The 128,446-nt window shown below is 35.8% G+C and overlaps 5 protein-coding genes and 1 long non-coding RNA gene across 11 annotated transcripts; all 6 read left to right on the top strand.

The window, feature by feature from the left end:
* Window positions 1-25,935: 25,935 nt before the first annotated feature.
* Window positions 25,936-70,050, top strand: LOC126717022 (receptor-like protein 53). Its single transcript, XM_050418172.1, has 2 exons — window positions 25,936-26,499; window positions 67,283-70,050. The coding sequence occupies exons 1-2, from the start codon at window positions 26,325-26,327 to the stop codon at window positions 69,874-69,876; spliced, it is 2,769 nt and encodes a 922-aa protein (XP_050274129.1). The 5' UTR covers window positions 25,936-26,324; the 3' UTR covers window positions 69,877-70,050.
* Window positions 47,404-52,729, top strand: LOC126717024 (DNA polymerase zeta catalytic subunit-like). 4 transcript variants are annotated; one of them, XR_007652391.1, is made up of 6 exons: window positions 47,404-47,524; window positions 48,308-48,390; window positions 48,949-49,006; window positions 49,313-49,362; window positions 50,402-50,528; window positions 52,458-52,729. XR_007652391.1 is itself a non-coding variant. In XM_050418175.1 (5 exons), exons 1-5 carry the CDS (start codon window positions 47,413-47,415, stop codon window positions 49,480-49,482), a joined length of 330 nt encoding a protein of 109 aa, XP_050274132.1. In that variant the 5' UTR covers window positions 47,404-47,412; the 3' UTR covers window positions 49,483-49,858. The 4 variants fall into 4 exon arrangements, 2 of the variants coding, with proteins under 2 accessions (XP_050274132.1, XP_050274131.1); XM_050418175.1 differs by lacking the exons at window positions 50,402-50,528; window positions 52,458-52,729 and adding an exon at window positions 49,456-49,858; XR_007652392.1 differs by lacking the exons at window positions 48,949-49,006; window positions 49,313-49,362.
* A 24,162-nt stretch (window positions 70,051-94,212) lies between the features above and the next one.
* LOC126717025 (DNA polymerase zeta catalytic subunit-like) lies at window positions 94,213-99,635 on the top strand. 2 transcript variants are annotated; one of them, XM_050418177.1, is made up of 6 exons: window positions 94,214-94,590; window positions 95,170-95,252; window positions 95,809-95,866; window positions 96,174-96,223; window positions 97,264-97,390; window positions 99,321-99,635. In XM_050418177.1, exons 1-5 carry the CDS (start codon window positions 94,479-94,481, stop codon window positions 97,336-97,338), a joined length of 378 nt encoding a protein of 125 aa, XP_050274134.1. In that variant the 5' UTR covers window positions 94,214-94,478; the 3' UTR covers window positions 97,339-97,390; window positions 99,321-99,635. The 2 variants fall into 2 exon arrangements, with proteins under 2 accessions (XP_050274135.1, XP_050274134.1); XM_050418178.1 differs by lacking the exon at window positions 99,321-99,635 and having other exon boundaries at window positions 94,213-94,590; window positions 96,174-96,242; window positions 97,264-97,546.
* Window positions 99,636-112,429: 12,794 nt separating this feature from the next.
* On the top strand, window positions 112,430-115,565 carry LOC126717028 (uncharacterized). 2 transcript variants are annotated; one of them, XR_007652393.1, is made up of 3 exons: window positions 112,430-112,680; window positions 113,184-113,281; window positions 115,383-115,565. It is a non-coding gene; the product is annotated as an uncharacterized LOC126717028 (long non-coding RNA). The 2 variants fall into 2 exon arrangements; XR_007652394.1 differs by lacking the exon at window positions 115,383-115,565 and adding an exon at window positions 113,934-114,140.
* Window positions 115,566-116,216: 651 nt separating this feature from the next.
* LOC126719227 (receptor-like protein 33) lies at window positions 116,217-119,579 on the top strand. The gene has a single exon (XM_050421806.1). It carries the CDS (start codon window positions 116,217-116,219, stop codon window positions 119,577-119,579), a length of 3,363 nt encoding a protein of 1,120 aa, XP_050277763.1.
* Window positions 119,580-125,410: 5,831 nt separating this feature from the next.
* Window positions 125,411-126,271, top strand: LOC126719226 (uncharacterized). The gene has a single exon (XM_050421805.1). The coding sequence runs from the start codon at window positions 125,411-125,413 to the stop codon at window positions 126,269-126,271; it is 861 nt and encodes a 286-aa protein (XP_050277762.1).
* The last annotated feature ends 2,175 nt before the right edge of the window (window positions 126,272-128,446 follow it).

Below are 128,446 nucleotides of genomic sequence, written 5' to 3'. Positions count from 1 at the left end.
TAATTATGTTGCAGTGACAGATGGTCTAGAGGGTCAATTAATCCATGATTGATTTATACTTACTGTCTTGGAATTTTCAGTACAAAGTCGGAAGTGGATTGGTCAACGAGAAAAAAGGTGTCTTTTTTTCTCTTGGAGTTATTAGTCCATTGATTAAAATTGGTTAATGGGCTCGTTGGTAGTTGATTTAGATGGACTAAACACTAATAAACTGTAACCATAATCGCCGTATTCATGGGTTTTGATTCAGGGTAGACTATTTTAAAACTTTTGTTTACTATACTTTCTAGAAAAGCAAGTCAATGGGGACTTGGTCATCTAAAATTCACAAAGAAGAGTTTTATATATCAATTTTAAAATGAATAAATTACATTTTATTACGTTATAGAGGCATAGATAAATGTTGAATATTATCATTTTCATATCCATTTAAATCATAATGTTCATAATGGATAAATAAAATTTTAGAAATTACATTGTGGAATCAGTTTTAAATATTACCAATAAAAAGAAAATGTAATTTAACAAAGGATTTGTTAAAATTCATGTCCAATAAAAAATATAAAGGAAGTTTAAAAGTCTAATTTAGAGAAAAATTATGTCTAAATCTTAATAACTATGCGTGTTACACTTGATAAGTGTTATTTACGTTGCAAATTTACCATGTGGGGTAAGAATTTTTGTGATTTAAAAACTTATATGTTTTAGAATTGATAATAGAATCTGTTGGTAGGCAGGCATGGTCTATGCTTTCTCTGAATTGCTACTTATTATTACATCGAAGATTGGACCATTTATTTAGCTATTAGCACTAAATAAGGATAAAATTTGGCTACAAATTTGGTTGTAGTTTAAAGTTATAATTTACCCAAAAAAAAAAAAAATTATAACTTTACTCAATATCTTTTTATTAGGTATGAATTTTGACAAATCTATCATTAGATTACTTTATATATATATATATATATATATTTATATATATTCTTCATGCTTGCAAAACTTTCAAAAAATTAAAGATCAATAACTATGTCATCAATCAATCGTTCATATTGCAAGTTTTGGTAGTCTAAAATTATGCATAAAAAATAAGTTTATGGATCATATAGTAAATAAAATCCGATTAACACAAAATTTGGCAAGCATATTAAGAGCGTATAGAACATACAATCTAACGGTTAGATTTTCAAAATATATAAGGATGCTAATTTTTTTTTTTTTTAGAAAGTTGTAGTTTTAGGCTACAATCAAATTTGTAACCAAATTTTGTCCACTAAATAATTGAAGAGTAAATTGCAAATTACACCCCTAAAATTTGGGGGTGTTTGGATTTTTCATTTACACCCTAAAGTTTCAAATTTTGGATATTACCCCCTTAATGTTTGTGGTGTTTGAATTTTACATCCCAAAATTCCAAACGCACTCAAAATTTAAAGAGTGAAATCCAAACACCCTTAAAATTTATTGGGTAAAATTCAAATTTTAAAAACGTCAAGGTGTAAAATCCAAAATTTCAGGGTGAACTGAGATTGAACCATAGGGAGCCTAGAGCACCTCCCACCATAAATGTCCATAAACAGCAATTAATACATACATACATACATCCATATATATATATATATATATATATGTATGTATGTATGTATGTATGTATGTATGCACACATATATTTCATACCTTGTAAAGAATTGAAAGGGATGATGAACGATGGCATGCATTTTTTCAAAACTATAAATCTTGAGGTCCTTTTTAATCTTTTACCATCATTTAATCTCTCAACATTACGGTTATAGCATGGGTTTTTAATTTTTTTTTTTAAAAGAAAAAGAAAAAAGGATTTGAACCTATACTACAATATCTTCATACGTAATGTATAGCGTGTTATATGTTTTACAACTAGTGGACAACTTGTCAAAGAAACCAAAATTAGGGTTAGAAAATTAAGTCCTCTTCACTTTTGTCTTGGAGACTTTGACTATAAAAGCAGAAAGCTAGTTGACACGACATTTTAATCAATTGATTGAAAAATGAATGTAAGGGCATATATATTATTGTCCTTGGGAGGTAGAAGAAAAGCTTCTTTTTTTTTTTTTTTTTTGAGAAACAGGTAGAAGAAAAGCTAGACAACCTAGCTTTCATAATGTGATATATGGTAGCTTATATTATAGTCTGGTTAATGGGCTCTAGCATTCATTAATCAACCATTTTAGAACATTTTATATGGGAAATTGAAACAATTGTCAAAATAACTAGTTACTTTTTCATTTTTTTTTTATTAAAAAAATTTCTTTAAATGGTTTATTAATTAAAGAATATCATAAGCGCATTTGTTAGTAAAATCCCTTCTATTATTTTATTATTTGTTAATATTTTTGTTAGCAAGTTCAATTGATATGGGAAGAACTTTCCAAGAAGAGATTAAGCAGGTCACATTATTTCGTGAAAACTTTTGTAAAGAAGACTTCATTGGAAAAGTTAGCCATTATGATCTTCATGGTCAGTATATTGTCATTGTCTCATCCTTGAGACGTAAAAGAAAAGCTAGTCAACAAAACCTAGCTTTCATGACTTGATTTACAGTAACTTTCTTGGACAAAATGGGCTTCTGCCCTTTTTGGGAAAATTAATTAGTTTTTTGCCCTTCTTCCCAAACTAAATAGAGAAATGCACCTCTTTTGAAAATCGAGTTTTTCAAAATCGATTTAAACCCTATAGTGACATTTTCAAGGACCTTTAGTGACGTTTATAAGGACCTATAGTGGCGTTTTGTAACTTGATATCCATAAAATCGAGTTATAGGCAATAAACCTTGAAAACGTCACTATAGGGCTCTAGAATTTTTTTTTTTTTTTTTAACTCGATTTTGAGAAACTTGATTTCCAAAAGAGGGGCATTTCCCTATTTAGTTTGGGAAGAAGGGCAAAAGGCTAATTAATTTGCCCAAAAAGGGTAGAAGCCCATTTTGTCCTAACTTTCTTATTATTTGTTAATATATATATTTTTAGAAGAATTATTTGTTACGAGTAATATTTTTGTAACCAATATCAAATTTATATTTTCCTATTTTATACTCTCCTTTATATAATTAGCCCATGCAACACTTGGCATAATTTTACTATGATGTAAGAGTTCCTCAAAAAAAAAAAAAAATCTTATTTGGTAGAAAAACAAACCTGAGATGTGTCTTTGACAGAGAACCATGAGTTCAAATATTTTTTGACAAGTAAGATTTGGTCCTAATTAAGAAAGAGGGGAAGAGAAGATTAATTTTCATGTTACTTTTAATATTATCTTCTTACATTCGCTGTTTATTCTTTTAAAATGAAATTAATGATGGGATTAGAAAAAGATTACTAAGAAGAAACTTCCTATTTAGGGATGGCAATTTTTCCCCACCCCGCTTGACCCGCCCCTCCCCGTTTCGCCCCGTGCGGGTTTTCCCCGCCCCGCAAAGGTGGTGGGGCGGGGATGGGGCAAGATTTTAGACCCGCACCACGGGGCGGGGCAGGGATGGGTTTACTCTTTTTAGACCCACCCCGCCCCGCCCAGCCCCATCCCTGCCCCGCCCCACATTAATAAGGGTTAAATTGTAATTTTATCGTACCCTAAAACCCTACTATTTAAACAAAAATATCATCAGCTTATTTTATTCTACCTAACGTGGCTCTACCTCTTTTTTCTCTCTAGCAAAGTTGGAAATAAGGTACCAATTTTAACTTTTTTTTTGTCTTTATTAGAAACAAATTTATATACTATTGAATTGCTAATTTCATTCATGATTCATATGGTCTTTCTCAACTTACTTTTCATCATGAACATAATATAATTTTTTTTAATGAGTTACGGGTCTGTGGCTCTAAATTTGTGTCTGTGTCATTGTTTTTGTAATTTTGTGTGGGCATTTGCCTGCTTAACAACACTGCTTCTTTATGCTTGTTAAAATCCATATCTATTTTACAAGCTGGATTTTTATTTATAATTTATTTATAATTTCAAGTATATTTTTATTATTGAAACATGTCATTTTATTTGAAAAAATGGTAATAGTTGTAGGGAAAATTAACAAGAAATAAAGGTTTACGATGTAGGGTGGGGCTTTGCGGGTCTTCGCGGGGCCTTAAGGGGTGGGGATGGGGCAAGAAATTTTCCCCGTCATGCGGGGCGGGGCGGGGATGGGGCAAGAAAAATCCATGCGGGGCGGGGGCGAAGATCTCATCCTTCGGCCCCACCCCGCCCCATTGCCATCCCTATTCCTATTACGATAAAAAAAATATTGGTATTCGTTGTTTTCCTATTCTAAAATATTTCTTTATTATAAGCTTTTGTAATGCATCTTAAAATATATATCATGCAGATTTATTTGAAATCCTTTAAATACCTCAGAACCAGACGTGGATGGATTATGTTCTCTCTAATATGACCTTGACAAAGTGAGCAAATTGCAAATTAGAAATTCCATGAAATTATATAATTAAATAACTTGCTAAGACTCTTGTAATACAAAAATGTGTTTATTGAATTATAAAACTATTGGCAAAATCAAAAACCCAACCCGATTCAAATAGATAATTGTGTTTAAAAGTATGGCTTTCAAAATTTTTAAGAGTGGCCGTAGTACTCTTGAAAAGGCAAATCTCTCCACTCTGATTCTTATAACTATCAAATTTTTAAATAAAATAAAATAAAGAAGTCTACATTCATTACTTCAATTTGCCAAATGATAATGACCTTTAATGTGATAACAAATTTTGCATTGTCTCGAATGTCTAATTGCAAATACAACGACATTCAATGATTCACAACTAGGTTGACCTACACAATATGAGGAACCATCTTCGTTTGAATAGCCCTCTCTTGCACTAATTATTTGCTAACAAGAATTTGGAAAGGCCCTCTTATAGAATACGAGGGACCATATTCGTTTAATGTCCTGGTTCTCTTGCAATTATATGCTAACAAGAATTTGAAAATTGGTACGGGAGTTTATCAAATAAAAAAGGCCTAAGTCAATTTTCCGTCTCCTACACTTCAAGGTGACACCCTCTCCCTCCAAATGCCAAGATAGCAAAAGATTCCCTGACAAAGAAAAGGAAACGGAGCTTGTCATCGGAAGTATGGATAAGAACAAGAGAGAGGAAGAAGATTGATTGGGCAGGAACTTACCATGAAAATGATGCAGAGTTACATCATCCTCAAAACTTTTGTCAGGAGGGCTTTACGAAAAGCTAGTCAATATATTGTCTGCCAAGATTATGAAGGCACTAATAATTCTAGATAGAGATAGCTTTTGAATAATATATATAATGGTACTAACAAAAAAAAGAAAATTCAAATTATAATATTTAATGCTTACCTTTTAGTATTTTCTAGTGAACTTATAGGCAAAAAACAATGGGTGTATATTGGTTTACTTGTGGGAGAGGAGAAGTGGAATTCAAACCATAAATATAAAATGCCATAAAAAAATGTCATTACACTTGGAACTTTTTTTTTTTTTTTTTTTTTTTTTTTTTTGTAATTCAATACATACAACAAATTGTCCTTACTGGTCATTACTTCAAGATAGTAAAAGAATTTCCCACTGCGTGGAAAGGACGCCATTTGTTAGAGATATAACATCATTGAAGGATATGAATGAGGCTAGACGAGAGGGATGAAAATTGATGGGTGAACAACTTGTCAAAGAAAAGAAATTAGGGCTAGAAATACTTCCTCTTAACTCTTGTCAAGCATATTTTAGTATAAAATCTAGTAAACATGACATTTTCATCAATTTGTTATAAGTGTTTGTTAGTGAGACGTACAAAAAAAGTTAGTCAATTCAACACCACCAAGCTATTTATTATAAATGTTTGTTAGTGAGACGTAACAAAAAAAGTTAGTCAATTCAACACCACCTAGCTATCGTAACATGATTTATATTTTCTTATTTTAAGCTCTCTTTGATAATTAGTCCTTAATATGATGTAGAGTTCTTTTAAAAAAAAATAGTAGGAAAACCAAGATGAGATGTGGTGTTGACATGGAACCATGGGCATTAGAATGCCACGTATTAGAGTTTGAGAGAGAATTTTTTTTTCTTACTAAATTCTCATTAAGAAATGAATAATGAGTGGTTTTTTGCTCACCTAGAAGGCATTATAGAATTTAGAATCAATCAACACATTTTCAAGTTAGCTGTACAATTTAATCAAGCTCCATAGACATAGACAAACATGGAGAACAAAAGCTAGATTTGAGACCTTCAATTTAATCAAGCTCCTTAGACATAGAGAACAAACACATCTGAGAATAATTGATATGTAGGAAAAAAATATTTTAAAAAAAAACTTTCAATTCAATAAATTGACACCATATAATAAGAAACAAATGAACAACTTCATAACTACGTATGGAAAGAAATTCAAGTCAATACTACTGATAGCTCCTACGATTAAATTATATGACTATCCTGCAAATAAAACACATCAATTATTTTTAACTCACAAAATTTGAGGGTAGGGGTGTGCATGGTCAGTTTGTGTTGAATAGAAGGTTTTTTCAGTTTGTGTTGAATAGAAGGTTTTTTCAACTCGACTTTATCAAGTTAGGTCGATGAGTTGTGCTTACATTTTTTTTTTCTAATTACTGATTCTCTCTCGAAAGATTAAGCTATTAGGAGATAGTGAATTTATTCATTTAATCTAACAATATCAAGCTAACAAACAGTACAACAAAATACAAACAGACATCAGTTAAAAGCCTATATCAAACAGACATCACACAGCCCTTTTCAACAGTAGGCACATAGCCAATAGCTAGAGCTGCTAAAACAATCAAAGCGCACAGCAATGAACTAAAACTCATCCTAATTAAACATGAGACAGGATTTAAGCCCCAATCCAATTCAAATGAGATACATATATCCTCTGCCAAAACAGAGAAAAAAAAACATCCCTGCTAAACCAAATAATCTCAGTAGCTCCTAAAAGATAAGACTCAAGCCGAGATTCAACCATAGGGAGCCTAGAGCACCTCCCAGCATAGATGTCCATACAACAATACATATAAGAATCTCCCAACATCATGTAATTGAAGGTATGATGAACGGTGGCATCGATTTTTTGAAACTATAAATCTTGAAGTCCTTTTTAATCTTTTATTATCGTTTAATCTCTCAATATTACAGTTATGCATGGTATTTTTTTTTATAGATATATACTGAAGGATTTGAACCTATACCCTAGTATCTTCATACGTAATGCGTAGTGTGTTATATGTTTTACAATTAGTGGACAACTTTTCAAAAAAACCAAATATAAGGGTTAGAAATTACATCATCTTCACTTTTGTCTAGGAGACTTTGACTATAAAAGCTAATCGACACAACATTTTAATCAATTGATTGACAGTGACCATAAGGACATATTATTGTCCTTGAGTGGTAGAAGAAAAGATAGTCAACCTAGCTTTCATAACATGATATACGGTAACTTATATTATGACCCGCTAACAGGTTCTCTTAGAGCATTTATTAATTAACTATTTCAGAAAAAAAAATTTATGCGAAATTGAAACAATGGTAAAAATATTAATTTTTTTTTTTCATAAAACATTTCTAAAATGGTTTAGTAATAGATGTTCTAAGGACATCTGTTAATAAAATCCCTTCTATTATTTTATATTTGTTAATATTTTTGCTAGCAAGTTCAATTGAAATGGGAAGAAGTTTCCCTGAAGATTAATGGGGGTCACATTACATCCCTAAAACTTTTGACAAGAAGACTTTGTTAGAAAAGTTAGTCATTATGATCAATATATTGTCTGCCAAAATTAAGGCACTGAAAATTTTAGATAGAGATAGCATTTGACTGATTTTACCTATAGATGATGACCAAAAAAACTGCATTATTTTTGTGTAGTGTTGTTCATGTTTCTTCCAATACTATCTACTTATTACACTCACTTAAATATGTATTATTTTTTTTCTTCTAAAAAAATATTATATACTATTTTTAAATGAAATGATGAGATTAATTAAGATAAGTAAAAAGAAATTCCCAACACTATGTCATTGAAGGTCTGTTGAATGAGGCCAGATGGGAAATGAGGATTGATTGGTAGACAATTTGTCAAAGAAAACAAAATTAGGGTCAGAAAATAGAAACAAATCCTCTTAACTTTAATTGTCAAAGAGACTTTGATTAGAAAAGCTAGTCTGTCGAACACAACCTTTCAACCCATTGATTGAAATTGACTATCAGGACACATTATTGTCCTTGTCTCCTTGAGACGTAAAAGAAAAGCTAGTCAACACAACCTGGCTTTCATAACTTGATTTATATTAACTTCTATTATTATTTGTTAATATATTTTTTTAAAATTTCAATTTATATTTTCCTATTTTAATTGAACTCCAGTCGTTGGATCTTTCTCAAAATAAGTTCCTAGGGGAAATCCCTCTTCAACTAACAAGTTTTGCATTTCTTACATATTTAAATCTCTTCCAAAACCAACTTATATAGCTCCAATTTCCCAGTGAATTCTAATTAGCTCAATTGGTAAAGTTTCTAATAATTGAATAAGAAATCTGGGCGATTGATATCTTAGTATGATGATAAATAACTATCATCAAAAGCGGATATCATAAGTTGGAACTGCTTAAAAAAAAAAAAAAAGTTATGATTCCCCAAGGTGGACAATTTGGGACATTTCAAAATTCTTCATTTAAGGGAAACTTGAGATTATGTGGGTTTCCATTGTCCAAAAAATGTGAAAATATTGAGGCACCAACTTATTATGCTAGTGGACTACTAGTTGGATTGGTTATCGGACATGTCATCATCTCTAGGAGGACAAAATGGGCTTCTGCCCTTTTCCACAAAACTAATTAGCCTTTTGCCCTTCTTCCCAAACTAAATAGGGAAATGCCTCTCTTTTGAAACTCGATTTTTTCAAAATCGAGTTAAACCCTATAGTGACGTTTTTAAGGACCTATAGTGACGTTTTTAAGGACCTATAGTGGCGTTTCGTAACTTGATATCCATAAAATCGAGTTATAGGCAATTTTATTGCCCATAACTCGATTTTGTGAATATCAAGTTATAAAACGTCACTATAGGTTCTTTAAACGTCACTATAGGTCCTTAAAAACGTCACTATAGGGCTTTAGAAATTTTTTTTTTTTTAACTCGATTTTGAGAAAGTCGAGTTTCAAAAGAAGGACATTTCCCTATTTAGTTTGGGAAGAAGGGCAAAAGGCTAATTAGTTTTGTGGAAAAGGGCAAAAACCCATTTTGTCCTCTCTAGGAGGCTAAATTTGGTTTGCAAGAACTTTTGGAGTGAATCTACATATTCGATGATGAATGCAAGTAGACTAGTGTAGGCAGTTGTTTTGGATTTATAGTTTTTTTAATAAATGTAATGAAGTGTTCAATAAGATAAACTTGGCTTAGTCAAGAACTTTGTAGTTTATTGTCATTGCTTAGTTCTCCATGGTGGAAAATTTGAGTTGCATCTCCCTCCCGTACTTAAGTAAGCCCCCCCACAACACCCCCCCCCAAAATATATTGGATCAATGTAACAAAATAATAAACGCTATAACAAGAGATATTTATTTCGTAAGGGCCAAACTCTTTGCCAATGAACTCTTTTTTTTTTTTTTTCTTTTTCTTTTTTGAGAAGACCAATGAGCTCTAATTGAAAAGAATTTGTTTCTCCTATAACAAGTTGACGGTAAAATTGTGCCTTCAAAATCGATTAGATACGTGAACTTACATGTTACATAGGTTACACGTTACAAATTTGTAAGTATTTTTAAAAATACTTACATGTTACATCTTATGCACAACTAAAGATGGTAAAATATAGAGCCTGATGGGCCTACCTTAATGGGCCTGACGGATCGGAACTGGTGGGCCTGTATAAAGATGATCCCCTGCACTTTGAAAGCCCATTACTGACAGACGTAGAAAGGGCCCATGATCCGAGGTCCATATCGCCTAGAAAAGACTTAAGAGCCAAAAATGGAAATCCTTGCTCACCACGCTCAGAGGAATTTGTATTAGAGTCCCACATGGAAAAGATTTGGAAACCAAGAAGAAAAGTCAACCCTTTGCCACTATAAAAGGCCTGCCACCCTCAGAAATCGAGGTACGCTTTTAATTGACCCTCTCTAACGCTCTAAGTAAAAAGAAGAATTCTAACTTGACCGTCGGAGAGCTTTTGGCCGGCACCACACCGGTGCTCTCTGAAGGACTTCTTTCGATTGCTTCTGTCGTGCAGGTTCGCATCGAGTCGCGAGTACGGTGTGACCCACTGGTGACAATTTTCGACGTCATCAGTTGGCGCCGTCTGTGGGAAGAACGATCGTCATAACACATTATCGCTTCTTAGACAAAAGAGTTACATGGTACTCACACGCTCGATGGCAACCACTAACGACGCTCAAGAAGAGGAAGCCCCTACGACTGCCCTTGAGAGACAGGTCAGGACGCTCGCCGCAGCCGTGGAGCGCCTCACCAAACAAAACCACGACCTAGAAGAGCAGCTAAACCAAAAGAGTGCGGCGGTCAATAACCAAGGAGCGGATCAAGAAGGAACCAGCGCTGAAAGGAGGAATCATGACGGACCACAGGAGAGTAACGCCCCGAGCAAACAAGTGCGGCGGGACGCTAGCATCCCTTCAGTGACGGATACAGCTCCACAACCCATCATCGCGGAGATGCAGGCGATGAAGGAACAGATGGAAGTACTGATGAACGCTCTCAAGGGGCAAGTGTCCAATGATCTTGACGACCTTGTCAACCGGACTGACTCGCCATTTACGGCAACCGTCAATTCCTTCCCCCTGCCAAGTAAATTCCGCATGCCAAGTATGGATAGTTATGACGGAATCAAGGACCCTCTCGATCACCTAGAAACCTTCAAGACCCTGATGCACCTTTAGGGAGTGGCAGACGCAATTATGTGCAGGGCGTTCCCTACAACCCTAAAGGGCGCAGCAAGGATTTGGTTAGCCGGCTAACACCAAACTCCATCGGCACCTTCAAGGAGCTGAGCGCTCAATTCACTACGCACTTCATCGGAGGACATCGGTATAAGAAATCCACGGCTTGTTTAATGAATATCAAGCAGAGAGAGGAGGAGACGTTACGGGCCTACATATCACGCTTCAATAAAGAAGCGCTCTCGATCGACGAAGCCGACGACAAGATACTAGTGGCAGCGTTCACAAACGGATTGAAGGGGGGTAAGTTTTTGTTCTCCCTATACAAAAACGACCCAAAGACCATGTTGGAGGTGCTTTACAGGGCCACCAAGTATATGAACGCTGAAGACGCACTATTAGCCCGAGAAGATAGACCCAAGAAAAGAGACAGACAAGAGGATCCCCGACAGGACCAGGGGCGGAAGAAAGGAAGAATGGGAGATCGGAGGGAGGAGAGACGTCCAAAACCCATGGGCGCAAGGTTCACAAGTTTCACCCCGTTGACCGCTCCGATAGACCAAGTCCTAATGCAGATTAAGGACGAAGGATCCCTGACGTTTCCGGGAAAGCTGAAGAGTGATCCCAACAAAAGGTCCAGAGACAAATATTGCCGCTTCCATCGTGACCATGGTCACGACACGGCCGATTGCTACGACTTGAAGCAACAAATCGAAGCCCTTATCCGACAAGGGAAGCTGAAGAAGTTCGTCAGCAAGGAGAGAACGGATCAACCCCCACAAGAACAACACCCCCGTCGAGAAAACGAGCTACCAAGACCCCCATTAGGGGACATAGGATGATTATTGGAGGAACAGCCGCGGCCGGATCGTCGAAAAAGGCTCGCAAAACATACCTTCGGATGGTACAGAATGTCCAGTTGGCGGGTACAGTGCCAAAGATGGCAAGAAGGGAAGGCCCCATTATCGGGTTCTCGGAAGAGGATGCAAGACGCCTACACCATCCACACGACGATGCCCTCGTCGTCACCTTGCGGGCAGGCGACTACAATATCCACCGAGTGTTGGTCGACAACGGTAGTTCGGCCGACATCTTGTATTATCCGGCGTTCCAACAAATGAGGATTGACAGGGAGCAGCTAATACCGACAAACGCCCCGCTCGTTGGTTTCGGAGGGAGTAGAATATTCCCTTTGGGCGCAGTCACATTATCGGTGACAGTAGGAGATTACCCCCAACAAATCACTAAGGACGTAACATTCTTGGTGGTCGATTGCTCGTCAGCCTACAATGCTATTATTGGACGACCCACGCTCAACTCGTGGAAGGCGGCAACATCAACTTACCACCTGATGATCAAGTTCCCAACGGAGTATGGGGTAGGAGAGCTACGCGGAAGTCAAATTGCCGCACGAGAATGCTACGTAGCTATGATGGAGGTGGAAGACCAGATCCAGGCCTTGAACATAGAAGAACACCGAACGACGGCAGAACCTACAGAGAAGCTAGAGGAGATAACTCTCGACAGTTCCAATCTAGATCGAACCACCAAGATCGGAACGCTTGCCAAACCCGCAATCCGTCGAGAGCTCGTAGCTTTCTTGAGGAGCAATAAGGATGTGTTCGCCTGGAGCCATGACGATATGCCAGGAATCGATCCCTCGGTCATAGTACATAAGTTGAATGTGTTGCCCTCGTTTCCACCCGTCCGACAAAAGAAGAGAGTATTCGCCCCGGAACAAGACCAAGCAATAGCGGAAGAGGTCCGCAAACTCCAAGAGGCAAGCTTCATCAAGGAAGTCTACTACCCCGATTGGCTGGCGAATGTGGTAATGGTGAAGAAAACGAGCGGCAAATGGCGGATGTGCGTGGACTTCACCGATCTTAACAAAGCATGCCCCAAAGATAGCTATCCCCTTCCAAGGGTCGACATCCTAGTAGACTCGACGGCTCAACACCAATTGCTAAGCTTCATGGATGCTTTCTCGGGTTATAACCAGATCCGCATGCACGAGGACGATCAGGAGAAGACTTCGTTTGTAACCAGTCAAGGACTCTTCTGTTACAAAGTAATGCCATTCGGACTGAAGAATGCAGGGGCAACATACCAGAGACTAATGAACAAGATGTTCGCACAGCAAATCAGAAGGAATGTCCAAGTCTATGTCGACGACATGCTGGTGAAGAGCCGGAAGGAGGAAGACCACTTGGAAGATCTCAAGGAAACATTCGGCACACTTCGATCCTACAACATGAAACTCAATCCGGGAAAGTGCGAATTCGGTGTAACGGCAGGCAAATTCCTAGGATTCATGGTATCTCAAAGGGGGATTGAAGCTAACCCGGACAAAATCCGAGCCATAATGGAGATGGCCCCCCCGAGAAACGTGAAGGAAGTACAGAGCCTTAACGGCAAGGTAGCGGCATTGAATAGATTCGTGTCGAGAGCGACGGACAAGTGTTTACCCTTCTTTCGAACATTGAAAAAGTCATTCGAGTGGACGGACGAGTGTCAGCGAGCCTTCGAGGAGTTAAAAACCTATCTATCTTCACCACCTCTACTGAGCCCCTCGCAACCAGGTGAAGAACTCTTCCTCTATTTGGCTGTCTCCCCGGTGGCCGTCAGCGCGGCCTTAATCAGAGAGGAGGACAGGGCACAGAAGCCCGTGTACTACGCCAGCCGGGCGCTCCGCGGTGCCGAGGAAAGATACCAACCTATGGAGAAACTCGCTTTTGCGTTGGTCACGGCTGCTCGCAAGCTCAAACCCTACTTTCAAGCCCATACCGTGAACGTAATGACCGACAAGCCCTTGCGAAGGGCACTGAGTAATCCTGAAGCCGCGGGTCGACTGACGCTGTGGGCAATAGAATTGAGTGAGTTTGACATCAAGTACCGTCCACGTGTGGCCATTAAAGGACAAGATGTAGCCGACTTCATAGCAGAGTTTACGCGTGACGCGGACAAGGGGGCAGAAGAACCCCCCCAGTGGAACATCTACACCGACGGATCATCCAATAAGCGAGTTGGAGGAGCCGGCATAGTATTGCTGTCACCTGAAGGAGACAAGATTGAATGTATGGTCCGTCTCGACTTCCCCATTACCAACAATGAAGCAGAATACGAAGCGGTGGCAGCAGGACTCGACCTAGCCAAAGCCGCCGGAGCTGAAAGTGTGGTCGTGCATTGCGACTCTCAAGTCGTCACCAATCAAGTAAACGGAGATTATGAATGCAAAGGGGAAAGGTTGAAGAGATATCTTGATCAAGTAAGGGCGAGAGTCGACGGGCTAAAAGCAATGTTCGTCCAGATCCCCAGGGGAGAAAATGAGCTCGCCGATCGGCTAGCCAAAGCCGCTTCAGCAGAACATATGATGACATCGGGTAATGTACTTTCCTTTGTTCAAATCTTTCCGCTAATAGACCCCGACAACATGCAGGAGATACGCTCCGAAAGAAACTGGACTACGCAGATAACTTCATACTTAAAGGACGGGATATTGCCAGAAGAGAAGGAGGCAGCGAGAAAGCTAAAAGTCCAAGCGGCAAGGTTCGTCTTGATAAAAGACATTCTTTACAAGAGAGGTTTCTCCCGTCCTTATCTAAGATGTCTCGGGATTGAAGAGGCAGACTACGTAATGAGGGAAGTACACGAAGGAATATGCGGGATCCATTCCGGATCGCGCTCGTTAGTGCACAAACTGGTACGAGCTGGGTATTACTGGCCAACCATGCAGAAGGATGCCGAGTCTTACGTTAAAAGCTGCGACAAATGCCAAAGGTTCAGCAATTTCATCGGACAACCAGCTGAGGAGCTAACCCCTATAACGGCTCCATGGCCGTTCGCTCAGTGGGGACTAGATATCATGGGACCTTTCCCAACGGCGGTAAGGCAGCTGAAGTTCTTGGTAGTGGGTATCGACTACTTCACAAAATGGGTAGAGGCGGAAGCCCTGGCCACCATTACAGAAAAAAAACATTAGAAGTTTTGTCTGGCGGTGCATCGTATGCAGGTTCGGTATTCCAAGAGTTCTTGTCTCAGATAACGGGAGGCAGTTCGACAACGGCCACTTCCGGGATTTCTGCACTCAGCTAGGAATAAAAAACCACTACTCATCACCCGCCCATCCTCAGGCTAATGGCCAGGTTGAAGTCACGAACCGATCCCTGTTAAAGATTATCAAGACTCGGCTCGAGGGGGCAAAGGGCATATGGCCCGAAGAATTGCCGAGCATATTATGGGCATACAGGACAACGGCGAGGACTCCGACAGGAGAGACGCCATTTCGACTGACATACAGGAGCGAGGCGGTCATCCCAGCAGAAGTTGGACTCACAAGTTACATGGTTCACAACCATGACGAATGCAGGAATGACGAATCCCTGAGGCTACAGCTGGACCTGATAGATGAGGTTAGGTCGGTGGCGGAGCAAAGGATCGCTAGGTACAAGGATCGCATGTCCAGACATTACAACACCCGGGTCCGACATAGAAACTTCCAAGTTGGAGACCTCGTACTCAGGAAGGTCATGGGTGCAACTAAAGACCCTACACAGGGAAAACTCGGCCCCAACTGGGAAGGACCTTATAGAGTTACGTTATGGAAAAGGAAAGGAACGTACCACCTGGAGACAACAGATGGAGAGAAGCTGCCACATCCATGGAATGCCGAGCATTTGAGGAAATACTACCAGTAGTAGTGACACGGCAACCAGTTTTTGTTTGAGCTTTTTATAAGTTTCTCTTTTAACTGTCTTTTTGCTACAATTTTGTTGTGCCCTTTTTAAGCCCAAAGGGGGCAGACACTTTTTCCTTTACGCATTTCTATAATCAGATATTACTTTGATCTTCTACTTGGATGTCATTATAATTGTCTACAAAATTAACGGAAACTGAATAAAGTCCACAAGATGGACGGATACAAATGCAGTCCACAAGATGGACGAATCATTCTACGGGGATGATAAGATACTACAGGAATAATCATTCAAGTCCACAAGATGGACGGATATAAATGCAGTCCACAAGATGGACGGATCGCCCTACAAGGACGATCGCCCTCAATCCACAAAATTGACGGACACAAAATGTCCACAAGATGGACGGATCACCCTACAAGGACGATCACTGTCAGTCCATAAAATGGACAGACCCAAAATAAAGTCCACAAGATGGATGGATCATACTACAAGGATAGTAGCCAAAGTCCACAAGATGGACGGACCATCCCACAGGGATGATGACTCAAGTCCACAAGGTGGACGGATACAATCGAAAGTCCACAAGACGGACGGATCGTCCTACAAGGACGATCACTGTGAGTCCTTAAATGGACGGACATAAAATAAAGTCCACAAGATGGACGGACCATCCCACAGGGATGATGACTCAATTCCACAAGGTGGACGGATACAATCGAAAGTCCACAAGACGGACGGATCGTCCTACAAGGACGATCACTGTGAGTCCTTAAATGGACGGACATAAAATAAAGTCCACAAGGCCGACGGGCCATCCCACAGGGATGATGACATCCTACAGGGATGATAACTCAAGTCCACAAGGTGGACGGAAATAATGGAAGAACATGCAAGCGAAGTGGACGGACCACTAACTACGTTAAAATTTTTTACAAGTCCATTAAATAGGCATTACATTTAAAAAGTGATGTACAACGTCACAAAGTGGACGGTTCCTCATAATGAACCTCTAAAAATAGACGGAAAAGGAAAATCCTCACGGATGTAAGTGCTCAATCAACACAAGATAACAAGTCTGCAATGTGGACGGAGTATCACAGATAAACAAATATTCTCACAAAAATCCTTCCTCAAGAAGGAGGACGGACCTTTTAACAAAGTACCAAACAATGATAGAAAGCATATATGAACATTAAGCCAAAAGCCCCAAAGGCAAGTGTTTAATACAATTAAAGAGGACGGATTGTTCTGAAATGTCAAAAAAAAAAAAAAAAAAAGAAAGGACGGATTGTTCTCAAATTAAAATTACATAGACATTAATCTTTCTTTTGTTCAGCAACTTGGACGTCCTTCGACGGGACAGACTCTCCGTCTCCTTGAGCAGCGCCTTCGCCAAAGAGGTCCTCCGTATTTTCGGAGGCGACGGGGAGGGCAGAAGTCTGGGCTTGGTCCTCAAGTTTGACCATTGACAAATCCAGCTCTGGATAGGCCTTCTTGACTTGACGGAGAGAATCATCGAAGCCTTGAAGGAAAGAATCTGACAGCTCGCCCAAGCAGGACTCTGAGCATCGGTACTCCTCGACGGCTACCTCTTTCACGTGACGGATCTCTTCCTTGAGTTCTTTGATCTCCGCCTCCTTTTTCTCTATGACCGTCAGCGCAGAGGCCGTCTTCTCCTCCAGCTCCTTCCTTGCCTTCTCAGAAAGCTCCAGCTTCTTCTCCATCTTGGACCTCCATTTATGGAGTTGTCCGAGCTCTTCCTCCGTCTGCTTTTCCTTCGCGCGCACCCGGTCCAAGGTACTCTCACGGTTGAGACACCAGTCCAGTAGTCCCTTCATCATGACCAAGGACTGCGAATAGAAAAGAGACCGTCACATAATGTAAATAACAACGAAAAAGAAAAATAAACTTATTTGACGGACATAACCAACCTGAGCGACGGCAAAGAGGCCCGTCTCCCCCATGGCCTCCGTCGAATGGTTTCCAAGATCTTCATAGTCTTCCGCCGTGATGATGGACGACAGCTTCTCCAATGCATACTTGGAGTCGTCGCAGAGAAGAGAAGGAGGTCTCTCTTGCATACCGTCTGGGGCCGTCATCAATCCTTTACCCGTCCCCTGCTTAGTTGGGGTGACGGTCTTGTTACCCTCAGCCATTAAACCGACCACAGGTTCAAGAGAGACCTTTGGTTACTTAAATGGACGGTCGGATTTTGATGTCGGTTTCCTCTTAGGGGCTGAAGCCGACACCTTAGGTACCACCTCGCCGGATTCCCTCTTCTTGACGGCTTGGGATTTGATCAAAGCTCTCCTTTTTGCGTCTTCCATCTCTGCAAATAATGACGGATGAAATTAAAACTAAGTAAGGTCAGTTAAATGGCAAAGTAAAGTTGACGGGCTTACGTCTATGAACTCGTTCGTCGTATCTAATTGCCTCTTGGGTGGGCTCAGGACCGTCGCAGTACCAATGTATGGTCCTCGGGTTCACCAACTTAGCCCAAGTCCTTTCCTCCGGCGTAGTTTTCCTGCAAATCTTTTCAAGGAAACTAAACTCCTCAAGGCTGACTTGTGGGCGCCGTCTACCTGCAGAGAGAGACGATCAAGATATACACATAAAAATGGACGGATATGAAAAGCTTTACAAAATTAAGACGGATGCATACACGATTGATTTATCACTGCCCAAGTTGTGTCGACGGGCATGTACTCCGTCTCCCCTGGATGGCTCATCCATCTGTCACCCTCCAGGAAGAAGTAGTGACTCTTCCAGTCTCTATTTGAGTCTGGGGTCTCAAAGATCACCTTCAACAAGGGGCTCCGACTAGCAAAACTATACATCCCCCTTGATCCAGAAATCTCGTCTGGACGGTAACAGTGAAGAAATTCACGGACCGTCAGTTTCCTTTCCCCATTTGACATTGCACCGTAAAGAATCTCCATGGCTATGAAGACCCTCCAGGCGTTAGGGGATATCTGGGTGACGGACAACCCTAGATACTGTAAAAGTTCCCTATGAAGTGTAGAAAGCGGGAATCGAAGTCCAGCCTTCAACGCCTGCTCGTACACTCCGACACCGTCTACCCCTTCATAGTAACACTTCTCCGACGCGTATGGTAGACGGATGGAAACATAGTCAGGGATTTGGAAGTTGGTTCTGAAGGTGCTGAAATGTTTCTCCCTGATGACGGATGTAAACCTATGCACCGTCCACTCTGGCAACATGATGAACTGCCTTAGTCCATCAACACCTACAACGGACTCCAGTGCTTGATCCCCGTCGTCATCAGAACCCTCTATTTCAACTATCTCCACATCCTCATTTGTTGAGGATGAAGAGGAGGTAGACGGACTCCTATCTTCGCCGGGGCTCTCTTGGTCTTTATGACCGAATGGGTATACATCCTCGTATTCCGTCCCATCACGAACCACCGACTGGTTACTTGACGCACTAGACATTTCCTACAATTGACAATGAAACCTAAGACCGACGGGTTTGAAAGTATTGACGGGTATGGAAAGCCTAACAACAATGCATGGACGGAAATGTAACTTGACTATAGTATGTTAGAAGCACTTACCAAACTTAGCAGAGGAGAGGTGACGGTTGGTGTAATCAGTAGATGCTCGTCCTCGACGGATTACTCTGACAAGGTTGACGGCTTCGCTCTGACAAATGATTTCTGAGTGAAAATTGAAAAATGAGAGAGTGAGGCGCCTTATATATATAGGAGGTGCACGGAAGACGAAGCGACGCTTCGATCCTATACAACGACCATTCAGAGAGTGACACGTGGCATGCTTAATAAATGCTGACAACCTGTCAGTACGTACCAACAGATTTGTACCCGTCATGTAACCGTCAACTGGATGAATCTTCCTCTGACGGGTTGATCCATCTGGAACCGTCGTCCTATCTTGCATGAATCCGTCATAAAATGACCGTCATACCCATACGTAAGGATCGTCACCCCATTGATCCTTTGACCTAAAAGGTGACGGACCATTGGGGTGAAGGGGGCAACTGAAGATGGTAAAATATAGAGCCTGATGGGCCTACCTTAATGGGCCTGACGGATCGGAACTGGTGGGCCTGTATAAAGATGATCCCCTGCACTTTGAAAGCCCATTACTGACAGACGTAGAAAGGGCCCATGATCCGAGGTCCATATCGCCTAGAAAAGCCTTAAGAGCCAAAAATGGAAATCCTTGCTCACCACGCTCAGAGGAATTTGTATTAGAGTCCCACATGGAAAAGATTTGGAAACCAAGAAGAAAAGTCAACCCTTTGCCACTATAAAAGGCCTGCCACCCTCAGAAATCGAGGTACGCTTTTAATTGACCCTCTCTAACGCTCTAAGTAAAAAGAAGAATTCTAACTTGACCGTCGGAGAGCTTTTGGCCGGCACCACACCGGTGCTCTCTGAAGGACTTCTTTCGATTGCTTCTGTCGTGCAGGTTCGCATCGAGTCGCGAGTACGGTGTGACCCACTGGTGACAATTTTCTACGTCATCAACAACAATTAAAAAAATCCCCACACACCAATAAACCCATCTTGAGATATAAATTATTAATAGAATCAAAGAAATAAATAAATAAACCCATCACTTTGCCGATGGGATAAGAGAGAGTCCTAGAACTCTCTAGGAACAAAGAATGAGACTGAAGATTGCCATTGAATTGTGATTCCTTAATCAATCCATGTCCGTCTCTCAGAAACAAAACTTATACACCCCTCAATCAATCCCCGTCTATCTCTCAAAAACAAAATTGTACACCCATTCCTATTGCCCATTCATCATCACTGTGAGGAATAACATTGGCCTCCGCCCATCCTTTGGCGCCAATGGTAGAAGCAATGTATGAAAGTCTGGAAACGTTCAATATGTACATGTGAAGCTTCTTAAACAATGCCACATTACATAATCTTTTTCAAACCTATATATACCACAAACCCTTCTCTCATATTTCTCGTACAAATTCCTCAAACCGTAATATATATATATACTTATTTTCACATTAGATATTGAAGTATATATCTAAAATAAATAAATAAAATGTTTCAGTCCAAGTTGGGAATGTTAAAGTAGATGAAGCCAGGGACATCATATTAACAAGTCCAAACAAAGATAAGCCTTCAGATCAGCACCAACGTACCAACACTAGAGTTCAAAGTGGCACACGTGCTGACACTAAACTAAACGCTGACGTTTTGTTTAGTGATTGTCAAGCAAAGAACACCAAACGGTGTCGTCCCAAACTATATAGCCTTTGGTTCCCAAAAAATCTGTTACAGATACAGCGGAGCATGTGGAAAATTCTGTTATAGGAGTCTAAAAAGTTTGCTACAGGGTTTCTTGTCTTTTAATTATGGTGTTATTAATGTATTAGTGAATCGGTGTGAGTGCGTGGAATTATAAACAGTTTTTACAAATCTTGTGAAACAGTGTTGCTTTGCTTCAATCTCTATCTTTTCCAAAGATCAAAGGTTTACAATTTTTCGAATTAGAGAAAAAAAAAAAAAAAAAAAAAAAGCTTTTTGACCATAATTGACTATCAAACTTTGTTTAGTATTACTTTTTGGCAGTGTTATACACGTTGGTTCATTGTTTTACTATTATCTTCTCATATTGCTAATCAAAATGACTACTTTTGTGCAGCGTTATTCATGTTCTCTTTATCTTTATGAATTAAATTCTAGTTCACTGCATTGGAAAAAAGAATTCAGTGTGCATGGCACGATTTTAATCATGAATTCATAGAATATATATATATATATATATATATATATATATATTAATTAAAACATAATATTTCTAAATGTTTCATAAATTGAACAAAAATTGTGTATCAAGAACTGTTAATCAAAATTCAATTGTAAAACTATTATAAAAAGAAGTATACCTTAGAATTAGTTAAGAGTGTGGGATCTAATTAACTCAACGGATAAAATTTCTTATCAGGCAAATAATAGATTTGTGGTTCAAATTGCACTTACATCAAAACTAATTAGTGTCTTGACTTGATAATAGAAAACAATTATCATAAAACGAACACTATAAATTTAAATTCTATTATATTTATAAAAATAAAAAGTAATAATGAAAAACAATTAGGTGAGATATCTACTTATGATAACCATGATTTTTAAACTTTTATTATATTGATAATAGATAGATAACCTTAAGTGACCTTCCATCATGAAAAATTGATAGAAAATGAAAGCAAGCTAAATAATAAGATATAAATGATTAAATCTTGTATAAGAACCATTGATGACAATTGAATCGCACTAGCCAGAATAAAAACTTATTTATAGAATAGTTTTTTTTTTTTTTTTTGAGAAAGTATTTATAGAATAGTTAATATATTCTTCTAAAAAAATAGTTAATATGAATTAGATAAGAGTAAGAGAATTATAGATATATAATTCATAACCGGTTATTATTTTTTAGAATTTAATTCTATCAAAACTTATTATAAAACACCATACGAGATTTTCTAGTTTAAAAAAGAATGTTGAGTTAGTATGTGATTGTAAGATAGTGTAGTGGGTAAAAATTAATTGAACTCAACTACAACTTATTTTGTTTTCTAGACTGAATAGACTCACTATAGTTCCAAAAAGATAAATGTCCATAGGGAGCCTAGGGCACCTCCAAGCATAAACGTCCATAAACAGCAATCCATATAAGAATCTCCCAACATCATGTCATTGAAGTTAATTATGATGAACGGTGGCATGCATTTTTCGAAACTATAAATCTTGAAGTCCTTTTTTATCTTTTATTATCGTTTAATCTCTCAATATTATGGTTATAGCATGGTTTTTTTTTTTTAAAAAAAAAGATACTAAAGGATTTGAACCTATACCACAATATCTTTATACCTAATGCATAGAGTGTGTTATATGTTTTACAATTAGTGGACAACCAGTCAAAGAAACCAAAATTAGGGTTAGAAAATTACATCCTCTTCACTTTTGTCTAGGAGACTTTGACTATAAAAGCTACACTACACATTTTAATCAATTGATTGAAAGTGACCATAAGGACATGTTATTGTCCTTGAGAGGTAGAAGAAAAGCTAGTCAACCTAGCTTTCATAATGTGATATACGTAGTAACTTATATTATAATCTCTTTAATGGGGTCTTTTAGAGCATTTATTAATTAATTATTTCAGAAAAAATTTTATGAGAAATTGAAACAACGATAAAAAGTACCCATTATTTTTTATTTTTTTCATAAAAAAAAATTCTAAAATGGTTTATTAATAAATGTCCTAAGGGTATCTATTAGCAAAATCTCTTCTATTATTTTATTATTTGTTAATATTTTTGTTAGCAAATTCAATCGACATAGGAAGAAGTTTCCAAGAAAATTAAGTGAGGTCACATTACATCCTCAAAACTTTTGTCACTTTGTTGGAAAAGTTAATCATGCACTATGGTCTTTATGGTCAATATATTGTGCCAAAATTAAATCTCTTCTATTATTTTATTATTTGTTAATATTTTTGTTAGCAAATTCAATCGACATGGGAAGAAGTTTCCAAGAAAATTAAGCGAGGTCACATTACATCCTCAAATCTTTTGTCACTTTGTTGGAAAAGTTAGTCATGCACTATGGTCTTTATGGTCAATATATTGTGCCAAAATTAAATCTCTTCTATTATTTTATTATTTGTTAATATTTTTGTTAGCAAATTCAATCGACATGGGAAGAAGTTTCCAAGAAAATTAAGCGAGGTCACATTACATCCTCAAAACTGTTGTCACTTTGTTGGAAAAGTTAGTCATGCACTATGGTCTTTATGGTCAATATATTGTGCCAAAATTAAATCTCTTCTATTATTTTATTATTTGTTAATATTTTTGTTAGCAAATTCAATTGACATGGGAAGAAGTTTCCAAGAAAATTAAGCGAGGTCGCATTACATCCTCAAAACTTTTGTCATTTTGTTGGAAAAGTTAGTCATGCACTATGGTCTTTATGGTCAATATATTGTACCAAAATTACGGCATTGAAAATTTTAGATAATTAAAGATAGCATTTGACTGATTTTACCTATAGATGATGACCAAAAACTGCATTATTTTTGTGTAGTGTTGTTCATATTACTTCCAATATTATCTACTTATTACACATACTATACTATGGATTCCAATATTTTTAGATAAGTAAGTTTTGGTCCTAAGGGAGAGGGGAAGAGGAGATTAATTCTCATGTTAATATTATCTTCTTACACTCACTATTTATTCCTTTTAAATGAAATTACTGATGGGATTAGAAAAAGACTAATAAGAAGAAACTTCCTAATCTGTTAAGGACAAAGTTTAGCTACAAAATTTGTTGTAACCTAAGGTTACAACCTTACTCAATATCTTTTTATTAGAGGTGAATTTTGACAAATCCATCATTGGGTTACATTTTCTTCTTATATCCTTCATGCTTGCAAAATTTATAGAAAATTAAAAATTAATAACTATATCATCAATAAATTGTTTAAATTTCAAGTTTTTGTAGTTTAAAATTATGCATAAAATATAATCTTTTAGATCTTATAGTAAATAATATCTGATTGACACAAAATTTGACATATGTATTAAGAGTGTAAAAAACATACAATCTAACGGTTAGATTTTCAAAACGTGTAGTAATGTTAATGATATTGAGTAAGGTTGTAGCTTTAAGCTATAACCAATTTTGTAGCTAAACTTTGTCCTTCTGTTAATTTCTTTTGTTAATTGTTTGTCTTTTCTAAAATATTTCTTTATTACATGCTTTTGTAATTAACGCATCTTATAATAACATGCAGATTAATTTGAAATCCTTAAAATACCTTAGAACCAGATATGAAAGGATTATGCTCTAATATGATCTTGAAAAAGTGAGCAACTTGCAAATTAGAAATTCCGTGAAATTATATAATTAAAAAAACTTATTGACAGCTTTTTAAATTTTTAATAAAAATTTTCTCAAAACTTTTTTCATATAGTTTATTAACAATTGGCTTAAGCACAGTCTATTAGCAATTTCCCTAAAAAGCCCTTGTTAACGTTATCCTTTATAAATTTATAATATTTGTTTGTCAGAAGACATTTTTGTCTTGCTTGTCATGAGACATTATTGTATTTTAAACGTAGAAGAAAAGCTAGTCGAGTCAATAGAATCTAGCTATCATGATTCATGACGTATTCTATATTTTCTTATTTTACAGACTCTTTGATATTTATCTCCCGTGTCTCACACGTCATAATCTTAGTATGATGTACAGTTCTTTTAATTTTTCTTATTTGATAGAATAACCACTCTGAGATGTGGACCATGTGGTTGCACATGAAATCATGTGTATTGATTTGGAATGCCATTGAAAGATTTTTTTTTTTTTTTTTTTTTTTTTTGAGATAAAAGATATAATTTTATTTGAGTAAGAGAACTATAACCAAATTACAAAGTCTGGGCATTGAGAGAAATTTTTGTTTGTTTGTTTGTTTGTTGTAGCGTTATAATTTAAAATCATAGTCGGATTGTAAGAAGCTAACAAGCAAAAATTGAGATAAAAAAGCTATATAGATAGTAGAATTTTTTAAAATCAAAATTTATTAGTTTAAAATTATAATTTAGTGACTGGAATGTAACACAAAGAACTATAACCAACTAAATATTAAATGTTAGGGGGAATTCATTTTTCTATTTATAAAAAGGATTGTCCTCTTCATATTTTTATGGTTACATAAAGGAAATTTTTAATCTAAAGCCTTCTAAATATAAAGAACTTTTTAATATGTTATCACAATCGTGTGTGGAAAGCAATTCTAGTCAATATTGATGGCTCATAGATTCAATTATTTCAGACCTTTCAAATTAATATATTTAAAGCCCTTGAAATCCAATTCGATTTAGACCACAAAAAATAATATAAATATCCAATTACCTTTAGTCCTTTCAAATTGTTGTGTGTGTATAAATATCCTCACATGTCATTAGTTCTTTATCTGCTCATAACACTTAAGCAACCCAATTTTCCATTTACTTCCTCTGTTGTAAACATGTCGAAAATGAATCAATACCTGCCCTTATTCCTTATTGCCTCTTGTTTGTTCTTCATTTCACATTCTCAAACCACTTCTAATACTTCCTCTCAACAACGTTGCCTCCCAGACCAGAGCTATGCTTTGCTGCAACTAAGGCAAGAATTTGTTGAGAAGAGATTGCATTCTGATGATATATTTGATCTGTTAGATTACAATGATTACTATAATGTTTCATATCCAAAGATGAAGTCTTGGAAGGCAGATAGTGATTGACTGATTGTTGCTCCAGCTGGGATGGGGTCACATGCGATGCACACAACGGCCACGTCATTGGCTTAGACCTCAGCAAAAGCTGGCTTTGTGGGCCTCTCAAGTCTAACAGCAGCCTCTTCAGGTTGCGTCATCTTCGAAAACTCAACCTTGCCCTCAACAACTTCTCTTCATTCACCACAATCCCATCTGAGTTTGGGCAGCTTGTGAGGTTGACCCATCTTAATCTCTCTCGTTCCTTCTTACATGGCCGAATCCTGTCCGAAATTTCAAGGCTCTCCAATTTGGTTTCACTTGATCTCTCTTTCAATTATTTTTATTACTCTGTTGGTGCTGGCTATTATTATCATAAAATTTTGAATCTCAGAAGAAATGATCTGGAAGCACTTGTCCAGAACATGACATATTTGAGAGAACTTCATCTAGACTATGTGAACATCTCATCGTCACTGCCTCAATCCCTGGCAAATTTGTCTTCCTTGACATCTCTTTCTCTGTCTGAGTGCATTTTGCTTGGCGAATTTCCCTCAGATATTTTCCTACTGCCCAAGATACAAGCCATTGATGTGTCAGGTAACAACAATCTCACTAGTTTTCTTCCCAATTTTCGATCTGGTAGTTCCCTAAAGCAATTGCGTCTTTCCTACACGAATTTTTCTGGGGAATTTCTCGAAGCAATCGGGAACTTTAAATCCTTGAACTTTTTGGATCTTTCTCAAACCTATTTTTCCAGGGAATTACCCAATTCAATTGGCAACCTTGAACACTTGAGCCATTTGGATCTTTCTGGGTCATTTTTTCTTGGGGTATTGCCCAATTCAATCGGCAACCTTAAATCCTTGAGTCATTTGGATCTTTTTGGAACAAATTTTCTTGGGGAATTGCCCGATTCAATCGGCAACCTTAAATCCTTGAGTTATTTGGATCTTTCTGGGGCATTTTTTCTTGGGGTATTGCCCAATTCAATCGGCAACCTTAAGTCCTTGAGTTATTTGGATCTTTCTGGGGCAAATTTTTCTGGGGAATTGCTCGATTCAATCGGCAATCTCAACTCCTTGAATTATTTGAAAATTAGTTCAACTGAATTTTCAGGGGGAATTCCCCCTTCTATTGGGAACCTATCGCAGCTTACTTCTCTTTCTCTCTCGAGGAGCAATTTTCATGGCCAGCTTCCATCCACATTAGGAAATCTTGCAAAACTCACTTATTTAGATCTTCGCTATAGCCTTTTCTCCGAGAAAGTACCATCTTCACTAGGAAATCTTACACAACTAGAACAATTAGTCCTTTCATATAACAATTTTGAAGGCAGGTTCCCAATTTCACTGACAAATATTACCAAACTCACTTGGATAGATATATCAGGAAATCAATTGAAAGGGTCAATCCCATCGGAAATAAGTAGACTTACTCATTTGTCTTCCCTTTACTTGTATCAAAACTCACTCACAGGGGCTATCCCCTCTGTTTTGTATACAATGCCTTCATTGTCTATACTATATCTATTTCAAAATCAGCTTACTGGCCCCCTCCAATTCCAAAATATCTCTTCATCACAATTAAATGTCCTGAGATTGAGTAGAAACAAATTGGATGGACCAATTCCAAGGTCAATTTCCAATTTCACTAAGCTACAATGGCTATATCTTTCTTCGATCAACCTAAAGGACAAGATGGAGTTAAACATATTCTTCCAGGTTAAAGAGCTTCAAATTCTGGATCTTTCAGGTAACAATTTGTTGGTTTCAAAAGAAAATATCAATTCAACCCACCACAAATTTTCAGATTTGTATTTGTCTTCTTGCAATTTGCGTGAATTCCCTGATTTCCTAAAAGCCCAAAATGAATTGAGTACATTAGACCTTTCCAACAACAAAATTGAAGGTAAAATACCTAAATGGTTTTGTAATGTTGGAAAAGGGACGCTACAATCCCTGAATCTTTCTTTTAACCTTCTCAGCGGTTTTGAACAACCGCTAAAAGTTCTTCCTTGGAAATCTATTCGCATTTTAGATTTATGTTCCAACATGTTGCAAGGGTCACTCCCAATTCCCCCATTGTATACAACATATTTTTTTGCCTCAAACAATAATCTAACCGGAAAAATCCCTCAAATGATTTGCAACGTGAATTTCCTCGAAGTCCTTGATATATCTAACAACCGGTTGAATGGTCACATTCCACAATGTTTTGGTCACTTCAGCAGCTCTCTTTCAGTATTGAATATGAGGAACAATTGCTTTCAAGGAAGCATGCCTAAAACATTCATAAAAGGATGTACGTTGATGACATTGGACTTCAGTCGCAACAAAATACAGGGGAAGATTCCACGATCCTTAGTGCAATGTCAAATGCTGGAGGTCCTAAATCTTGGAAATAACAACATGAATGATGCATTCCCCTTTTGGTTACAGTCTTTGCCAGAATTACGGATTCTTGTCTTGCATGCAAATCGATTCCATGGCCCTATTTGGAATCCTCATACCAAGTTTGGCTTTTCCAAGTTACATGTCATCGACCTCTCTGACAACAATTTCTCTGATAGGCTACCTTCAGAATACTTTAGAACTTGGAATGCAATGCAAATGGTTCCTGCCAAAGATAAAGCACCACCAGAATACATGGGAAGTCAATCAAATTATTATGAAGACTCAATGACAGTGGTGAATAAGGGGTTAGAAATATTTTTGGTAAAGATCTTGACCATCTTCACAGCTATTGATCTCTCCAATAATAGGTTTGATGGAGAAATTCCAAATAGTCTGGGAAACCTAAAGGGACTAATTGTACTCAATTTATCAAGAAATAGCTTCATGGACCGTGTCCCGTCATCATTAGGGAACCTAACCGCACTTGAATCTATGGATCTTTCTCAAAACGAGCTCTCAGGTGAAATTCCTCAACAACTAATAAGTCTCACATTTCTTGAATATTTAAACTTGTCTCAAAATCAACTTGTTGGTCCAATTCCCCAAGGTGGACAATTTTGGACGTTTGAAAATTCCTCTTTTGAGGGAAATTTGGGATTGTGTGGCTCTCCGTTGTCAAAAAAATGTGGACATAGTGAAATTCCAACTTTTGAACCAAGCAAGGAGTCATCTTTTGGAGAGTGGTTCAATTGGAAAGTGGTAGTGATAGGATATGCTTGTGGGTTTGTAATTAGACTGGTTACTAGACATGTCATCATATCAAAGAGGCCAAATTGGTTTGTGAGAACTTTTAGAGTGAACCTGCGAAGGCAAAGATAATTTGAGTAGACTTTTAGAGGCCCTAGAGGCACTTAATGTGGATTTATATTTTCTGTATTAGCTGTATTTCTGCAATAAGATAAGCTTGGCTGAATGTAATAAAATAACTCTTATGGTAGTTTTGTTATATTTCTGAATTTTGTTATATTCTCATAATAACAAACATATGTTTCTTTTTGTGAGAACTTTTATGTTGAGTTTGCACAATTTTAGATGATTTTTATTTATTTGTTTATTTATTTTTGAATATGTTTAGATGAATTGAAGTAGACTATTTGAGGGAATTATCAATTTTTTTGCGATTTTAATGATTGTAGTTGCATAGTGGCCAAATTATGATCGTTTTGATCTAACAAATAACTATATATATGTTTTTTTTTTTTTAATGGGTTCGGTTTGAATTCAGTGTTCTCTACATTGGACTTGATAGGATGCTGCTATATGTCCAACAATTACCACATGCCAGCATCTTATTAGGTCAATGCATAAGACGCATTGGACTTAAGCCTCTTCCTTCTTTTACCCCACACATATTGTCCATGGTTTTCTTCTTCAAGAGTCTAAGTCTTTAAAATGAGTTTTTACCAGTTGAGCTAATTGGAATACATAGAATTTCTAATCTTATCTAATGACTAATTAGATGGCAGTGTTTACACCAATGCATAGAAGCATTGCCAATGCTTTATGGTTTGGTCCATACATAACTTGTATCTTTGTGTGGGTCTTTTTTTTATTTTTTTTTATTTTATATATATATATATATATATATAAGAAATGCATAACTTTTATTAAGAAGAAGATAAAAATATTACATCTTGAATCAAAGCTAACTCAATGAAAGTAGGATTTTCCTCTATCCAAATTACAAAACTAACAGCACTCATAGTATGCTGAGCTAAGAGGTGTGCAGGGCGATTGCCCTGTCTTCTCACATGAGATACCAAGACCTGTTGAAAATCCTTGAGCTTGTGCCTGATCCCATCAATAATATTCCCGATAGTAGCTGGTGACTCACAATACCTATTTATAGAATCGGAGACAACCTTCGAGTCACACTCAAACACAATGTCAAGAAAGCCCATATCCTAAGCAAAAGTTACTCCTTCCATTGCTTTCGCTTCACACTCCAACGGCCCCAGTGGACAAAGTATATCTTTGTGTGGGTCATTTAAGGAAGGGTTTGGATACAGCATTTTAAAGTCTGCATTTTCAAGCCGCGAGTTTCAGCTTTTTCTTTTTTTTTTTTCCTGGACGCGCTTCTGTCACTGTTCATTGTCCGTGAACAGTGATTTTATGCTTATGAACAGTAAAAAACAGAGTGAACAGTAATTTTTCACACATTAAAAAATTATTTTGCTACAGTGTTTTCAGTTTTCAGTTTTCAGTTTCAGCAAAAATAAGTTTTATCCAAACGGACCCTAAATGACTTTTAAGGAGCATATATAAATCATTGATTTTAATGTAGTTAGCAAAGACCCCGATGAAATTAACTAAAATATAGTTTCATTTTTAAATCAGGCACAATTAGGCCACATTCTTTATATAATTGTAAACCAACATTAGTACATGATGTTTAAGTATATTTAATTACTAATATTTTATTTTTAAAATAGATTTTACGACGACGAGTTAAGTATCACAAATATATATATTTTTTTCCCCAAGAGTAATTGAGGTCCACTTCTTAGATGCATTGGAGAACCTATTGAATTCTGTACTTAACTAGATCGAACAAGCTGGAGAATGTTCATGTAGAAGAATTTCAGAGTTATGTGCCTACTATGATGGGAAGGTAAGCAGAGCATTTGTTGAATTTGCATAAAGAGTTACCAAAATTTTGTATGCCCCGACTAATTTTAACTCTTTTTTCTAAGTTCGGATTCTTAAGAGTGGTTTTTTTCCCATTTGAAAAGGTTCTTCGTTGATTTTCAACTTCATCACCAAATTTTTGTGTCTTTTTATGTTTTCATTATCTTGTTTTTGGGTGAGTTACGATGGTGGTTGAATTACATATTTGCCTTATCTATATGGGATTCATATTTGGGAGGAGAATTTATCAAAGAAAAGTGGGTTACATTTTTGAAAAATTCTAAAACCACATAAAATGGCACAATTTATATCACAACTGATCAAATGATAGACTGTAAATAGTGAAGAAAATATTGTGGGGCTGACAAGCAACCCATCATAGTCTAACGCAGGAACGAAGCCTTTCATTGGCTTAGGGGCAATGGCCTCCCTAAATTAAAAAAAAAAAAAAATCAATAGTATATATATAGCTACCTAATTTTTAGCAATATGACTCAATAAAATTAAACTTGCCCCGTCCCTCAAAAAAAAAAAAAAAATTTCCCTTTAAACCAAAGAAAAGGCTCATAAAAAAAGAAAAGAAAAGGCCCATAAAAAAATTACTGATCTAAAATTCAAAAACAAATTAGAAAGTCCAAAAATGTTAACTCAACAACAAAATCAATAATAAAAAATTAAAGAAAACTTAGCCCAATCAACAAATTTTACCAAATAATTAGCCCAGCCCTTAAAAATATTTGAAACAAAATCAATATGAATCTTACATACTAAATCATTCCATCAAATTCCAAAAAAAAAAAAAAAAAAAAAAAAAAAAAACCTAAACATGAGAGATAGATAGTGAAAGATGCAGCAGCTGTAAGCTTGAGTGTTGAGACTTGAGCTCTTGACAATGAGTGTCGAACTTGTTGGGCTACCGAGATCGAGCAATGTATGAATGCAACAACGGTGAGCTTCTTAGATCCAACAGCTAAGGGAGTAAGGGACGCAACAACAGATGGTTTAATTGTGATTTGATTTGATTTCTAGACTTCAAGTAGTTTCAAATAAAAAATAAGTAAATTTTTTAATTGTGATTTGATTTATAACTGAGATAGCACGTGAGGAGTTTTGCAAAGGTTGTATAAAAAAAATAATTTTTTTTCTAAAACCAAGATAATGGGTAATGGTTGTAATCCACTAACTGTGAATATGATGTTTTTTCACTATTTTTTGTTTGTTAACCTTTTCTTTAAGAAATATTTGTTTACTTAAACTTTATTTATATTTTTTGTTTTGGTTCGTGGGGCATATTTATTTGGTTTTTTTTGGTTATGGATTAATTTCTAGTAAAGTATATTTGTAACATATGAAAATAACAAAGCATCTTAAAAATAAATAAATAATTAATTAATGGTTTTACTTCAATGAAATCGGTACTAATTACTTCATAGTAGCATAATGAATATAATGAAAATAGATGAGCTTACATTAAACTTTTCCCCCAAGATTCGATTTCCGGTTCCGTTCTTGCTCTAACACGTAAGATATGACAAAAATTGTAGTAATTTATGTGGTACTAGAACTACTCTTATATTTTTACAACTTTAGTTATGGGATTGAAAGAGTATTAATTAAGTATTATGATACTCTTCCTCGTGAGGCTCGTGTAAAAGAGATAGAAGATGAGGTGATGTGTTTTTTGACCACAAGCTATGGACGTGTAATTTCAAATAAAATCAATGGTTTTTAGCAGTGTTCATTCCATTGTCTGCCACAATGAATGTATTGAAACTTTTTTTTTGAGAAGGAATGTATTGAAACTTGTAGATAGAAAATAGAAAAAAATGCATATTAAGTAGCGCTCAATTAGGCAATATTATCCATGTTGATTTTTCTACTGTTAGGATATGATTGGTAATAATTTTTGTTTTCTATTTTCAAAAAATTGTTTTTTATTTTCAAAAAAATTGTTTTTAGGAATAGAAATAAAAAAAACAATTTTCTTGTATTTTTAAAATCAAAAAACATGTTTGGTTAGTTGAAATTAAAAAAAAAAAAAAAATACTGAAATATATTGTTACTAGGACTCGAACTCTAACACTAGCTCATCTGCTTACTGTTATGACCAGTTTAGATGGAGGTGAAGGGAGGGGGTAGAGTAGAGTTGGCCGGAAATTGACGTCGTCTGGTACTAGACAATTTCACACCAAGGAAATCTGATCATATTTGTCCACACATAAACACTATATGGATAAGTTGATTTGCATGCCTACTGACTTCTAGGTTTTCTTTTCTTTCTTTTCTTTCTTTTCTATGCCAAATGCTTTTGGGATGGTCGTAAATACTTTTTTGATGCTCATAATTATGTGATAATCATCAGTGACGTGTTAATTTACCATTTGGTAGACCCAAGTTGTAATGCGTCTTTAAGTTCACCAATTTGGATATTGTAGACAATTCTAGCTGATTTGATATAGCAATTTCCTAGTGAATTTGAGGTTTCCTCACATCAGGATGTTTATTGCAATAAACGTCAAAGTGTCTATGAACTTGAGGGAATGTTCCTTAGATGGTTTGTTTGACTTTGCAGTTATATGACATAAATTTTTAAGATTTTTATAGCTTAATGTGACAATTGTTCCATTATGGTTTGCAGAGATTCTTAAGAAGCAGTTTAAAAATTATTCATCCCTCTCACAAACTTGGCTGTCAAAATCGCAATCTGGATCGTAGGATCGCACGATTTTATGATTCCATCTCACCAAAACATTTAAAATCGCACTAGGATCGTAAAAATGGTAGGATCGTACGTAGGATCGTGTAGGATCTTATGGGATCCTACCGATCCTACCAAAAACATAATTTTTTTTTATGGGGTAAATTTTTTGTTTTAATGAAGCTTTAAGGGTTTTTATTTTTTCATGTTGTGATGGTATGACTTTTTATCTTTTATTTTATAAAATTATGTCAACCTAAGCAAATGTTTTCTAATTTCTAATTCACTTGTAATCAAAATGAAAGAATGCTTCATCATTTCTAAATGAAGAATTTGACTTGGCTTTGCTGCATTTTAAGCTATAGTATTGTTAAATTTGTTTGATCAATATACTTGTAGGGATAAGAGCCCAAGATTGTATATTGGGCCTTTGACCTTGGCCGAGGACTTTAGATGGTCCGAGGACGGATAAACAGTAGTGAGGGTGTTAAGCTCAGAATCCCATGAGTAAGATGCAAGCAGAAAGGCTGGGAAGGTGGTCCGAGGAGGAGTACCTCCTTGGATGAACAAAGCACAGATCAAAGGCATACCCTATCGATTAGAGCGGCCTTCCAGGAGGCCCTACTAATAGGGACATGTACTGTAGACGTACAAAAGGGATGGAGGCTCAGGGGTGTCTAAGGAAAAGCTACTGCCACTGCATTAAATGCTCTACAGCTAACTTTCTAGCCGCATTTATGTGGAGAGGACCCCTAAATAGTGCTGCCTAGGTTATTCCGACTCACAGAAGGTCAGAGAGGGTGATCGATGGGACAAGCACTTAAATAATAGCCTAGATGATCAACAAATGGAGGGCCAAGATCAATCAAAGGGGGGTATATAACGTGAGGAACCCCTGAGAAAAAGTGGATTGAGAAATAGAAGGGAAAAGACGATAGCATCAAGAACTAATCCTGTAATCCAATCTGAGAGAAATATATAAGAACTGATCTTCTCGGACTTTGCCGAGGACGGTTTTCTTTGAGTATAAACTCGTTTATTTTCATTCTCTTGCCATCCGAATCTATTTTGGTGTTTGTCTAATTCATTAAAGCCTAGTTTTTCCAACACACTCTCTATAAATTCATTGTTTTGGGCTTGTTGGGCTTGAGTCCATCAACCTTTGGGCTAAGGACTCTAGCCAGGTCCTTACAATACTAATTTTGTGTTCTAATATTACTAAAATATTTTTTTTATATAATTTTATCAGTTATGCTTGTATTTGTATATTGATTGATTGATTTTTTTGAGCACGCTCTTTAATTATTGCTGAGTGGTATAACTTGAATAGTTGAGTGAGAAATTGTATCTTGATGTTTTTTACAACTCTAGCATACAAATATGTAATGTCTACATAGATGATGAAATGGATGATGATGATTAGGAATTTAGGACAGTGGTTATAAGAACCTTAAAATAGGAATAATTAAATGTTCACTTCACCTTAATATTCATCTTGCTTTTGGATTTCATATTGTAGTTAGCTAGTTTCCATTTGCTAACTTATTTTGGATTTCAAATTTGGAACTTAGAACTTAGAAATATTTTCCATATGTTTTGATAAATATTTTGGTTTTTGGTTGCTAATTAAATATTTATTGAACTTTTTAGATACATTGGGTCAAAACTTAAATATATTTGTTTCGTTAGTATAGACTTAGCGATGTATGACATGCAAATTACATCATATGATGCAAATCTAAGTTTTTTTATGGATGAATTTATAATTTACGTGATTATTCAATATACAAAGCCATTATCAATGTATTTTTTGCTTTAAATTTGAAAATATGTAGGATATTACGATTCACAATCCGATCCTACGATCTACGATCCCACCTACCTTCAACGATCCTACGTAGGATCCCGATTTTGACAACCTTGCTCACAAACCCATTCAAAAGTGAAAATAGTTCAGTCCATTGTGCCAATATGGGAGGTTTATTTTGGTCACATCCATTCACTGCTTTTTATGAGTGTGTTGACATTTTATCTTGCTGGTTATTCATTTGATGAATTTCTCCTTGGTGTTCTAGAAATATGAAAGGACTCAAATGCATGAGGTGACAATGCCTTCTAATCCTGGCAAACCACCTCCACAGGATGTTCTTAAAACTCTCTCACTAAGTCTTGAATTTGAGAACAAACTTTTTGAATTTTGTGGTGAAGCAGAAAACTCTTTGACTAGGACTCCATTTGAGAAAAAAAAAATGTAAAGTTAAAGCAGTCAATGACATCATCAACTGAGGAGGGAAATTTTTTTGGACTTGGACATGTTACCCCTAATAATATAGATGAAGAACCTTTGAAGAATGCTAAAGAAAAAGAAATAATTAAATCTTTGTCACCACAAGTTTCAATATGTGAAGAAGATGGTCCAATACTCACTGAAGGGAGAAATACAAGTATTGAACCATTGTCTTGAGGTTGAGTAAATGTGGTCATCAGGAATTACTGAAACATTAGATCCAAAGGTAATTTATCATGAGGTTGCGTGTTTATCCTCTTGGATGTTGGGCCTTTTCACTTTTAAGCATAAGTTTTCTTTTGATCATGCGATATGATGGATCCTTCGCTAATTTGCTAGACATTTGTCATGTGTTCTTATAATCCATGTGTTGTATTCAGAGTGCAGATAAGGAAACCCTCAATCTTCTATGGTTGCTAGCCACATCTCAAGCTGTTGAAGATATAAATTATGACTCCTTTGTTACCTGCCATTGAGAAGGTGCTAGGGAAGGCTAATATGGATTATGAGAACAAGGCTCAGAAGGAGCATCAAGACTTTCTTGATTCAATTGCTGACTTGATTGACTTTGATGGCCTGAGAATCTTGTGGGCACAAATTCCAAAACTGAATCAATGGATCTGCAAAATCAGAATTGTGTTCGTGGAAAACAAGTAGGGGATTTTGTTTTATCTGGGCTTGGCAGCTCAGAATCTGTAGTTGTCAACACTCAAGAAAAATGTACAAAACTAATTGGCATGACCTTTTGCAAGAACCCCCCATTGCAGACTAGACAGATGGGGCGTTTGAAATTGTTTTAGTTACACTTACCATTTAAATTTCGACAGCTCATCAGGTTGCACCTTTTAATTTTGGATTGCATGCAATTTCTCCAAATTCTTTTCTTACTGATGCTTTGGTAGAAAGGAAAAAAAGAAGAAGAAGAGAAGATTTTCTACTTTTTATGTTTTTTTTTTTGGGGGGGGGGGGGGGGGGAGGGTTGGTGCTGATTGATCTCATCTTGAAGTGCATGTTTTATAATATGTTTGACCAACTTTTTTCTTTTTCTTATTAGGGACAGTTATGGATGATATTCTCCCTTTCTTTGATGGGGATTGTCAAGAAGCAAAAGTCATGGACAGTCACACTAGAATTAGTGGCTCTGATTCCGATCATTTTGTCTTGGGCATTCTTACCCACTATCAAAACAACGGCTCTTACTTGTACCTCTTAACACCAATATTATCACCTCCTTCTATAGATAGTGTAACAGATGACTATCCTGTGATGACAAAGGTTTCCTAGAACTAGTATTTTTTTAATCTATCTGCTAAAGACTTTAACTAAATGCATTCACTTCCTATTATTTATTCTTCAAAATTTCCAATGTATTACTGAAAGTTCAAAAACGTGTACAAAAACACTTTTGAACGTTTAGACCCCCAAAAACCAACTTAACCAACACAAGCAATATGTCAAACAATTAATGTGCGGAAACTTAACATATGCTATAATCTGAAATTGGTTAAACAACCATCTAAGCCATAATAAAATAAACCACAGCAGATAATGTAAAGGCAGAGATAGAGAGGAAGGAAGATGCAAACACAGCGATAACACCAGATATGTTATCGAAGAGGAAACCGAAGACCTCGGCGAAAAACCTCTCCGCCGCCCTCCAAGCGGTAATCAATCCACTAGAAAATATAGTTGGGATACAAGGACAGCAATAGACCCTCCAAGCCTAGTCTACCCAATGCACCTAAGCCCTCCAAGCTTCTTGCTCCAACGAGGTTGCGCCGAACCTTTTTCTTCTCTAGCTTTCCGGATTCCGCTACTACACCGTAGCATCAACCAATAAAGATTGGCTCCTTCCTAACTGCTTCCCAGAACTCCAAACGACTGTCTCACAGAGATGATAATGGTGAGAACCAGGTTTGGTATAAGGCCTCTCAAGGATTTGACAATGGAGAGGAAGAGAGTGAGGGAATTTGATGAGACTCTAAGGTAGAGATTGTGGGTGAGGCAATCTGGTTTTTCTTTAGGGTTTCTCTCTCAAAATTCTCTCTGGAAGCTCTCTTTCAATCGTGGGTTAAAAGGGTATTTATACTGGAGTGGAGAGGAATGCGAAACGTCAGGTTTTTCCAAAACAGGGGTGGCTCGCGGCTTGACCTCGCGGCTTGACTAAGTCGCGAGTTCCAGTCGCGAGATAACCGTATGGCCAGTTGTCTTGTTTTGTCCTGTTTTGTCCTGTAGTGCTCCAGCTAGCATGACTGTTCATCTTCCAGCATGCTTGGCACGTGTGCAGATTCTGGCGGGTTGAAGCCGCGAGTCCAGCCGCGAGTCCCAGCCGCGACACTCTGTTTTCTTGCACACTCTTGAGCAATCTTCACTCTATCTCACTCACTACCCTTACAACAATCCCACCTAAATACAGGGTTACTAAATGCTGAATTACAAGCAAATTTGGCACGGAATAAAGCCAATTAGATGGTTGAATAAATTCAACCTTACAATTACCTTTTGGTTTTGGATTTTCAGGTGCTTCTCGTGGGAACAATGTAGCGTCAGTGAAGCCATAACTTTTGAAAGGATGTATTATTTATGTGATTTATGTGATTCATATGATTTCTAAACTATCTATTGAGTTTCATATGTCCCCTGTAAACTAAGCAACCAACCCCCTAACATCACTCAAAATTTCAAATATCCAGTTGTTGTTCTAATTTTCATCAAAGTAGGAGCAAATTATGTACCACTCGCCACCCCCCGAGGCCAAAAAAAAAGATACAACCAAAGCTCTCTTCACTCTTCAGCTTTTTCTCCTTCTCAGGTTCATTAATTTGTTGTTAATTCAATGATAATTATAAATGGTAAGGCGCTTTCCGAAGTTTCAGTGAGATTAGGGGTTTGCTTGCTCAGTTCTAAACTTTAGGAAGATATTGTAACTTTAGGGTGAATGTTTGCAAGCTACCCTATTATTTTTTGGGAAGAATAACATTTGCATTTGCAAATGAGAAACTTCTTATCAATTCTATGACACTTTGTTGGTTCAGCTAGAAGTTTGATTAGTTCACAAAGTTCTTTGCTTGATCATTGTGAGAAGACACAGAGCTTTTTTCCTGATGATTCCAACAATGATATGCCCGAATCTGGTTCTAGATCTCATGTAAAGCCTATTTTGGAGCATTTTTATCATGAAAACCCCAGAAACCTTAATGCAAAAAGGAGTGCATTTGGTGATGGTGGAGGAGGTATTGCAAAAATAAATATCATGCACTAATTCCTCACAAGACATGTCTCAGATTTCAGGACCTCACAGGAAATCAAAGCCTACTCCACTTAGGCTGTGTTTGGTTCGCGTAAAAGCATTTCCGGAAAGGAAAACGTTTTCATGTGTTTAGCTATCACAAAATTCGTTTTACGGAAAATTAATTTCGGTGTTTGGTTCATTCAAACATTTTTACAAAAAATGCATCAAATCCGGCAAAAGAAACAAAACCCAGCAAAAGAAAATGAATCAATTCCACACTCATTCACAAAAGAAACAAAACCCAGCAAAAAAATTCATCAAATCCGGTCAAATTGAGATCGCGCGACAGAGGAGAAGATGAGATCGCGCGATGAAGGCGACATCGAGTGGAGGCGAGATCGGTGCGATCGCGCGATCATCGATCGACGAGTGCGCTCGTCGGACACGCACCGCTCGATCTCATCGATTACGATCGTCGATCGCACCGCTCGTCAGCGCGGTGCAATCGTCCGACGAGCGGCGCGATCGATGACCGGTGCTCTCCGATCTGGGCTCTCTCTTCTCTCTCTCTCTCTTTTTCCGAAAATGAATTGAAGTGAAAATAAGGGTGTAAAATAATTTCCGGGTCAAAGGTGTAATTGTTGGTCAACAGGAAATGATTTTCCGGAAAATTTTATTTTCCGTTACTGCCAAACACGCGGGTTTGGGGGAAAATGATTTCCTGAAATCATTTTCCCCCAAAACAAACGCACCCTTAGTCAAAGTGGGTTACAGGACCCTGCAAGGGTTTGTGGTGGACAACAATTGACATGGTTAAGTATAAAGGTATCAGACTACTTTTTTTTTATGTTCGATATTTTTGCAAAATTAGATGTACTTTTTAAAATTATTTTCAAAAGATATGTTATCTCAAACCTAAATTCCCATGGCTATTTTTTTTTTTTGCTTTATGTTTTCTGGAGAACATTCCTATGGGTTTGTATGCATAATGTTTTCCATGAATATTCAAAATACTCTTCCATATTTCTATACCCATAAATATTTACGATATGATTTTGATATACTTTGCATTTGAAGGTTGTTCTTTTTAAGTAAGGAGTTTGTACTTTCTCATACTTAGCACTTGGAAATTTAGTTGTTATGACGATAAATATTTGAGTTTATCCAGAATCAATTTAGTTTGTATAGGTATAGCACCATCTTACCTTTGCCAATGTCAATACTGTCAAGTCAACTTGACAGTATTTCAAGATCAGGGAGAATTAGAGAGAAAATCTTTGGCTTCTTGGTCTTTTCTAGGAATATGACAGTAAATTTTCTTTTCCTCCTGAAGTTGTTTGGTGATGAATTCACTACCTCTAATTTAAACTAGTAGTTTCTTATCAAATTATGTACTGTCAAATATTTAAGAATTAGTTGTTTTTATTTTTTATTTTTTATAATTGGTTAACTTATGTATATCACTGGGATAAGAAAATTTTCAATACCTGCTTATAAAATTAATCAAGGTCTCTCTCTTTCCTTGGGGAATGCATTGGATTATGAATCCATTGTGGTATGTCTTGGTATACTGAGACTAATATTGTAGGAGGAGATTAGTGATTATTCATATGATTAAAAATCATTTCTTCCCACTTTTGTTGCTTTCTAGAATTAGATAATTAGAATTCAAACTTTATTTATGCTTGTCATTACTTTTGGATCAAATGATCTGTCAATAAATTCTCTCTTACAATTTTATAATTCAAGTAGAATCTAGAGGAGATCTCAAACCTGATCCTCAATTTGATGCTACCAATGTCATAGCTCTCGCTATTCAGAATGATATGGATTCCATTCCTGAAGTTTATGTGCTTCTGCGTAGTAAAATTGAAGCTTTTAAGAGGTATGGTTGCTGATAATCAGATTTAGATTTCATGTAATTTTTCTTTCCACTACTAGTTTTGTGTTGAGTATGACTTGAAGTTCTAAAATATTTTGTAATGTGAGCGCAATTGCTGATGGGTCTAGCCTAGAAGTGGAAAAATCTACTCATATGCGAATGTCACTTTTATTTTGTTACTATCAGGTGAAATTGAGAATGGGAGGTGACCATGTGAATGTCACATGGCCACTAAATAGGGGCGGCGCTATTCTATATTCAGGGGGTTCAAATGAACCCCCTGACTTCCAAAAAAAAAAAAAAAATTATATACATAAAATATTTACTTTTTTTTAGTTTAATACTTTAATTTATTTTTAAAAATATTTTTCACACCCTGACTTAAATTTTGCACACCCTTATTACAAGTATTTCTAACTCTAAGAGTAAAGGGTCAGTATTTGTGAATTGTAAGTATTACTCTTTTTTATAAATTTATATCATGTGTGTGTGTGAGTGTGTCTAATATTGATAGTGTGTATTACTTTTTGTTATAATGCTATTTGTGTGAATTATGATGTGTGTGGACATTTGTGTGTACAATATAAATATAATTTAATAATTAGGAAATAGGGATGATTTGTTACATGTGTGTGTATTGTTATCATGTTATAATAACTTTTTTTTATAAAGTTAGTAAAATTTAAGAAAAAAATTGTAAAGTTAGTGATTTTCCAAGCATTTGGCTGGTTAAGTAGACACAAAGTGTATAAGTTTATATATGAATGAGTGTGGTTGTGTGCCTCAATAATTAATACAAAACTAACAAGTTTAGTTTAGTCATTTAGTTTAAAATATTTTATAAAAACAATAACAAATAGATAATAACAACTGCATAAAAATAAAAATGTTAGATAGACTTAACAAAATAAAATAGTCATAGCCTCATGGTCATAGCTACCCACATTGGGCATAGATACTCATAATGAACTATCATATAACAATTTAAAATTTGAAAACTTGTAGAAGAAAATTATAAAACTTCATGTATTAATTTTATTTTGTTGATAATTCGATATATTCAAGTTCTTTTTTATTAAAATTTTTTAATGACCCCCCTAAACAAAATTCCTGGAACCGCCACTGCCACTAAAGGCACTTAAGGGTAATGCCCATACCCATGCCCTTGCTCATGAGGAAAATAAAAGTTTTCCCTAAATATTGGTGAAAGAAGAAATTTTTTTATTTTATTTTTATTTTATAGATGTTGGAAAGAGATAAGAAGATAACTTCGAACACCACAACAAAGTGTGTTTTGTTTGTTGCTTCTCTTTAATTTGAAGGCTAGGGGGTTGCTTCAGTTTGGTATCTTCCCTCTTATTCTTTTGATGAAGATCTATTTTCTTCCTCTCCTTTCAATTCCTTTTCTTTGGCTCACTAAAATTATTATCTATTTGTAAAAGTGGGCAATGCTATTTTCTTATGTATCACCTTGCTTGAATGTTGCTTATATAACATGCATGGTACTGTGTGTGTGTGTATGCTTGTGATTTTTACTAGTTGGTCGCTTTTGGCTTTTGAGTTACATTTAGGGGGACGGGCTATTCTTACACATTTTTTAATCCCTTATATTCATAACATTTTGCAATATAAAATTGGAATAACCTGTTCAAATGTTGTGTTGTGAACCTGACTATGTATGTTGCTGGCTCTTGGAATGTTACAGTTGGTTTGGACAACTTTGAGGCCTATGCCATAAACATTGTTTGATGCCTTCATTATTTTCTCTGTTATGGAAGATCACTATTTCTAATTGCTTTTCATAATCTTCATTTATTGCAGGACTCTAGATGGAATATCTGGCTGCAAGATGTTGGTTTTCTCTAAAGAGAAGTACTTGTTCAGTTTCCACTTTTCAGGGAAACTTGGGATTATGTGACTCCCGTTGTCAGAGAAATGTGGAAATATTGAGCCACCAACTTATGAAACAAGGCAAGAATCATTAATGGCATGTTTGGATAGAGGGGGGAAAGAAGGGGAGTAGAGGGTAGTAAAGTAGAATTGGTTAAAAATAAACTAATTTTGTGCTAAATCTACTCTACTTTACTTTACTTCCCCTCCCTCCCCCTCAATCCAAACAAACCATAATAGTAGAAGGATTTGATTGGAAAGTGGTTGTGATAGGATATGGATATGCTTGTGGATTGATAATTGGACTAGTTATTGGGTATTTCGCCACCTCAAGAAGGACAAATTGGTTTGTGAGACATTTGGAGTGCACTTATGCAGTTGATGATGAGCACAATTGGAGACACTAATTCTAGATTTATTTACAGTGATTGTAATAATTATATCTACAAGCTTGTAATCTCATGTATATGCATGGATACACTTAAAGATATACAATAAGATACATAATATAATTTCTATATATATAATTTAAATACTATTGATAGTCATTTTTATATTTTGTTAACTCTTTAAAAAATTTTGTAAGGATATTATTTGGTATAAAATTTAAATTGTCCTTTTAAAAAAAAAAATTTATTATGAAACACTTTTTTTTTTTTTAAGATTGATTTATTCTAGACTCTTTGATTTTTGTAATTAATAACTTACTTGGATGAATATTTATGATATGGTCTCACATTTGATTCTAAAATTAAGAAATAAAATTCTTCAAGAATAAATAATTTAGGACACATGATACAAAATTAGAACTCTAATTTGGAATTCTAGTTTGAGTTTCTCTCAGCTTCACCTATTATTATTATTATTATATATATATATATATATATATAGAGATTTGTGTAATAATACAAGCCTTATTGAGTGTAATGAAATATTTATAGTGATTAATACAAATATACAATTATATTTAAGTGTACAATAAATAACATAAGCATGCACACTATTATTAATATAGCATTCAAGTCTGTCACCATAGTATAATACAAATCACTATATCACTTCTACAAATAAGGAAATAAGCTACAAGCAACAATCTTGAGTGGTGAACGCTGTTAGAATCTTAGCATACTGTATATGCTAAGCCATCAATTTGAATCTCCATGGACAACAAGTGACACATTTTAGACCATTTGGTGAAGCACCCATTCCCTTCTTTTTTTTTATCCCATCAGGTCTTGTCTTCCTAACCTTATCCTTGTTATTCAATTCCAAGAAGATAGGTAAATTACAATAACTTCTAGAATAAATCTAAAAATAGTATTCTTAAGTACACCAAAATGGACCAAAGTCAGTTGAAATAGACTAAAGTTGATCGAAATGAACCAAAATGGACCAAAGTGAACTGAAATGGACTAAATTGGACCAAAGTAGACCGAAATGGACTAAATTAGACCGAATTGGATTGAATAGACCAAAGTGGACCAAATGGATCGAAATGGACCAAATTATACCAAAATAGACTGAAGTGGAAAAAAATGAACTGAATGTCAAACCGTGATTAGTAAACATAACTCACAAAATTAATAATAATTAGGGTAAATTACGAATTTGGATCGTAACCTTTAGCTTTGTGTCAAAATGGTCCATACCATTAAGTTATGGATAAAAAATGCTAATGTGGACAATAGCCAAAATGAGGAAGGTGTTAGCATGGAGGCAAGAAATGAGGGTATCATAAGAAACGTTAAGGAGAGGAGATTCAGGAGTTAGGTGAATAGGTCAAAGATGCAAAAGAAGACTACTCTATAGTTTAGGGTATAGAGAAGTGAATGAGAGATAGGTTGTTTTTTAGGCACTGTTTACTCAAGGGGAACAAGACTATATGTCTCGAAATTACAAGTGAGATCAATATTAAAATTTTGTTCGCCCCCCAATTATTAGCTTTATACAGGGGCGAAGCTATATAATAGGGTGGGGGGGGGGGGCTATGGCCCCCCAAAATTTTGAAATTTATATATATATAGTTATTTTAATGTTTTCAAAATTTAGTCTACAAAATATAAGAGTTAGCCCCCTCAAATATTTGAATTAATCCAATGATGCTCTTAAAAAAAAAAAATTGGTCTAATAGTTATCGAAATATAACTTTATTTTTCTCAAATACTATTTTATATTATAAAATGTGTCCTTATATCTGTTAAAAATGAGATAAATTTTGGTACCAAACATGTTTGAATCTATCTTTTTCAATCTGTTATGTGGGATTAACAAGTTATTGATTCATTAAAAAAAATATTGCCACTAAAACTACACATGAAATGTCTTTTTAGTTGCCACATAATGGGTTAAAGTAAGATAACTTCAAATATGTTCGAAGTTTAACTTATTCCTCCAAGTTTTGGATCATTTATGTTTTTGAAAATTTTTGAAAATTTCATTAGTTCAATTGAAAGATTTTTTTACTTACTTTAGTATAAAATTTGATAATTTGTATTAAAAATGAAACTTTTTAAGAGTTTTACTATGAAAATAGTAAAAATGAATTTTATTTTATAAAAGATGGCCACCAAACATAATTTTGATTGAAAGTACTAAGCTTTTTTTTTTTTTTGGTTGAGTGTGTGTATATATATAACTTATCAAATAAAAAAGTGTGTGTATATATAATAAAAAATTGTGTGTGTATATATTTGTGTGTGTGTTGGGGGGGGGGATGTCTTGATATATATATATATACTAGTCGCTAACCCGTGCGATGCACGGGAAAACTATTAGAAAATAATAAAGCATGCATATATTAAAAGACAATTTAAGTTCATGTGTGCTTGCAAGGGATACATACCTAAATAGTTCTTGCGGAAGAAATAAAAGCCTTATCTTTGAGATAAAGAACTGATGTAAACAAACTAACTTTACATCAAACAAATTAAAAAAAAAAAAAAAAAAACATAAAACTGATGTCACGGGAAATTCAGCCACATAGTAGTAATATATAAATCTCTTAAAACCTAAACCTAAACCTAAACCTAAACGTAAGGACTAAATATTTATGCGCATTCTCTTGCTTTCTTAATGTATTTGGTTAAAAACATAAAACTGATGTCACGGGAAATTTAGCCACATAGTAGTAATATATAAATCTCTTAAAACCTAAACCTAAACCTAAACCTAAACGTAAGGACTAAATATATAAACAAACTAACCTTACAAAAGCTGAACTTTATAAGCTAAAATCTATACCGTGAGTTGTAGATCTTGAATGCTATATCGTGCGTTTAGGGCTTCCTACATCTGGAGAGAGAGAGAGTTTGCAGAAACCAAAGAAAATCTCTCTATAGCTTAAGAAACACAATATAATAAAATCAAAGAGATAAAATTTTCAGAGGACAAAATATTATAGATAATTTAAAAGAATTTTGGTTTAATTCTTGAACACCGCAACTCCATAAAATTCATACTAATAATAATATTTTATGATAGCGCAGTTAGAATTTTGGTTTAATTCTTGAACACTGAATTGGAAATTGATTATATGAGTATTCAATGGTAAACAAAGTACTATATATTAATTAATATATAAACAAAACTAACCTTACAAAAGCTGTGCATTGTAGATCTTAAATGCTTTAGAGCTTCCTACGTCTGGAGAGAGAGAGTTTGCAGAAACCGTGGCTTTATATTTCTTAACTTGAGAGAGGGGTAAGGTTGCTAGGGTTTTGTAGATCTTGAATGCTTTAGGGCTTCCTACGTCTGGAGAGAGAGAGAGAGTTTGCAGAAACCGTGGCTTTATATTTCTTAACTTGAGAGAGGGGTAAGGTTGCTAGGGGGCTTTATATTTCTTAACTTGAGAGAGGGGTAAGGTTGCTAGGGTTTTGAGGAGTTATAATTTTTATTTATTTTTTATTTTTTAAATATTGTGCTGACGTGGAAAATTGTGGTGCCAGCAAAGGCTTCGGTTATATATATATATATATATATATATATATATTAGTGCCACAACTTGATTCCTAAACAAAAATTCCTGGCTTTGCCCCTGGCTTTATAACAACTTCTAGAAAATCTAAAAATAGTAATTTTCAAATTAAATTCTCTTCCAAAATAATCTTAAAAAAAAAAAAAAAAAAAACATACTAACCAAATTGATTATATAATAGGAAATTAAATTTTTTTTTGGAAGAAATCAAATAAGAATAATAATCACACAAGGTTAAAGACTTAAAAGTGTCATTTTCAAATATAGAAGGGGATTCTTTTCACATTTCCTAAAATATCATAAGATGTTAGCGTAATTTACTACTAAACAAAATATTCTAACAAAGTAACAGTGGACTATCCAGAATTTTTTTTTTGATAACTGGACTATCCAGAATTTTACAAAAGAAGTGGGGAGCAAATTGCTAGCAAAATTTCATGGCATTCCCGTAAATTCGAAGACAATCAATGGCAGATTCGCAGTCAGATTCAAACGCCTTCAGTGTTCGGATCGTCTCCATCGATCACTACATGGCTCCGCCGACCCATGGCCTTGATATCTCTTACAGTACCTTCCAAGGTACTCTCTACTTTCACTCTCAAACGACGCCGTTTAATTCTTCTATTTTACTGTAATTTGTTTGAATGTTTTACTTTAGGAATAGATTTTTTTTTTTTTTTTTTTTTTTACAAGATAGAATTCTACTCTAGCCTAATCTAAGTGTATATGTGTGTGAATCTCTCTCCTGGAGACTTGAACCCTGGCCCTTGCCTCCACACTTCACAAGCACTTATACTTGTGGAGTGACCATCGCACCAAGGGAGTGCGGTGGTACTTTAGGAATAGAATTCTAAATTGAAAAGAAAGTGAAACTCATTTCACAATTTTCGAAATATATATTATGAATTTTTACATTTTTTTTTTGGGGCAAAAATACAATTACCAAGTTGAAATTTTTTCAACTTTTACAAAACTATCATTTTAGTTCCTCTGTTCATTGCTAACTGTTACAAATGCAAAACGTGTTTTTAAAACTCAAGACGGGTTCAGCAACTCCTTGTAGCGTTTTTACAAATGCTCATTTTAAACCCAAAACACTGTTAGGCACCCTAAAATGACAACTTAAACGGAATTATATATATCACAAAATTTAATTTTAGGGGTGTAATTGTATTTTTACCTTTTATTTTTTTGTTTTTATGATTTCTTTTGTTTACTGTTTATGCTTTTTTGTGTTCATCATCATGAACACCCTGTATGTTTCTTTCTTATTTCATTAATAAGAAAGAAACGTATGGTATTCATTGAAGTGTACAATATGTGTTAATTTGCTTCTCTAAGTGGATTCTTGAATTCTTGAAGGTGGGAAAGTGAGTGAGGTTCCTGTTATAAGAATATATGGTTCTACACCAGCTGGTCAGAAGACTTGCTTGCACGTCCATGGGGTAAGATCATTCCTGTTTTTCTGGCGTCTTATTGAATGTTATTAAATGCTTGGATTCGTCAATGTTTCTTGAGTGCAGTGGTTGAAATGGGCATATCAAAGTTTATGAAGTTATATTTTTCGCCTTTTGGTTATGTTGAGAAAATGGAGGGAAAATTGGAACGCGTGTTTTCTTCTTTAGTCTCAAAATTTAAGTCCTGCCCACTTTGAAGAGAAATTTGGTGGGACTTAAAGGATATTCCAAATCCATCTTTCATTTTTCTCTCTCTTTTCAATTGCACACTGGAAAAATATATTTCTAAAAAATTATCTTCTTTTCCATTTTCTGGTGGTGAATCAACATTGTGCTTAAGGTGAGTCCAAAGGGTTCTTCTTTAGAAAGGTTCCCTACGTTATCAAGAAAAAAAATGTTTGAAATAACAGATATTGCATGCTATGTAAAGCAATACTTCATGTATAGAGTACTTTAAGCATATGATAAGTGTTTGAAATTTACTCTTCCTTTCTTTCTTTATTAGTACATTGTTATTCTTGACTAAATTATCCATATTTTTTGCAGGTTTTACCCTATTTATATGTGCCTTGTGCGGATATATCGCTTCAACCACACGAGGAAGGTAGATAATATTTTTTGAATTAAGCCAATGGAATAAAAATTGGATTTATGTAGCCGCTCCTAGTTAGTCAGGGTCAATTTTTTTTTTAGTTGATATTGTGAATTTGTGCTATATTTTTTTATTTATCTCTTAATTTCATTTTGGATGTGATATCTTCTTCCATCCTAATGTGAAATTAAGTTTGTCTGTCCTGATGTTAAAATGTGCTGTGATTTTTGCTGTTTGGTTTTCTGCTATATATATGCTTTAGATATGATTCCTATTTTAAATTTCTGAGTTTATCCTTTTTCTTGTTAATATGCATAGGTGATGCATACACACATGCTGTATCTCTTGCTCTTGAGAAAGCTTTGAAGGTATGCTTGGTTGCAACAGGTTTTGTTCTAACCTCTGTGTTGTTTGTTAATTGGTGTTTCTGCAATTTGTCCTTTGCATTGCTGATCCTGCAGGCATCATATGTTTTTGCTTTGGTTTGAACTCTTACGGCTTAAAGGTAATGCTGGTTCAAAGTGACAGCATGTACATGGTTACAGCCTTGTACGAGCAAGGAAATTTTATGGTTACCATTCATCTGAAGAGCTTTTTGTGAAAATACATCTGTATCCAAACATTATACCATTCTATCATGGCATTTTCATCTTCTGTATGATACAGAGATTCTTTACTTAAAATGCATAGTTGTACACTTAAGGTTTTTGTTGTAGACTTTTAAGAGTGATGTATATTAATACTTATCTAAAAAAAAAGAGTGATGTATATTAATCACTGCCCTCCTTTCAAAAATTGCAACCAATTGGTTGGTATTTGCTGTGACTTTTGCAAGTTAGATTAAGAAAAGTATTGTTTGTAGAAGTTTTTGTGCTGTTCTTCATAGAAGTTTACAGCCCCAGGAATTGCATATTCCCTTTATTCTCCAGTTTCGGGTAAATGCATCCCTATGATTGAATCATTGAGGATTTTTTTTTTTTGGGAGATGTCCAATAAAGAATAAAACTGTGGTTCCCAAATGAATCTTGGTTTTGTGTTCCTTACTAGACATGTATGAGGTGAGTTCCATTGTGATGCTTGTGGCTGACTCCTAATTGAGATTCATTATTGTTGCAATATTTGAACACTTCAAGTCCGTTTGGGAACAACTTATTTAGCTGAAAGTGAAAACTTTTTTGTTGAAAGTACTGTAGATAAAGTTAAAAGGTAGCTGAAATAGTACCGTGAGGCCCATAAATTGTACCAAAAAGTGCAATGGGACCCATGAATAGTAAAAATAAACTAAATAGTAAAAAAACTAGCTTTTTAAGCTAATGGAAAATGCAACCTTCAATTCATTTATTTATTGATTTACATTTTATAAGATCTAAGCTTTTCTTTTTGTCAAATTGATTGTAACTTGTACAGGATGGGCCATGTGCATTTATCAAAGATGAAGTTTTGTCATCCAATACCGGACACTTTCTCACCAAGGAAATCTGATCATATTAGTCAGCATATGGATGAGTTGACTTGCATGCCAACTGATTTCCAGGTTATCTTTTCCTCTCCTTCCTATGCCAAATGCTTTTGGGATGGGCTTAAATGTTTCGCTGGTGGTCTTAATCATGTGAAATCAATAATGATGCGTGAATTATACCACTAGGCAGACCCAAGTTGTGTTGCATCTTAAAGTTCACCAATTTTGATATCTTCGATATTTCCAATAGGCTCATTGGATATGGCAATCTGCTTTTGAATTCGAGGCTTCCTCGCATTATGATGTTTATTGCAATAAACATCATAGTGTCTAGGAGGAGTATGAAACGACTAGAATGCGTGAGGTGGCAGTGCCTCCTAATTTTGGCAAGGCACTTCTAGAAGATGTTCTAAAATCTCTCACTAGGTCTTGAATTTGAGAATAAAGATACGGAATTGTGTGGGGAAGCAAAAAACTCTTTAACTCTTGACTCCATTTGAGAAAAACGTAAAGTTAAAGCAGTCCATGACATGATCAGCTGATAGGGGAAATTTATTTGGACTTGGACACATTCACCCTAACTGTTGGGAAAAACTACCCACTTCATGGTGAGACCAAAGTCTCTCCCAATATTGTCAACAAAGTGTGAATTTACCAACATAAAGGTAATGGAGGTTAGACACAACAAATATGGAGCCTAAGCTAGGAAGATATGCAAAATGGAATCCAAAAGACAAATTATCAAACACTTAGAAGGCCTACACAATGCACACTCAAGAATTATGCGGTTCGGCGCTAAGCATACATCCGCAGGTCAAGCTCCTAATAATCCACTATAAACAACAAGATTCAATGGTCTTCTACTCAACTTTTATGGAACGACTTGAGTCTACACAATGAACTTGGAGAAATTTAAGGTTACCTCTTTAGGAGTTTTACAAACCCAAATCCACCACAATGAAATCTTCCAAACAACTAGTTGAAAGAAACCCCAAACACCTTTGAGACACTTGCTTCAATAGGTTTCGATGGCCATGGTAGGAGAAAGGTAAAACTCACATCCAAACCCTTGTGTCTTTCTCTTTTGTGTATTTTACCCTCTCCATGTCTTGCTGTTGTGCTCTCCCTAAAAAGGCTTAAGAACATGGGCCAAATAAACACTAACAGAGCCCATATGGGCCTGGACCTAAAAGGCTCAACAGAATAGATGGAGAACCTTCTAAAAAAAAAAGAAACAATTGGATCTTTGCTACCACAATTTTCAACATGTGAAAAGGAAGATGGTCCTATACCCCACTGAAGGGATGGATACAAGTATACCATTATCTGGAGCATTAGATCCAAAGATTATCACAAGTTCACATGTTTTTCCTCTAGGAGCATTTACACTCCCAAGCATTTTGATGCAGTTGTGTAGGTTTTAGCCGATAAATCATGTGAAACAAATCAACAATCCATTTTCTAAGTATGCTTATTTAATTAGTAATTAGTCATTCATCTAAGTCAGGGTCTTGTGAAGAATTGGCTTCTTTCAAATTGTGGCCAAATAAATTTTGTGTCTCTCCAAACTTTGAAATTGGTTAAATCTTGTAATAGACTGCTTGACTTTTTCAATATCTACATATGAATGTATAATAACAGAATGAGTTATCTTATGACCGAAATTGCTAAAGGTACCCACTTTTTACTACAATTGGCTATAGATAGTGGTAAAAAAAATGGGCATTCTATCTCTCACAAGCATTAAAGCACCTTAATATCATAACAAGTTCTACATTCTCTGAGTTTCTATTATTTTGTACCATTGGAACTAAAACTATTCTGCAAATTAGTATCAAATTGTTTTGATTAGGTCCTCTCTTTAAATGAGAGGGCCAATTTCCCTAGAAAACTCTGCTTCTCATGAAATTATATGCTATCAGTAATTTGGATATTGGTTACCAATATAAGTACCCATGACTCAATTTTCCATCTCCTATACTTAACAAATTTCAACACATTCAGGGTCACTGATGAGGACAGGGAAGAATCTCTTAAAGAGAAAGAGCTTGTCATTGGATAGTATGGATATAAGGCCAAGAGGGAGGATGAAAATTGAGTGGGGGTTTCATTACACACACAAAAAAATTTGTCAAGTGGACTAGTAGAAAAGTTTTTTTTTTTGGTAAACGCAGAAAAGTTAGTTAATATGGTCTTTAATGTCAATACATTATCTGTCAAGATTAAGGCACTGAAAATTGTAGATAGAGATAGAATTTGACTCATTCTTTTTATTATTGCTGGATTGAGATTTTCATAATTAATAGCTTATGATGTTTCTCAACATTTTGTGTTGTGTGTGTAGTAACCTGCCCTAGAAAGGATTTTTGTAGATAATGTGATTTAAGTAATAATTATGGTATATGGAGTACTTTACTAGGATATAAAATATAACATTTCCTAAATCAACATGTTGCCTTGGAAAACCATTAGAGGTGGAATTGTTCGAAACTAAATATCATAACAATGGTTGTATTATAAAACATACCATTTCCTAAAAATTTAGCTACTCTAATATGATCTTAACAAAGTGAGCAATTTGCCAAAGTAGAACTTCCTTGAAATCATAATTGAATATAAAAGTATGGCTTTAAAATTTTTAGGCTTCATTAGTGCAAAAAATCTTGACTCTAATTACATCAATCCCCTTTACTTACTAAATTTGCAAATTCATTACTAGAAGGGTTTGTTGATATGGTATTTGTCACCTACAAGAATATTCACCACTAATCTCACTTTGGAAAAAAAAAAAAAAAAAAAAAAAAAAAAAAAAAGAGTGATTCTTCTAAGTCTTTTGTAAAAACATTTTATTTGATATTCCTATGCCTATCTTCATTGTCAAGGTCCTGTAACCATAGTTCAAACCTCTCCTCTTTGATTGTTATAACTATCAAATTATTAAATAAAATAAAATGAAATAAAGAAGTCTACATTCATTGCTTCGTTTTACCAAATGATAATGACCTTTAATGTGGTAAATTTTTTGCATTGTCTCGAATGTCTAGTTGCAAATACGACTTTTAGTGATTCACGACTAGGTCGACCTATACAATGTGAGGAACGATCTTCGTTTGAATAGTCTTGCACTAATTTTCTGCTAACAAGAATTCGGAAATGTCCTCTTATAGAATACGAGGAACCATCTCTGTTTAATGCCCTGATTTTCTTGCAATTATCTGCTAACAAAAATTTGGAAATTGGTATGGGAGTTTATCAAATAAAAGGCATAGTCAATTTTTCCGTCTCCTACATTTCAAGTAAACAATTCCAGTCCATTCATTGGTCCCTCCAAATGCCAAGATAGCAAAAGATTCTCCTTATAAAGAAAAGGAAAAGGAGCTTGCATGGGAAGTATGGTCAATGGAATTATATATAAGAACAAGAGAGAGGAAGAAGATTGATTGGGGAGGATGTTACCATAAAAATGGTGCAGAGTTGCATCATCCTCAAAACTTTGGTCAAGAGGGCTTTACAAAAAGCTAGTCAATATATTGTCTGCCAAGATTATTCAGGCACTGAAAATTCTAGATAGAGATAACTTTTGGATAATAAAATAGTAGTAACAAAAAAAAATTTCAAATTATAATACTTAATGCTTACTTTTAGTATTTTTTAGTAAACTTGTTGGCAAAAAAACAATGGGTGTATATTGGTGTATATTGGTTTACTTGTTTTTTCATATTACTTCCATTTTTTATTATTATTATTTTTAAAGGTAAACAGTGTGGGAGAGGGAAGGTGGAATTCAAACCATAATATAAAATGCCATAAAAGATGCCATTACACTTCTTTTTTTTTTTTTTTGTAATTCAATAAATGCAACAAATTGTCCTTGCTGGCCATTACTTCAAGATAGTAAAAGAATCTCCCATTGCTTGGGAAGGACGCCATTTGTTAGAGAGATAACATCATTGAAGGATATGAATGAGGCTAGATGAGGGGATGAGAATTGATGGGTGAACAACTTGTCAAAGAAAAGAAATCAGGGCTAGAAATAGTTCCTCTTAACTTTTGTCAAGAAGATTTTAGTATAAAATCTAGTAAGCATGACATTTTCATCAATTAATTATAAGTGTTTGTTAGTGAGACGTACAAAAAAAGCCACTTAATCCAACACAACCTAGCTATCATGATTTATATTTTCTTATTTTACGCTCTCTTTGATAATTAGTCCTTGTATCACACGGCATAATCTTAATATAATGTAGATTTTTTTTTTTTTTTTTTTTTTTTTTTTTTTTTTTATAAAAAAAATTTAGTAGGAAAACCAAGATGAGATGTGGTTTTGACATGGAACCATGGGCATTGGAAGATGGTCCAATACCCCATTGTAGGGAGGGATACAAGTATACCATTATTTGGAGCAGTAAATCCAAAGATTATCACTAGTAGGGGTATTCGCGGTGCAATGCAGTGTGGTTTTGAGCTATTTTTAGCACCGCACTTTGCGATGCGGTTTAACTAAAACCATAACTGCATTGCACCTTATTTTTGCGATTACATGTGCGGTGCAGCGTGGTGCGGTACGGTTTAGAGTTTAGCCAAAACCATAACCGCACTACACTTCATTTTTGCAATCACATGTGCGGTACAGTATATAAGATGCGGTTCGAACGGCTTGAAGTCGGTATATTTTTCAAATTTTTGGCTTTATCTACCGAGCCCAAAACTGATTTTTCCCTCTGTTTTGGGCCAAGTTTTAAATTATTGAACTAGTTTTTCTTTATTTTGGGTTGGCTTTCCTAGTCAACACTTGCTAGGGTTATCAAACTTTTCTTTTTATGAAAACTAAGCTATTAATAATATATTTAATATTAAAAATAAATAAATATGTTAATATATAGAGATGGTGTGGTGCAATGCGGTTTTCTTATTACAAAACCACAAACCACACTGCACCATGCGGTGCGGTGCACTATTACTTGCGGTGCGGTTATACCATTTTGCAGGCAGTTTTTACGGTTTGTGCGGTTTAGTGAACACCCCTAATCACGAGTTCGCATGCTTTTCCTCTAGGAGCATTTACACTCCCAATCATTTTGGTGCAGTTGTGGAGGGTTTAGCTGATAAATCATGTGAAACAAATCAACAATCCATTTAGCTAAGTATGCTTATTTAATTAGTAATTTGTCATTCATCTAAGTTAGTGTCTTGTGAAGAATTGGCTTTTTTCATATTGTGGCCAAATAAATTTTGCATCTCTCCAAACTCTGAAATTGGTTAAATCTTGCAATAGATAGCATGACTTTTTTAATAGCTACATATGAATGTATAATAACATAATGAGTTATCTTATGACAGAAATTGCTATAAATACAACTTTTTACTACAATTTAGCTATAGATAGTGGTAAAAAAAATGGACGTTATATCTCAAACAAGCATTAAAGCACCTTAATATCTAACAAGTTCTACATTCTTTGAGTTTCTATGATTTTGTACCATTGGAACTAAAACTATTTTGCAAGTTAGTACCAAATTGTTTTGATTATGTCCTCTCACTAAATGAGAGGGCCATTTGGCCCCTTTTTCCATTGAAAGCTCTGCTTCTTATGTAATTATATTCTATCAATAAGTTGGAAATTGGTACCCATGACTCCATTTTCCTTCTCCTATACTTAACAAATTTCAACTCGTTTAGGGTCACAGATTATGACAGGGAATAATCCCCTAAAGAGAAAAGAGCTTGTCATTAGATGTATGCATATAAGGCCAAGAGGGAGGATGAAAATTGAGTGGGGGTTTTATTACATTCACAAAAACTTTTGTCAAGAGGACTTGCAAAAAATCTAGTTAATATGGTCTTTAACGTCAACACATTATTTGTCAAGATTAAGGCACTAAAAATTGTAGATAGAGATAGAATTTGACTCATTCTTTCTATTATTTCTAGATTGAGATTTTTGTAAATAATAGCTTATATATTATGCTCCTCAACATTTTGTGTTGTGTTGTGTGTGAGAAACCTGTCTAGATGGGATTTTAGTAGATAAGGTGATTTAAGTCATAATTACGGTGTATGGAGTACTTTACTAGGATATAAAGAAAACCATTTCCTAAATCAACATGCTGCCTTGGAAAACCAGCAGAAGCGAAATTGTTCGAAACTAAAAATCATAAAGATGGTTGTATTATAAAACATACCATTTCCTAAAGTTTAGCTGCTCTCTAATGTGATCTTAACAAAGGGAGCAAGTTGCCAAAGTAGAACTTACTTGAAATGATAATTGAGTGTAAAAGTATGGCTTTAAAAATTTTAGGCTTCATTAGTACAAAAAAAACTCGACTCTAACTACAGCAGTCTCCCTTTAATTACTAATTTTGCAAATTCATTACTAGAGGGGTTTGTTGATATGGTTTTTGTCACCTACAATAATCTTCACCACTAGTCTCACTTTGAATAAAAACGAGATTGTTTAAGTCTTTTGTAAAAATATTTTATTTGATATTCCTAATGCCTACCTTCATTGTCAAGGTCCTATAACCATAGTTCAAATGCCTCCTCTTTGATTGTTATAACTATTAAATTATTAAATAAAATAAAATAAAGAAGTTTACATTCATTACTTCGATTTGCCAAAAATGATAATGACCTTTAATGTGGTAACAAATTTCGCATTGTCTCAAATGTCTAATTGCAAATACAATGACATTTAGTGATTCATGACTAGGTCGACTTATACAATATAAGGAACCATTTTCGTTTGAATAGTCCTCTCTTGCACTAATTATTTGCTAACAAGAATTTGGTAATGTCCTCTTATAAAATACAAGGGACCACATCCATTTAATGTCCTGATTCTCTTGCAATTATATGCTAACAAGAATTAGGAAATTGGTACAGGAGTTTATCAAATAAAAAGGCCTAAGTCAATTTTCCGTATCCTACACTTCAAGGTGACAAATTCATTAGTCCCTCCAAATGCCAAGATAGCAAAAGATTCCCTAATAAAGAAAAGGAAATGGAGCTTGTCATAGGAAGTATGGTCTATGGAAGTATGGATAAGAACAAGAGAAAGGAAGAAGATTGATTGGGGAGGATCTTACCATGAAAATGATGCAAAGTTACATCATCCTCAAAACTTTTGTCAGGAGGGCTTTACAAAAAGCTAGTCAATATATATTGCCTGCCAAGATTATTAAGGCACTGAAAATTCTAGATAGAGATATCTTTTGAATAATAAAATAGTAGTAATTTTTTTTTTTCCAAATTGTAATACTTAATGCTTGCTTTTAGTATTTTCTAGTAAACTTGTTGGCAGAAAACAATGGGTGTATATTTGTTTTTTTCGTATTACATCCGTTTTATTTTTTTATTTTTTTAAGGCAAATAGTGTGAGAGAGGAGAGGTGAAATTCAAAACATAGATATAAAATGCCATAGAAAAATGCCATTATACTTGGGAATTTTTTTTTTTTTTTTTTTTAATGTAATTCAATAAATGCAACAAATTGTCCTTGCTGGCCATTACTTCAAGATAGTAAAAGAATCACCCATTGCTTGGGAAGGACGCCATTTGTTAGAGATATGACAACATTGAAGGATATGAATGAGGCTAGACGAGGGGGATGAGAATTGATGGGCGTATAACTTGTCAAAGAAAAGAAATTAGGGCTAGAAATACTTCCTCTTAGTATAAAATCTAGTAAACATGACATTTTCGTCAATTTATTATAAGTGTTTCTTAGTGCGACGTACAAAAAAAGCTAGTCAATTCAACACCACCGAGCTATCATAACATGATTTGTATTTTCTTATTTTACGTTCTCTTTGATAATTAGTCATTCTTAATGCGTATGATGCAGAGTTCTTTTTATTTTATTTTATTAATTTAGTAGGAAAACCAAGATGAGATGTGGTGTTGACATGGAACCATGGGCATTAGAATGCCATGTATTAGGGTTTGAGAGAGAATTTTTTTTTTCTTACTAATTCTCATTATTAAGAAATGAATAATGAGTGGTTTTTTGCTCACATAGAAGGTATTTTCAAATGTGGAGAACAAAAGCTAGATTTGAGACCTTCAATTTAATCAAACTCCTTAGACAGAGAACAAACACATCTGGAAATAATCGATATGTAGGAAAACAAATATTTAAAAAAAAAAAAAAAACTTTCAATTCAATAAATTGACACCATAGAATAAGAAACAGATGAACACCTTCACAACTGTGTATGGAAAGAAATTCAAGTCAATATGACTAATAGCTCCTACGATTAAATTATATCGCTCCTTCCAAATAATATATTGACAGCCTCCGAATTGAAATCCAATTATTTGCAAACCACAATAAATAAAAATAAAAAATAAGATAAACATCCAATTACCTTTGTCCTTCCAAATTGGCACCCATGACCTCAATATTCCATCTCCTGTACTTAACAAATTTCAGCTTATTTAGGGTCACTGATTATGACAAGGAAGAATCTCCTAAAGAGAAAAGAGCTTGTCATTGGATGTATGCATATAAGGCTGAGAGGGAGGATGAAAATTGAGTGGGGGTTTCATTACATTCACAAAAACTTTTGTCAAGAGGACTTGCAGAAAAGCTAGTTAATATGGTCTTTAACGTCAATATATTATTTGTCAAGATTAAGGCACTGAAAATTATAGATAGAGATAGAATTTGACTCATTCTTTCTATTATTTCTGAATTGAGATTGTCGTTTTATATATGATGTTCCTCAACATTTTTTGTTGTGTTGTGTGGAGAAACCTGCTCTAGATGGGATTTTAGTAGATAAAGGTGATTTAAGTAATAATTATGGTGTATGGAGTTCTTTACTAGGATATAAAGGAAACCATTTCCTAAATCAACATGCTGCCTTGGAAAACCATCAGAGGCAGAATTGTTCGAAATTAAAAATCATAAAGAAGGTTGTATTATAAAACATACCATTTCCTAAAAATTTAGCTGCTCTCTAATATGATCTTAACAAAGTGATGAGCAGGTTGCCGAAGTAGAACTTACTCGAACGCTCCACTTGTTTCAATGGAAAACCTTATGTAAAGATAGTTTTCCGTGTTTTCCATTGTTTGGTAGCATAAAAAAAAAAAAAAAAAAAAAAAAAAAAAAAAAAAAAAGTCAAAGGAAAACTATCATTTGTCAACATAAAGAATATGACTTATTTTTAGAGATTGTTTTCTATTAATTTTTTTTTTTTGGAAAACACATTTATCTCATAGCAAGCTAAATAAGGAAAATTAAGAGATTGTTTTTCAACTCATTTAAAGTTACTACCAAACATTGGAAAATGAGATAGTTTTATACAAAATGCTTCTTGGGAAATTACTCATTTCTAGAAAACATCATTACTGAAACAAACAGAGCGGAAATGATAATTGAGTGTAAAAGCATGGCTTTACAATTTTTAGGCTTCATTAGTGCAAAAAAATCTTGACTCTAACTACAACAGTATCCTTTAATTACTAAATTTGCATGTACATTTCTAGGAGGGTTTGTTGATATGGTATTTGTCACCTACAAAAATATTCACCACTAATCTCACTTTGAATCAAAACGAGATTGTTTTAAGTCTTTTGTAAAAACATTTTATTTGATATTTCTAATGCCTACCTTCATTGTCAAGGTCTTATAACCAGAATTCAAATCTCTCATCTCTAATTCTTATAACTATCAAATTATTAAATAAAATAAAATAAAGAAGTCTACATTCATTAATTCAATTTGCCAAATGATAATGACATTTAATGTGATAACAAATTTTGCATTGTCTTGAATGTCTAATTGCAAATACAACGACATTCAGAGATTCACAACTAGGTCGACCTATACAATATGAGGAACCATCTTCGTTTGAATAGTCCTCTCTTGCACTAATTATTTGCTAACAAGAATTTGGAAAGGCCCTCTTATAGAATACGAGGGACCATATCCGTTTAATGTCCTGATTCTCTTGCAATTATCTGCTAACAAGAATTTGAAAATTGGTACAGGAGTTTATCAAATAAAAAAAGGCCTAAGTCAGTTTTCCGTCTCCTACACTTCAAGGTGACAAATTCATTAGTCCCTCTCCCTCCAAATGCCAAGATAGCAAAAGATTCCCTGATAAAGAAAAGGAAACGGAGCTTGTCATGGGAAGTATGGTCTATGGAAGTATGGATAAGAACAAGAGAGAGGAAGAAGATTAATTGGGCAGGATCTTACCATGAAAATGATGCAGAGTTACATCATCCTCAAAACTTTTGTCAGGAGGGCTTTACAAAAAGCTAGTCAATATATTGTTTGCCAAGATTATTAAGGCACTAAAAATTCTAGATAGAGATAGCTTTTGAATAATATAATAGTAGTAACAAATTTTTTTTTTCAAATTATAATATTTAATGCTTACTTTTAGTATTTTCTAGTAAACTTATAGGCAAAAAACAATGGGTGTATATTGGTTTACTTGTGGAAGAGGAGAGGTGGAATTCAAACCATAGATATAAAATGCCATAAAAAATGTCCTTACACTTGGAACTTTTTTTTTTTTTTTTTTTTTTTTTTTTTTTGTAATTCAATACATACAACAAATTGTCCTTGCTGGTCATTACTTCAAGATAGTAAAAGAATCTCCCACTGCGTGGGAAGGACGCCATTTGTTAGAGATATAACATCATTGAAGGATATGAACGAGGCTGGACAAGGGGGATGAGAATTGATGGGTGAAGAACTTGTCAAAGAATAGAAATTAGGGCTAGAAATACTTCCTCTTAACTCTTGTCAAGCATATTTTAGTATAAAATCTAGTAAACATGACATTTTCATCAATTTATTATAAGTGTTTGTTAGTGAGACGTACAAAAAAAGTTAGTCAATTCAACACTACCTAGCTATTTATTATAAGTGTTTGTTAGTGAGACGTACAAAAAAAGTTAGTCAATTCAACACCACCTAGCTATCATAACATGATTTATGTTTTCTTATTTTACGCTCTCTTTGATAATTAGTCCTTAATATGATGTAGAGTTCTTTTTTTCTTTTCTTTTTTTAAAAAAAAATGTAGGAAAACCAAGATGAGGTGTGGTGTTGACATGGAATCATGGGATTAGAATGCCACGTATTAGAGTTTGAGAGAGAATTTTTTTTCTTACTAATTCTCATTAAGAAATGAATAATGAGTGGTTTTTTGCTCATCTAGAAGGCATTATAGAATTTAGAATCAATCAACACATTTTCAAGTTAGCTGTACAATTTAATCAAAGCTCCATAGACATAGACAGACATGGATAACAAAAGCTAGATTTGAGACCTTCAATTTAATCAAGCTCCTTAGACATAGAGAACAAACACATCTGAGAATAATTGATATGTAGGAAAAAAATATTTAAAAAAAAAAACCTTTTAATTCAATAAATTGACACCATATAATGAGAAACAGATGAACACCTTCATAACTGCATATGGAAAGAAATTCAACTCAATACTACTGCTAGCCCCTACAATTAAATTATATGACTATCTTGCAAATAAAACACATCAATTATTTTTAACTCACAAAATTTGAGGGTACGGGTGTGCATGGTAAGTTTGGGTTGAATAGAAGGTTTTTTCAACTCAACTTGACTTTATCAAGTTAGGTCGATGAGATTTTTTTTTTTCTAATTACCGATTCCCCCGAAAGGTTAAGTTATTAGGAGATAGTGAATTTATTCGTTTGATCTAACAATATCAAGCTAACAAACAGTACAACGAAATACAAACAGACATCAGTTAGAAGCCTATATCAAATAGACATCACACAGCCCTCTGCAGCAGTAGGCACATAGCCAATAGCTAGAGCTGCTAAAACCAACAAAGCGCACAGCAATGAACTAAAGCTCATCCTAATTAAACATGAGAGAGGATTTAAGCCCCAATCCAATTCAAATGAGATACCTATATCCACTACTAAAACAGAGGAAAATTTGAGTTGCATCTCCCTCCCCTACTTAAGTAAGCCCCCCCAAAAATATTGGATCAATGTAACAAAATAATAAACTTTATAACAAGAGATATTTATTTCGTAAGGGCCAAACTCTTTGCCAATGAGCTCTTTTCTTTTCTTTTTTTGAGAAGACCAATGAGCTCTAATTGAAAAGAATTTGTTTCTCCTATAACAAGTTGACAGTAAAATTGTGCCTTCAAAATTCATTAGATACGTGAACTTACATGTTACATAGGTTACACACTTACACATTACAAAATACTTACATGTTACATCTTATGCACAACAATTAAAAAAATCCATAAGATGTTACATCATACATGAACAACTTTGGTATATTATGTTACATCTTATGCACAACAATTAAAAAAATCCATAAGATGTTACATCATACATGAACAACTTTGGTATATTATGTTTCATCTTGTGCACAACAATTAAAAAAATCGCCACACACAAACTCATCTTGAGATATAAATTATTAATAGAATCAAAGAAATAAATAAATAAACCCATCACTTTGCCGATGGGATAAGAGAGAGTCCTAGAGCTCTCTAGGAACAAAGAATGAGATTGGTGATTGCCATTGAATTACGATTCCTCAATCAATCCATGTCCATCTCTCAGAAACAAAATTTATACACCCCTCAATCAATCCACGTCCATCTCTCAGAAACAAAACTTGTACACCCATTCATTTTGCCCATTCATCATCACCGTGAGGAATAACATTGGCCTTTGCCCATCCTTTGGCGCCAATGGTAGAAGCAATGTATGAAAGTTCGATGAACTGAAACTCAAGCGGTGGTAATGCTCCTTCAACAAAGAATCTGTAAAAAAATTTGAGGTCCTATGAGCCTTTTTATTTTATTTTATTTTTAAAAAAAGAAGTTGTATTTGTACTTGACTATTACTGTGAGAGAGAAATGTGGAGGTGCGACAAACAAAAAAAACTTTTTTTTTTAATTTTTAAATTCAGCTAAAATTTAGGAGTTTTTAAATTAGTAATGTTACATGTCGAACCCTATTATTTAAGTTTTACAAAGAAATGGATTTGAGGGTATTTTAGGTATCTAAAATGAGGATCCCAAATAAGAGAAACCCCTTAACTAGTAGTATAAATAACTTGATTCATCTCTAACCAATGTGAGACACAAAACTAAAGGTTAAGTGTTTAAAACATAACCCACTCCAACTATAAGTAAGAATTGTGGGCTCAACTCGCGATTTTAGTTATAAAACACATGTGCCAATAAAAAATAATCACCTAGGGCTTACCTGCAGGCACTAAATTCGTTTTATAAGGCAAAAATCTGGAAACGTTCCATATGTACATGTGAAGCTTCTTAAACAATGCCACATTACATAATCTTTTTCAATCCTATAAATACCACAAACCCTTCTCTCATATTTCTCGTACAAATTCCTCAAACCGTAATATATATACTTATTTTCACATTAGATATTGAAGTGCATATCTAAAATAAATAAATAAATAATATGTTTCAATCCAAGTTGGAAATGTTAAAGTAGATGAAGCCAACGACATCGTATTAACGAGTCCAAACAGAGATAAACCTTCATATCAGCACCAACGTGCCAACACTAAAGTTCAGAGTGGCACACGCACTGACACTAAACTAAACGTTGACGTTTTGTTTAATTATAGTGTTATTCATGTATTAGTGAATCGGTGTGAGTGTGTGGACCTATAGAATAATATTCAGTTTTTACAAATCTCTCTCTAAATATCAAAGATTATTTTTGCCAATTTATTTTACTATTCAGCTTATTTTTGTTATTATTCATGGGTCATACTGCACTCTATTCATAGGTTCCACTGTACCATTTCAACTAACTTTTACATTCATCTAACTTTTAGCAAAAAAATTTCAGTTTTAACAAAATAAGCGGATCTCAAATAGACCCTAAAGCTTTCTGTTTCTTTTCTCGGAATTTTCCTTTACAGTTTCTCTCTTTTTCTTTCACTTTCTTTCATTGATCAATTGTGAAATAGTGTTGCTTTACTTCAATTTCTATCTTTTCCAAAGATTAAAGGTTTACAATTTTTAGAGAGAGAGAGAGAGAGAGAGAGAGAGAGAGAGAGAAAAGCTTTTGACCGCAAGATGCACGTGTAAATTAAAACAGAATAAATGGTTTTCACATTTCAGTGATGTTCAGTCATGGTCTGCCACAATGAATGTATGCATTAAAATAGTTGCAGATAGAAAATGGAAAAGGAAAATGCAAGGTAGTAATCAATTTATCCACGTTAGTTCATTTTTGTACTATTATCTTCTCGTACTGGTAATCAAAATGACTACTTTTGTGCAGCGTTATTCACGTTCTCTCTATATTTACGAATTGAATTCTAGTTGACCACATTGGATTTTTTCAGCGTACATGGCACGATTTTTTTATGAATTTATATATATATATATATATATATAATATTTTTAAAATTAAAAGATTTTTTTTGTGAGAAACAAAAATTAAAAGATGATATCTCTAAATGTTTCATAAATTGAACAAAAATTGTGTATGAAGAACTGTAGGGACTAGGTTCGAGTACTTATTCTATTAGATGAGTCGACTCTGGCCCAACTAACCCAATACAATAAATTTATAGAGAATGGGTTTAAGAACTAGGCCTTAGTTTGAGGATTACAACAACTAGACATGGTTTTGAATGGATTGAATAACAAGGACGTGGACTAAAGTATGAAATTCTATCATTGGGCATTTCTTTCGAGGAACTTAGGGTTCTTATTCTTTCTTCAATGCTTGGTTACAAAGGTTTCCAAGATCATGTAAATTGCTTCTGTATTCTCTCCTTCTCATCCCCCCCCCCCCTTACTAGAGGATTTCTCACATTATATACCCCCTTCCGGTTGATCTTGGCCCTCCATCTGTTGATCATGCAGGTCACTACTCGAGTACTTGTCCCATCAGCCACCTTCCCTGACCTTCTGTGTGTTGCAGCAACCAAGACAACACTGTTCAGGGGTCATTTTCTCATTAATGCGGCCAGAACGTTAGTTGTGGGCATTTAATGCGGAGATGACAGTTTCTCCTTGAATTGCTCCTCCACCAGGCTCCCATGGATGTCCTACTGTACTTGTCGAATTGCTCCTCCACCATGCTCTCATGGATGTCCTACTATACTTGTTCTTTTTCTTGGGATGCTCTGGGAGGTTGCCTTCGATGGCGTGCCGTTCTTCCCTTCTAGGATCTCAGTTGGCCAAGGACAGGGTTGTCCTCAGCGACGTTTCTTAGCAATTTGGGCTTTCTTCGTTCATCCTCGAGCATTTCTTCCTCTTCGGCGTGGGCCAGCGTTGCTATGTTCTTTGACCCCACAAGAACTATTAGTCAAAATTCAATCTTAAAACTATTATAAAAAGAAGTATACCTTAGAATTAGTTAAGAGTGTGGGATCTAATTAACTCAACAGGTAAAATTTCTTGTCAAGCGAATAATAGATTTGTGGTTCAAATTCCACTTACATCAAAATTAATTAGTGTCTTAACTCTTTTTTTTTTAGAAGAATTAGTGTCTTGACTTGATGATAGAAAACAATTATCATAAAGAGGACACTATAAATTTAAATTCTATTATATCTATAAAAATAAAAAGTATTAATCAAAAAAAAAAATTAGTTGAGATATCTACTTATATGACAACCATGATTTTCAAACTACAGGTTGACAATTTAAATTTCAATCAAACTTCAAATAGGTAAAATGTCATATTTCAAATCATAGGTAGGCAACTTAAATTTCAATCAAATCATAGGTAGGTAAGTTGTAATTTGCCCAATTAATTTTGTTGACAACTTTTTATATTTTCAATAAAAATTTTGTCAAAACTTTTTCATATAATTTATTAACTCAATTAAGCACAGTCTATTAACAATTTCCCTAAAAAGCACTTGTTAACTATATCCTTTATTAATTTATAATATTTGTTTGTCAAGAGACATTTTTGTCTTCTATGTCATTAGTTCTTTATCTGCTCATAACACTTGGCCGCTCAATTTTCCATTTACTTCCTCTGCTGAAAACATGTGGAAAATGAATCAATACCTGCCCTTATTCCTTATTGCCTCTTGTTTGTTCTTCATTTCACATTCTCAAACTATTTCTAATACTTCCACTCAACATCTTTGCCTCCCTGACCAGAGCTCTGCTTTGCTGCAACTGAGGAAAGAATTTGTTGAGAAGAGAATTTATTCTGATGAAGAATTTGATCCGTTTGATTACTATAATGGTTCATATCCAAAGATGAAGTCTTGGAAGGCAGATAGTGATTGTTGTTCCAGCTGGGATGGGATCACATGCGATGCACACAACGGCCACGTCATTGGCTTAGACCTCAGCAAAAGCTGGCTTTGTGGGCCTCTCAAGTCTAACAGCAGCCTCTTCAGGTTGCGTCATCTTCGAGAACTCAACCTTGCCCTCAACAACTTCTCTTCCTTCACCACAATCCCATCTGAGTTTGGGCAGCTTGTGAGGTTGACCCATCTTAATCTCTCTAGTTCCTTCTTACATGGCCGAATCCCGTCGGAAATTTCATGGCTCTCCAATTTGGTTTCACTTGATCTCTCTTTCAATTATAATTATTACTCTGTTGGTGCTGATTCTTATTATTTGAAGCTTAGAAGAATTGATCTTGAAGCACTTGTCCAGAACATGACATATTTGAGAGAACTTCATCTAGACGATGTGAACATCTCATCGTCACTGCCTCAATCCCTGGCAAATTTGTCTTCCTTGACATCTCTTTCTCTGTCTAACTGCATTTTGCTTGGCGAATTTCCCTCAGATATTTTCCTACTGCCCAAGATACAAGCCATTGATGTGTCAGGTAACTACATTCTCACTGGTTTTCTTCCCAATTTTCGATCTGGTAGTTCCCTAAAGCAATTGCGTCTTTCCTCCACGAATTTTTCTGGGGAATTGCTCGATGCAATCGGGAACCTTAAGTCCTTGAACTTTTTGGATCTTTCTGGAACCAATTTTCTTGGGGAATTGCCCAAATCAATCGGCAACCTTAAATCCTTGAATCATTTGGATCTTTCTGGGGCAAATTTTTCTGGGGAATTGCCCAATTCAATCGGCAACCTTAAATCCTTGAGTCATTTGGATCTTTCTGGGGCAAATTTTCTTGGGGAATTACCCAGTTCAATCGGAAAGCTTGAGTCCTTGAATACTTTATATCTTCGCTCAACAAATTTTTCTGGGAAACTGCCCGATTCAATCGGCAATCTCAACTCCTTGAATTATTTGGAACTTGATTCAAGTAAATTTTCAGGGGAAATTCCCCCTTCTATTGGGAACCTATCACAGCTTACTTCTCTTTCTCTCTATGGGAGCAATTTTCATGGCCAGCTTCCATCCACATTAGGAAATATTGCAAAACTCACTTCTCTAGATCTTGGCAATAGCCTTTTCTCTGGGAAAGTACCATCTTCACTGGGAAATCTTACACAACTAGAACAATTACTCCTTTCAAATAACAATTTTGAAGGCAGGTTCCCAGTTTCACTAACAAACATTACCAAACTCACTCAGATAGATATATCAGGAAACCAATTGAAAGGGTCAATCCCATCGGAAATAAGTAGACATACTAATTTGTCTTTCCTTGCCTTGTCTCAAAACTCACTCACAGGGGCTATCCCCTCTGTTTTGTATACAATGCCTTCACTGTCTGTACTATATCTAGATCAAAATCAGCTTACTGGCCCTCTCCAATTCCAAAATATCTCTTCATCACAGTTAAATTTCCTGGCATTGAGTGGAAACAAATTGGATGGACCGGTTCCAAGGTCAATTTCCAATTTCACTAAGCTACATAAGCTATATCTTTCTTCGATCAACCTAAAGGACAAGATGGAGTTAAACATATTCTTCCAGGTTAAAGAACTTCAACTTCTCGATCTTTCAGGTAACAATTTGTTGGTTTCAAAAGAAAATATCAATTCAACCCACCCCAAATTTTCATATTTGTATTTGTCTTCTTGCAATTTGCGTGAATTCCCTGATTTCCTAAAAGCCCAAAATGAATTAGATACATTAAACCTTTCCAACAACAAAATTGAAGGTAAAATACCCAAATGGTTTTGTAATGTTGGAAAAGGGACACTCCAATCCCTGAATCTTTCTTTTAACCTTCTCAGCGGTTTTGAACAACCGCTAAAAGTTCTTCCTTGGAAATCTATTTACATTTTAGATTTACGTTCCAACATGTTGCAAGGGTCACTCCCAATTCCCCCATTGTCTACATCATATTTTTTTGCCTCAAACAATAATCTAACCGGAAAAATCCCTCAAATGATTTGCAACATGAATTCCCTCCAAGTCCTTGATATATCTAACAACCGGTTGAATGGTCACATTCCACAATGTTTTGGTCACTTCAGCAGCTTTCTTTCAGTATTGAATATGAGGAACAATTGCTTTCAAGGAAGCATACCTAAAACATTCATAAAAGGATGTACGTTGATGACATTGGACTTCAGTCACAACCAAATACAGGGGAAGATTCCACGATCCTTAGTGCAATGTCGAATGCTGGACGTCCTAAATCTTGGAAATAACAACATGAGTGATGCATTCCCCTTTTGGTTACAGTCTTTGCCAGAATTACGGATTCTTGTCTTGCATGCAAATCGATTCCACGGCCCTATTTGGAATCCTCATACCAGGTTTGGCTTTTCCAAGATGCATGTCATCGACCTCTCTCACAACAATTTCTCTGGTAAGCTACCTTCAGAATACTTTAGAACTTGGAATGCAATGCAAATGGTTCCTGCCAAAGATAAAGCACAACCAGAATACATGAGAATTCAATCAAGTTATTATTATGAAGACTCAATGACAGTGGTGAATAAGGGGATAGAAATATTTTTGGTAAAGATCTTGACCATCTTCACAGCTATTGATCTCTCCAATAATAGGTTTGATGGAGAAATCCCGGATACAATGGGAATGCTCAAGGATTTAATTGTACTCAACTTATCAAGCAATAGTTTCACTGGTCATATCCCATCATCCTGGGGAAATCTAACCGAGCTTGAGTCATTAGATCTCTCTCGAAACAAGCTCTTAGGGGAAATCCCTCATCAACTTTTAAGTCTCACATTTCTTGCATATTTGAACCTCTCTAATAACCAACTTATGGGTCTGATTCCCCAAGGTGGACAATTTTGGACATTTGATAATTCCTCTTTTGAGGGGAACTTGGGATTGTGTGGCCCTCCGTTGTCAAAGAAATGTGGATATAGTGAAATTCCAACTTTTGAACCAAGCAAGGAGTCATCTTTTGGAGAGTGGTTCAATTGGAAAGTGGTAGTGATAGGATATGCTTGTGGGTTTGTAATTGGACTGGTTACCGGGCATGTCATCATATCGAAGAGGCCAAATTGGTTTGTGAGAACTTTTAGAGTGAACCTGTGAAGGCAAAGATAATTTGAGTAGACTCTTAGAGGGCCTAGAGGCACTTAATGTGGATTTATATTTTCTGTATTAGCTGTATTTCTACAATAAGATAAGCTTTATTTCCCCCCAGAAAGATAAGCTTGGCTGAACGTAATAAAATAACTCTTATGGTAGTTTTGTTATATTTCTGCACTTTGTTATATTCTCATAATAACAAACATATGTTTCCAAAAGGCTAGATTCTTATTTTTGTGAGAACTTTTGTGTTGAGTTTGCACAATTTTAGATGATTTTTATTTATTTATTTATTTATTTATTTTTGAAGATGTTTAGATGAATTGAAGTAGACTATTTGAGGGAATTATCAATTTTTTTGCGATTATAATGATTGTAGTTGCATGGTGGCCAAATTATGATCGTTTTGATCTAACAAATAACTATATACTCTATGTTTTTTTTTTTTTTAATGGGTTCGGCTTGAATTCAGTGTTCTCTGCACTGGACTTGATAGGATGCTGCTATATGTCCAACAACTATCACATGCCAGCATCTTATTGGGTCAATGCACAAGACGCATTGGACTTAAGCCTCTTCCTTCTTTTACCCCGCACATATTATCCATGGTTTTCTTCTTCAAGAGTCTAAGTCCTTAAAATGAGTTTTTACCAATTGAGCTAATTGGAACCCACAAAATTTCTAATCTTATCTAATGACTAATTAGATGGCAGTGTTTACACCAATGCATATAAGCATTGCCAATGCTTTATGGTTTGGTCCATACATAACTTGTATCTTTGTGTGGGTCATTTTTTTTTTTTTTTAATATAAGAAATGCATAACTTTTATTAAGAAGAAGATAAAAATATTACATCTTGAATCAAAGCTAACTCAATGAAAGTAGGATTTTCCTCTATCCAAATTACAAAACTAACAACACTCATAGAATGCTGAGCTAAGAGGCGTGCGGGGCGATTGCCCTATCTTCTCACATGAGATACCAAGACCTGCTGAAAATCCTTGAGCTTGTACCTGATCCCATCAATAATATTGTTGATAGTAGCGGGTGACTCACAATACCTATTTATAGAATCGGAGACAACCTTCAAGTCACACTCAAACACGACTTCACGAAAGCCCATATCCCAAGCAAAAGTTACTCCTTCCATTGCTTTCGCTTCACACCCCAACGGTCCCAGTGGACAAAGTATATCTTTGTGTGGGTCATTTTAAATGACTTTTAAGGAGCATATATAAATCATTGATTTTAATGTAGTTAGCAAAGACCCCGATGAAACTAAAATATAGTTTCATTTTTAAATCAGGCACAATTGGGCCACATTCTTTATATAAATGTAAACCAACATTAGTACATGATGTTTAAGTATATTTAATTACTAATATTTTCCTATCAAAAAAAAAATTACTAATATTTTATTTTTAAAATAGATTTTACGATGACGAGTTAAGTATCACGAAATTTTTTTTTTCCCCAAGAGTAATTGAGGTCCACTTCTTAGATGCATCGGAGCACCTGTTGTATTCTGTACTTAACTAGATTGAACAAGCTGGAGAATGTTCATGTAGAAGAATTTCAGAGTTATGTGCCTACTATGATGGGAAGGTAAGCAGAGCATTTGTTGAATTTGCATAAAGAGTTACCAAAATTTTGTATGCCCCGACTAATTTTAACTCTTTTTTCTAAGTTTGGATTCTTAAGAGTGGTTTTTTTCCCATTTGAAAAGGTTCTTCTTGATTTTCAACTTCATCACCAAATTTTTGTGTCTTTTTATGTTTTCATTATCTTGTTTTTGGGTGAGTTACGATGGTGGTTGAATTACATATTTGCCTTATCTATATGGGATTGATATTTGGGAGGAGAATTTATCAAAGAAAAGTGAGTTTACATTTTTTTGAAAAATTCTAAGATCACATAAAATGGCACAATTTGTGCCACAACTAATCAAATGATAGACTGTGAATAGTGAAGAAAATATTGTGGGGGCTAACAAGCAGACAATCACAGTCTAACGCAGGAGCGTAGCCATTCATTGGCTCATTGGCTTGGGGGCAATGGCCTCCCTAAATTTTGAAAAAAAAAAAAAAAATCAATAGTATATATATAGCTACCTAATTTTTAGCAATTGGACTCAATAAAATTAAACTTGCCCCGTCCCTCGAAAAAAAAAAACTTGTCCCTTTAAACCAAAGAAAAGGCTCATAAAAAAAAGAAAAGAAAAGGCCCATAAAAAAATTACTGATCTAAAATTCAAAAAACAAATTAGAAAGCCCAAAACTGTTAACTCAACAACAAAATCAATAATAAAAAGTTATAGAAAACTTAGCCCAATCAACAAATTTTAGCAAAAAATTAGTCCAGCCCTTAAAAATATTTGAAACAAAATCAATATGAATCTTACATACCAAATCATTCCATCAAATTCCAAAAAAAAAAAAAAAAAAAAACCTAAACGTGAGAGATAGGTAGCGAAAGATGCAACAGTTGTAAGCTTGAGTGTTGAGACTTGAGCTCTTGACAATGAGTGTCGAACTTGTTGGGCTACCGAGATCGAGCAATGTATGGATGCAACAACGGTGAGCTTCTTAGATCCAACAGCTAAGGGAGTAAGGGACGCAACAACAGATGGTTTAATTGAGATTTGATTTGATTTCTAGACTTCAAGTAGGTTCAAATAAGAAATAAGAAAAAATTTTAATTGTGATTTGATTTATAACTGAGATAGCACGTGATAAGTTTTGCAAAGGTTGTATAAAAAAAAAAAAAAAAAAAAATTTCTAAAACCAAGATAATGGGTAAGGTTGTAATCCACTAACTGTAAATATCATGTTTTTTCACTATTTTTTGTTTGTTAACCTTTTCTTTAAGAAATATTTGTTTACTTTAAACTTTATTTATATTTTTTGTTTTGGTTCGTGGGGCATATTTATTCGGTTTTTTTTGGTTATGGATTAATTTCTAGTAAAGTATATTTGTAACATATGAAAATAATAAAGCATCTTAAAAATAAATAATTAATGGTTTTACTTCAGTGAAATCGGCATTAATTACTTCATTGTAGCATAATGAATATAATGAAAGTAGATGAGCTTACATTAAACTTTTCCCCCAAGATTCGATTTCCGATTCCGTTCTTGCTGTAACACGTAAGATATGATGAAAATTGTAGTAATTTATGTGGTACTAAAACTACTCTTATATTTTTACAACTTTAGTTATGGGATTGAAAGAGTATTAATTAAGTATTATGATACTCTTCCTCGTGAGGCTCGTGTAAAAGAGATAGAAGATGAGGTGATGTGTTTTTTGACCACTAGCTATGGACGTGTAATTTCAAATAAAATAAATGGTTTTCAGCAGTGTTCATTCCATTGTCTGCCACAATGAATGTATTGAAATTTTTTTTTTGAGAAGGAATGTATTGAAACTTGTGGATAGAAAATAGAAAAAAACGCGTAGTAAGTAGTGCTCAATTAGGCAATGTTATCCACGTTGATTTTTCTACTATTAGGATATTTTTGGTAATAGTTTTTGTTTTCTATTTTCAAAAAATTGTTTTTAGGAATAGAAATAAAAAAACAATTTTTTTGTATTTTTAAAATAAAAAAACATGTTTGGTTAGTTGAAATTAAAAAAAAAAAAAAGTTTTCTGAAGAAAAAAAAAGAAAATACTGAAATATATTGTTACTAGGACTCGAACTCTAACACTATCTCATCTGCTTACTGTTATGACCAATTTAGATAGAGGTGAAGGGAGGGGGGTAGAGTAGAGTTGGCCGGAAATTGACGTTGATAATTCCTTGGATATCAGTAGGTTGACAAGACTCGAACGATGATCTTTGGGATATATCCTCTAATACAAAGAACACTAAATCAGAGGGGACCGGCCAAAAGTCCTCCGACGATGAAGTTAGTTACTTTTGAACTCTCTGTAAGGAAGGAGTATTTTCTCAAAATAAAATTTTCTGAATCCCTTACCCTTCATCAAAGAATCCTTATATAGTATGTGTGGAACGGTTATCTATTTAGTAACCGTTCCCAATGTCGAGAAGTCCGGAGAATTAGGGGTAACTTCCATAACCGCTATGGAAGTTACCTAGGCTGGACGGGCCGTTCCATGGTGAACTCGTTCATCTTTAGTAAAAGATGGACGAGACCATCTTGGACGGCTTGCCTTTGCTTGAATGATGATGAGTAAGATTCCCATGAGGTATCGTCCGTCCATAGACGGACGAGGTTAGCCAGAACGCTTGGAACATTCACTTCGCCTATTTGATTTGTCGTAGCTTGTCTTTCGTTGGACGAGACATATGGACGAGTTATGGAGTTGGATGATTTCTGTGACACCATCAGTTGCCCCCTCGTCCATGTGGGTCGTCCAATGAGTTGGGTGAACTGCCGACACGTCCTTGGACGTATATATAATTGGTTAATAAATCAATGCACCACGTGTCATTTTTTTATTAGCAACTGATCCCATCGATTTAGTTTTCCGAGGTAGATGCCACGTGTCGTTTTCGTATTGGTAGAGTCGTTTCAAATGCCCAGGTCAGCATCCTATAAATAGTGGAATGCCTCTCTTAACCCTTCTCATTTCAGAGATTTTCTTCCTTGACATCCATCGTCTAGAGCCTCGTCTAGGAGTTCCTCTGCGTCTAAAGTCTTCTTCCGTCTAGAGCTAGGTATTCTTCTTCTCTCCGTCTTTAGGTTCTAAGTTTCTTGTCAAAAATTTCTGTTGCTTCCTCATCCACTGATAGCCTTAATAAGGCTATAGACGAGTATTATGAGGATAGTAGTGATAGGTCTAGTTCTAGCAGTGCTAGTGATGATAGTGGAGGAAGCACGAACGAGAATTACTCTTCTGGGGCCCCTAGGTTCCCTATTGAGGTCGTCCAAGAACAACTTAGGAGAGCTTCTAGCTCTCAAGCTGGCTCTCCGTCCAATCCTACGGACGAGGTAGAGACCGTCTTTAGTTGCGCTGTAGGTGTCCATTCTAAGACAGATGAACAAAGGTTAAATAGTCTTAAATCTTGGTATCAAATCCCGAACGAGTTTAACCCTAGGCTGCCCGTCCGTGGAGAGTGGTGTTGTGACCCACGTTTTGGAATAGGCGTCTATGAATCTTACTTCCTAGGTGGCGTCTATGAATCTTACTTCCTAGGTGGCCTTAGGTTTCCTTTAAATGCCTTCGCTAGAGAGTTATTGGTCAAGTTAGGTTTAGGTGTCTGTCAATTCAATCCTAATGCGTGGAGATTAGTTATCTCCATGCAAATTTTGTGGAGGGAAGTTTTTGGTGGGGAGCATCCTCTTACAGTGGACGAGTTTCTTTATAGTTATAAACCTTCTACAATAAGTCAATCTGAGGGTTTTTATCAGTTCACTGCTAGGGGGAATGATTGTAGGTTAATCAAGTCCCTAGCTTCGTCTGATAGGAAGTGGAAGACGGAATTCATCTTTGTTTCAGGCTTCTGGGCAGGGAACCCTGTGGACATTGGTAGGGATCCCTTTCCTCCTTACACTGGGGACCTAGGGAACCTTCGTCCAGAAGGTACGTCCCTTCCCCTTGTTTATTTTTATTCTTTCTTCTATTTGGTATATTTACAATTTCTAACCTTTGTTTGTTCATTGTGTTGTAGCTGCCAAATGTCCGTCTTTGAGCAAATTTCACCGTGACCGCATCCACAGGGCTTGTCTTCATACAGACAGGAGCTTTCGTTCTCTTGTCACTCTTAGACGTCTAGCCAAGTGGGGTTTAGGTCCTGAGCCTTCAGACGAAGCTATTGCCCACGAGGTTACTGTGCGCAAAAGTAAGTTTTTAGCTAAGCCCCCCTTTTTTTTTTTATGTATACATTCCTGATCTGTTTATCTCATTTTAGGAATGTCAACAATGAAAGAGAACAAAGGGAAAGAAGTTGTAGGTGAGGGGAAACGTCCTGAGGCTCAGACCCAGGATCGTCCTGAGGTTCAGGTACGTCCAACGGCTGGGGACAAAAGGAAGTTCTTGCCAAAGAACATTGACTTAGAAGGGCTCCCCAATCGTCGAGACAAAAGAGTGAAGCAGGGCTCGTCTAAGGTGGTTAAGTCCAAACCTCCACAGTCTCAGCCTTCCATCCAGGTAGTTGATGTGGACTTGTCCACACCGGTTGAGTCCACTCCGTCCAAGACTCCTCCGCCCAGAACTCCTTTGTCCAAGTTAATTGCGCCTGGCTCGTCCCAACCTTCTACGAACATCATTGAAAATGAAGATCTGGCTTGGGAACGTTTTCAGTTGGCTGTCCTGGACGAGGACATAAACATGTGTTATAACATGGGCTTGAAGGAGTTTGAGCATTCTGGCGTCCATGACCTCTTTAAGGTATGTTAATATCTCTCATCTTTGTTCAGTTAGCAACCTTTCTTCATTTAACCATCCTATGTTGTTTTATCTATTCATAGGCCATGTCAAAGTTTATAGCAGCGTCTAGACAAGCAACAGAACTGGACAAGACGAGAGTCTTGTTGGAGACGAGGATTCAACAGGTGAATGCTGACTGCAAAAAATAGGCTGGGGCTGCTGCAAAAACTAAGGAGGAGGTCAATGAGCATAACAAACTGATCAAGGAGCTAAGGACTGATGCATAGGAGAAGGACACCCACATTGATCATTTGCAAAAGATGAACGACGAGCTGAATGCTCGTCTCTCCAAGGCAAGAGAGGACGCTGTGGCTGAATTCAAGTCGTCCAAAGCGTATACGGACACTCTGGATCGCAATTATGCAGCTGGTTTTGAGGATTTCAGAATGGACGCTATTGAGAACTTCCCTGAAGTTGACTTTAGCTCAATCAAACTTAACCTTGCTGCTGCCACAAGCTCTCTTCTTCAGATCGGCTCTGATGACGTCAATGTGGAAGACGACGCCGGCACTCAGCCACCCCAGGACAAGCCCAATGCCAATGCTCCCCCAGCTTAAGGACGAGACCTTTACACTTAGAGCAGTCTTTATTTGTTTTCTTTTTTGTTTGGTTTTGTTTGGTCCTCTGTTTTAGGACCTTCTTTATGTAACAAGAATACACTAGCCTCGTCCATGGTTTTAGGACGGAGCTTATAGACAACCATTTCAGTTTTTTGAACTAATTAAGGGTTTTTGGACGTAGGACGTCCACCCTTTGAATGAATGAAGTTTTACTTTCTTTGCATGGACGAGTGGTCTCATTTTCTTTGCATGGACGAATGCTGTTACGCTGTTTTAATTCAAACCCCAGCTTTAATCCGTCCATGGCGAAAATACATATTCTTCATATTGTTAGTCTAACTCGTCTTTGCAGGTAGTATTTTTATCCAGCTTGATTCGTCTTAAGATTTACAAGCTGATTTTACGTACCATCTTACCTTTTTTTTTGCCCAACTTTTTTCCTCGTCCAGAGTTTGGATTGTTTCAGTTGGCTTTTGATTCTCGCCCTTAAGTTGGACGAAAATGTTGACTTTTCTTCGTCCATGAGTTGGACGAGTATATTTATGGTCTTTTCCTTGCTTTATTCAAGAAAATTTAGACGTTACATCTCTGCATCCAGAGATTTTATTCGTCTTGGATCTTTCAATCCTCTTGAGAATTGGCTTGGAAGAAAATATCATAGAGATGTAAAATTCACACAACATTTTGTACATAACATAGATATTGTTTACAGATAAGGCACATGCACACTGATGCCTTTTTATTTAATAAGTACATACTTCATAACTTCGTCCATAACCATGACACAACCATAATAAGTAATAAGGTAGTAGTTTCAAACTTCAAACACAAATAGCATCAAACATAGTAGTATCAAACACAAACAGCATCAAACATAAGTAGAACGTAAGTAGACAGACAAGATCCAGGCTCGTCCATAGGTTCACTTTTACTGATAGTACCTCCTCAAGTGCTCCACATTCCAAGGATGTTCCAACTTTCTCCCGTCCAGGGCCTCCAGGTAGTAGGATCCTTGCCTTTTACAGTTGATAACTCTATAGGGTCCTTCCCAGTTTGGGCCCAACTTCCCATGTGTTGGGTTTTTGGTTGACAAAGAGACCTTTCTCAGGACGAGATCTCCTATGTTGAAACGCCTAGGTTTCACCATCGCATCATATTGCCTAGCCATGAGGTTCTTGTACTTCGCTGCCCTGTGTTCTGCGTTTGCCCTTACCTCGTCTATTAGATTAAGGTTCAGACGGAGTTGGTCCTCATTATCCTTGTCTTGATACATCATCACCCTGTGATTAGCCATATGTACTTCTGCTGGTATGACTGCGTCGCTTCCATAGGCTAGCTTGAAAGGAGTCTCCCCTGTAGGGGTTCTCACTGTGGTCCTATACGCCCATAAAACTCTTGGTAATTCATCTGGCCATACTCCATTTGCCCCCTCAAGCCGAGTCTTGATGATTTTCAACAAGGATCGGTTTGCAACTTCAGCTTGGCCGTTGGCTTGGGGATGTGCAGGCGAGGAATAATGGTTTTGAATTCCAAAGTGTAAGCAAAAGTCCCTGAAGAGTGCATTGTCAAATTGTCGTCCGTTGTCAGACACCAATACCTTCGGCACTCCAAATCTGCATACAATGTTCTTCCACACGAAATTTTTCACATTCTGTTGTGTGATATTTGCCAACGGTTCAGCTTCCACCCATTTGGTGAAGTAATCGATGCCCACCACTAAAAACTTCATCTGCCTTGTGCCTAGAGGGAAGGGACCCAAAATGTCCAGTCCCCATTGTGTGAAGGGCCACAGTGCCACCATTGGGGTGAGGTATTCCGATGGTTGCCTGGGGACGTTACTAAACCGCTGGCACTGGTCGCAGACCTTAACGTATGCTTTAGCATCAGCTTACATGTTCGGCCAGTAATACCCTGCACAGACAACCTTGTGGACAAGTGATCTGGCTCCTGAGTGATTGCCACATGCCTCTTCATGAACTTCTCTTAGTACGTAGTTTGTTTCGTCCGGAGCTAAGCATCTAAGGTAAGGTTGAGAGAAACCTCTCTTGTATAGCATTTCATTCATAAGGACGTATCTAGCTGATCTCACCCTCAACTTCCTGGCTTCGTCCTTCTCTTCTGGTAGTCGTCCGTCTTTCAAGTATGATATAATGGGGGTCATCCAATTTTCTCTGTTATCCACCTGTTGTACTTTTGGGACATCTATACTTGGCATATATTGAACTTCATCTGACTTGTCTATTGATTCATTTGTTGAGGCTTCTTTTGCTATAGTATCCACTTCCACGTTCTTCTCCTTTGGGATTTGAACAAAGTCAGCTTTTTCAAATCTTTTCACAAGGCGCATCACCCTACTAAGGTATTTCTTCATTCGTTCTTCCTTCGCTTCATACATCCCATTTGCTTGCCCCATGATCAGTTAAGAATCCCCCAGGACACATATGGACTTGGCTTCCACAGACTTAGCCAATTCTCACCCTTTGAGGAGAGCTTCATATTCGACTTCATTGTTAGTTTCTTGGTACTGTAGACGGACTTTATGTTTCAGTTTATCTCCTTCTGGGGATTGTAGGACCACACCAATTCCTCCTGCATGCCGTGTAGATGAACCATCCACGTGGACGACCCATCTCTTACTGTCTTCTGTCTCATTATGACTTGGGGTAAACTCCGCAATGAAATCTGCTAGGGCTTGAGCTTTTATGGCATTCCTTGGCTGATACCTAATGTCAAACTCACTGAGCTCTACAGCCCACTAGATTAATCATCCTGTAACTTCCAATCTATTCATTGCCTTCTTGAGCGGATGATCTGTCATGACATTAATGACATGTGCTTGGAAATAATGCCTTAGCTTCCTAGAAGCGGTGATCAGTGCGAAGGCTAATTTCTCCATTTGTGGATACCGTCCTTTCGCTCCTTTCAATGCCTTGCTTGTATAGTACACAGGTCTTTGCACTTTATCTTCCTCTCTTATCAATGCTGAGCTCACGGCATGCGGGGTTACCGCTAGGTATAAATATAATTCTTCTCCCTCAACTGATGGACTCAGCAGTGGTGCCATGGTAAGGTATGCCTTCAAATCTTCGAAAGCTCTCTGACACTCGTCGGTCCATTCAAATGCTTTTTTGAGAACCTTAAAAAATGGCAAACATTTATCAGTAGCTTTAGAGACAAGCCTGTTAAGCGCGGCAACTCGTCCAGTAAGGGATTGGATTTCCTTGGTATTTTGCGGTGGCTTCATGTCCAATATTGCTTGAATTTTATCTGGATTTGCTTCAATTCCCCTATGGGAGACCATAAAGCCAAGGAATTTCCCTGACGATACTCCAAAAGCACATTTGCTAGGATTCAGCTTCATGTGATACTGTCTCAGTGTGTCAATTGTCTCCTGCAGGTCGTCTAGATGCCTTCCCTCGTCCTGACTTTTCACCTGCATTTCATCTACATAGACTTCCACATTCCGCCCAATCTGCGGATGAAACATGTGGTTGACCAACCTCTGATATGTCGCCCCTGCGTTCTTTAAACCAAATGGCATTACCTTATAGCAGAATAAGCCTTGACTGCTGACAAAGGATGTCTTCTCTTGGTCAGCCTCGTCCATCCTTATCTGATTGTATCCCGAAAAGGCATCCATAAAGCTAAGCAATTTATGGCCTGCAGTTGAGTCTACTAACTGGTCAATGCGTGGCAGCGGATAACTATCCTTGGGGCAAGCCTTGTTCAAATCAGTGAAATCTACACACATTCTCCACTTGCCATTTGCCTTTTTGACCATTACTACATTGGCCAACCAATCCGGGTAGTACACTTCCCGAATGAACTTCGCTACCATCAGCTTTTGGACCTCGTCCTTGATTGGACCATCTCTCTCAGGGGCAAACACCCTCTTCTTTTGCCACACAGGCTTGGAGGAAGGACATACATTCAAACGGTAGGTAATGACACTAGGGTCTATACCCGGCATATCCTCGTGACTCCACGCAAACACATCAATGTTTTTCTTCAAAAAATGGATGAGGTCCTTTTTAATCTTCTCTTCTAAATCTGCTCCAACCCTGGTACACCTCTCAGGGTTATCTTCATCCAAGGAAATGTCTTCCAATGCTTCAGTAGGCTCTGCTACAACCTTTTTTTCTTCAATATTCATGGCTTGAACTTGTTCATCCATGGCCAACATAGCCAGGTAACATTCTCTTGCTGCCAGTTGGTCCCCTTGTACCTGCCCTACCCCATGTTCTGTTGGAAACTTGACTGATAAGTGGTAAGTAGAGGTAACATCTTTCCAACTATTCAAAGTTGGTCTTCCAATTATAGCATTGTAGGAGGATGGACAATCTACCACAAGAAAGTTCACATCCTTGGTGATTTGTCGTGGGTATACCCCCACTACCACGGATAAGGAAATAGTACCCACTGGTTGCACCTTCATCCCACCAAAGCCTACTAGGGGGAGTTCACTGGACGAAGCTGGTCTCGTCCTAATCTCATCTGCTGAAAGGCTGGATAATATAAAATGTCTGCTGAGCTTCCATTGTCCACAAGCACTCTTCTAGTTGTGTAGTCTGCAATTAATAAGGAGATGACGAGAGCATCATCATGGGGGTGATGAATTCTGTCAGCGTCTTCGTCCGTGAAAGTGATTGCCTGCTCGTCCGTGGACCTTGCTCTCGATGATCGTCCAGAAAGTTGGACGCTCTGTACTATCTTCAAGTATGCTTTCTTGGACTTGGACGACTGGCCAGTTGAACTTCCCCCAATAATGACTCTTATTTCTCCGAGTGGTGGTCGTGATGATTCTTCCATCTTCCCTTTCTGTTTCTCGTCCCTGTGGTCTCGTCCAAGGAAACTCCTCAACTTCCCTTGCCTTATAAGATTTTCAATTTATTGCTTTAAATCAAAACACTCGTCTGTATCATGACCATGATCCCTATGGAAGCGACAATACTTGTTCCTATTGCGCTTGTTGGGATCCTCCTTCATTTTCTCCGGCCATTTCAGGGAAGGATCATATTTGATTTGCATAAGGACTTGCTCAAGTGGGACGTTTAAAGGGGTATATTGCTGGTTCCGTACTGAAGGGCCTGGCTTCTTACTATCTCGGTCTCTCCTTTCCTCCGTCCGTCCCTTCTTTGGACGAGTACCTTGCTCGTGATGGCGACTGGGATTTGCGTCCATTCTTTCAGACCTCTTCCTCTTCTTAGCAATGATCGCGTCTTCTGCATTCATAAAATTTTGAGCCGAATGGACGAGTTCGGCCATGGACTGGGGCTCTTTTTCATAGAGTTTATGTATAAACAGATCCGAATTCACCCCATTATGGAAGGCCGCCAATAGGAGCTTATCATTTGCTTCATCCACACTCAGGGTTTCTCTGTTGAAACGGGTGATGAATGACCGAAGGCTCTCGTTCTTCCCCTGCTCTATTGTCAACAGACTGGACGAGGAACGCTTGTGCCTTTGTCCCCCAATGAAATTGTTAACAAACAACTTGCTCAATTCTTCAAAAGAACTCAGCGAATTTGGGGGTATTTTGCTGAACCAAACTCGCGCCGGACCCTTAAGGGTGGTAGGGAAGGCTCTACACATTATCTCGTCAGGCACCCCTTGAAGATGCATGGTGGTCTTGAAAGTGGCTATGTGATCAAACGGGTCACGTGTTCCATCATATGAATCCAGAGAAGGCAACTTGAACTTTGATGGTAGGGGGTGACCGTTGATGGAAGCCGTAAAGGGGGAATCAGTTCTGTGAACCAAATCTTCTATCGGATTTGCCCTTCTCATATTCTCTTTCATTTCCTCCATAACTCTCTTCATTTGGTCCATTTCTTCCTTCAAGTGTGGTACCGTTCGTGAAGTGATGCCTCTAAACTAACTTCCAATTTCGGTATTCTCTCTACCGCCATGACTCTGTGTTTGTCCTCCTTCACGTTCTTCATGTGTCTGCCTCCTCATATTAATCTCCATTCTTAACTCTTGGTTTTGGCGAGTCAACTTCGCCATAGCGTCCGCCATAGATTGCGCATGTTGGACAGATGATGCCTGCATGACCGGTGCAGGCTGGCGATCGCGATGTGGGTTGCTGCTTCCCTAATGGCCTGGGCTAGTAGCCCTCGATCTAGTCCGAACCATCAACCCTTTGTCACGGAGAAGTAAACTGTGAAACCATCTGTCCCCACAGACGGCGCCAACTTATAATTCCTTGGATATCAGTAGGTTGACGAGACTCGAACGATGATCTTTGGGCTATATCCTGTAATACAAAGAACACTGAATCAGAGGGGACCAGCCAAAAGTCCTCGGATGATGAAGTTAGTTACTTTTGAACTCTCTGTAAGGAAGGAGTATTTTCTCAAAATAAAATTGTCTGAATCCCTTACCCTTCATCGAAGAATCCTTATATAGTACGTGTGGAACGGTTATCTGTTTAGTAACCATTCCCAATGTCGAGGAGTCCGGAGAATTGGGGGTAACTTCCATAACTGCTATGGAAGTTACCTAGGTTGGACGGGCCGTTCCATGGTGAACTCGTCCATCTTTAGTAAAAGATGGACGAGACCATCTTGGACGGCTTGCCTTTGCTTGAATGATGATGAGTAAGATTCCCATGAGGTATCGTCCGTCCATAGACGGACGAGGTTAGCCAGAACGCTTGGAACATTCACTTCGCCTATTTGATTTGTCGTAGCTTGTCTTTCGTTGGACGAGACATATGGACGAGTTATGGAGTTGGATGATTTCTGTGACACCATCAGACGTCGTCTAGTACTAGACAATTTCACACCAAGGAAATCTGATCATATTTGTCCACACATAAGCACTATATGGATAAGTTGATTTGCATGCCTACTGACTTCCAGGTTATCTTTTCTCTCTTTTCTATGCCAAATGCTTTTGGGATGGTTGTAAATATTTTTTTGATGCTCATAATTATGTGATAATCATCAATGATGTGTTAATTTACCATTTGGTAGACCCAAGTTGTAATGCGTCTTTAAGTTCACCAATTTGGATATTGTAGACAATTCTAGCTAATTTGATATAGCAATTTCCTAGTGAATTTGAGGTTTCCTCACATTAGGATGTTTATTGCAATAAACCTCAAAGTGTCTATGAACTTGAGGGGATGTTCCTTAGATGGTTTGTTTGACTTTGCAGTTATATGACATAAATTTTTAAGATTTTTATAGCTCAATGTGACAATTGTTCCATTACGGTTTGCAAAGATTCTTAACAAGCAGTTTAAAAATTATTCATCCCTCTCACAAACTTGGTTGTCAAAATCGCGATCTGGATCGTAGGATCGCACGATTTTACGATTCCACCTCACCAAAAAGTTAAAAATCACACTAGGATCGTAAAAATGGTAGGATCATACATAGGATTGTGTAAGATCGTATGGGATCCTACCAATCCTACCAAAAACATAATTTTTTTTATGGGGTAAATTTTTTGTTTTGATGAAGCTTTAAGGGTTTTTATTTTTTCATGTTGTGATGGTATGACTTTTTATCTTTCATTTTATAAAATTATGTCAACCTAAGCAAATGTTTTCTAATTTCTAATTCACTTGTAATCAAAATGAAAGAATGCATCATCATTTCTAAATGAAGAATTTGACTTGGCTTTGTTGCATTTTAAGCTATAATATTGTTAAATTTGTTTGATCAATATACTTGTAGGGATAAGAGCCCAAGATTGTATATTGGGCCTTGGGCCTTGGCCAAGGACTTTGGATGGTCCGAGGACGGATAAACAGTAGTGAGGGTGTTAAGCTCAGAATCCCATGAGTAAGATGCAAGCAGAAAGGCTAGGAAGGTAGTCCGAGGAGGAGTACCTCCTTGGATAAACAAAGCACAGATCAAAGGCATACCCTATCAGTCAGAACGGCCTTCCAAGAGGCCCCACTAATAGGGACGTGTATTGTAGATGTACAAAAGGGATGGAGGCTCAGGGGTGTCTAAGGAAAAGCTACTGCCATCGCATTGAATGCTCTACAGCTAACTTTTTGGCCGCATTTAAGTGGAGAGGACCCCTAAATAGTGCTGCCTAGGCTATTCCGACTCACAGAAGGCCAGAGAGGGTGACCAATGGGACAAACACTCAAGTAATAGCCTAGATGATCAACAAATGGAGGGCCAAGATCAATCAAAGGGTATATAATGTGAGGAACCCCTGAGAAAAAATGGATCGAGAAACAAAAGGGAACAGACAGTAGCATCAAGAACTAATCCTGTAATCCAGTCTGAGAGAAATATATAAGAACTGATCTTCTCGGACTTTACCGAGGACGATTTTCTTTGAGTATAAACTCGTTTATTTTCATTCTCTTGCCATTCGAATCTATTTTGGTGTTTGTCTAATTCATTAAAGCCCAGTTTTTTCCAACCCACTCTCTATAAATTCATTGTTTTGAGCTTATTGGGCTTGAGTCAATCAACCTTTGGGCTAAGGACTCTAACCAGGTCCTTACAATTCTAATTTTGTGTTCTAATATTACTAAAATATTTTTTTATATAATTTTATCAATTATGCTTGTATTTGTGTATTGATTGATTGATTGATTTTTTTGATCATGCTCTTTAATTATTGTTGAGTGGTATAACTTGAATAGTTGAGTGAAAAATTGTATCTTGATATTTTTTACAACTCTAGCATACAAATATATAATGTCTACATAGATGACGAAATGGATGATGATGATTAGGAATTTAGGACGGTGGTTATAAGAACCTTAAAATGGGAATAATTAAATGTTCACTTCACTTTAATATTCATCTTGCTTTTGGATTTCATATTGTAGTTAGCTAGTTTGCATTTGCTAACTTATTTTGGATTTCAAATTTGGAACTTAGAACTTAGAAATATTTTCCATATATATGTTTTGATAAATATTTTGGTTTTTGGTTGCTAATTAAATATTTATTGAACTTTTTAGATACATTGGGTCAAAACTTAAATATATTTGTTTTGTTAGTATAGACTTAGCGATGTATGACATGCAAATTAAATCATATGATGCAAATCTAAGTTTTTTTATGGATGAATTTATAATTTACGTGATTATTCAATATACAAAGCCATTATCAATGTGTTTTTTGCTTTAAATTTGAAAATATGTAGGATCTTACGATTCACAATCCGATCCTATAATCTACGATCCCACTTACCTTCTACGATCTCACGTAGGATCCCAATTTTGACAATCTTGCTCACAAACCCATTCAAAAGTGAAAATAGTTCAGTCCATTGTGCCAATATGGGAGGTTTGTTTTGGTCACATCCATTCACTGCTTTTTATGAGTGTGTTGACATTTTATCTTGTTGGTTATTCATTTGATGAATTTCTCCTTGGTGTTCTAGGAATATGAAAGGACTCAAATGCATGAGGTGACAATGCCCCCTAATCCTGGCAAACCACCTCCACAGGATGTTCTTAAAACTCTCTCACTAAGTCTTGAATTTGAGAACAAACTTATTGAATTTTGTGGTGAAGCAGAAAACTCTTTGACTTGGACTCCATTTGAGAAAAAAAAAAAAAGTAAAGTTAAAGCAGTCAATGACATCATCAACTGAGGAGGGAAATTTGTTTGGACTTGGACATGTTACCCCTAATAATATAGATGAAGAACCTTTGAAGAATGCTAAAGAAAAAGAAATAATTAAATCTTTGTCACCACAAGTTTCAATATGTGAAGAAGATGGTCCAATACTCACTGAAGGGAGAAATACAAGTATTGAACCATTGTCTTGAGGTTGAGTAAATGCGGTCATCAACAATTACTAAAACATTAGATCCAAAGGTAATTTATCATGAGGTTGCATGTTTATCCTCTTGGATGTTGGGCCTTTTCACTTTTAAGCATAAGTTTTCTTTTGATCATGCGATATGATGGATCCTTCGCTAATTTGCTAGACATCTATCATGTGTTCTTATAATCCATGTGTTGTATTCAGGCTGCAGATAAGGAAGCCCTCAGTCTTCTATGGTTGCTAGCCACATCTCAAGCTGTTGAAGATATAAATTATGAGTCTTTTGTTGCTTGCCATTGAGAAGGTGCTAGGGAAGGCTAATATGGATTATGAGAGCAAGGCTTAGAAGGAGCATCAAGACTTTCTTGATTCAATTGCTGACTTGATTGACTTTGATGGCCTGAGAATCTTGCGGGAACAAATTCCAAAACTGACTTAATGGATCTGCAAAATAAGAATTGTGTTCCTGGAAAACAAGTAGGGGATTTTGTTTTATCTGGGCTTGGCAGCTCAGAATCCGTAGTTGTCAACACTCAAGAAAAATGTACAAAACTAATTGGCATGACCTTTTGCAAGGAACCCCCCATTGCAAACTAAACAGATGGGGCGTTTGAAATTGCTTCAGTTACACTTACCATTTTAATTTTGATAGATCATCAGGTTGCACCTTTTAATTTTGGATTGCATGCAATTTCTCCAAATTCTTTTCTTATTGATGCCTTGGTAGAAAGGAAAAGATGAAGAAGAAGAAGATTTTCTACTTTTTATGTTTTTTTTGGGGGGGGGGGGGGGGGGGAAGGGTTGGTGCTGATTGATCTCATCTTGCAGTGCATGTTTTATAATATGTCTGACCAACTTTTTTTCTTTTTCTTATTAGGGACAGTTATGGATGATATTCTCCCTTTCTTTGATGGGGATTGTCAAGAAGCGAAAGTCATGGACAGTCACGCTAGAATTAGTGGCTCTGATTCCGATCATTTTGTCTTGGGCATTCTTACTCACTGTCAAAATGATGGCTCTTACTTGTACCTCTTAACACCAATATTATCACCTCCTTCTATAGATAGTGTAACAGATGACTATCCTGTGATGACAAAGGTTTCCTAGAACTAGTATTTTTTTTTTTTTAAATCTATCTGCTAAAGACTTTAATTAAATGCATTCACTTCATATTATTTATTCTTCAAAATTTCCAATGTGTTACCTTTTGGTTTTGGATTTTCAGGTGCTTCTCGTGGGAACAATGTAGCATCAATGAAGCCATAACTTTTGAAAGGGTGTATTATTTATGTGATTTATATGATTTCTAAACTATCTATTGAGTTTCATATGTCCCCTATAAACTAAGCAACCAACCTCCTAACATCACTCAAAATTCCAAATATCCCGTTGTTGTTCTAATTTTCATCAAAGTAGGAGCAAATTATGTACCACTCGCCACCCCCTGGGGCCAAAAAAAAAAGATACAACCAAAGCTCTCTTCACTCTTCACCTTTTTCTCCTTCTCAGGTTCATTAATTTGTTGTTAATTCAATGATAATTATAAATGGTAAGGCGCTTTCCGAAGTTTCAGTGAGATTAGGGATTTCCTTGCTCAATTCTAAACTTTAGGAAGATATTGTAACTTTAGGGTGAATGTTTGCAAGCTACCAATATTATTTTTTGGGAAGAATAACATTTGCATTTGCAAATGAGAAACTTCTTATCTATTCTATGACACTTTGTTGGTTCAGCTAGAAGTTTGATTAGTTCACAAAGTTCTTTGCTTGATCATTGTGAGAAGACACAAAGCTTTTTTCCTGATGATTCCAACAATGATATGCCAGAATCTAGTTCTGGATCTCATGTAAAGCCTATTTTGGAGCATTTGTATCATGAAAACCCCAGAAACCTTAATGCAAAAAGGAGTGCATTTGGTGATGGTGGAGGAGGTATTGCAAAAATAAATATCATGCATTGATTCCTCACAAGACATGTCTCAGATTTCAGGACCACACAGGAAATCAAAGCCTACTCCACTTAGTCAAAGTGGGTTACAGGACTCTGCAAGCATTTGTGGTGGACAACAAGTGACATGGTTAAGTATAAAGGTATCAGACTACTTTTTTTTATGTTCGATATTTTTGCAAAATTAGATGTACTTTTTAAAATTATTTTCAAAAGATATGTTATCTCAAACCTAAATTCCCATGGCTATTTTTTTTTTTTTTTTTTTTGCTTTATGTTTTTTGGAGAACATTCCTATGGGTTTGTATGCATAATGTTTTCCATGATTATTCAAAATACTCTTCCATATTTCTGTACCCATAAATATTTACAATATGATTTTGATATACTTTGCATTTGAAGGTTGTTCTTTTTAAGTAAGGAGTTTGTACTTTCTCATACTTAGCACTTGGAAATTCAGTTGTTATGATGATAAATATTTGAGTTTATCCAGAATCAGTTTAGTTTGTATAGGTATAGCACCATCTTACCTTTGCCAATGTCAATACTATCAAGTCAACTTGATAGTATTTCAAGATCAGGGAGAATTAGAGAGAAAATCTTTGGCTTTTTGGTCTTTTCTAGGAATATGACAATAAATTTTCTTTTCCTTCTGAAGTTGTTTGGTGATGAATTCACTACCTCTAATTTAAACTAGTAGTTTCTTATCTTATGTACTGTCAAATATTTAAGAATTAGTTGTTTTTATTTTTTATTTTTTATAATTGGTTAACTTATGTATATCACTAGGATAAGAAAATTTTCAATACTAGCTTATAAAATTAATCAAGGTCTCTCTCTTTCCTTGGGGAATGCATTGGATTATGAATCCATTGTGGTATGTCATGGTATACTGAGACTTATATTGTAGGAGGAGATTAGTGATTATTCATATGATTAAAAATCATTTCTTCCCACTTTTGTTGCTTTCTAGAATTAGATAATTAGAATTCAAACTTTATTTATGCTTGTCATTACTTTTGGATCAAATGATCTGTCAATAAATTCTCTCTTACAGTTTTATAATTCAAGCAGAATCTGGAGGAGATCTCAGACCTGATCCTCAATTTGATGCTACCAATGTCACAACTCTCGCTATTCAGAATGATATGGATTCCAATCCTGAAGTTTATGTGCTTTTGCGTAGTAAAATTGAAGCTTTTAAGAGGTATGGTTGCTGATAATCAAATTTAGATTTCATGTAATTTTTCTTTCCACTACTAGTTTTGTGTTGAGTATGACTTGAAGTTCTAAAATATTTTGTAATGTGGGCGCAATTGCTGATGGGTCTAGCCTAGAAGTGGAAAAATCTACTCATATGCGAATGTCACTTTTATTTTGTTACTATCAGGTGAAATTGAGAATGGGGGGTGACCATGTGAATGTCACATGGCCACTAAAGGCACTTAAGGGTAATGCCCATACCCATGCCCTTGCCCATGAGGAAAATAAAAGTTTTCCCTAAATATTGGTGAAAGAAGAATTTATTATTATTATTTTTTATTTATTTATAAATGTTGGAAAGAGATAAGAAGATAACTTCTAACACCACAACAAAGTGTGTTTTGTTTGTTGCTTCTCTTTAATTTGAAGGCTAGGGGGTTGCTTCAGTTTGGTATCTTCCCTCTTGTTCTTTTGATGAAGATCTATTTTCTTCCTCTCCTTTCAATTCCTTTTCTTTGGCTCACTAAAATTATTATCTATTTGTAAAGTGGGCAATGCTATTTTCTTATGTATCACCTTGCTTGAATGTTGCTTATATAACATGCATGGTACTCTGTGTATGTGTGTATGCTTGTGATTTTTACTAGTTGGTCGCTTTTGGTTTTTGAGTTACATTTAGGGGGGCGGGCTATTCTTACACATTTTTTAATCCCTTATATTCATAACATTTTGTAATATAAAATTGGAATAACCTGTTCAAACGTTGTGTTGTGAACCTGACTATGTATGTTGCTGGCTCTTGGAATGTTACAGTTGGTTTGGACAACTTTGAGGCCTATGCCATAAACATTGTTTAATGCCTTCATTATTTTCTTTGTTATGGAAGATCACTATTTTTAATTTCTTTTCATAATCTTCATTTATTTACAGGACTCTAGATGGAATATCTGGCTGCAAGATGTTGGTTTTCTCTGAGGAGAAGTACTTGTTGAGTCACTTTATGAAGATTGTTTGTTCATCTAACCCAGATATAATAATGGGTTGGGATATTGGCTCTCTTGGTTTTTTGGCAGAAAAGGCTTCAATTTCCATTTTTCAGGGAAACTTGGGATTATGTGACTCCCGTTGTCAGAGAAATGTGGAAATATTGAGCCACCAACTTATGAAACAAGGCAAGAATCATTAATGGTCTGTTTGGATAGAGGGGGGAAAGAGGGGGAGTAAAGGGGAGTAGAGTAGAATTGGTTAAAATTAAACTAATTTTGTGCTAAATCTACTCTACTCTACTTAACTTCCCCTCCCTCCCCCTCAATTCAAACGGACCATAATAGTAGAAGGATTTGATTGGAAAGTGGTTGTGATAGGATATACTTGTGGATTGATAATTGGACTAGTTATTGGGTATTTCGCCACCTCAAGAAGGACAAATTGGTTTGTGAGAAATTTGGAGTGCACTTATGCAGGTGATGATGAGCACAATTGGAGGCACTTATTCTAGATTTATTTACAGTGATTGTAATAATTATATCTACTAGCTTGTAATCCCATATATATGCATTGATACACTTAAAGATATACAATAAAATGCATAATATAATTCCTATATATATAATTTAAATACTATTGATAGTTATTTTTATATTTTGTTAACTCTTTAAAAAAATTTGTAAGGATATTATTTGGTATAAAATGTAAATTGTCCATTTAAAAAAAAAATTTATTATGAAACACATTTTTTTTTTAAGATTCATTTATTCTAGACTCTTTGATTTTTGTAATTAATAACTTACTTTGATGAATATTTATGATGTAGTCCCACATTTGATTCTAAAATTAAGAAATAAAACTCTTTAAGAATAAATAATTTAGGACACATGGCACAAAATTGGAACTCTAATTTGGAATTCTAGTTTGAATTTCTCTCAGTTTCACATATTATTATATATATAGATTTGTGTAATAATACAAGCCTTATCCTTGTTTTATCCCATCAGGTCTTGTCTTCCTAACCTTATCCTTGTTATTCAATTCCAAGAAGATAGGTAAATTACAATAACTTCTAGAATAAATCTAAAAATAGTATTCTTAAGTACACCAAAATGGACCAAAGTTAGTTGAAATAAACTAAAGTGGATCGAAATGAACCAAAATGGACCAAAGTGAACTGAAATTGACTAAATTGGACCAAAGTAGACCGAAATGGACTAAATTAGACCGAATTGGATTGAATAGACCAAAGTGGACCAAATGGATCGAAATTGACCAAATTATACCAAAATAGACCGAAGTGGAAAAGAATGAATTGAATGTCAAACCGTGATTAGTAAACATAACTCACAAAATTAATAATAATTAGGGTAAATTACAAATTTGGATCCTAACCTTTAGCTTTGTGTCAAAATGGTCCATACCATTAAGTTATGGATAAAAAATGATAATGTGGACAATAGCCAAAATGAGGAAGGTGTTAGCATGGAGGCAAGAAATGAGGGTATCATAAGAAACGTTAAGGAAAGGAGATGGGTCGTTTGGATTCACAATTTCCATAACTCAATTCTCAGTTTCCATAACTCATAACTCAAAAATGGTGGGACTCATAGCAAAAAGGTTGTTTGGCAAACGATAACTCTATTTTCATCACTCAATTCTCTGATTTTTGAGTTATGAGTTATGGAAACTGAAAACACATTTTGGCTGTTTTCAGTTTCCATAACTCATAACTCAATGGCAATATTGTAATTAAACACACATAGGGGACCCACAAACAGTACTCAGCCGCAACTTTTGACCTTTGACTTTTTTTTTTTTTTTTACTGGTTCGGTCTGTTCTGTTCTATTCTGTTTTTTTTTTTCTTTAGTACCTAGACTCACCAAACTTAGTTGAAAAAAAAAAAAAAAAAAAAAAAAAAAAAAAAAAAAAAAAAACCCAGACCGAACAGCCAATCCAGGAGGAAAAAAAAAAAAAAAAAAAAAGAAGTAGCTGCTAGTGGAAAAAAAAAAAAAAAAAGCTGCACCGTGACAGGTGTGGGCCCTCCAAATAGTGTGCAAAATAGTGAGTGATGGAAACTGAGTGATGAAGGCAAACGGATGTGAAAAATTGAGTGATGAGTGATGAGTGATGGAAATTGAGTGACGGAAATTGAGTGACCAAATTTTGTTGGCCAAACAAGCTCTTAGGAGTTAGGTGAATAGGTCAAAGATGCAAAAGAAGACTACTCTATAGTTTAGGGTATAGAGAAGTGCATGAGAGATAGGTTGTTTTTTAGGCACTGTTTACTCAAGGAGAACGAGACTATATATGGAATTACAAGCGAGATCAATATTAAAATTTTGTTCACCCCTCAATTATTAGCTTTATACCGGGGCGAAGCTATATAATAGACAAAATTTTGAAATTTATATATACATATATATATATATAGTTATTTTAATGTTTTCAAAATTTAGTCTACAAAAATAAGAGTTAGCCCCCTCAAATATTTGAATTAATCCAATGATGCTCTTAAAAAAAAAAATTGGTCTAATAGTTATTGAAATATAACTTTATTTTTCTCAAATATTATTTTTTATTGTAAAATGTGTCCTTATATCTGTTAAAAATGTGATAAATTTTGGTACCAACCATGTTTGAATCTATCTTTTTCAACCTATTATGTGGCGATTAACAAGTTATTGATTCATTAAAAAAAATATTGCCACTAAAACTACACATGAAATGTCTCTTTAGTTACCACATAATAGGTTAGAGCAAGATAACTTCAAATATGTTCGAAGTTTAACTTATTCCTCCAAGTTTTGGATCATTCATGTTTTTGAAAATTTTTGAAAATTTCATTAGTTCAATTGAAAGATTTTTTTACTTACGTTAATGTAAAATTTGATAATTTGTATCAAAAATGAAACTTTTTAAAAGTTTTACTATGAAAATGGTAAAAATGAATTTTATTTTATGAAAGATGGCCACCAAACATAATTTTGATTGAAAGTACTAAGTTTTTATTTATTTATTTATTTATTGAGTGTGTGTATATATATAACTTATTAAATAAAAAAGTGTGTGTATATATATGTGTATATATAATAAAAAAGCGTGTGTGTATATATATGTGTGTGTGGGGGGGGGGGGGGGGGGGGGGGGGGGGTGTCTTGATATATATATTAGTGCCACAACTTGATCTTTAAACAAAAATTTCTGGCTCCGCCCCTGGCTTTATAACAACTACTAGAATAATCTAAAAATAGTATTTTTCAAATTAAATTCTCCTTCAGAATAAACTTTAAAAAAAAAAAAAAAAACTTACTAACCAAATTGATTATATAATAAGAAATTAATTTTTTTTGAAGAAATCAAATAAGAATAACAATCACACAAGATTAAAGACTTTAAAGTGTCATTTTCAAATATAGAAGGGGATTCTTTTGACAGTTTCTAAAATATCATAAGATGTTAGTGTAATTTATTACTAAACAAAATATTCTAACAAAGTAACAGTGGACTATACAGAATTTTATTTTTTGGATAACTGGACTATCCAGAATTTAAGAAAAGAAGTGGGGAGCAAATTGCTATATTGACATTGTCTGGGATTACAAATCTGCAATAGTGTGCCACAGAAGCTTTCAAAGTTGCTTATAAATTTTCAACTTCCCTCGAAACCCCCAAATTCAAAACCTTCCCTCATTCTTCCTATTCCGTTCCCAGAAGCAAAATTTCATGGCATTCCCGTAAATTCGAAGACAATCAATGGCAGATTCGCAGTCGGATTCAAACGCCTTCAGTGTTCGGATCGTCTCCATCGATCACTACATGGCTCCGCCGACCCATGGCCTTGATATCTCTTACAGTACCTTCCAAGGTACTGTCTACTTTCACTCTCAAACAACGCCGTTTAATTCTTCTATTTTACTGTAATTTGTTTGAATGTTTTACTTTAGGAATAGAATTCTAAATTGAAAAGAAAGTGAAACTCATTTCACAATTTTCGAAATATATATTATGAATTTTTACTTTTTTTTTTTGGGGCAAAAATACAATTACCAAGTTGAAATTTTTTCAACTTTTACATAACTATCATTTTAGTTCCTCTGTTCATTGTTAACTGTTACAAATGCAAAACGTGTTCAGCAACTCCTCGTAGCGTTTTTACAAATGCTCATTTTAAACCCAAAACACTGCTAGGCACCCTAAAATGACAACTTAAACGGAATTATATATCACAAAATTTAATTTTAGGGGTGTAATTGTATTTTTACCTTTTATTTTTTTGTTTTTATGATTTCTTTTGTTTACTGTTTATGCTTTTCTGTGTTCATCCTCATGAACACCCTGTATGTTTCTTTCTTATTTCATTAATAAGAAAGAAACGTATGGTATTCATTGAAGTGTACAATATGTGTTAATTTGCTTCTCTAAGTGGATTCTTGAATTCTTGAAGGTGGGAAAGTGAGTGAGGTTCCTGTTATAAGAATATATGGTTCTACACCAGCTGGTCAGAAGACTTGCTTGCACGTCCATGGGGTAAGATCATTCCTGTTTTTCTTGCGTCTTATTGAATGTTATTAAATGCTTGGATTCGTCAATGTTCCTTGAGTGCAGTGGTTGAAATGGGCATATCAAAGTTTATGAAGTTTTATTTTTCACCTTTTGGTTATGTTGAGAAAATGGAGGGAAAATTGGAACGCATGTTTTCTTCTTTAGTCTCAAAATTTAAGTCCCGCCTACTTTGAAGAGAAATTTGGTGGGACTTAAAAGGATATTCCAAATCCATCTTTCATTTTTCTCTCTTTTCAATTGCACACTGGAAAAATATATTTCTAAAAAATTATCTTCTTTTCCATTTTCTGGTGGTGAATCAACATTGTGCTTAAGGTGAGTCCAAAGGGTTCTTCTTTAGAAAGGTTCCCTACGTTATCAAGAAAAAAATGTTTGAAATAACAGATATTGCATGCTATGTAAAGCAATACTTCATGTATAGAGTACTTTAAGCATATGAAAAGTGTTTGAAATTTACTCTTCCTTTCTTTCTTTATTAGTACATTGTTATTCTTGACTAAATTATCCATATTTTTTGCAGGTTTTACCCTATTTATATGTGCCTTGTGCGGATATATCGCTTCAACCACACGAGGAAGGTAGATAATATTTTTTGAATTAAGCCAATGGAATAAAAATTGGATTTATGTAGCCGCTCCTAGTTAGTCAGGGTCAATTTTTTTTTTAGTTGATATTGTGAATTTGTGCTATATTTTTTTTTTTTATCTCTTAATTTCATTTTGGATGTGATATCTTCTTCCATCCTAATGTGAAATTAAGTTTGTCTGTCCTGATGTTAAAATGTGCTGTGATTTTTGCTGTTTGGTTTTCTGCTCTATATATGCTTTAGATATGATTCCTATTTTAAATTTCTGAGTTTATCCTTTTTCTTGTTAATATGCATAGGTGATGCATACACACATGCTGTATCTCTTGCTCTTGAGAAAGCTTTGAAGGTATGCTTGGTTGCAACAGGTTTTGTTCTAACCTCTGTGTTGTTTGTTAATTGGTGTTTCTGCAATTTGTCCTTTGCATTGCTGATCCTGCAGGCATCATATGTTTTTGCTTTGGTTTGAACTCTTACGGCTTAAAGGTAATGCTGGTTCAAAGTGACAGCATGTACATGGTTACAGCCTTGTACGAGCAAGGAAATTTTATGGTTACCATTCATCTGAAGAGCTTTTTGTGAAAATACATCTGTATCCAAACATTATACCATTCTATCATGGCATTTTCATCTTCTGTATGATACAGAGATTCTTTACTTAAAATGCATAGTTGTACACTTAAGGTTTTTGTTGTAGACTTTTAAGAGTGATGTATATTAATACTTATCTAAAAAAAAAGAGTGATGTATATTAATCACTGCCCTCCTTTCAAAAATTGCAACCAATTGGTTGGTATTTGCTGTGACTTTTGCAAGTTAGATTAAGAAAAGTATTGTTTGTAGAAGTTTTTGTGCTGTTCTTCATAGAAGTTTACAGCCCCATGAATTGCATATTCCCTTTATTCTCCAGTTTCGGGTAAATGCATCCCTATGATTGAATCATTGAGGATTTTTTTTTTTTTGGGAGATGTCCAATAAAGAATAAAACTGTGGTTCCCAAATGAATCTTGGTTTTGTGTTCCTTACTAGACATGTATGAGGTGAGTTCCATTGTGATGCTTGTGGCTGACTCCTAATTGAGATTCATTATTGTTGCAATATTTGAACACTTCCAAGTCCGTTTGGGAACAACTTATTTAACTGAAAGTGAAAACTTTTTGTTGAAAGTACTGTAGATAAAGTTAAAAAGTAGCTGAAATAGTACCGTGAGGCCCATAAATTGTACCAAAAAGTGCAATGGGACCCATGAATAGCAAAAATAAGCTAAATGGTAAAAAAAACTAGCTTTTTAAGCTAATGGAAAATGCAACCTTCATTCATTTATTTATTGATTTACATTTTATAAGATCTAAGCTTTTCTTTTTGTCAAATTGATTGTAACTTGTACAGGATGGGCCATGTGCATTTATCAAAGATGAAGTTTTGTCATCCAGTACCAGACACTTTCTCACCAAGGAAATCTGATCATATTAGTCAGCATATGGATGAGTTGACTTGCATGCCAATTGATTTCCAGGTTATCTTTTCCTCTCCTTCCTATGCCAAATGCTTTTGGGATGGGCTTAAATGTTTCGCTGGTGGTCTTAATCATGTGAAATCAATAATGATGCGTGAATTATACCACTAGGCAGACCCAAGTTGTGTTGCATCTTAAAGTTCACCAATTTTGATATCTTCGATATTTCCAATAGGCTCATTGGATATGGCAATCTGCTTTTGAATTCGAGGCTTCCTCGCATTATGATGTTTATTGCAATAAACATCATAGTGTCTAGGAGGAGTATGAAACGACTAGAATGCGTGAGGTGGCAGTGCCTCCTAATTTTGGCAAGGCACTTCTAGAAGATGTTCTAAAATCTCTCACTAGGTCTTGAATTTGAGAAGAAAGATACGGAATTGTGTGGGGAAGCAAAAAACTCTTTAACTCTTGACTCCATTTGAGAAAAACGTAAAGTTAAAGCAGTCCATGACATGATCAGCTGATAGGGGAAATTTATTTGGACTTGGACACATTCACCCTAACTGTTGGGAAAAACTACCCGCTTCATGGTGAGACCAAAGTCTCTCCCAATATTGTCAACAAAGTGTGAATTTACCAACATAAAGGTAATGGAGGTTAGACACAACAAATATGGAGCCTAAGCTAGCAAGATATGCAAAATGGAATCCAAAAGACAAATTATCAAACACTTAGAAGGCCTACACAATGCACACTCAAGAATTATGCGGTTCGGCGCTAAGCATACATCCGCAGGTCAAGCTCCTAATAATCCACTATAAACAACAAGTTTCAATGGTCTTCTACTCAACTTTTATGGAACGACTTGAGTCTACACAATGAACTTGGAGAAATTTAAGGTTACCTCTTTAGGAGTTTTACAAACCCAAATCCACCACAATGAAATCTTCCAAACAACTAGTTGAAAGAAACCCCAAACACCTTTGAGACACTTGCTTCAATAGGTTTCGATGGCCATGGTAGGAGAAAGGTAAAACTCACATCCAAACCCTTGTGTCTTTCTCTTTTGTGTATTTTACCCTCTCCATGTCTTGCTGTTGTGCTCTCCCTAAAAAGGCTTAAGAACATGGGCCAAATAAACACTAACAGAGCCCATATGGGCCTGGACCTAAAAGGCTCAACAGAATTGATGGAGAACCTTCTAAAGAAAAAAGAAACAATTGGATCTTTGCTACCATAATTTTCAACATGTGAAAAGGAAGATGGTCCTATACCCCACTGAAGGGAGGGATACAAGTATACCATTATCTGGAGCATTAGATCCCAAGATTATCACAAGTTCACGTGTTTTTCCTCTGGGAGCATTTACACTCCCAAGCATTTTGATGCAATTGTGGAGGTTTTAGCCGATAAATCATGTGAAACAAATCAACAATCCATTTTCTAAGTATGCTTATTTAATTAGTAATTAGTCATTCATCTAAGTCAGGGTCTTGTGAAGAATTGGCTTCTTTCATATTGTGGCCAAATAAATTTTGCCTCTCTCCAAACTTTGAAATTGGTTAAATCTTGTAATAGACTGCTTGACTTTTTCAATATCTACATATGAATGTATAATAACAGAATGAGTTATCTTATGACCGAAATTGCTAAAGGTACAACACTTTTTACTACAATTGGCTATAGATAGTGGTAAAAAAAATGGGCATTCTATCTCTCACAAGCATTAAAGCACCTTAATATCGTAACAAGTTCTACATTCTCTGAGTTTCTATTATTTTGTACCATTGGAACTAAAACTATTCTGCAAATTAGTATCAAATTGTTTTGATTAGGTCCTCTCTTTAAATGAGAGGGCCAATTTCCCTAGAAAACTCTGCTTCTCATGAAATTATATGCTATCAATAATTTAGATATTGGTTACCGATATAAGTACCCATGACTCAATTTTCCATCTCCTATACTTAACAAATTTCAACACATTCAGGGTCACTGATGAGGACAGGGAAGAATCTCTTAAAGAGAAAGAGCTTGTCATTGGATAGTATGCATATAAGGCCAAGAGGGAGGATGAAAATTGAGTGGGGGTTTCATTACACACACAAAAAAATTTGTCAAGTGGACTAGTAGAAAAGTTTTTTTTTTGGTAAACGCAGAAAAGTTAGTTAATATGGTCTTTAATGTCAATACATTATCTGTCAAGATTAAGGCACTAAAAATTGTAGATAGAGATAGAATTTGACTCATTCTTATTATTGCTGGATTGAGATTTTCATAATTAATAGCTTATGATGTTTCTCAACATTTTGTGTTGTGTGTGTAGTAACCTGCCCTAGAAAGGATTTTTGTAGATAATGTGATTTAAGTAATAATTATGGTGTATGGAGTACTTTACTAGGATATAAAATATACCATTTCCTAAATCAACATGTTGCCTTGGAAAACCATCAGAGGTGGAATTGTTCGAAACTAAATATCATAACAATGGTTGTGTTATAAAACATACCATTTCCTAAAAATTTAGCTACTCTAATATGATCTTCACAAAGTGAGCAATTTGCCAACGTAGAACTTCCTTGAAATCATAATTGAATATAAAAGTATGGCTTTAAAATTTTTAGGCTTCATTAGTGCAAAAAATCTCGACTCTAATTACATCAATCCCCTTTACTTACTAAATTTGCAAATTCATTACTAGAAGGGTTTGTTGATATGGTATTTGTCACCTACAAGAATATTCACCACTAATCTCACTTTGGAAAAAAAAAAAAAAGAGTGATTCTTCTAAGTCTTTTGTAAAAACATTTTATTTGATATTCCTATGCCTATCTTCATTGTCAAGGTCCTGTAACCATAGTTCAAACCTCTCCTCTTTGATTGTTATAACTATCAAATTATTAAATAAAATAAAATTAAATAAAGAAGTCTACATTCATTGCTTCGATTTACCAAATGATAATGACCTTTAATGTGGTAAATTTTTTGCATTGTTTCGAATGTCTAGTTGCAAATACGACTTTTAGTGATTCATGACTAGGTTGACCTATACAATGTGAGGAACGATCTTCGTTTGAATAGTCTTCTCTTGCACTAATTTTCTGCTAACAAGAATTCGGAAATGTCCTCTTATAGAATACGAGGAACCATCTCTGTTTAATGCCCTGATTTTCTTGCAATTATCTGCTAACAAAAATTTGGAAATTGGTATGGGAGTTTATCAAATAAAAGGCATAGTCAATTTTTCCGTCTCCTACATTTCAAGTAAACAATTCCAGTCCATTCATTGGTCCCTCCAAATGCCAAGATAGCAAAAGATTCTCCTTATAAAGAAAAGGAAAAGGAGCTTGCATGGGAAGTATGGTCAATGGAATTATATATAAGAACAAGAGAGAGGAAGAAGATTGATTGGGGAGGATGTTACCATAAAAATGGTGCAGAGTTGCATCATCCTCAAAACTTTGGTCAAGAGGGCTTTACAAAAAGCTAGTCAATATATTGTCTGCCAAGATTATTCAGGCACTGAAAATTCTAGATAGAGATAACTTTTGGATAATAAAATAGTAGTAACAAAAAAAATTTCAAATTATAATACTTAATGCTTACTTTTAGTATTTTTTAGTAAACTTGTTGGCAAAAAAACAATGGGTGTATATTGGTGTATATTGGTTTACTTGTTTTTTCATATTACATCCATTTTTTTTTATTATTATTTTTAAAGGTAAACAGTGTGAGAGAGGAAAGGTGGAATTCAAACCATGGATATAAAATGCCATAAAAGATGTCATTACACTTTTTTTTTTTTTTTTGGTAATTCAATAAATGCAACAAATTGTCCTTGCTGGCCATTACTTCAAGATAGTAAAAGAATCTCCCATTGCTTGGGAAGGACGCCATTTGTTAGAGAGATAACATCATTGAAGGATATGAATGAGGCTAGATGAGGGGATGAGAATTGATGGGTGAACAACTTGTCAAAGAAAAGAAATCAGGGCTAGAAATAGTTCCTCTTAACTTTTGTCAAGAAGATTTTAGTATAAAATCTAGTAAGCATGACATTTTCATCAATTAATTATAAGTGTTTGTTAGTGAGACGTACAAAAAAAGCCACTTAATTCAACACAACCTAGCTATCATGATTTATATTTTCTTATTTTACGCTCTCTTTGATAATTAGTCCTTGTATCACACGGCATAATCTTAATATAATGTAGAGTTTTTTTTTTTTTTTTAAATAAAAAAAATTTAGTAGGAAAACCAAGATGAGATGTGGTTTTGACATGGAACCATGGGCATTGGAAGATGGTCCAATACCCCATTGTAGGGAGGGATACAAGTATACCATTATTTGGAGCAGTAAATCCAATTATCACTAGTAGGGGTGTTCGCGGTGCAATGCAGTGTGGTTTTGAGCTATTTTTAGCACCACACTTTGCGATGCGGTTTAACTAAAACCATAACTGCATTGCACCTTAGGCGTGGTGCGGTACGGTTTAGAGTTTAGCCAAAACTATAACCGCACTACACTTCATTTTTGCAATCACATGTGCAGTACAGTGTATAAGATGCGGTTTGAACGGCTTGAAGTCGGTATTTTTTCAAATTTTTGGCTTTTTCTACCGAGCCCAAAACTGATTTTTCCCTCTGTTTTGGGCCAAGTTTTAAATTATTGAACTAGTTTTTCTTTATTTTGGGTTGGCTTTCCTAGTCAACACTTGCTAGGGTTATCAAACTTTTCTTTTTATGAAAACTAAGCTATTAATAATATATTTAATATTAAAAATAAATAAATATGTTAATATATAGAGATGGTGTGGTGCAATGCGGTTTTCTTATTACAAAACCACAAACCGCACTGCACCATGCGGTGCGGTGCACTATTACTTGCGGTGCGGTTATACCATTTTGCAGGCAATTTTTACGATTTGTGCTGTTTAGTGAACACCCCTAATCACGAGTTCGCATGCTTTTCCTCTAGGAGCATTTACACTCCCAATCATTTTGGTGCAGTTGTGGAGGGTTTAGTTGATAAATCATGTGAAACAAATCAACAATCCATTTAGCTAAGTATGCTTATTTAATTAGTAATTTGTCATTCATCTAAGTTAGTGTCTTGTGAAGAATTGGTTTTTTTCATATTGTGGCCAAATAAATTTTGCATCTCTCCAAACTCTGAAATTGGTTAAATCTTGCAATAGATAGCATGACTTTTTTAATAGCTACATATGAATGTATAATAACAGAATGAGTTATCTTATCACAGAAATTGCTATAAATACAACTTTTTACTACAATTTAGCTATAGATAGTGGTAAAAAAAAATGGATGTTATATCTCAAACAAGCATTAAAGCACCTTAATATCTAACAAGTTCTACATTCTATGAGTTTCTATGATTTTGTACCATTGGAACTAAAACTATTTTGCAAGTTAGTACCAAATTGTTTTGATTATGTCCTCTCACTAAATGAGAGGGCCATTTGGGCCATTTTTCCATTGAAAGCTCTGCTTCTTATGTAATTATATTCTATCAATAAGTTGGAAATTGGTACCCATGACTCCATTTTCCTTCTCCTATACTTAACAAATTTCAACTCGTTTAGGGTCACAGATTATGACAGGGAATAATCCCCTAAAGAGAAAAGAGCTTGTCATTAGATGTATGCATATAAGGCCAAGAGGGAGGATGAAAATTGAGTGGGGGTTTTATTACATTCACAAAAACTTTTGTCAAGAGGACTTGCAAAAAATCTAGTTAATATGGTCTTTAACGTCAACACATTATTTGACAAGATTAAGGCACTAAAAATTGTAGATAGAGATAGAATTTGACTCATTCTTTCTATTATTTCTAGATTCAGATTTTTGTAAATAATAGCTTATATATTATGCTCCTCAACATTTTGTGTTGTGTTGTGTGTGAGAAACCTGTCTAGATGGGATTTTAGTAGATAAGGTGATTTAAGTCATAATTACGGTGTATGGAGTACTTTACTAGGATATAAAGAAAACCATTTCCTAAATCAACATGCTGCCTTGGAAAACCAGCAGAAGCGAAATTGTTCGAAACTAAAAATCATAAAGATGGTTGTATTATAAAACATACCATTTCCTAAAGTTTAGCTGCTCTCTAATGTGATCTTAACAAAGGGAGCAAGTTGCCAAAGTAGAACTTACTTGAAATGATAATTGAGTGTAAAAGTATGGCTTTAAAAATTTTAGGCTTCATTAGTGCAAAAAAAACTCGACTCTAACTACAGCAGTCTCCTTTAATTACTAATTTTGCAAATTCATTACTAGAGGGGTTTGTTGATATGGTTTTTGTCACCTACAATAATCTTCACCACTAGTCTCACTTTGAATAAAAATGAGATTGTTCAAGTCTTTTGTAAAAATATTTTATTTGATATTCCTAATGCCTACCTTCATTGTCAAGGTCCTATAACCATAGTTCAAATGCCTCCTCTTTGATTGTTATAACTATTAAATTATTAAATAAAATAAAATAAAGAAGTTTACATTCATTACTTCGATTTGCCAAAAATGATAATGACCTTTAATGTGGTAACAAATTTCGCATTGTCTCGAATGTCTAATTGCAAATACAATGACATTTAGTGATTCATGACTAGGTCGACTTATACAATATAAGGAACCATCTTCGTTTGAATAGTCCTCTCTTGCACTAATTATTTGCTAACAAGAATTTGGTAATGTCCTCTTATAAAATACAAGAGACCATATCCATTTAATGTCCTGATTCTCTTGCAATTATATGCTAACAAGAATTAGGAAATTGGTACAGGAGTTTATCAAATAAAAAGGCCTAAGTCAATTTTCCGTATCCTACACTTCAAGGTGACAAATTCATTAGTCCCTCCAAATGCCAAGATAGCAAAAGATTCCCTAATAAAGAAAAGGAAATGGAGCTTGTCATAGGAAGTATGGTCTATGGAAGTATGGATAAGAACAAGAGAAAGGAAGAAGATTGATTGGGGAGGATCTTACCATGAAAATGATGCAGAGTTACATCATCCTCAAAACTTTTGTCAGGAGGGCTTTACAAAAAGCTAGTCAATATATATTGCCTGCCAAGATTATTAAGGCACTGAAAATTCTAGATAGAGATATCTTTTGAATAATAAAATAGTAGTAAATTTTTTTTTTTCCAAATTATAATACTTAATGCTTGCTTTTAGTATTTTCTAGTAAACTTGTTGGCAGAAAACAATGGGTGTATATTTGTTTTTTTCGTATTACATCCGTTTTATTTTTTTATTTTTTTAAGGCAAATAGTGTGAGAGAGGAGAGGTGAAATTCAAAACATAGATATAAAATGCCATAGAAAAATGCCATTACACTTGGGATTTTTTTTTTTTTTTTAATGTAATTCAATAAATGCAACAAATTGTCCTTGCTGGCCATTACTTCAAGATAGTAAAAGAATCACCCATTGCTTGGGAAGGACGCCATTTGTTAGAGATATGACAACATTGAAGGATATGAATGAGGCTAGACGAGGGGGATGAGAATTGATGGGCGTGTAACTTGTCAAAGAAAAGAAATTAGGGCTAGAAATACTTCCTCTTAGTATAAAATCTAGTAAACATGACATTTTCGTCAATTTATTATAAGTGTTTGTTAGTGAGACGTACAAAAAAAGCTAGTCAATTCAACACCACCGAGCTATCATAACATGATTTGTATTTTCTTATTTTACGTTCTTTTTGATAATTAGTCGTCCTTAATGCGTATGATGCAGAGTTCTTTTTATTTTATTTTATTAATTTAGTAGGAAAACCAAGATGAGATGTGGTGTTGACATGGAACCATGGGCATTAGAATGCCACGTATTAGGGTTTGAGAGAGAATTTTTTTTTTCCTACTAATTCTCATTATTAAGAAATGAATAATGAGTGGTTTTTTGCTCACATAGAAGGTATTTTCAAATGTGGAGAACAAAAGCTAGATTTGAGACCTTCAATTTAATCAAACTCCTTAGACAAAGAACAAACACATCTGGAAATAATCGATATGTAGGAAAAAAAATATTAAAAAAAAAAAAAAAAAACCTTTCAATTCAATAAATTGACACCATAGAATAAGAAACAGATGAACACCTTCACAACTGTGTATGGAAAGAAATTCAAGTCAATATGACTAATAGCTCCTACGATTAAATTATATCGCTCCTTCCAAATAATATATTGACAGCCTCCGAATTGAAATCCAATTATTTGCAAACCACAATAAATAAAAATAAAAAATAAGATAAAAAGGCCTAAGTCAATTTTCCGTATCCTACACTTCAAGGTGACAAATTCATTAGTCCCTCCAAATGCCAAGATAGCAAAAGATTCCCTGATAAAGAAAAGGAAACGGAGCTTGTCATGGGAAGTATGGTCTATGGAAGTATGGATAAGAACAAGAGAGAAGAAGAAGATTGATTGGGCAGGATCTTACCATGAAAATGATGCAGAGTTACATCATCCTCAAAACTTTTGTCAGGAGGGCTTTACAAAAAGCTAGTCAATATATTGTTTGCCAAGATTATTAAGGCACTAAAAATTCTAGATAGAGATAGCTTTTGAATAATATAATAGTAGTAACAAATTTTTTTTTTCAAATTATAATATTTAATGCTTACTTTTAGTATTTTCTAGTAAACTTATAGGCAAAAAACAATGGGTGTATATTGGTTTACTTGTGGAAGAGGAGAGGTGGAATTCAAACCATAGATATAAAATGCCATAAAAAATGTCCTTACACTTGGAACTTTTTTTTTTTTTTTTTTTTTTGTAATTCAATACATACAACAAATTGTCCTTGCTGGTCATTACTTCAAGATAGTAAAAGAATCTCCCACTGCGTGGGAAGGACGCCATTTGTTAGAGATATAACATCATTGAAGGATATGAACGAGGCTGGACAAGGGGGATGAGAATTGATGGGTGAAGAACTTGTCAAAGAAAAGAAATTAGGGCTAGAAATACTTCCTCTTAACTCTTGTCAAGCATATTTTAGTATAAAATCTAGTAAACATGACATTTTCATCAATTTATTATAAGTGTTTGTTAGTGAGACGTACAAAAAAAGTTAGTCAATTCAACACTACCTAACTATTTATTATAAGTGTTTGTTAGTGAGACGTACAAAAAAAGTTAGTCAATTCAACACCACCTAGCTATCGTAACATGATTTATGTTTTCTTATTTTACGCTCTCTTTGATAATTAGTCCTTAATATGATGTAGAGTTCTTTTTTTCTTTTCTTTTTTTAAAAAGAATGTAGGAAAACCAAGATGAGATGTGGTGTTGACATGGAACCATGGGATTAGAATGCCACGTATTGAAGTTTGAGAGAGAATTTTTTTTCTTTCTAATTCTCATTAAGAAATGAATAATGAGTGGATTTTTGCTCATCTAGAAGGCATTATAGAATTTAGAATCAATCAACACATTTTCAAGTTAGCTATACAATTTAATCAAGCTCCATAGACATAGACAGACATGGAGAACAAAAGCTAGATTTGAGACCTTCAATTTAATCAAGCTCCTTAGACATAGAGAACAAACACATCTGAGAATAATTGATATGTAGGAAAAAAATATTTTAAAAAAAAAACCTTTCAATTCAATAAATTGACACCATATAATAAGAAACAGATGAACACCTTCATAATTGCATATGGAAAGAAATTCAAATCAATACTACTGATAGCTCCTACGATTAAATTATATGACTATCCTGCAAATAAAACACATCAATTATTTTTAACTCACAAAATTTGAGGGTACGGGTGTGCATGGTAAGTTTGTGTTGAATAGAAGGTTTTTTCAACTCAACTTGACTTTATCAAGTTAGGTCGATGAGATTTTTTTTTTTTTTTTTTTTTTTTTTTTTTTTTTTCTAATTACCGATTCTCCCGAAAGGTTAAGTTATTAAGAGATAGTGAATTTATTCGTTTGATCTAACAATATCAAGCTAACAAACAGTACAACGAAATACAAACAGACATCAGTTAGAAGCCTATATCGAATAGACATCACACAACCCTCTGCAGCAGTAGGCACATAGCCAATAGCTAGAGCTGCTAAAACCAACAAAGCGCACAGCAATGAACTAAAGCTCATCCTAATTAAACATGAGACAGGATTTAAGCCCCAATCCAATTCAAATGAGATACCTATATCCACTGCTAAAACAGAGGAAAATTTGAGTTGCATCTCCCTCCCCTACTTAAGTAAGCCCCCCCAAAAATATTGGATCAATGTAACAAAATAATAAACTTTATAACAAGAAATATTTATTTCGTAAGGGCCAAACTCTTTGCCAATGAGCTCTTTTCTTTTCTTTTTTTGAGAAGACCAATGAGCTCTAATTGAAAAGAATTTGTTTCTCCTATAACAAGTTGATAGTAAAATTGTGCCTTCAAAATTCATTAGATACGTGAACTTACATATTACATAGGTTACACACTTACACATTACAAAATACTTACATGTTACATCTTATGCACAACAATTAAAAAAATCCATAAGATGTTACATCATACATGAACAGTTTTGGTATATTATGTTTCATCTTATGCACAACAATTAAAAAAAATCGGCACACACCAATAAACTCATCTTGAGACATAAATTATTAATAGAATCAAAGAAATAAATAAATAAACCCATCACTTTGCCGATGGGATAAGAGAGAGTCCTAGAGCTCTCTAGGAACAAAGAATGAGATTGGTGATTGCCATTGAATTACGATTCCTCAATCAATCCATGTCCATCTCTCAGAAACAAAATTTATACACCCCTCAATCAATCCACGTCCATCTCTCAGAAACAAAACTTGTACACCCATTCATTTTGCCCATTCATCATCACCGTGAGGAATAACATTGGCCTCTTCCCATCCTTTGGCGCCAATGGTAGAAGCAATGTATGAAAGTTCGATGAACTGAAACTCAAGCGGTGGTAATGCTCCTTCAACAAAGAATCTGTAAAAAAATTTGAGGTCCTATGAGCCTTTTTATTTTATTTCATTTTTAAAAAAAGAAGTTGTATTTGTACTTGACTATTACTGTGAGAGAGAAATGTGGAGGTGCGACAAACAAAAAAAACTTTTTTTTTTTTAATTTTTAAATTCAGCTAAAATTTAGGAGTTTTTAAATTAGTAATGTTACATGTCGAACCCTATTATTTAAGTTTTACAAAGAAATGGATTTGAGGGTATTTTAGGTATCTAAAATGAGGATCCCAAATAAGAGAAACCCCTTAAATAGTAGTATAAATAACTTGATTCATCTCTAACCAATGTGAGACACAAAACTAAAGGTTAAGTGTTTGAAACATAACCCACTCCAACTATAAGTAAGAATTGTGGGCTCAACTCGCGATTTTAGTTATAAAACACATGTGCCAATAAAAAATAATCACCTAGGGCTTACCTGCAGGCACTAAATTCGTTTTATAAGGCAAAAATCTGGAAACGTTCCATATGTACATGTGAAGCTTCTTAAACAATGCCACATTACATAATCTTTTTCAATCCTATAAATACCACAAACCCTTCTCTCATATTTCTCGTACAAATTCCTCAAACCGTAATATATATACTTATTTTCACATTAGATATTGTCATATTGAAGTGCATATCTAAAATAAATAAATAAATAAAATGTTTCAATCCCAGTTGGAAATGTTAAAGTAGATGAAGCCAACGACATCGTATTAACGAGTCCAAACAGAGATAAACCTTCATATCAGCACCAACGTGCCAACACTAAAGTTCAGAGTGGCACACGCACTGACACTAAACTAAACGTTGACGTTTTGTTTAATTATAGTGTTATTGATGTATTAGTGAATCGGTAGTGTGTGGAACTATAGAATAATATTCAGTTTTTACAAATCTCTCTCTAAATATCAAAGATTATTTTTGCCAATTTATTTTACTATTCAGCTTATTTTTGTTATTATTCATGGGTCCTACTGCACTTTCGATACTATTCATGGGTTCCACTGTACCATTTCAACTAACTTTTACATTCATCTAACTTTTAGCAAAAAATTTTCAGTTTTAACAAAACAAGCGGATCTCAAATAGACCCTATGGCTTTCTGTTTCTTTTCTCGGAATTTTCCTTTACAGTTTCTCTCTTTTCTTTCACTTTCTTTCATTGATCAATTGTGAAATAGTGTTGCTTTACTTCAATTTCTATCTTTTCCAAAGATTAAAGGTTTACAATTTTTAGAGAGAGAGAGAGAGAGAAAAGCTTTTGACCGCAAGATTCACGTGTAAATTAAAACAGAATAAATGGTTTTCACATTTCAGTGATGTTCAGTCGTGGTCTGCCACAATGAATGTATGCATTAAAATAGTTGCAGATAGAAAATGGAAAAGGAAAATGCAAGGTAGTAATCAATTTATCCACGTTAGTTCATTTTTGTACTATTATCTTCTCGTACTGGTAATCAAAATGACTACTTTTGTGCAGCGTTATTCACGTTCTCTCTATATTTACGAATTGAATTCTAGTTGACCGCATTGGAAGATTTTTTCAGCGTACACGGCACGATTTTTTTATGAATTTATATATATATATATATATAATATTTTTAAAATTAAAAGATTTTTTTTGTGAGAAACAAAAATTAAAAGATAATATCTCTAAATGTTTCATAAATTGAACAAAAATTGTGTATGAAGAACTGTAGGGACTAGGTTCGAGCACTTATTCTATTAGATAAGTCAACTCTGGCCCAACTAACCCAATACAATAAATTTATAGAGAATGGGTTTAAGAACTAGGCGTTAGTTTGAGGATTACAACAACTAGACATGGTTTTGAATGGATTGAATAACAAGGACGTGGACTAAAGTATGAAATTCTGTCATTGGGCATTTCTTCCGAGGAACTTAGGGTTCTTATTCTTTCTTCAATGCTTGGTTACAAAGGTTTCCAAGATCATGTAAATTGCTTCTGTATTCTCTCTTTCTCATCCCCCCCCCCTTACTAGAGGATTTCTCACATTATATACCCCCTTCCGGTTGATCTTGGCCCTCCATCTGTTGATCATGCAGGTCACTACTCGAGTACTTGTCCCATCAGCCACCTTCCTAGACCTTCTGTGTGTTGCAGCAACCAAGACAGCACTGTTCAGGGGTCATTTTCTCATTAATGCGGCCAGAACGTTAGTTGTGGGCATTTAATGCGGAGATGACAGTTTTTCCTTGAATTGCTCCTCCACCAGGCTCCCATGGATGTCCTACTGTACTTGTCGAATTGCTCCTCCACCATGCTCTCATGGATGTCCTACTGTACTTGTCCTTTTTCTTGGGATGCTCTGGGAGGTTGCCTTCGATGGCATGCTGTTCTTCCCTTCTAGGATCTCGGTTGGCCAAGGACAGGGTTGTCCTCAGCGACGTTTCTTGGCAATTTGGGCTTTCTTCGTTCATCCTCGGGCATTTCTTCCTCTTCGGCGTGGGCCGGGGTTGCTATGTTCTTTGACCCCACAAGAACTATTAATCAAAATTCAATCTTAAAACTATTATAAAAAGAAGTATACCTTAGAATTAGTTAAGAGTGTGGGATCTAATTAACTCAACAAGTAAAATTTCTTGTCAAGCGAATAATAGATTTGTGGTTCAAATTCCACTTACATCAAAATTAATTAGTGTCTTAACTCTTTTTTTTTTTTTTAGAAGAATTAGTGTCTTGACTTGATGATAGAAAACAATTATCATAAAGAGAACACTATAAATTTAAATTCTATTATATCTATAAAAATAAAAAGTATTAATAAAAAAACAATTAGTTGAGATATCTACTTATATGATAACCATGATTTTCAAACTACAGGTTGACAATTTAAATTTCAATCAAACTTCAAATAGGTAAAATGTCATATTTCAAATCATAGGTAGGCAACTTAAATTTCAATCAAATCATAGGTAGGTAAGTTGTAATTTGCCCAATTAATTTTGTTGACAACTTTTTATATTTTCAATAAAAATTTTGTCGAAACTTTTTCATATAATTTATTAACTCAATTAAGCACAGTCTATTAACAATTTCCCTAAAAAGCACTTGTTAACTATATCCTTTATTAATTTATAATATTTGTTTGTCAAGAGACATTTTTGTCTTCTATGTCAGGAGACATTATTGTATTTTAAACGTAGAAGAAAAGCTAGTCAAGTCAATAGAATCTAGCTATCATGATTCATGACGTGTTCTATATTTTTGTTTTTTTTTTTTTGATAGGGTGTTCTATATTTTTGTTTTTACAGACTCTTTGATATTTATCCCGTGTCTCACACGTCATAATCTTAGTATAACATACAGTTCCTTTAATTTTTCTATTTGGTTGAATAACCATTCTGAGATGTGGTTGCACATGAAATTGTGGGTATTGATTTGGAATGCCATTGAAAGTTTTTTTTTTTTTTTTTTTTTTGAGATAAAAGATATAATTTTATTTGAGTAAGAGAACTATAACCAAATTATAAAGTCTAGCCATTGAAAGAAATTTTTGTTGGTTTGTTTGTTTATGTAGCATTATAATTTAAAATCATAGTCGGATTGCAAGAAGCTAACAAGCAAAAATTGAGATCAAAAGGCTATATAGATAGCAGAATTTTTAAAAATCAAAATTTATTAGTTTAAAATTATAATTTAGTGACTGGAATGTAACACAAAGGAAGGAATTTAGTTACAAAAAATCAACTAAATATTAAATGTCTGAGGGAATTCGTTTTTCTGTTTATAAAAAAGGATTGTCCTCTTCATATTTTTATGGTTACATAAAGGAACTTTTTAATCTAAAGCTTTCTAAATATAAAAAACTTTTTAATATGTTATCACAATCGTGTATGGAAAGCAATTCCAGTCAATACTGATGACTCATCTATATATATATATAAAACCAAAACTTTTGAAGCTCCCACAATTTTCCACATCAGCATTAATTAAATTTTAAAAAAACATTAATTAAATTATAAAAAAAACATTAATTAAATTATAAAAAATAACAATAAGAAGCCCAAAATATTTTTCCAAAATCATAAAAAGCAAACCCGATACCCAGTACCCACAAACCCTACGCTGATTCCTCTCTCTCTCTCTCTCTCTCTCTCTCTCTCTCTACCTTTCTCCCCAAAACCCAACTCTGAATTTCAATCCCAAACGCCATCGGTCTTTATCTCTCACCTTTCTCTGAATCTAACCAGGGTTGTTGACATCGCCACCGTTGAAGGCGAAAGGGGCCTCCACAATCGCCTCCTAGCCCGTCCATTAGTCCGACCCAGCCAACTGAGCCGTCCTTCAGAAAACCCGATCGTTGCTTTGTGGTGTGCTTCATTTCCTTTTTCTCTTTCCTCTTAATTGATTTTTTGTTTTTTGCGGAGTTTCTACATCTTCTTCTTCCTTTGTTGTCAGAGTTATACCAAAGAAGAATCATTAAAATCCTGGTATTGAATTTTTTTTTAATGCAATTTTTATTGGATTTTTATTTTCCTAGGATTCTTTAATTTGGTTTTGATTCTGGGTTTGTTTTGGTTTGATGTATGGTATTTTTTGTTGTATTTATCTTACATTGGTTTTCCTTTTCTATAATTTATTATACGGGCATTGTAAACATAAGTTAGTTTTGTACATTATGAAACAGTAAACAAGTTTAATGGGTAATATAATCTTTCAGTTTTTTATATGCTAGACTGTGGAATGTTATGTTGGGGCTACTGCTATTTTGCATTTTGTGGCGATTTTATTTCTGTTTTGAAGGTTTGGGTAGGTTAGTCTCAAGAAATTCTTTCTCTATGATTTTCTCTAAATCTTATTTTTTGAGTTTCAGTTTCAGGTAATGATGATGATGCCAATTACTCAGTCCCAATGCCAACTGAATCCTAGCAGAGGTGTGGTTGCCTTTTTGGTTGTCACCGTTGGCATCAGGTCTATCTCTATCTCTCTTTTGCTAATTTTGGATTGTTTAATAAATAATGGAAACCCGTAGTTCTAATAGTTCTTCACTGCATGAGAAGAGAAAAGAGGCCAACCCCATCATCCTCAAAGTGTTTGACAAAATGCCTGGCTTGGAGGCATGGGTTATAAAGATAGCTTTTGACCTTAACATAGTCCAAGTTTGTTTTGGATTGTGTTTATCAGTGAATAACTAATGGACTATGAAAGCTTAGTTATAATCTATAATCAATTCAATTTAGTAGATTCTTTTATAATTCTCAAATATAAAATTGTTTGCTTATTGTCTTCCTTGATTTTGTACCAACCGTATATCATGGTTTAGATTGATTTTATTAGGTATGCATTTATTTGTTTAATTGATTGAAAAAAAAAATTAAAAGTCTTTGTTTCTCAATAATTTATAAGATCCTTCTATAGTGGTGGCTATTTTAAGAGATGCTTTAAGTTCAAATCAATATGTGTCAAATTACCTAGCCAAAGCATCCGACAACTATAATTATGAAAAACAATAACTCAGCCCTCAAAAAATGTTTGAATTTTGGCAGTGTTTAAATTTTCAATGTAGATTTAACAATGTTTCTTTCTCATTGTAATTTGTGATATATGTTAATGATGATTTTAGGGTCCTCCAACTCATGAAAGTATGCAAGATTTATGTTTCTTTCTCATTGTGTTTCTTCCAACCCAATTGGATACAAGAAGAGAGAAGTTTTGATGCTAAGGTTGACAGTCATAAGTGGAGAGATTCCTAATCCAATTAAGTTTCCAATATATATTCTCTTTGGATCTGCTGATTTTTCATACTTTACATTGTTTTTGGGCAGTACTGGTAACTAGTAAGTTCAAAATGCTCATTTTCTTTTGTAGTAGCTTTAATCTTGTGCTTTCTCTGTCATATGTCTCTTCTGTTGTTGACCATTTAGCGAGGCCTTTTATAAGTGAAATGAACCTTCTGTGTATTCTTGCATTGTCATCACTATGTTAGTTCTATTTTTTTTAGTGTATTACATCAATGTTGGTGTGTATCATATTTCTATGTTTCTTATTTTACTCATTGATTGTTTAGTGAAATATGATACCGAAACATTGAGCATGTGTGTGAATTTAATTAGTAATGTATATATGAAAAGTTAATTGTGTAATTTTCTTTTAGTGTTATTAGTGTGTGGTTGATGCATTGCTGCCTATATAAAAGGTTTTAATTCTGCATTGTTTTGGTTTGTGACTTTTAATGTCTCCCCCAAATTATTTCTCCCCCAAATTCCGAAACTTCCTACCCATGGACCTCTACATTTTTCAAGTATGTTGGCAAATACAGAACCCTATATTATAAATAGTGTATTTTTAGAGATTATTTGTTACAATCGCAATTCATGGCTTAAAATTTGTATAGTTTGATAGGTGATTTTACTAATAGGCTTTGGCTTTAGGATTTATTTTATTTATGTTAAGTTCTATAAAAGGAGCACTGTTATTTGTTCCTATGATTTAATTTGTTGTATTGGTTGGTATGTGATTTTACTAATAGGTTTTGGCTTTGGGATTTTTGTTTCTAACATGTATTCGAATCTAAATAAATTAGGTTTCGTATGTCAAGTGCTATAAAAGGAGTAATGTGGGTTTGAAGGTTTTGTCTTGGTTATCTTTGTGTTTGTTCTCTATGTGTAAAATTTGGTCTATGGATCCAATTTTTTAAAAAGTTTTCTTCTTCAAAACGTTATTTTTCTGCACTATTTTTCTACATAAAATCTGCACTATTTTACATCTAAAATCTGCATTTTTTTTACAACCAAAATTTACACTGCACTGTTTCATAAAAATCTGCACTGTACTGCACTGCACTGCACTATTTCATAAAATCTGCATTGTTTTGAATAATTTTCTGCATTGTTTTTAAATAACTGTCTATATTAAGTACTTTTTAGCACCTATGATATAACCAATTTTCTGTTTTGTATGTCAAGTTCTATAAAAGGAGCAATGTGGGTTTGAGGGTTTTGTCTTGGTCATCTTTGTGTTTGTTCTTTATGTGTTTGTTTCTAATAGATTTCTCAACCTATTCTATTGACAGGCTTACATCAGTGGTATTTCAAATGAATGTGACAATAAGATGGTGATTCTACAAAGTTTCAAAAAGTTGATGTTGAAAGCAATGTACAACTCACACCAACATCTGTAATCAAGGAAAATAAAAGGAGTAATTTAGTGGTTACTGTGAAGCAACAAAGGAAGAAAATACAAATAATACTTTAAAGTTGGCTTTCAATTTATTTCAAATATTAATTAAGTAGTTCTTTAAATTTGTGTTTCATATATTTATTGGATAATTAAGGATGTTAAGGATTGGAATTTTAATTTTAATTTAAATTTAAGTTTGATTTATATTTTTCATTATGTAATTTAATGTTTTATATCAAGGATAGAAAATTCTGAGGCTGGAATCTTAATAAACAATCAAAGAGGAAGAGACAAATAATTGTTAACTTCTACATACATAATAGTTTTCCCGTGCATCGTACGGGTTAGCGACTAGTAGATTCAATTTTCAAACCTTTCAAATCAATATATTTAAAGCCCTTAAAATCCAATTCGATTTAGACCACAAAAAATAATATAAATATCCAATTACCTTTAGTCCTTTCAAATTGTTGTGTGTCTATAAATATCCTCATGTGTCATTAGTTCTTTATCTGCTCATAACACTTGGCCGCTCAAATTTCCATTTACTTCCTCTGCTGAAAACATGTGGAAAATGAATCAATACCTGCCCTTATTCCTTATTGCCTCTTGTTTGTTCTTCATTTCACATTCTCAAACTATTTCTAATACTTCCACTCAACATCTTTGCCTCCCTGACCAGAGCTCTGCTTTGCTACAACTGAGGAAAGAATTTGTTGAAAAGAGAATGTCTTCTGATTACAATGATTTCTATAATGGTTCATATCCAAAGATGAAGTCTTGGAAGGCAGACAGTGATTGTTGTTCCAGCTGGGATGGGGTCACATGCGATGCACACAACGGCCACGTCATTGGCTTAGACCTCAGCAACAGCTGGCTTTGTGGGCCTCTCAAGTCTAACAGCAGCCTCTTCAGGTTGCGTCATCTTCGAAAACTCAACCTTGCCCTCAACGACTTCTCTTCCTTCACCACAATCCCATCTGAGTTTGGGCAGCTTGTGAGGTTGACCTATCTTAATCTCTCGTTTTCCTTCTTACATGGCCGAATCCCGTCCGAAATTTCATGGCTCTCCAATTTGGTTTCACTTGATCTCTCTTTCAATTATAATTATTACTCTGCTGGTGCTGATTCTTATTATTTGAAGCTCAGAAGAATTGATCTAGAAGCACTTGTCCAGAACATGACATATTTGAGAGAACTTCATCTAGACGAAGTGAACATCTCATCGTCACTGCCTCAATCCCTGGCAAATTTGTCTTCCTTGACATCTCTTTCTCTGTCTGACTGCATTTTGCTTGGCGAATTTCCCTCAGATATTTTCCTACTGCCCAAGATACAAGCCATTGATGTGTCAGGTAACAACAATCTCACTGGTTTTCTTCCCAATTTTCGATCTGGTAGTTCCCTAAAGCAGTTGCATCTTTCCTACACGAATTTTTCTGGGGAATTGCTCGATGCAATCGGGAACCTTAAGTCCTTGAACTTTTTGGATCTTTCTCAAACCTATTTTTCCAGGGAATTACCCAATTCAATCGGCAACCTTGAATCCTTGAGCCATTTGGATCTTTCTGGGGCAATTTTTCTTGGGGTATTGCCCAAATCAATCGGCAACCTTAAATCCTTGAGTCATTTGGATCTTTCTAGAACAAATTTTCTTGGGGAATTGCCCAAATCAATCGGCAATCTTAAATCCTTGAGTCATTTGGATCTTTCTGGAACAAATTTTCTTGGGGAATTGCCCGATTCAATCGGCAACCTTAAATCCTTGAGTCATTTGGATCTTTCTTCGGCAAATTTTTCTGGGGAATTGCCCGATTCAATCGGCAACCTTAAATCCTTGAGTCATTTGGATCTTTCTTGGGCAATTTTTTCTGGGGAATTGCCCGATTCAATCGGCAACCTTAAATCCTTGAGTCATTTGGATCTTTCTTGGGCAAATTTTTCAGGGGAAATTCCCCCTTCTATTGGGAACCTATCACAGCTTACTTCTCTTTCTCTCTCGGGGAGCAATTTTCATGGCCAGCTTCCATCCACATTAGGAAATCTTGCAAAACTCACTTCTCTAGATCTTGGCTATAACCTTTTCTCTGGGAAAGTACCATCTTCACTGGGAAATCTTACACAACTAGAAAAATTACTCCTTTCAAATAACAATTTTGAAGGCAGGTTCCCAGATTCACTAACAAATATTACCAAACTCATTGAGATAGATATATCAGGAAACCAATTGAAAGGGTCAATCCCATCGGAAATAAGTAGACTTACTAATTTGTTTGCCCTTGCCTTGTCTCAAAACTCACTCATAGGGGCTATCCCCTCTGTTTTGTATACAATGCCTTCATTGTCTGTACTATATCTAGATCAAAATCAGCTTACTGGCCCTCTCCAATTCCAAAATATCTCTTCATCACAATTAAATTCCCTGGCATTGAGTGGAAACAAATTGGATGGACCGGTTCCAAGGTCAATTGCCAATTTCACTAAGCTACAACGGCTATATCTTTCTTCGATCAACCTAAAGGACAAGATGGAGTTAAACATATTCTTCCAGGTTAAAGAACTTCAACTTCTCGATCTTTCAGGTAACAATTTGTTGGTTTCAAAAGAAAATATCAATTCAACCCACCCCAAATTTTCATATTTGTATTTGTCTTCTTGCAATTTGCGTGAATTCCCTGATTTCCTAAAAGCCCAAAATGAATTGGATACATTAGACCTTGCCAACAACAAAATTGAAGGTAAAATACCCAAATGGTTTTGTAATGTTGGAAAAGGGACACTCCAATCCCTGAATCTTTCTTTTAACCTTCTCAGCGGTTTTGAACAACCGCTAAAAGTTCTTCCTTGGAAATCTATTTACTATTTAGATTTACGTTCCAACATGTTGCAAGGGTCACTCCCAATTCCCCCATTGTATACAACATATTTTTTTGCCTCAAAGAATAATCTAACCGGAAATATCCCTCAAATGATTTGCAACGTGAATTCCCTCCAAGTCCTTGATATATCTAACAATCAGTTGAATGGTCACATTCCACAATGTTTAGGTCACTTAAGCAGCTCTCTTTCAATATTGAATATGAGGAAAAATTGCTTTCAAGGAAGCATGCCTAAATCATTCATAAAAGGATGCAGCTTGACGACATTGGACTTCAGTCAAAACCAAATACAGGGGAAGATTCCACGATCCTTAGTGCAATGTCAAATGCTGGAGGTCCTAAATCTTGGAAATAACAACATGAATGATGCATTCCCCTTTTGGTTACAGTCTTTGCCAGAATTACGGATTCTTGTCTTGCATGCAAATCGATTCCATGGCCCTATATGGAATCCTCATACCAGGTTTGGCTTTTCCAAGTTGCATGTCATCGACCTCTCTCATAACAATTTCTCTGGTAGGCTACCTTCAGAATACTTTAGAACTTGGAATGCAATGCAAATGGTTCCTACCAAAGATAAAGCACAACCAGAATACATGGGAAGTCATCCAAATTATTATGAAAACTCAATGACAGTGGTGAATAAGGGGTTAGAAATATTTTTGGTAAAGATCTTGACCATCTTCACAGCTATTGATCTCTCCAATAATAGCTTTGATGGAGAAATCCCAGATACAATGGGAATGCTCAAGGATTTAATTGTACTCAACTTATCAAGCAACAGTTTCACTGGTCATATCCCATTGTCCTTGGGAAATCTAACTGAGCTTGAGTCATTAGATCTCTCTCGAAACAAGCTCTCAGGGGAAATCCCTCATCAACTTTTAAGTCTCACATTTCTTGCATATTTGAACCTCTCTAATAACCAACTTATGGGTCTGATTCCCCAAGGTGGACAATTTTGGACATTTGATAATTCCTCTTTTGAGGGGAACTTGGGATTGTGTGGCCCTCCGTTGTCAAAGAAATGTGGACATAGTGAAATTCCAACTTTTGAACCAAGCAAGGAGTCATCTTTTGGAGAGTGGTTTAGTTGGAAAGTGGTAGTGATAGGATATGCTTGTGGGTTTGTAATTGGACTGGTTACCGGGCATGTCATCATAACGAAGAGGCCAAATTGGTTTGTGAGAACTTTTAGAGTGAAACTGTGAAGGCAAAGATAACTTGAGTAGACTCTTAGAGGGCCCAGAGGCACTTAATGTGGATTTATATTTTCTGTATTAGCTGTATTTCTGCAATAAGATAAGCTTTATTTCCCCCCATAAAGATAAGCTTGGCTGAATGTAATAAAATAACTCTTATGGTAGTTTTGTTATATTTCTGCACTTTGTTATATTCTCATAATAACAAACATATGTTTCCAGAAGGCCAGATTCTTATTTTTGTGAGAACTTTTGTGTTGAGTTTGCACAATTTTAGATGATTTTTATTTATTTATTTTTGAAGATGTTTAGATGAATTGAAGTAGACTATTTGAGGGAATTATCAATTTTTTTGCGATTATAATGATTGTAGTTGCATAGTGGCCAAATTATGATCGTTTTGATCTAACAAATAACTATATACTCTATGTTTTTTTTTTTAATGGGTTCGGCTTGAATTTAGTGTTCTCTGCACTGGACTTGATAGGATGATGCTATATGTCCAACAATTACCACATGCCAGCATCTTATTGGGTCAATGCACAAGACGCATTGGACTTAAGCCTCTTCCTTCTTTTACCCTGCAAATATTGTCCATGGTTTTCTTCTTCAAGAGTCTAAGTCCTTAAAATGAGTTTTTACCAGTTGAGCTAATTGGAACACACAGAATTTCTAATCTTATCTAATGACTAATTAAATGGCAGTGTTTACACCAATGCATATAAGCATTGCCAATGCTTTATGGTTTGGTCCATACATAACTTGTATCTTTGTGTGGGTCATTTTTTTTTTTTTTTTTTTTTTTTATATTAGAAATGCATAACTTTTATTAAGAAGAAGATAAAAATATTACATCTTGAATCAAAGCTAACTCAATGAAAGTAGGATTTTCCTCTATCCAAATTACAAAACTAACAACACTCATAGTATGCTGAGCTAAGAGGTGTGCGGGGCAATTGCCCTGTCTTCTCACATGAGATACCAAGACCTGCTGAAAATCCTTGAGCATGTGCCTGATCCCATCAATAATATTGCCGATAGTAGCTGGTGACTCACAATACCTATTTATAGAATCGGAGACAACCTTCAAGTCACACTCAAACACGATGTCACAAAAGCCCATATCCCAAGCAAAAGTTACTCCTTCCATTGCTTTAGCTTCACACTCCAACGGTCCCCAGTGGACAAAGTATATCTTTGTGTGGGTCATTTTAAGGAAGGGTTTGGATACATCGTTTTAAAGTCTGCGTTTTTAAGCCGTGCGTTTCAGTAATTTTTCACACATTAAAAAATTATTTTGTTACAGTGTTTTCAGTTTTCAGTTTCAGCAAAAATAAGTTGTATCTAAACGGACCCTAAATGACTTTTAAGAAGCATATATAAATCATTGATTTTAATGTAGTTAACAAAGACCCCAATGAAACTAAAATATAGTTTCATTTTTAAATCAGGCACAATTGGGCCATATTCTTTATATAATTGTAAACCAACATTAGTACATGATGTTTAAGTATATTTAATTACTAATATTTTATTTTTAAAATAGATTTTACGACAACGAGTTAAGTATGACAAATATTTTTTTTTTCCCCAAGAGTAATTGAGGTCCACTTCTTAGATGCATCGGAGCACCTGTTGAATTCTGTACTTAACTAGATCGAACAAGCTGGAGAATGTTCATGTAGAAGAATTTCAGAGTTATGTGCCTACTATGATGGGAAGGCAAGCAAAGCATTTGTTGAATTTTCATAAAGAGTTACCAAAATTTTGTATGCCCTAACTAATTTTAACTCTTTTTTCTAAGTTTGGATTCTTAAGAGTGGTTTTTTTCCCATTTGGAAAGGTTCTTCGTTGATTTTCAACTTCATCACCAAATTTTTGTGTCTTTTTATGTTTTCATTATCTTGTTTTTGGGTGAGTTTCGATGGTGGTTGAATTACATATTTGCCTTATCTATATGGGATTGATATTTGGGAGGAGAATTTATCAAAGAAAAGTGGGTTTACATTTTTGAAAAATTCTAAGACCATATAAAATGGCACAACTTGTACCACACAACTGATCAAATGGTAGACCGTAAATAGTAAAGAAAATATTGTAGGGCTGATAAAGCTACCTGATTTTTAGCAATTTGACTCAATAAAATTAAACTTGCCCCGTCCCTCAAAAAAATAAAACTTGTCCCTTTAAACCAAAGAAAAGGCTCATAAAAAAAGAAAAGAAAAGGCCATAAAAAAATTACTGATCTAAAATTCAAAAAACAAATTAGAGAGTCCAAAAATGTTAACTCAACAACAAAATCAAAAATAAAAAGTTAAAGAAAACTTAGCCCAATCAACAAATTTTACCAAAAAATTAGCCCAGCCCTTAAAAATATTTGAAACAAAATCAATATGAATCTTACATACCAAATCATTCCATCAAATTCCAAAAAAAAAGGAAAAAAAAAAAAAACTAAACTAAACGTGAGAGATAGATAGTGAAAGATGCAGCAGCTGTAAGCTTGAGTGTTAAGACTTGAGCTCTTGACAATGAGTGTCGAACTTGTTGGGCTACCGAGATCGAGCAGTGTATGGAAGCAACAACGGTGAGCTTCTTAGATCCAACAGCTAAGGGAGTAAGGGACGCAGCAACAAATGGTTTAATTGTGATTTGATTTGATTTCTAGACTTCAAGTAGTTTCAAATAAGAAATAAGAAAATATTTTAATTGTGATTTGATTTATAACTGAGATAGCACGTGATAAGTTTTGCAAAGGTTGTATAAAAAAATAATTTTTTTTCTAAAACCAAGATAATGGGTAATGGTTGTAATCCACTAATTGTAAATATCACGTTTTTTCACCATTTTTTGTTTGTTAACCTTTTCTTGAAGAAATATTTGTTTACTTTAAACTTTATTTATATTTTTTGTTTTGGTTCGTGGGGCATATTTATTTGGTTTTTTTTTGTTATGGATTAATTTCTAGTAAAGTATATTTGTAACATTCGGACGCTTCGTGCAACACACCTAGATTCGAGTCCTGTTATCCACAGGAGTCTGTTGGTGGGCATCCTTAATGGGGTTGACCCCCCACACGGTCGTTGACGCTGCTGACGCCGAGATCGGCCTTGGTTGTCTACCTCCGACCGGCGCCCTGTTCGGGGGTGTAATATAACCATAAAGACCCCCATTTTTGTTTCTTAAAAAAAATAATAATTAATTAATTAATGGTTTTACTTCAGTGAAATCAGTATTAATTACTTCATTGTAGCATAATGAATATAATGAAAGTAGATGAACTTACATTAAACTTTTCCCCCCAAGATTCGATTTCCAATTCCGTTCTTGCTCTAACACGTAAGATATGACAAAAATTGTAGTAATTTATGTGGTATTAGAACTACTCTTATATTTTTACAACTTTAGTTATGGGATTGAAAGAGTATTAATTAAGAATTATGATACTTGTAGGGGCAAAGGCCTAAGATCATACAATGGGCCTTGGGTTCCATATAAAAGTTCGACCACGTCCGAGGAGAAGGTGTGGGTGCCAAAAGGGCTCCTGGCCCAATTCTTATGGGCCCAAAATTATTTAAAAGGTGGTCTGAGGAGAAATGTCTCCTCGGGCGTACCAAATATGGCTCAAACATGCACTCTGCCTGCTATAAGGATCCACTCCTACGAGTATTAGTAACAAGGATGAGTCCCAAAACCCGTAAGAGGGAAGAAAGTGTAGGATGCCAAAGGAGAGGCTACAGCTGCCACATTAAATGCATGGCAGCTACTTTTCTGGCCGCATTAATATGGAGAGAACTTGCGAACAGTGTTGCCTTGGCTACCACAACTCACAGAAAGATGGGGGAGATGTTCGATGGGACGGGCACTCAAGTGAAGGTCCAGATGATCAACAAATGTAAGGCCCTGATGACTTCACAGAAAGATGGGGGAGATGTTCGATGGGACAGGCACTCAAGTGAAGGTCCAGATGATCAACAAATGTAAGACTCTGATGATTTCAAGGGGGCTATATAAGAGAGGGGAGTCCCCATGAAGAACGGGATGAAAAAACAGGAACTTAGAATAGAAGAACAGGGTGAGAACCATAGCCCTTGAGCAGGGACAGAGATACATCCTCCACGTCTCCTCGGACCGTATATCTAATGGACATGAAGGAGATTTTCTTATTTTCAATTGTTGTATGGCCCAATGTTAACTAGTATGCACTTCATTAAGGCCTAGTTCTATGACCTACTCTCTATAAATTCATTGTTTCGAGCTCCTTGGATCAGAACCCCATACCTGTTGGGCCTGGACCCCGAATTGCGACCCTACAATTGGCGCCGTCTGTGGGGAGAATTTGAGCCTCAGCAAGTGAGACCGTTAGAGATGGAAGGATCAGGTCTGCGCCAAACGGGACACACAGACTCCCAACGGCAGGACAACTTTTTGAACCTCGAACGGGAGAGAGTTCAAGACAAGCGACGAGAGGGTAGTGTAAATACCTCCCACATGAGCATAAGTCGCTCGAAAGGGAAAGGTCACGCATCTCAAAAGCAGGACGGACATAGGGCTCTACAGCAAGAAATTGACGACTTAAAGAAAAGGTTACGCCGAGCGCAACGAAGGCGTCCTTCCCCCAGTCCGGACACCAACGATGAGGAGGACAATAAGTACAGACGGAGATCGAGGACCCCGCCAAGTGAAACCTTCTCCTATGAGGAAGAGCAACCTCACAAACGTGGCCACAGAAGCCTATCTTACAAAGGCCTAGCAAACGACGCCATGAGTAAGGCCCTGGACCGCATCTCCCAGTCACCCTTCACGCGCAAGATAGAGGGGGCTGAGCTTCCTCGGCAGTTCCAGCAACCCACTTTTGCCATATATAATGGTCAGACGAACCCAGTAGAGCATGTAAGCCTGTTTAACCAGAGGATGGCCGTCCATTCCAGGGATGAGGCGTTAATGTGCAAAGTGTTTTTGTCCAGTTTGGGACCCATGGCGATGAGATGGTTTGACGGCCTCAAGCCAAACTCCATAAACTCTTTTAAGCAGCTGACACAGGCTTTCGGTTCTCGCTTCATAACTAGCAGCAAGGTTCCTCGGCCCCTAGACTCCCTCCTGTTCTTGTCCATACGAGAAGGAGAGACCTTGAAGGCCTACTCAGACAGATATTGGGAAATGTATAATGAGATAGAGGGAAATTACAAGGACATCGCCATTAGCACATTCAAGAGGGGCCTACCGACAGAGCATGGTTTAAGAAAATCCCTGACTGGGAAACCGGTTACCAACGTGTGCCAACTCATTGACAAAATCGACAAGTACAAGAGAGTCGAAGAGGACCAACAGACTGGAAAGGGCAAAGCAAAGGTTCTCGCTTCATAACTAGCAGCAGGGTTCCTCGGCCCCTAGACTCCCTCCTGTCCTTGTCCATACGAGAAGGAGAGACCTTAAAGGCCTACTCAGACAGATATTGGAAAATGTATAACTAGATAGAGGGAAATTACAATGACATCGCCATTAGCACATTCAAGAGGGGCCTGCCGACAGAGCATGGTTTAAGAAAATCCCTGACTGGGAAACCGGTTACCAACGTGTGCCAACTCATGGACAAAATCGACAAGTACAAGAGAGTCGAAGAGGACCAACAGACTGGAAATGGCAAAGCAAAGGTTGTCCCTCAAGAGAGGAGGGACTTCAGGTTAGACCACTTTAACAATAGTAACCGGTCGAGAAGGGATTACTCAGAGCAATCTGGATCCACAGGGGCACAGGTAGTCCATGCTGTGTTCTGAGAACCATTACATAAGATCCTAGAGAAAGTGAAGAACGAACCGTTCTTTCAATGGCCAAGTAGGATGGCAGGTGACCCCGGGAAACGTAACCAGAATCTGTATTGCGAATATCACCAAGAGCCGGGCCACACCACCGATGATTGCAGGAATCTGAAAAACCACTTGGACCGGCTGGTCCGAGAAGGAAAGTTGAGACACCTCTTGCATCATCCTGTTGGACGGCAGGACCAGTCGAACGTCGAAACAAGGCAAAGCACATTGAAGCCACCTATTGGCACGATAAATGTCATTCTTGCCGTACCAGGAAGAACCGGCTCCCATACTTTCAAAGTGATGTCGGTGGCCCGACTCCCCATTAAAGCTGACGAACGGGAGTCCAAGAGGGCTAAAGGGATGGCCATGCCCCGAATCGGATTCTCGGATGAGGATAAACTGGGAACCCTCCAACCCCAAAACGATTCTTTAGTTGTCACGCTCAGGATTGGGGAATATGACGTGAAGAGGGTGCTAGTCGATCAGGGCAGCGCCGTGGAAGTAATGTACCTCGACTTGTACAAAGGGCTAAAGTTGAAACTAGAGGACCTGATAGCATACGAGTCCCCTTTAGTGAGTTTCGAAGGGAAAACCGTCACTCCGAAAGGCCTGATTAGGCTGCCTATACAAACAGGCTCAGACATAGTGGAGGTGGACTTCATAGTGGTAGACGCTTACTCCCCCTACACCGCCATTATAGCCAGACCGGGGCTTCACGTCCTAGGGGCTGTGTCATCAACCTTACACCAAAAGGTGAAGTATCCGTCGGAGGGTCGAGTGAAAGAAGTAATAGGGGACCAAGCCATGGCCCGGCAATGCATGGTGTCCGCCATCTCACGACAACCGAGTACTGAGCCTCTACCTCACCCGAGAATGGCTTATAGCAATTAGCAACCCCGACTGTGACCTTGGGTAGTGGGGAACCCTCCGAGGAAGCGAGTTGTGAGGATTTGGAAAAAGTTCTTGTGGGCTCCGACCCGGAAAGATTTTTTCAGGTCGACTCAGAACTGTCGCCCCAAGAGAAGGAAACGCTGATTGACTTTCTCAGATAGAATGTGGACGTGTTTGCATGGGACGCCTACGAGGCTCCGGGGGTCGATCCAAATTTCAGTTGCCACCACTTTAATGTCAACCCGGCCGTGACACCTAAGAAGCAACCTCCTCGACGACCGTCAAAAGAGCATGCGGATGCGGTGAGAGAGAAGGTGATGCAATTGAAGAAAGTGGGGGCTATCAAAGAAGTATTTTACTCCGAGTGGCTGGCCAACACAGTCGTGGTGAAGAAGAAGTGTGGGAAATGGCGGGTCTGCGTGGACTTCACAGACTTGAACAAGGCCTGCCTGAAGGATCCTTTCCCTATGCCTCAGATAGACCGATTGGTGGATTCGACCATGGGACACCCTCGAATAAGCTTTTTGGATGCCTTCCAAGGCTACCATCAAATACCCCTGGCTGCCAAAAACCAAGAAAAAACTGCTTTTGTCACCCCCGTTGGAAACTACCACTATAAGGTAATGCCCTTTTGCTTGAAGAATGCCGGGTCGACCTACCAGAGGATGATGACCAGGATGTTTGAACTACAGATGGGTAAGAGCATTGAAGTCTATATAGACAACATGGTGGTGAAGAGCAAGTTAGTGTCCAACAACGTCAGAGACCTCGGTGATGTCTTTGAAATTCTGAGAAAGTACAGGCTGCACTTGAACGCGTCCAAGTGTTCATTCGGAGTGGGGTCAGGGAAATTCTTAGGTTACATGGTGACCCACAGAGGTATTGAAATCAGCCCTGACCAAATTAGAGCTATCCATAGCCTGCAACCTCCTCGGAATCCCAAAGAGGTCCAAAACTCACCGGCATGATTGCCGCCTTAAACCATTTTATCTCCCGCTCGGCGGACAGGTGCAGGCCTTTCTTCCTCTTATTGAACAAGTGGAAAGAGTTTGAGTAGACTTAAGAATGCGCCTTAGCCTTCCAGCAGCTTAAGGAGTATTTGTCTCAGCCATCAATCATGTCCAGTCCTGAAGCCGACGAGGTTCTATTCGCCTATATTGTTGTGGCCCCTTACGCAGTGAGCCTAGTGCTAATCCGGGAGGACAACGGCACACAACGGCCTGTCTACTATGTAAGCAAATCGTTGCATGAGGCAGAAATCCATTACCTCCCCCTCGAAAAGGTCGTCCTGGCAATCGTACAAGCCACGCAAAAGCTCCCCCACTACTTCTAGGCACATACCGTTGTTGTACTAACCCAACTCCCGCTCAGATCAATACTCCGGAGTGCCGATTCCACGGGTAGAATAGCAAAGTGGGGGACGATTCTTGGTGCCTTCCACATTAGGTACATGCCTCGCACCGCTGTGAAGGGCCAAGTCCTCGCGGATCTGGTAGCTGAGTTTGCCGAACCCTCATCAGGAGAAGGAGGAGGGCCACTAAACTCAGATGAAAAGCTGATCGGCGTAGTCTCTCAGCAAGAGCCCACTTGTTAGAAAGCATACGTTGATGGCGTGGCCAACCAGAGGGGCTCAAGGGTGGGGCTCGTCCTGATTTCCCCCGAGGGGATTACCATCGAAAAATCGTTAAGGTTGGGCTTCTCTGCCACAAATAACGAGGCAGAGTATGAGGCATTGTTGGACGGAATGTCTATGATCCAGAAACTGGGCGAGAAATCCATAAACATGTTCTCGAACTCAAGACTTGTCGTGGGAAAAGTAAATGGAGAATTGGAGGTGAGGGATGAAAGAATGCAAAAGTACCTAGTCCAAGTCTAGCGCTTGCAGACACGTTTCAACTATTTCAGCCTAATGCACGTATCTAGGAGCGGGAACACCCACGCTGACTCCTTGCAACGCTCACCACCTCCTCGCAACGCTCGCCACCTCCTCGGCGCAACCCCTCCCTCGAGTCATACTCGTAAAAGATCTATATAGGCCATCGATGGTAAGAACTGAGTTGGTGCATGTTCACAGCGTCAGGGCAGGGCCTAGCTGGATGGATCCTTTAGTACTGTTTTTAAAGAACGACATCTTACCCGAAGATAAAAACGAGGCCGACAAGATTAGAAGAAAGG

This window comes from Quercus robur, chromosome 3, assembly GCF_932294415.1.
Source record: "Quercus robur chromosome 3, dhQueRobu3.1, whole genome shotgun sequence".
NCBI lineage: Eukaryota > Viridiplantae > Streptophyta > Magnoliopsida > Fagales > Fagaceae > Quercus > Quercus robur.
This window is presented reverse-complemented; position numbering and strand designations above follow the sequence as displayed.

Coding starts and splice junctions, on each gene's coding strand:
- LOC126717022 (XM_050418172.1), top strand. CDS start 26,325: ATGACATATTTGAGAGAACTTCATCTAGACTATGTGAACATCTCATCG. Junction 26,500..67,282: donor ACAAGCCATTGATGTGTCAG/GTAACAACAATC, acceptor TTGATGTGTCAG/GTAACTACATTCTCACTGGT.
- LOC126717024 (XM_050418174.1), top strand. CDS start 47,413: ATGGCAGATTCGCAGTCAGATTCAAACGCCTTCAGTGTTCGGATCGTC. Junction 47,525..48,307: donor CTCTTACAGTACCTTCCAAG/GTACTCTCTACT, acceptor GAATTCTTGAAG/GTGGGAAAGTGAGTGAGGTT. Junction 49,007..49,312: donor GCTTCAACCACACGAGGAAG/GTAGATAATATT, acceptor TAATATGCATAG/GTGATGCATACACACATGCT.
- LOC126717025 (XM_050418177.1), top strand. CDS start 94,479: ATGGCAGATTCGCAGTCGGATTCAAACGCCTTCAGTGTTCGGATCGTC. Junction 95,867..96,173: donor GCTTCAACCACACGAGGAAG/GTAGATAATATT, acceptor TAATATGCATAG/GTGATGCATACACACATGCT. Junction 96,224..97,263: donor CTCTTGAGAAAGCTTTGAAG/GTATGCTTGGTT, acceptor TAACTTGTACAG/GATGGGCCATGTGCATTTAT.
- LOC126719227 (XM_050421806.1), top strand. CDS start 116,217: ATGTCTTCTGATTACAATGATTTCTATAATGGTTCATATCCAAAGATG.
- LOC126719226 (XM_050421805.1), top strand. CDS start 125,411: ATGGCAGGTGACCCCGGGAAACGTAACCAGAATCTGTATTGCGAATAT.